General features: G+C 39.7%; 1 protein-coding gene and 1 long non-coding RNA gene across 6 annotated transcripts; one reads left to right on the top strand and one right to left on the bottom strand.

The window, feature by feature from the left end:
* Positions 1 to 44,498: 44,498 nt before the first annotated feature.
* Positions 44,499 to 50,117, bottom strand: LOC108393465 (uncharacterized). Of its 3 annotated transcripts, none has more exons than XR_001852248.3 (4): positions 49,980 to 50,117; positions 48,148 to 48,845; positions 47,226 to 47,340; positions 44,499 to 45,948 (listed from the first exon to the last, which is right to left on the bottom strand). It is a non-coding gene; the product is annotated as an uncharacterized lncRNA (long non-coding RNA). The 3 variants fall into 3 exon arrangements; XR_005053987.2 differs by having other exon boundaries at positions 48,520 to 48,845; XR_001852249.3 differs by lacking the exon at positions 48,148 to 48,845 and having other exon boundaries at positions 49,980 to 50,115.
* A 120-nt stretch (positions 50,118 to 50,237) lies between these two features.
* FLRT2 (fibronectin leucine rich transmembrane protein 2) lies at positions 50,238 to 136,655 on the top strand. 3 transcript variants are annotated; one of them, XM_036991715.2, is made up of 3 exons: positions 53,197 to 53,881; positions 77,393 to 77,491; positions 134,055 to 136,655. In XM_036991715.2, the coding sequence occupies exon 3, from the start codon at positions 134,422 to 134,424 to the stop codon at positions 136,402 to 136,404; it is 1,983 nt and encodes a 660-aa protein (XP_036847610.1). In that variant the 5' UTR covers positions 53,197 to 53,881; positions 77,393 to 77,491; positions 134,055 to 134,421; the 3' UTR covers positions 136,405 to 136,655. The 3 variants fall into 3 exon arrangements, with proteins under 3 accessions (XP_017509741.2, XP_036847610.1, XP_017509740.2); XM_017654252.3 differs by lacking the exons at positions 53,197 to 53,881; positions 77,393 to 77,491 and adding an exon at positions 50,238 to 50,374; XM_017654251.3 differs by lacking the exon at positions 77,393 to 77,491.
* The last annotated feature ends 7,524 nt before the right edge of the window (positions 136,656 to 144,179 follow it).

The following is a 144,179-nucleotide window of genomic DNA, read 5'->3' as shown; positions in this document are numbered from 1 at the left end:
AAAGTAAATTTGCTAAATAGAAATAATAATGAATAATTGAATAAATGACTATATATTCAACCAATATTATACTCAACACCCTGAAAATTTAATCTGGAGTGAACTAAAATGTAAACTATAGATTAGGGGTGATTGTGATATGTCAGTTGTAGGTTCATCAGTTATAACAATGTCCCACTCTGGAGGGGGAGGTTGATAATGGGAAGGTCTCTGCAGATGGGGGGTACATGGGAAATCTCTGTACCTTCCTCTCAATTTTCCTACAAACCTAAAAATTAAAATCTATTTAAAACAGAGTTCTAAAGATTTAATCTTTTGAAATAATCTTAATGATTATGGAAACCAGTATATTGGTTGTCATATTGTAAGTATGAGTTTGGAATAGCAGCATAAGGTAGTTCCTCTTCTAGTTCATAGTTCAATATATCTGCCAACCAGGTACTGAGTGATGGCCGTTACTGGGCACCTACACAGTGCTTCCTGCATGCATTTTCATTGATTTCACACAAGAACCACATGAAAGAGATCCAACTTTTGTTCCCAACTTACAGATGGGGAAAAAGTGAGGTTCAGAGAGGTTGACTAAATTCCCAAAGGTCACACAGATAGCTTCTGTCAGAGGGATAAAAATGGTTCTTGTACACATGTGGGTAATTAACTGCTAGGCCTGACTTTCCGATACGGGTACATAAAGAAGGCTGGGAGAAAGAATCCCTTCCTCCCAGATATGCTTTGCTCTTTTGGGAAAGTGGAATGTGAATACAGCTTGTGAAACTAGATTTGAAGGTAAGCAGAAATTTTAATGTCAGGTGGGATCATTAAGTCACGAAGTAAGCTCAAATTGGATTAGGAAAGATGCACAAAAATGCACCATCAATTTGTTTGCTGCTGTTGAAAACCTAGGTACACCCCTCTTCCGGATATGCTTTAAGGTGAATTCAGTTTCATGCCAAAATGGGTAGAAGTAAAAGAATATTATAGACACAAAGAAATACATGAGTAAAGGTATAGAGGTATGACCATGCACATTCAGGGCACAGAAAACTGCTCTTCAAGATAAATCTTCAACTATCATCTTGAAAATTTCCAAATCTGAGTTGTTACTATGGTTAAAATTAGTCTCAGATAGTTCTTATGATAATCTCCTTCAAAAGTTTCTGACTCTTGTGTGACTTGGTATTTCAGGACAAACGAAGGGTTGTGTCAGTATCCTCTAGAAGTTTGCAGTCAAGAAGAGAAGAAAGAAATGTTAAACCAGGTCAATGGGAACCAAGAAAAACAAATGCTTTGAATGTCGTGGTCAGTTTACGGTCTACAGAAAAATATGGCATTTACAGGAAAATCCTGGGGAGAAAAGAAAAACTGCAATAGTCTAAATTATCTTCCCCACTGCATAGGGCATCTGGGCCAAGTTCCATATTTGATCAAAAGAAGCCCAAATCTGGAATTTTTGCTCTTAGAATAGACTAAGAAGTAGGTGAAAAAACAAGCAAAACAATTCTTCTTCATCTTCTTTTTAATAGGCAGAAATAAAGGTTATTTATTCCTATCTGGGAGCTGTAGTCATTTTTCAAAATCAATGTTTAAAGACACCTTTGTCATATGTTTACGTTCCAGGTGTCTACTTTCTCAAGGTAACAGAAAGGTTCACAAGGATTCTTATCTCAAACAGATAAACAGATGCAAACAGAGCCAGGCCTATCTGGGCTACCACAGGCCGGTTTGACTAATTGCCCAGAGAGATCATTCTCGCGATGCCTGATGTTGTTGTGTACCCAGCATAGCTGAGATAGCACATGTTTAACCCCTGACCTTCCAGCTGCCTAGACCCCGTTGCTCTGAAACTAGCTGTTCTCGATCATCACTTCCTCCCCTTGGCAGCCAGGGAAAGAGATCTGTTTCTAAGCAAATAGCAAAGGCTGTGACCCTGTCATGAGTCACCAGTCTGTCTATCCACTTCCAAGATTCCCCTTTTATATATTTATTCAGCTTGTCAGAGTTCCTGGCGAAAAGGATCATGACATTTGAGGCAAATAGGATTCATGCTAACTGTGAGAACAATAATTTCATAAATCTGGCATATCTTAAATGGCTTCTACAGGCTTTGTGCAAAGCAATCCTTTCCATTCTGTCCACTTTTAAGGTAACTTTTTCTGCAACAAAAAGGATAAAAAAAGCAAAAGCCACAGAATGAACAAAAGAAAAAGATTCCAGGGCCATTTGTTACAGTGGAGGAAATACCTAATAATGATTCTGTGTCTTAGCACACTGATTTAAATTACTGTATAGCAGGCTAACTACTAACAACATAAATGAGAAGCAAATGTATTTCTTCTAAGGTAGGTCTTCTTTCTTTGAATCTTACTCACAGGACCTACGCTGATCAAGTTTTAACAGATACTGCCAACACATGCTAATTCAGCTGCTGATGGTCCTGGTAGGATATTGCTGTGCAAAAACTTCATATTACACAACATTATAGAAACATTAAATGGGCATAATATAATGGCAAGTGGTGTTTTTTTATGACCATTTGTGTTAATTAATGAAATTATGTTGTCTTTACAGAGAGACAGAAAAAATATGAAGGAAAAGAAAACCATAATCATTATGGAGTATATTTGCATTTCTGTTCATTTTCTTTCAATATCCTAAATTCAAATAGACATGAAATATGGTAGGCTATGACACTGGGAAAAAAGGTCCATTTTGGTACATATTGCATTTCAGATTTCACTAAGCCATTTAGCAGAATCAAAGCATTCTGGCTTAATAATAAAACAGATCCTATCTTTCTTTCCAACACTTTGTTGAGCTTGGTCTTTAGATCTTTAATAAGTTTTCAACAACAAAAAAAGACAAAACAAGGAATAAAAGAAAAGCGTATTTGTTTTGTGAAATCAATTCCTGAATACTAATGTTATGAATCATTATTATTCTTCCCACATGATAAATACCTGATATTTTCATCTGTCCACTAAAGCAAGATTGTAATGCTTGAAATATCAAGAGGGTTGATAGGATATTGAAAAGGCCCAAGGAGAAAAAAGATCAATAACCAAAATTATGTGTTTCTTTGTGTTTGCTTCAAAGAACATCATACAGAAGACACCCTAATTGACAGATGATCTAGGTTTAACCCCAATTCAGCACCTTTGAGGCTATTTTTTGAAACCCAGTTTCTCTTAAGTAATGTTAACCAAGTCTTTCTAACCAGCCTCTTCCTTCTTTGAGTTTAAGTATGGTAAAGTGCCTAGTACAATGACTGGAATCGAAGAACACACACTTGATTGATCTGAAGTCCCTCCTTGTCTTTCTTATAAAACTGACCAGAGATTCTACTTTAAACCAATTATCTTTAAACTACTCTATGAATAATTTAACTCAATTCACACTGGTTTTGGAAAGCTTGATCCATGCTAAGATGAATCTGGAAAGAAAGAAAACCAACGTTACATATTATCAAGTATTGTTCCTTTGAAAGATACAAAGAAACAGGTGAATTTCTATAAGCAACAACAAAAGTTAAATCCCTTTAGTTTATTTTAAAAATTTGGGGAAAATGTCAAACAACAAGGTCACCTGGGATTGAAATTCAGAGGTCAAGGAGTTTACAGAGTAGTTGTTAACAACTCAGGTTCCAATGAGTTACTCTGGGCTTCCCCATTCTACAGCCAGCCTGCCAGGAGCCATTTATAGAAACTTAGTTCCTGCAGCTATAAAACAGGATAATAATATTTGCTTCATAGAATTATTTACTGGGATTACATGAGATAATGCAAGTAAAGTGCTTAGCCTAGCAGAGAAGGTCAACTTAACAAGTACTATTTTAATGCATGTAGTATTAATATTAATCAATAACATTAAATCATGCTTAGGTAATTGAGAATACCTACCTTGATTCTTTTTAGAGTGTTAGGATTCTCACACTCCCACAGATTTAAGGCTCTTCATAACCATCTCCTAAATACTAATTCATGATGATGAAAATATCTTTGCTAAATTCCCCTTTCTGATTTCTTATCTAAATCTCCAACCAGTGGCACCCATTCAAGTTAATATAACATCCCATGTTAGGACAAGATCCAGAATGTTGGATTAACAAGAAAATACTCCTTTTGTGTTTTTTTATGATTTATATAAACAAAGCCCAAAATTAATCACATCTCCAAACATTTGGATCCAATAATGCAGAGCATTGAGCAAATAATTTACCAGATTTTCAATGAATCCAAATAAAGTTGGATTGAACAAATATAGGGAAACCTGGACCAAGAATTTTCCTACACCTGGTGTCTATCTATTTAATCTGATGTAGCATTTTAAAATAATAGATTCACAGATGTAAAGCTTGTTGTTTGTAGTATCCAGGTTTCTTTGCAAGAAAAGGAAGCTAACTATTTAGCTCTTTGAGGCATGTAACAATTGATACCAATTACTTAGCCAATATCTATACATTGTGGAAAAATTACTTTTTAACAACCAATAGACACCACATGGCTCAAGGACAACTATAGTGTTAGGTGTAAGGGTTTAACTCCCAGTCATGATATTTGTAAACCACAGCTCTCTTTTAAATAAATGTAAGTAATTGGATTTTCTTCCATATAAAAAAAGGTGTCAGATAAATGCTATAAATCTGAAAGAAGAAAAATAGAGAAGAAATAGTAATTTATAAACCACCATGGAGTGTTTCACAATTTTTGTTTAACAAAACATATTTTACCCTGCTTACACTGTGATCTATAGGACCCCACTGATTACAAGACTGTAAATTGTGTGAAGAGCTCTGCAGAAAATCACAAAAGGGCAGCAAGGGGACCTTATATCACAGACTCACTTAGTCCCTAAGACTCAACCAGGACTTTGATATTCAGCTTAAACATAGCTATATATTTTTATTAATAATGAATAGAGCCACTTGTTTCAATTTCGTAAGCCCAATGCACCAAAGCTGGTGAGATTTCTATTACCCACGAACTGGATATTAATCCTTTTATTTAAAAAGTCTCCATTTTTCAAATGTTGACTTAATGCTGAAACAATGAGAAACAACTTCTCCAGCAATTTTGGCAACTGAACTGGGAACTAAGCATGACCATTCTCTGTTCACTAGAAGAGCTGTTAAAAATGCTTTTGGTATCCACACAGAAGAAAGAGAAATGTAGATAAGAAGAAGAAATTTAGTTTTCTGAGCTGCCTACTGTGTCCTATAAAGGGGTATAAGGTGAAGATATGAGTTTATGATTTTAGATTGATTATAAATTTATTAAAGCCTCTAAGAATATTTTTGTGGAAAAGAATCCTAGCTAACTGTGGCACTAGGTGACCTGTATTACACCCTGAGCTGATAGACTCCATAGTCGCTGCTACATGCTGAATGCTCCTATGGTCACATGCAGTTCTTAGAAACTGTGTTGCATAGAAACGTAAAACACAATAGAGTACATGTTAATGGGAAAAGTTTTGGTCAAAGAACAGAAAAACAATCACCTGTCTAACGCTTAACCAACCATGAATAGATTAGAAAGTAAAAGAAAGAAAAAAGCTTGCCTATACTTATTAACCAACTGCCTATACTAATTAATCATCAGAATAATAAAAAATAATCATATCCTTGTGCAAAATGGTACAAATAAAGCTGTCATCGGCACTTTGTTGAGAGACCACCTCCAAAAAAAAAAAATGCTTTTGGTACAGGAAATACTTTTTTTCCTCCCCAGATATTAGAGGATATCTTCAGGAAACTCAGCAGATTAATTGCATGAGTCCTGGCTCAATGGTTATTTGGAAGTAAAGCATAAGCGTTCTAATATTCACCCTAAAATGTAAAGTCTCTCTTTCAGTTTTTCCTAATGCTGATATTCTTTGTTTGAGTATTTTTCTCTTGACTCAGAAACTGACATCCAGGAGCTTTTCCTTTTTTTTTTTTAAATTTTAATTTTTTTAGTAGTGTACCAGGAGAGTGATGAGAGGAGAATGTTAATAAAATTTGCCTGAAATTTTAACATGATGTATTAAAAACAATAAAGTGTTTTCTAAATTCACAAAGTGATAGAAGCACAGAATTTTTTTTTAATGTTTAACTAAGCACAGAATTTTCTTAAACTTTCAATTTATGTTGATTTGATGACTTTATGCAAGTTATTTTTCCACAGGCTTCTGAATAAGAAAACTCTATTCTGAGAGGTCTCTCTTCATTCTTCTTAAGTGGAAAATATTCTGCCTTCTGGTAGAAGACCACAATGTTATCTGCCTTATCTAAAACACCTTTTAAGACATGTATTTCCACCCACTTCCAATGGAGGAGTTACAGCTTATGTCCATTTTTCCAAATCTCGAGCCCCATACCCTTTATCAGAGAATTAGAATAATCACAGACAAAAAGTACATATTTCACAATTATGGCTCTAAGCCCAGGGTTAAACTGGAAAGAATATTTAGGTCTGAAGAGAAGGGGATGGAAATAAAAGATCTCAACTCGGCTTTTAAGGAATGTACTTTCTGACTGGGAAGCTAAAAGTGACATGAACTAAGAATATTTCTGAAGCCACATTTCAAGATCAGATTGAAGCTGTGGTGAAAACAAGGAAGGTGCCAAGTAGACAGAAAGTTCAACTGATGAGACAGGGAAGTCCCCTGAAAGACATTAGGCTGAGACCAGTCTCAGAGAAGGTGCTGGTGGTGAGTGGGACAGCTGTGAGCAGCTAGAGGGGAGGCAGCGCCATGAACAGGGGGTGCAGAGTGCTGACAGCACAGAGGCCAGAACTTTCTTTGCTACCCTAGCTCTGTATTTTCCCACCCAGTCCCTGTACTCTAGTAGCAGTCAGGAAAATACGTGGAAGGAAGGGCTGTAAGCAGAGATTTGTGTTTATACATGCAACTTTTTCAGACACTCAACTTGAGCACAAAAAACAGATATATGTATATTTCAAAGTTCCTTCTGGTCTTCCTGGATGGAGATTATACACATGGTATTCACTTCTCTGAGCTTCAGGTTCTTTATCTGTGAAACTGAATTATTGATAATGGAATTGTGAGCATTAATTTATTTAATGCATACAAAGCATGGTTCTAGTGCCTTATAATACTAAAGAAGCACTCAATATGTGCCCACTGGCAGTATTACAACTATGAGTTTAACCTCAAGAATAGAGATGCTTTGGGCAAGCCTACATGATAATCTGCAATATTTTGCCTTCAACTACCTGCACCGTGAATGGAGTGAATGCCAAGGAGGGATGAGGCATTTACTAACAAAAAGAGGGTGCAGTGACTTAGAGTTTTTTGTATAACTTTGAGTGTAATGTCTAGGGTCTGAAATTCCATATTTTACCCCCTCTCCACCTTCTTCCTGTGTTACAAGGATAATGCTAAGTTTTAACAAGAGCACAAGATTCCATTTAGGTCCCTGATGTGTGACTCTATTCCTTGTCAATTTGAATACCTTAGAGAGAATGTGAGAGTCTGAACTCACTCAAGACCCCCAAGGATCACTCAAAGAACAAACAGATACAAGATATGACCATGAAATATTTTACCAGCTAAGGCAGTTGCTTTGTAATGAAGAGCAAATGTGATATAACAGTGATGACAGACCATACCACTCCTTATTGTAGCCTTTGTCTTATTTTTCAAAAAATCTTGAAATTTTATGTTGTCTGATATACATTTTTAAGAGAAGCTACCATAGATTTTGAGAAACTGTGACAGTGTTTTAAATGAACCAGATATGAGAATCGTAAAAATAGCTTTTCTTTTTATATTTAAGCCTCCTGGAGTCTTGGCCTGTATATCCATTTCTCAAACCTTTACTCAGCTACTTCGTCTCCTACAAGCACTAGCCCAAGCTGAGAAACTTGAAAGGTAGCATTTCAAATAAAGTGCCCTCAATATGTTTATCTCCATGGGTAATTTGTAATGAATCTGGAATAGCTATTCTCCACCAAATGAAATACTGCAAAAGATTATTATTTTTTTTTTGAAAAAACAGGCCTTAGTCAAGAGACTATAAAGAGGTTCTACAAGTCAAAAGAAATTGCCTGCGGTCTTTTGGGCCTTATAATTCCTAAAAGGTTAGGTGCTCCATCCCTAAGAAGGTTGACTGGCACAGGGGAAGTGGCACCCTGCTGAGAAAACCAAGGAGAAGGAGATTTTCAAAGTATTCACCTAATTTTAGCTGCAAGATTTCTCATTAACCTGGCCAGGTTGTTTAGATACCAAATTTACACCCCTCTAGAGGAAAGAAAAAAAATTAGACCTCAAGGGTCCCTGCTCCCCATTAAATAAAACCACTTTTAAGTAGAAAGAGTCAGAACTGATAAGGTGGTTCTCCTACATTTCTAAGCCAAGCAAGTTCATTTTTCAGAAAACCATATATATAAGAGAGAAGAGAACTCAAGAAAGCAAGTGTAGGCTCTGAAAAAAGGTTAGACTACAAAGGAAAATTTTTAGTGACACCTATAGAGTCATATATGTTTTTTACGGGTTAATTAGTCACAAAAACCAGTGCATATCTTCACTTGAATCAGCAGAGATGAAAATGGCCATTCTCTAAATGCTGTTTTGGTTTAATTTGAGAGGAGGAAGCTATGTGAATAGAGGGAATATATAGTGTTTCCTAAACATCAGTCCACACTCCATGGTCTGCGGCTAAATTTTAAGGTGTCCATGGCAAAATGAGGAAAATAAAAGTTCAGAAATCAAAATATATTTAACTTAAAGAATAATCATTATGCATTACCTTCCTTTTTGGTATAAAAAGATCTCATCTTTAGGAAATGTTGATAATGGTAAACATTAATTGTTTTCTCTCTTAATATCTGTAACACATGTAATTTGAATTGGCCACTCTATGCTAATCTCTGAATCTTTTTTTTCTTATTTGCAAAATCCAAATGTCAGGAACCTTCCAGTGAAAAGTGGAGGCATTGGTTTTACCATCAGGTAGAATGACTCAACTTACCACGTGGTCACAGGATCATGCTGTGACATTTCAACCTTCTGAAGCTTTGAAAATTTGAGATGCTCCTTATGACCAAGGACGATTTTCTCCTGAGATCTGCTTTTCTCCATGGATGATTCAGCAGATGCTTTTACCCCAAAAAGCTCTCTCAGAACTGTTATTTATCCAGCTCATAAAAGCAAACACACACACACAGAGACACACAGTGACCCAGGAACCCAAAAGAAACGAGAGCCACACCTTAACAAAGAACTAAAAAGCATTTCCAAGGAACTCATGTTCAGTTAATGGATGCATCACCAGCCTGACACCCAGAGTATGGGTAAAAGCCAGTAAAAGAGTTGTAGATTGGAAATCAAATGCTGTGGGCTGAAAGGTTTCAAATCAGATTGTCTACTATTCCTACCACAATCCATAATAATGCAAAAATAACCAAAGCCTGGAAAAAATAAGTTTAATTATTGTGAGTGTAAGCAAATGCAGAGGATTGAATGCAGAAGCTGGCAGATTCAAAGCCATCACACCCCTTTGCAGTTCACCAAATAGTATATAACAAGAAAACATTTGTAGTACTTACCTTGGGTGTGTGGCTTTTGTCCCTTCCTGCTAGCTTTCAGACGTTTCTACCAGGGTTGTGGAAAAGACAGCACAAACTGAATGGATGAAATTTAGAACTTGATGGTTTTGAAGTCCCGAGAGGTGCTGAGAGGGGAGTCTGACAGTTGGGTTAGCACCATGCAGCATCTGGTAGGACTCAGGGCGCTGTCACTCATTTATCACTACTTCCGTCTCCAGTGATGGAGAGCACCCTGGCTTCACTGTCTCAGAGTCCTTGGAGCTGCATAAATCTTTTGGCACCCACAGATCGGTGAGGAGATTCCCCCTAACTGTCTTACAATTATGGACAGTTCCCAGAGACATACAGGCAATAGAAATAATGTGCCTTATGGCCAGCATAGTAGGAATTTTGCCTCAAAGGTCATCATATATAAGTCTCTCTGGTACTCATCTAAAACACTATATTGAAAATACATCAGCTCCTCTCCTGTGCCTGAGAAATGGTAAGATGTCTATTAATTTATATCCCATGAATCATGTTGCATTTTCCTAGTGATAAAGTAGAGGCCAGTGGTTTTGAGTCATCATGTAATTGTCCCTAGAATGATTTTATAAAGAATACAATCCGCATTCTAGGGATTAAGTTTGTGTGAATTCAGTAGTTTGGCTGATTTCCAGTGCTGTTCATTCAAGTGTTTAATCTGTACATGAGCGCACTAGAGAAGGGGATTTCGCATCTGTCCCACATAAGTTGTTTCAACATTGTACTAACTTTGTTTTTGGCAGTGGTGAAATTTTGAGAATTCGAGTAGTGAAAGTAGAGAGAATTCTGGGATTCTACTACACTCATCAGGGATATAACATCTTCATACACTGCTGCTGTTTTAACCACAAGATAAAGGTTGAAGCACAAAATCACGGGAAAGCATTAGACTAGGATAGAATGTTCTGGCTTCTCTTCCCAGTTCCATACTTTCTGACTTATGTGACTACCAGAAGTTGCTTATGATATCTATAACTAAATCGATGTCTCTATAGACATATTTATATCTTCTAATATCTAATATCTATAGACTCAAGATGCTCAAAAGAGAGCATTTCAGTGAATATTCTCACGTACCTTCCAGCAGTCAATCTCTATAATGGTGTAAAGTCTCAGTCCCCTTCAGAATTAGCTATCCTTTCTCTATTGAAACGAGGGACAGGATAATCACTTAAGACTCTTTCAGGATGGAGAGGCCTTCCTACTTGACATCTAAATCAACTAACATATACTGAGCATTTATACATGCAGTTCACTTCACATGGGTTATATAGGAGATATTATCACTCCAATATTACAGATTTTGAAAAGTACTAAAGCTGAGGTTAGTTAAGGGAGCTGGTCTAGGTCATATACTTACCCAGTGGCTGAAATGGAATTTCAATTTATGAGGGAATAAGTTCAAGCCCATGACTCAGTCTACCATGGTGAAGCTCCCTTAACTCTTGGGAAAGTTGTCAAGATTTTACCTTTAAGCCTTTTTTCCTTAGAAACTTCTGGTGCCTATGTTCTGCATTGCTCAGATTAGTGGGCCAGCTCTCCCAATCTCTGAAGTTTTTCGATCAAACCATATCTTCATCAGAATCACCTTAGATGGTAGCAATGTTAGAAGCTAGGAAACCAGGCAAACAAAGAGGGAATGGCTTGCAATGGTTGCCATTCTTGAAAACCCAGAATTAGGTTTATTCTTGAATTTCTGGAGATATTGTTAGTTTTTTCTCAAAACTTATTCAAAGTTTCGTATACCTGCCAAGGTGTAGACACTACTGAAACCCAAATGCCTCCTTTCTCAATTTTACCTTCTCCTGGTATCATGGATACCTCTTACCTTACAAACTTCATGAGCTATTGACCATGAATTACTGCGTCTTTATATCCCATGCATTATGGACCACCACTCAGTCCTGGTAGGAAGCTGCTCTATGCACAGATGCCAGTGGACAGGTAATGTGAGGCCACACCCACAGCACTTTGACATGGTTTATTTCCAGTGTTTCCAAACTCAGTGAATTACATTAAAACGGAATACAGTAAATCAAAACTATATGTGAAGTGTAATTTTTCTTATAGTCTGAGTTAGCTGTGACCCAGTCAATATTTTTGTAGCTCAATGGGGAAACAAGCAAGAGATAAACAATGAAGTCAGGCAAGTGGAGATCAAAATAGCTGCTTTATACTGATAAAAATTGAACTGGAGGGTGTGGCTTAGATAAGTGATCACAATGGACTTCCTACCAGTGAACCCCAGAATGCGCCTTATACCCCGAAGCCCAGGCAGCGCTGAGCAGCCACAGGCGGCCGCACACTGGAGTCTGTCCTTGTCAGTGTGAAGCATAAGGACCAGGCAGGAACGCAACCTCTCTGTGAGCAGGCTCATTCTCAAGAAGAGAGGAGAGGGGGTACTCTGTGCTTCTGGACTTACCAAACTCAGCATTTTAGCAATTCTTCCCATTCTCTGGGGGAAGCATAAGTGTGTTAGTCTGGCAAACAGCCAGGGACACTTAGGGAGAAGCTTACTCATTAGAAATCAGAGAAGGGAGGAAGAAAAGGAAGAAGTGAACCTCAAAAACAGATGATAGGCAGCCCAGGAATCAACTCACAGACAGTTCTGCTGTATAAATGTCCTGTATTTCCAACTTTGCTTACGTTCTTAGCTTTCTTATCAGTCTCTGAAAATGCTATATTTTTCTTGCTTTCTAGTCTCTATTGTAACATTGGTTGCCTACTATTGGGAAAGCCCTAGCCCTCTGGAAAATGGATGTCTTACACCATGATCTATGACCTTCTCTACCTGAGTATATTTTCTCATGTGAGTTTCTCAGACTATAATACTATCCTCAAAGGGACTCATTCAAGGTAGTCAGTGATAGCCTTTGGCAATCCAAGTTGTGAAGCATAATCCAGAGGAATGGGTAGATGCTTTGGGGGTAAAATCATGGCACTGTGAGCCCTTCCAAGTAGACCAGAGTAGATACTTTCCCCCAAAACCCCCTCCATCTGTGCCTATAGATACACCTTTCTGTTCTCTTTTGCTACTAGTTGCCTAGCAGTAAATATTGACTCTTTCAGCCAGCATCCAAGGCCAGATGCTTCCAGTTAAAATGTCATAGGTATAGTTTACCATTAACAGACATAATGACTAGGTGAGGTGAAGTAGTAATCTTTCAAAGTTTCTGTGGTTAGCATTGAGTCAACACTGTAGTATACTGATTTATGTGCATTTTCCACAGTACATTTTTTTTCTCTTTTGAGAATTGAATCATAGAATTCTGAACTTTTGTATGGAATATGCAATTAATACTCTCCAACAATTCAAATTCAGTTGCTCTAAAAGGTCTCTGGAAATCTACTTCGGTGTCGTCTTACCTGACAACCCTAGCTGAGGACTGACGCTGATGTCATAGAGCCCTTGCCTGTATTAACCATTTCAGCATTATATGATTTGTCCTAGCTGAAATTAAATTTATTTTCAAAAAAGCCGATGGTAAGCTCTTGAAAACACTGACCTTTTCTTATACACCTTTCAAAGCTCCAGCATTATGTCATTCACTGAATGCTAATTGATTGGCTCAAGAAGCTGTCCTCATCTGACACTGTGTTTATGAATAATGCTGTCTAATTACTCATACATCTTAATCAGAGTGTCATGTTTTGATACAACTTCATGGGGATAGTTGGAGGAGGAGGTAGACGGAGAGTACTAAGAAACTGAGGCCAAATAATTAAAATGATTCAGCCCAAAGACATCCTACTAGATAAGCTATAAAAATGGAGCCAAAAATATTTAGTTCTCTTGACACTTAGCATGATGAGGTTTCTACATCACCTTGATGAATCTTTCAGGGTTACTTTGACATTTCTTCTGGCCTAGGAAGCCATCCCTACAATTAAAATGCATATTGTGGATCATGAAGCCCAGTGATTAGATTGAATAGATTTTAGGGAGGAAAGAGCAATTAAATTTTTAGCAAGGTCCCTGGGTGATTTCACAGAGGTAGTTGTAGGAGGACCCCAATCTGAGAGACAGAGCTCTGATCTCACCATAATCTCTCTCCTGCTGCCTCCTACTTAACATGTTACTTTCCCCGGCCCCCCTCCGGGTTTAACTCTAACAAGTATGTGTTATGTTGAGTAAGAATATTTAGGGGAAAAAAGGAATACTTAGAAATGGCCAAGGAATAGCCATGCCTTCAAAAAACATTCTTTTATTGCAACAGAAGTGAGTCCAGTCTACCACAATCACAACTATAACCATACTAGCAATAATAATGCAAAATTATAGGCCTTTTCCTCCCACTCTGACCCCCAGGATCTCGTGTATAAGAACATTCCCTACTTAGCTCACAAACTGTAACTCAGCTCTGAGAGCCAATTAGGATGCAGTAATTTGAATGTGTTTCTGACATACTTAATAAAAGGAATGACAGCAACATATTCTCCAAAAGTAGTGGAGTTCAAAGAAAAAGAACTCCGTCAAAGAGTAGGAAGCAATAACTATGACCGAGCCTCACAACTTGTGGTTTGTCCATAAATTCATGCTCACATGACATGCCGTGTTCTACCCCAGTTACAATAGAAGCTACTTGAGGGCAGGGGCAATGTCTATCTTGCTTGTTGTTATGATCTAAAGCCCAGCACCACGTCTAGAAAACAGCAGATACACAACAAAAGTTAAGAAAATAACAACCCTGGAGAAAATCATAGGAGTTTTCATCCACCCATAGGAGTCATTACCATAGAAGTGTGTGTGCTTTTTTACATCAGAAGCCAGCTTCTGTTTAAAAGCAGGAAATGCAATGCCATTCTTGCCCAAATTTAAGAAAGCAGTTTCTGAATATTACAGCATATGTAAAGGAATGGATATTACACATGAAATGCTTAGCATCAAACCTGGCACATAATAGGTACTCAATAAAAAAGCTACGACTATAATTATTACTGTTATTATTATAAATATTGGGTCTTAATGAAAAGGAAACATTCAGGAACTAACTTGCAATTATATGTGGTTCCTGAGCCAGAGAAACTGACTAAAGGATTAAAATCCCCAGGAATTTGCTTCTAAAGATAATACAGGTAAGATTCCCTGGTATGTAATTACAAGGTTCTCTCTGAGTCAGCAGAACCCACAGGCCTCTGATCATTTTTAAATAAATCTGTCTTTTGTGGCATTTTTCAAGAGAATATATATTTTAGGAAAAAAGAAGATAGTGTGTGTGTGTGTGTGTGTGTGTGTATATATATATATATATATATGTACATCACATTCACACATGTGTGTGTATTTATTTGTGTTTATATTGAAAAAAGGGAAAATATTTTTCATTCATATGTTGTGGAGTTATCTCTCAATTTGTGTGTGTGTGTGTGTCCCCAAATTCTTTTAAACAGATGTGTATAGTCGGAGACATACACCACACACATAAATCCTATGGTCTAAATTTTAGACCAGTATTACCCTGCAATGAATTCCTATTTACCACAGTCCAGACCATTAGGATAGGGAAATACCACGAATATATTTCATGGGATTTTTGTAAATGCTGCCCTCCAGTTTTATGCTAAAAGTGAGGGAAGTAAGTAAATGTACCAATAAAATTTTGGTTAGATGAAAACAACCTCCAGGATGTATCAAGGAACAGCAGATTCTGCCCACGTTTTCATAAACAGTGGTTCTTAAAGCTTTTTTTTAGGGTCATTCAGAAGACCTTGTGAAAGCCATGGGTTTTCTCTGAAGAAATATGTTTTTACACATGCACATAAAATCTGACATATAATTTTAGGATGATCACAACTCTTGGAGAAACCAAGTTTAACAAAAAGGTTCATACACTAATTGTTTAAAAGATTTCCAGCTGAAGTTGAGTGCTATTTCAGGAGGCCACCCTTCCTTGCCAAACACTACAGGTTTCAACTCAGTGACATTCTTGGTCATGAGCCAACACGGGAGCCCAGATGTAAGCAGGTGTACCAGCAATGAGACACCACTCTCATAGAAACCGTAGAAATAGAGCTGAATGCATGATTCTGGCCTTTTCTTAGAGGTGATGTGCCATGACCTCTTTTTCTCTTTGAAATTCTCAAAAATGATTTCTAAATTAAATCATAGTAAGTAGAGTCTTCTGTATAAATGCTCTTTAATTACCAGGACATAACTAATATGATATATTAATTACAAGTATTTACTCCACACCTGGTATATCTCTGGTGCTGTATTAGACTCTACAGTAGTCATATACAGGCTGCATAAGGCAGGATCTCAGTTCTTGAAGAAGTGGGAAGCTATCTAAAAGTACTAAATAAACTTTGAAACAAGGATGTAGCTAATGAGAATATAAAATACACCAAACAAATTGTAAAAGATTTGGCACTATAAACTATATCACTAGAGGGATATTCAGTATGTTTGAGATTGATAAAGTGGGGTGCGTAAGTATGGACTTAATTACCATAGCAACTTGGGGCTCAGCCAAGTATTTCCCACTGGCTTAGAGCAGGAGAAAACAGATTTACAAAGTCTGAAATAAGTACTGGGGAAAGAGGAACATGCACTTTTCCTCCTCATTGTCTTCCCTGTCATAGTAGGTGACTTTGGAGTGTATGCATCAGGCAATGTCCTAAGGCCTTTGTGTGTATTAACCTGGTTATTCCTCACAGCCACGCTGTGAGGTAGAGTCTTCCCGTGACTGTGATCACTGAGGCATACATACCTCATCAAGGACCTCAGGGCTAAGACGGTGGAACAGCCAGGATACCCACCCCTGTAGATCTGGCTACATAGGCTGTGCCTTTAACCAATGTGTGATTCTGCTTAGGAGACAGTTAGCATTGCCCTGTGCCAGGAATAGTCTTGACCCTGGGAAGGCAAAGCCCAAAGCTAGTGCCTGCTGTGATAGGCACTTACATGGCGTTTCCAAAGATGGTAATAGCCATATCTCCCACCCAGCATGTTCTGTGGCAATGTGATTTGCCATACCCCATCAGTGGTTGGAGTCGATTATTTAGCCTTAGAGCCTGGGTGGGCTCTGTGACTGCTTTCACCAACAGAATATAGCAGATGTCCTGGACCTCTGATCTCAGGGGTACAAAATCTCCTATCTGGGCCTATTAGATGCTAGCTCTTAGAGTACTCTCTCCAAGAACCTGCTGCCATGCTGAGAGAAGCCCAAGCCACACAGACAGGATGCATGTACATGCTCTGGTAGACAGACAGACCCAGATCAGCTCACAACCAACAGCCAGCATCAACCACCAGAGACAGGAATGCACATCTTCTACATCTGGCCCAGCACAGCCTTCAGATGACTCCAGCCCCAGTTGTCAGCTGATAACTCCGAATGAGACCCAAGTGAGAATGTGCCAAGTGAGTACAGAAAATCCAATCCCCAGAACCACAGGAGACAATAATAAGTGCTTGATTGTTGTGAACCACTAAACTTGGAGATATTCAAGTGGTAATCAAATGTAACATAGAAATATAGTACTAGTTAGTGTTAAAATAAACATAAGAGGTTCTGTAAACATAAAGCATTAACACCTACTTCAGACTTGGGAATGGGAGAGCCTCCTCAGATGTGGCAACAGCTGTGAAAGATAAAAGGGTTGAAGGAAGAAGTGAGAAAAAGGAGGAGGTGAGAAGGTGAAGGTGGCAGGGAGAGGGAGGAGAGAAGAATGGGGCAAGAAAGAAGAAGAGAAAAGAAGCTATTACAAAGGAGTGGAAGAGAGGAAATGGTCTGTTCTGGGACAGGTGAGGAGCTTGGATTGTCTGAAGAAAAGACTGTGTGTGGGTGGGGGTGGGCAGGGCTGTGCTGATGAGTGAAAGGGAGGCACATTATCATGAACCTAAGTAAGTTCATACTGGGTCTTGGGTGGCATGCTGAGTGTGTTCTTTATGCTAAAGGTGGTAGGAAGCCACTGAATCTTTGTAAAAATAACTAGCCTATTTGTTTTGGGGTGCTAAGTCTAGATGGCAGCAGCATGGAATGGATCTAATAATAGCTTAAAAGAAGTCTATATTTATTTAATGTTTCAAGTCTATGAAAAATATATGAAAATACATATGACTCAATGGAGTCATAGATGACTTCTGGTTTGCCAGTTTGAGCAGTTATTGGCTGGTGCTTCTATTTACCAATATAAGCAAGAAAGCAAGAGACTAAGGAGCAGATATGAGGGTAAAGAGAAGGAATTGATTTTGAACGTACTGAGTCTGGTGTGTCTTTGTAGTATCAATATAGAGAGGTTAAGCAGATTGATAAACAAAACTCTTCTGAAGTTCAAGACAGAGATCATCCCAGACATATAGAGTGGGTAGTCATCAGTATGCAAGTGGTTAAATTGCAGAAGTTATTAAGTCCTCTTAGAGATGGTACATATAGTGCTAAGCTAAAAACAACCACTGGGGCATGGTTCTGAAAAAATCTGATATTTCAATGATTCTAAAGATACATATTGCAATCTTAAGATCATCTTTGAAGCCCATAGTCTTTCCACTATATTGCATTTTTCAAATGAATCTTTAACTCTCAGATAAAAATTTAGATGCTGAATACATAGGATAAGAAGCTATTTGTAACTCCAGGGGGAAAATCCTGGGGCAAAATACCATTGAAACTGAAATCAGTCAAAGGGAGAGATAAAGTGAGAGAAACCCATTTATTTCTTACAGGTAGTCATCCCGTGTCTCTCTCGACATCTCTGCAGAAGAAGAGAGCTTCACCCAACCTCTCCGGACCAGATAAACCCTCACTCACCCATGTAATTACCCATTGATATGGGGATGGGCTACTTCTCTCCACCTTTTGGAAACACCTGTTGATATGGAGATGCACTAAAGCCAGGTGAGAGATTCTGGAAATACTACAATTTTACCCACACTATTCAAATAAAAAATTCAAGTGATTAACAAAAGATCCCAAATAACCAACTGACCTTGAGAAAGGACAAAGCTGTTGGAGCCATGCTCCCTTATTTCAAACATACTACAGAGCTACAATAATCAAAAAAGTATGGTACTGGTGCAAAAACAAACAGCTCAATGGGACAGAAGAGAGGGCCCAGAAATAAACTTATGCTATGTGGTCAATTAATCTATGACAAAGAAGGCAAGAATATACAATGGAGAAAAGTCTCTTCAATAAATGGTGTTGGGAAAACTGGACAGCTACATGCAAGAGAATAAACTAGGCCATTTTCTTACAGGGTATACAAAAAATAAACTCAAAAATAAACTAAAATCCTAAATGTAAGATCTGAACCCATAAAATTCCTAAAAGAAAACATAAGCAGTAAACTCTTGGACAGTGGTCTTAGCAATACTTTTTGGAAACATCTTTTCAAGCAAGGGCAATGAAAGCAAAAGTGAACAATTGAGACTATATCAAATCAGAAAGCTTTTGCACAGCAATGGAGATCACTGTCAAAGTGAAAAGGCAACCTACTGAATAGAAAAAGATATTAGTAAATGATACACCTGATCAGAGATTAATATCCAAAATATACAAAGAAGTCAAATTATTCAACACCAACAAATCAAACATTCTGATTAAAAAATAGACAAAGGACCTGAATAGACATTTTTTTCCAAATAAGATATACAGATGGACAACAGACACATGAAAGGATATTCAACATCACTAATCATCAAGGAAATACAAATCAGAACCACAGTGAGATATCTAATCACATCTGTCAGAATGGCTGTTATCAAAAAGACAAGAAATAGCAAGTGTTGACAAAGATGGAGAGAAAAGGGAACCCTGGTGCAGTGCTGGTGGGAGGGTAAACTGGTGCCACCACTATAGAAAACATTATGGAGGTTCCTCAATAAATAAATAAATAAATAAAACCCAGCAATTCCATTTCTGAGAATTTATCTAAAGAAAATAAAAACACTAGTTCAAAAAGATATGAGCTCCCCTATATTCATTGCAGCATTATTTACAATAGCCAAGATACGCAAGCAACCTAAGTGTCCATCAATACGTGAATGAATAAAGAAACTGTACACACACACTGGAATATTACTTAGCCATAAAGAAAAAAAATGAAGACTTGCCATTTGTGACAACATGGATGGACTTTTAGGGTATTATGCTAAGTGAAGTAAGTTAGAGAAAGAGAAAGATAAGTAATAACTTTGTATGGGTGACAGATGGTAACTAGACTCATTGTGAACTCAGATTTGAGTTAGGAGATGAAAAAATCCTTGAAATACTCTAAATCAGGTGTGGACAAATTAAGCTCAAGGACCCAATCCTGTCCACTGCCTATTTGTACAATCTGTGAACTAGGAATGGTTTTTACAATTTTAAACAGGTGGAGTAAAAAAGCACATTCAAAATATTTTGTGACACGTAAATATGGAACATTCAAAAGTTAAGGTCTGTGTAAATAAAGTTTTATCAAAACAGTACTACACTCATTAATGTACATATTGCCTATGGCTGCTTTCATGCTATAACAGCAGAGCTGAGTAGTTGTGACAGAGACTACAATGTCTGAAATATTTACTATCCTGCCCTTTACAGAAAATGTTTGCCACCCTTGCTCTAAATGAAAAATTGAATATAATAATTCAAGCCAATCAGTCACACCTCCCAAAAGGTAGACCCAAGTGGTAAATGAATAAGTTTAAACTTTAAAACTGATGGGGAAAACCCCTCCCTTTTCCATCCTTACATCCCTGTTTCCCCTTTAGTAACTCACATTCTCAATCTTGATTACACTCAGTTGTTTTCAGAGCCTAGAACATGATGTCCCTCTGCTTTGAGTTTCTATACCCACCCACTTACTATCTAAATCCTTCTCACCACCTCTTTTAGGAGATTCCTTTACCCTAAGCTTCGTGCCACACCAATGCATTCCCACTCTTTTCAGGCCAAACTTCTTGTCACAAAACTCAATTGCACATATGTTCAAAAGTCTGTGTTCTGTGTCCTGTGGTGGTCTTCTACTCTTTTGTTCTTGAACCCCTTTAAATGATGTAAAGGAATATAAACCTCACACAATTTTAAGATGACATCTAAAACTTTCACCAAGATGAAAAACTTACATAGTTGCAAAGGGTGTGATTTCTGTATATTATAATGTAATCTTTTAAATGTATCTCGTGGAACCTAAATAACAGCAATTTGACCATACCTATCATTCATTTTAAATCATTTCATTATTTATCCATAAACTAATAATTCCATTTCTATTCCACTGCAGAAATTGATCCTAATGTGATATGTTTTATGAATGGAAATCTTTTATTCATTGCCTAATAATAGTCGCCTATAATGAAAATATGCAGATAAATTGAAATTTATTTTAAAATTTCTGCCATGTTCATCAAATTTCCCCCCCTCCACTATTTTTCATTATTCTCTTTGATTTTAGATGTAGCACTTAGAAAACTTGTTACCATAAATAGAGAATTGGAAATTGAAGAGATATTGGAAACTCTATTCACAAACCCATCTTTTGAGTCTCACACCAAAAATTGCGCAGTGATCTAACCATCTAAAAATATTTCTTATGATACATGTCATTAACTCAGTCCAATTTCCATTGATATTTCTTAAGCAAATAATTGAAAACCCTAGAATTACAAAGGAACTTGTTACATAGTCCTTAGTTATTCATTTTCTTATCATTGTTATTTGGTACCTGAGACTTCTTACATCTCTAGACAAAACCCTAGAGATTATTTCATAACCTGGGGTGCCATGAATGGGTGGGGTTGGGGAGTTCCATCTCTGGTAATTAATTTTAGGAAAGTGTGTAGATGAAGTAGATTGCCTAGACACTGATGTCTGTAGAAAGTTCCAGTCTCTTATCTACTGTAAAAGTCTACACACCTCAGAGATACACGGAGCCTAGTTTGAAAACAACTGCCCTAACAGATAACTGCTGTAGTCATTGTATTCACTATATTCACCGTTTCCCCAACTGGCTGGCATACAGTGTGTTCAGTTGTGTTCCATAAATAGAACTTAGATGAATTACTTATCTAGTTATCTCAAAAGATTCTAAATTTCATCAACATATGGCATTTTCATTCCTTGTCATTCACATTTAAACCAGAAACCTCTAGATTTTTAAAACATTCCAAATTTCTCACCTTTTAAAGGAACAGACTTACTTTAACAAAACGTTAAAACAAAATGAAATACAATGCTTGCAATCCTTTTGAGAAAGGGGAGCAAGAACCCTTGGCCTCTGTGACAATACCCTACCTTACCTTCTAAAAATGTATCGCTCTTGTAAGAACAGATTAATTAACATTCCAAGAGGTGGGCTATATTCACAAGATAGAGAGCCCAATAGATGTTGTTCTGGCCTAAATAAGAGTGATAAGTTGCTAATTATCTTTGCCTATTATCCTGTAGATGAGAATAAAGCACATATTTGAGCTACCTCAAAAATTAAGAAATTTGATACATTGCAACCAGCTAAAAAGAATGATGAAATAACAGAAAAAAACTAAATAATTTCATTATTTAAAAGAACTTCATCTTCTGCTTTTTTATCTATAGTTACTTCTTTCTATATTCAAAAACTAAAGGAGAAATAAATCACAATATAGTTTCTTTGTTATAGAGCATTTTCCCAGTTTTTTTTCCCTGCCAAGCACCCCTTCGTCTATAAAAGCAAAGGATAAAATTGATTTCATTCAATTTCTTCCAAATCTGCTACTGTAGTCTTATAAAATGTAAAAACCAAGGCAAAAGCATCCTGATTTGCCACCCCACAGTGGCAGAATTAGCTGAAATCTTGGGTTCACTTTGTCTTTATAGATCTACCACAAATTTCAGGGCTGGCCTTTCTATATCTATATTTCTTTATTGACACTCCCTGGCTAAACTCTCGGATCCCCATTGAATTCCTGTTCCTAAAATAAGCTCTGAGTTTTTTTCTCTTTCTTTTTCTTTTCAATGGCAACATTTGCCTTGAGGACCATGGTTTACATTCCCGAGCTCACCAAAAATTCACAGGAAATCCCAGACCATATGATTGACAAATAGACTTAGAACGCTAAGCCCATATATGTCAAGGTTGGTTTCATTTCAGGAAAATGTTTGCCTAAAAATGGGCCAGACAAGTGTAGTTTCAAGTATTCCTTAGAATAGCATGTCACATTACCTCTATTGTACACATACAAAACCTAAAGACAAGAGATAAACAGATAAAATCTGATAGCCAAAGCTGTAAGGCTAGTAACAAAATATGGTTTGTTACCTCAAAATTCTGTGGCCTTTTTAATATACTATGCTTCAAAAGCAGTTTTTTTCTAGGGAGAAGCACTCCTTGAGAACAGTCAATACTGACACCTGGGAAGCAGATGCTTCCCTTTTCTTCCAAGTATAAAAAGGAACACACAGCGTTAACATCTTGGAATTCTCCAAGGATATATAGTTAATGAAATATTGATATATTCACTGCCAATCACAAATGAATGCAATGAATGCAATTTAAGCACCTAAATGTATAGTGATGATTTTCATTTGAGCTGAGAGGACTCTAGGTAACAAACTGTACAAACGTCTCAAAAGCATTCATTCTTTAGGATCCCCAATAATCAAAAACCAGAACCATGTTTATAGACGGAAAGACCACATTAAGTTTATATAAATCCACTAACAGAATTGTATACCATAATATCTTCAAGCATCCTATCAATTACTGAAACGGAAAATAGTCAAAAAGCATTATAAAACAAATCAGTTATCTTCCACTCGCCTCCCAACCCCCATCTCAGTTTCTCTGAAGTCTTCAGCAGTTTGGTAGGTCATTACAATGACAGCAGAGAAGCAGGAAATTCCCCAACACTGGAGTCAGCTCACTTTTGAGATAACCAAACATCTCATGGTATCTTCTCCACCCAGTTAAATAAATAAATAAAACAAAATATCTCCTTTCCACTTCTCCCTCTAGGCCCGTCCCCACTTCTTGCCTTCCATTACTGGCCAAATTTCTTGTAGTTATTGTCTATATCCCTAGTCTTTCTTCTTTCCTTCTAGTCTTTCTTGAAGCCACTCAAGTCAGGTTCTCTCTCATACAACCCCATGACACCAAAACTATGGTTATCAGTTTATCAGTGACCTCTTTTATGGACTGAATTGTGTCCCCCATCCCACAAAAAATCCATTATGTTAAAGCCCTAACCCCAATGTCACTGTATTTAGATTTAGGGCCTTTAAGGAAGTAATTAAAGTTAAATAGGGTCATGAGGGTGGGTCCCCAATCCAATATGACTGTAGTGCGTGAGCTCAGAGAGAAGGACTTGCTAGGACCCAGCAAGAAGGTGTCATCTGCAAGCCAAGCAGAGAGGCCTCAGGAGAAACCAACCCTGCCAGCCCCTTTATTTAGGACTTCCAACCTCTGGTACTGTGAGGAAAGAAGGTATGTTGTTTAATCCACACAGGCTGTGGAATTTTGTTATGGCAGCCTGAGTTGACTAATATAACCTCCACATTGCTAAATCCAATAACGTTTTTATTCTGTCCACATCTTGCTTAACCTATGAGCAGCGTTTGATAACAGTTGAACAGTCTCTTCAAATGTGTCTCTTGGGACACCACAATCAACACATTTTTCTCCTATCTTCCACCCCACGCTTTCTCCATCTCCTTTTCTCACTCAGTTTTCTACTTCTAAATCTTGACTCCATATCAACTCACCCATTCTCTTTATTAACTAACATCTGTCCTTAGGTGATCTCACCTGGTCTCCTGGCTTTAGGTACCACCTGCATGCTGATGAATACCAAATTTATATCACCAACCTGGAACTCTTCCCTGACTTCCAGTCTTAAATATACAACATCCTGCAAGATAATCACACCAGAATGTTGAACAGGTGACTCAAAGTTCACATATACCAAACTGATCTTCTAATAAGCCACCACCCTCCAACTAACCTATGTCTTCTGCAGTTTCCCTATCTCAGTGAATAAGAATTCAGTTCCACTGAAGTCAAGAATATTTGTGTTTATTCATAACCTAGATCCTGTCCATCAAAAAATGTGTTGGTTCTTTGGTATTTGGTGAGGCCTACTTCCTAGTATGCAGATGGCCATCTTCTCATTGCACTCCTCACATGGCAGGAAGAGAGAAAGATCAAAGCAAGCTCTCTTGTGTTTCTTCTCATAAGGGCACTAAGCCTACTTCTGAGGCCCCCCATCCTTACCATCTAATCAACTCCCAAAGGCCCCACCTCCAAACACCATCACTTGGGGAATTAGCCTTCAACATATGAATTTGCAAAGGGAGCACAAATATTTGTTATGTAGATAATCCATGTAGGTAGGAACCTTCTTCTAAGGGGGCATCTCACCAGCATAACTCTAAAGAGTTGGTTAAAGAAGCCCTATTTGATTCTAGGTGATAGGGCTTCTCCCAAGCCTAATTAGGCTAGGAATGAGCCACAGATCCAGGGCGGTGAAATCCACAGACAGGTTCACTCAGCTTTCATCACTGTAGCCTCATTTAAGAAGTGAGATGAGCCAGTAAGAGTGTCCACCCCAGCATTTGGCTTTGGGAAACTGAGAGTGTGAGCCACCTACAAGGTCAACTCAGAGAATGACCCAGAGATGACAGTGAAGGTCTGTGCGGGCAGCAAAGACGGGAGGGAGCAGAGAACAATGTGCACCATAAATTAATTCACTGTGAATGAAATGAAATGAAACTGGAGCAAGAAAAGACTACAGAAGCTGTGATAATAAAGCAAGGTCCTTAGAGAAGTCTTGCTTCCGAAACATACCAATCTGTTTATAAATCACTGTTTTTAAGGTAATTTGGATAGATCTCTTCCTTGCAAACAAGCTAGTCTAACAAATTCATCAGCTAAGTGCACAATGAGGTTATATTTATATTACTTTTCTTTTTAAATATATCTTACTCATGCATGTGAACAAATGTTTGTTAAATCAGGTGCATTTGCCCAAAGGTGTCAACAATGTAGAGAACTATGGTTAAATGACTAAATGTTCAGGTCAATTGCAGAAAACACTGTTTTGTTGAATGCCATTTTGTTAAAACAAGTACACTTAATGAAATATTCTTTGGAAATGATCTTGTCTGTGTAAAAACCTAGTGAAGCTCAGAGCTATGTAGTCATAATGCAAACTGAGATGGCAGTAATAGATACAGCAATTTTGCGGCCTTTCGTTTTATTCTTAATTTTCAAATATACTAAGTTAAAGATCAACCATAATAAGAGAGGATGGAGGGTGATTTTTTTAAGGTAATAGAAGCTACATTTTGATCAGTGATACTGATTTTGTGACATCTTTTGTGTGAAGGGAACAAAGGAAAAATAGATACTAGAGACATTAATCACACAAAATCTGTCACTAAGGAGGGACACAACCAACAATTTTACCATCAAAATGCAATCCATAATCAGGAGAAAAGGGAATTGTTTCACTGTGTGATTTTATCCCTGATAACTAATTAATTAGATGCCAACTGCTAAATACTAGTGCCAAGGCAGACTATTTTCTCCATTTATTAATGGACTAGATTCACTTCTTCTAACTTATTATTCCTTTTTTGTCAGCTTGAGTTTGAAATGAACCATTTTAAAAACTCTGGCAATTAAAATCTCTAAAGCCTTGGGTATAAATTTGCTAGTTGAAAATTTTAAAAGCATGATCAGTAGTATTTATTCTACACTTCTTTAAAACAGCATGGGGCACTGCCTGGAAAATTCTAAACATTTGTTGTTACCTTGAGTTAGAATTTAAATATTAGACCAAGAGAAATAAGTTTCGTTTAAAGGCCAGATGGATATATACTTTTGTGTACACATACATTTCCTGTTGAGAGTAAAAACGGGTGTAGAATATGAAAAAAAAAATGGAAATAAAAGTTGTCCTTGGACTTCAGATTTCAAATCCAGGGGACATAGTTGTTTTATCTAAATTTTGTTTTTCCTTTCCATTGCTATACTAGTTATTAACCAAATTAGAGTTATTACCCAAAGAATAGAGGTCTTAGAATAAGGCCCAGAGGGAATGTAGGGGGAGTAGCTTTGGTATATGAATTTGTGCTGTTCTGTTCAAAACCAGCCATTCAGGCTTTCAACACTTTGTTATATCCATGTTTTAGAGGGAAGAAAGAAAAAAAAAGATTAAGATAGCATGTGCCTGAGGTTGTGCTGGGGCAGGGTTGTTGGAATTTGAGAAATAGAAAAGCGAAACAGAAAGAGGCATCACTGGAATTTATATACAGTGGTTTCTTGGGAAATGGTAGACCTAGTGAGATATATCATCCAATTTATACAAATAAAGCCTTATCTGGTAACATTGCAAATCAACAGCCACTAACTGCCCTCTACACTGATTCACACATTTCCTATGATTTCCAATACGAAATAATACTCCACAGGTCCCTACACTGTCTGGATCTTGAACAAAGTCCCTTCAGTCAAAAACATGAGTGGTCTCTCCCTATGTACACATCACTGGCACAGCCACTAAGCTGAGGATTTACCATGCAGCTATCCTGTGCAGTGCCTTCTAAAGGATCCAGTGTTTGCAAGACATATTTCCCATTCCACAGTGGAGGCAGACCCAACACATGAAGTAAAAGAGCCAGGGAGGGCGGAACAGGGCAGACTGTGATGCTGACTTAAAAAGCAAAAGAAATCCCCTTATTATCAATCCCTCAGTTCTCCAATGATTCCTATGGACAAGAATAAGGGATATTGTGATAATAAAATATAAGTTAGTATTACAGCCGTGTTTATGGTACTCGATAGAAAAGCCAAAAGAAACCATACTTTTTAGGTGTGAAAGAGACACAAAACCTTAGATTCGTTCCACAGCTAATCAGTGCTTGCCAGCTTTTCTTGATATGCCACCTTCTGTAAAGGTCTCTAATTTTAACTTAATTTTAATGACATGGTCATGTTGTTGAGAGTGAATAAACCTCACTCTGAATCCTTTTTCATTACCTTGTTCTCAGTTTCCAAGAGGCCATTAACAGCTCAAGGTACCACTGAAGTCTTTTCTGTGGTTTAAAGTAAATATTTGATTAAGACTTTATTTTCTTCATAATACAACTCAAAAGGCATATTCAAATAGATTTTTTGATGTATACCTGCACCATCTCCAAAGTGCAAGGAAGTTCCAAGTTATCTTTCTGGTGTTTTATGTAAATTCAGGTCTTGGGTACACAAGCATTATTTGTGTTTTAAAATGTATGCAGGCAGAATTTGGGTGTATTATGTCAGTTCATTCACTGACAGCATTGTAACACTCATACTTTTGATATAAGTGGACCCTTTAAAATATTTCACACCATAGCCACATTTTTAGGGCATTTTTTTTAATACAGTTATTTTTTTCCCACAATTTTTAAAACCAAATCTGGTGCTAGGAATCAGGAATCATTTGTCCTTGGGCAAATCATATCAGTCTCGTTAATGATTTCCCTTTCCTAAGAATCATAGTAACAATAACAATGAAAGTGAACATTTATGGAAGGCTTATTCCACACCAGGTGCTACATATCTTGGTTCATTCAATCTTCACTATATTCTAATGAGGTGGGCACTATCATAATCCCCATTTACCCGTGAGGAAATTGAAGCACAGAGAGACTGGAGGTCACCCAGAAAGTAAGTGGCCAAAAATAAGTTGGCTCCAGAACACGTGCTTTCAACAGGCACAGTGGGCTGTACTCACTCTGAAACCCAAACTCCTGAATGCACCATTTATGACCCTCACCTTACTCTCCAATCGCTCTCTCCAGAGAAACGAAACTCCTGGCTCCAGAGAAAGGAGAGTCTTTCCCTTTGCCAGTATATCTTCCAGTCTTTGGAGGCTGTGGAATTTCACTAAGGTTTTCCCCTCTGACTTAAATGCTCTTCGCCCATCTCTGCCACTGCAGGTGCTTCCCACCATTTAAGAACTACTCGTTACTGATAATAACCAACTACAAGATCAATGGTCTTCATAATAATGCCAAAATATTTAGCTACCAACCAACCAAAGAAGACTTTTACAGAATCAGAGGAGACAATCTGAATAAATGGAATGATAAACCACTTAAATGGATAATATATCATGATAACGTCAATTCTTCCGAAATTATTCTACAAATTAAAAGCAATCACAACAAGAATTGCAGCAAATGTTTTTAGAAAATTTATAAAACTTCTACAGTTAATGTACAAAAAATAATGGTTTACAAGTAGTTATGGTAGTAGGCTTAGGTTGAATTATTTCACTATGATTAAGATATATTACATAGTTATAGTAAGACAAACAGTATAGCATAAGTGCAAGAACAAAAATGTCAATGAAAAATAAATAAAAATCTATATATTTCTTTATAAAAGAAACATTGTACATAACAAGCACACAAATGCGTGACAAAAATGATGCTTTAGAGTGGAGGACAAAATGCAAAAGCCTACAGCATGAAGATAATAAAAAGCAATTAATAAGCAATACCACTAAGCTAACAAGAAAATGTTCAAGAATATCTTTGAAAGTATTTCTTAACTTTGTAGAAAATCATCTTAAACAAAAACAAGTTTTTATCTAATAAAGGAAAACATAAACAGAATTAACAGATAAGAGACTGGGGAAGAGTGTTTGAAATATATAAAGAAAACACATTATTAATATCTTTAATATATAGTGAAATCCAAATTTTAAGGAAAGACATAAATCCAAAAAGTGGTCAAAATATCAAATAGCCAATTCACCAAAAGTTCAAATACTAATTCTATGAAGACTGGTCCAAACTCATTAGTAAGTAATCAGATAAATGGATAAATATAATGATGCTACTCTATAGTCCTTCAAATTACAAAACTTAGTAAATATTGGTGAGGATGTGTAGAGATACACTAATGAGTGAGTAAATCAGAACAGATGATCTGGAAAGCAGTTTGTTAGCACTTAGTGAAATAAACTGAGCATATACCCAATAACTGTAGGAATCCTGTTCTTGGAGGTCAGTGAGGGTCCAGGTATGTAAATATTCTTCACAGCATCATTAGAAGTAATGAGTAGGAAGACATAACTAGGGATAACAAAACTAGGATTAATGCTTATATATGTATGCTTACATAAGCAATAAACAGACATATCTCCAAAATGCAGTGCTTCGTAAAAAAAAGGACAAGGTAGTATTTATAGCACAATACCATTTGTGCAAATTTAGCACATACATACAGCACAACAGCACCACACTCATTTATCTTATAGGCATACGTATTTAAAGACATATTTCCAATATATTATAGTAAATGTATACAGAGTGAAAGCAATGAGGGCAGAGGCCAGAGATGTAAGGACAAAACTGAATGCAAATAAAGTAAGAGAACTACTTTCCTTGAATTCACAGTGGTGCTGGAGAAGTGTGATTAGCTCAGATCTCTACATCTGAAGAACAAGAGAAAAAAAGTCAAACAAAAAGACTCATGCAATAGGGAAATCCTGAGAGGGCTGAGCAAGGGACAGCAAATAGGGAAGGGATTTGCCTATCCTGTCTGCTAGAACCATGTGCTGTCCAGTTTTCTCTTTCAATCTGATAATGTGGTAATTGTGGCTGAAGGCACTTTTTTACTTGCAGAATGAAGAAACTGAACTAAAAGGATCCTAACAAAACATTGAGGAGTCATGGGAAAAAAACAGATCAGAGTAAAGTTCTGCCCGGCTCCACACAGACCTCATGACACAGGGTGAATAGTAGTTTATTTCTGTTTTATAAGCCGTCCATCCCATGTCTGTCAATAGAGATAATAGTATTTGCAGCACAGAGTTAAGATGAGATGATATTTTTCATTTCATTCAACAAGTAATTTATTGAGTCTCTGCCACATTCCACTCTTCCAGGGCTAGACTTTAGCAGTGAACAAAACAAATTTTTTTTTAAAAATTCGAGCCCTTATAGTTGAGGGAGGGAATACAATAAATAAAATTAGTCAAATAGTAGATGGTGATAAATTTAGGTGAGATAAAAACCAGAGAAGGTGGATACGAAGTGTCCAGAGGTAGAGCAATTCCATTTTAAGTAGGATTGTTGGGAATAGCCTTGCTGGAAGTTTTTAAAAAAAAAAAAGATATGGAGAAAGTAGGACTGTAAGCTAGGCAGAAAACTAGGAGAAGAGCAATTAATCCAGATAACCATGAGGTGGAAGCTTCTCTGACCCGTGGAGGAAGAGCAAAGGATTAGTGGGATTGGAAATGGTAAGTGTTGAAAGGCAAGAGCTCAGAGCATTCAGAGCCAAGGGGCTTGGCCGTTGGAAGGACTTTGTCTTCTACTCTGAGAAGGATGGCAAGGCCTGAAGGAGTATGAGCATTGGAGGGATACGACTTGACTCACATTCAAAGAAAACATTCTGGCTGCTGTGGTAAGACTGACTGAAGTAAAGAAAGGATCAAAGCAGACTAGGTAGGCGGCGTTGCATCTCTTGAAGCGAGAGATGGTGGAGGCTTCGTGGACTTGTGGAGTGGAGATAGGGAAAGAGTCGGATTCTGCATCTGTTTTGAATATGCAGACAGCTTTGAACGCGTAGCATAAAGGAATGAGATGCCTTCAGAATAATGGACATAAGCCGTCTAGCACCACACTTGGAATCTGGAAGTCACTTAGATTGCTAAGGCAGTCACCTCAAACATCAGTTTACACCAGCACTCCTGGAGGGGCGCTGTTAAAATGCAGTCCTGGTACCCATACTCCGAGATTTTCATTCAGTGAATCTGGGAGAAGCTGTCTCAGGGATCTGCGTTTTGGGCAGGCATTCTGGATGACTCTGGCACAGACTGTCTACACAACCACCCTTCAAGAAACAGTTATCTGGAAGGGCTGACATCTTCACGTTTTTTTAGCCTTCTTGGAAGAAACACAGTTTAAATAGAAAAAGTCAATGAAAATCTCAGACAGCTTTTGCATTTTAATTCTAAGATAGGGGAAAAGATACAACTGTGGAGCTAAGGGGTAACTACTGTTCATGCTTTCTTCTTCCAGTGAACGTAAGAACCAAGAGGACTGAGGATGCCTCTGGAGACAGAGTCAATCGTCTTTGTAAATGGCATTAGGGGACAAAAAAAAAAATAAGGTCAAAGCAGAAAAAAGAGATGGAGTGGAGGAACTGACGCTGTGTCCAGTATTTACTATTATTTTGTCTTTAGGTTAAATTACGTCTGTATGTCTGCTGGGGCAAAATCAGATGAAATTAAAAGTATCTGAGAATGATGGTCAAATCTCAACCTGAATTTGAAGAGTCAAGTTGGAGATGTAGAAAGTATTTTTAAATCTTTTTCTTTTTAACTTCATTTTTACCTTTCTTTTAAAAGTGCAAATACTAATTGACGAGGGTTTCTGCATTTGTGGATGGAAAACTCTCAAATGGATCCTAAGTAACATTCTTGCTGGGTCCCAAATGATATGTCATGGTAAACAAAGCCAAGTGACCAAGGGTCTGTTGTAATTTTAATTAAATACCAGAGGCCTTACACAAGACACAAGTTCCTTGCATGTACAAATTCCCTCTGAATTAGCTAGTTTTCTGAGAAGTAGGAAGCTTAGTGAGAGGTTACTCTCTCACATCACACAGATAAGGTTCAGATAAAGATCCTAACATTTGGATGCATTTGAATCTCTTAAATTCATACCCTTCATCTAACATGGGAGTTGGGTATTTGTGAATAAAGCATAAAAATGGCTGGTGCAGATGGAGTGTGTAGACAAACATTAAGGTTAATGACAAATGATGTATTTTAGCAATTTTTATGAATAAAAGACAAATAACTTCATGATTATTTTGACTTGGGGACAGCTAGAAGATTATAAACAACCTTGTTATGTAGTCAGGAAAATTAAAGGCAAAGATGCTGAAAGTAGCTCCTACTCACTAACAAATCATCTCAGATTGGTAAGTAAGTTGGAAAAATGCAGTACAAATGCAGAAAGATGTGAGCCAGGCTCAAATGCTTAGAGATGACAGACAGTTCAGTGCAGACAAATGAAGTGTAATTATGACTTTGATGAGTCTTCATGCCACAAGACAACTGTTTGTAAGAAATAAAATATGAGATTTTTTTTTCCCTAAAGGTTGAAAAAACGTCTCTGGACAAATCACTATGTATCATTAATGAAAAAGAAACAGGAAGAAAAAGGCAAATCAATGCGGTTAACGAGTCTTAATGGCTCAATTGTGTATTCACTTCATCAAATCTGAATACTTGAGGAGGCACAAAACAAAAGACGACGTTTGAATAACAAAATCCTAGAAATAAAAATAGACTTCCAAGGTCTGGCTAATTTTTGAATGGGGGAGATCTGTCCTGCATCCTATCAGGTTTGACTTTGATATATTTAAAATTAGAAAATAATGATGCTCCCAATATTTCCCAAACGACATCTTTAGAATATCTTACCTGTTTTTTGTTTATTTTCCGCTCCTTATCAGCTACAAGTAAACTCCCTTGGGGCAATTAAGAATAATTCGATTACATTAAATTCAGTGGGTATTTGGTGGGCACAGGACCAAGGCCAGATAGATGCAGAAGTCTGACCTGGAACAGTGATTCTTGACTGTGGGCAATTTTAGCCCCCTGGAGACATTGGGCAACATCTGGAAACATATTTTGCTTTTTATAACAAATTTAATGTCTGCTGGGTTTTTTTGCCCCCCAGATTTATTACATTAATATTTGACCTAACTGAGTTTTTTCTATTGAAGTATAGTTGATATGCAATATTATATTGGCATCGGGTGTACAACATCATGATTCAACAATATATGCTATGAAATGTTCTCCACTATAAATGTAGTTACCAACTGTTACCATACAAAAATGCTACAATATTTTTTACTATATTCTCTATGTTGTACTTTTCATCCCTGTGACTTATTTATTTTATAATTGGAAATTTGTTCCTCTTTATGCCCTTCATTTATTTTACCCAACCCTTTCTCCCCTCCCTCACAGCAACCACCAGTTTGTTCTCCACATTGAGTCTATTTCTGATTTACTTGTTTGTTTGTTATTTTTTAGATTCCCCATATAAATAAAATCATATAGTATGTTTCTGACTTACTTCACTTAGCATAATACCGTCTAGGCCCATCCATGTTGTTGTAGATGGCAAGATTATACTCTCTTTTATGGCTGAAAAATATTCCCTTGTTTATATGTACCACTTTTTCTTTATCCATTTTTCAGCAGATGCACACTTAGGATGCTTCCATATCTTGGCTATTGTAATTTGTGCTACAATAAACATAGGGGCATGTCTATCTTCTTTAATTAGTGATTTTGTTTTCTTCAGATAAATTCCTAGAAGTGGAATTACAGGGTCATATGATATTTCTATTTTGAAAGTTTTGAGGAAGCTCCCTACTGTTTTCCATAGTGGTTGCACCAATTTACATTCCGGACGTGTATCCTCTTTCCCTTGCAATTACCCTTGCTGAACCTTAGAGCTTTTGAGATTTATTTAATTACTGGGGAATGATTTCTTTGCAGCTTCAGTTGTTAACTTAATGGTTTGTCTTGTAAACTCAAAGTAAAGTACAAGGCACAGAACAGTGTATTTTAAAACCATATTTTGTCTTGGAATTAACAGAGAAATACTACAAGAATAATTTGTTACTTTGACAAGTTTCAGATAGCTAATGGGATTAGCAGATACCTGTTAAAAAGAAGATTAGATCTAGAACAAAAGCAAACCAATAATTTAGAGTTAGACATTAATTGATGGGTTTTATCTGATACACATACCATTCTTGTCAACTTAAAGCAGCTTAATGTTTTCTCTTCCAGTTTCAACCAAATTCTGAAGAATCACAGCTAGGAGAGCTTCCTATTCAGCTTTGTATCCCCAACACCTAACCCAGATGTCTGACACTAGTGTAATAAGTTCCCAGTTATTATTTGCAAAGATGAAGTTATTGCTTTCTGAGTATCTAGCTCATGTGCAATAGCAACAGGCATGTTACTTCTGAGAGACTTGGGCAAAAGAATGAAAAATTCCAATCTTCTTTTTGGAGACCCTGCAGATACCTCTAAGGGCAAAAGACCTATGTCAAGTAGATACAAAGTTTGGGATGCATGCAGACTAAAATTTCTGATGGTTTTTGAGCAATAGAGCTGGAGGTTTCTAGGAATGCATTTCCATCACAGATTCATATAATTAGCAAAACTGATATGGGTGGGGTAATTTTTGCTACATTAAAACTAACCTATTGTAATACAGATTAATAAACATATTTTAAGCAGTGAATCTCTGAACATTCTCCAATGACTTGAGTAGTTACTTCCTTATACATAACTCTTTAAATTTTTCTTTTAAGCACTGATTTTGTGTTTTGAATTACCTAAAACCTATTCCATGCACTGTGGCTATGAAATTTCAAAGAGTTACAGTCTTGATCAACTATTCTGGATTTGTTTCATCCAAAGTAATAAGTTTCTACAACTAATTGTAAATATTACCTTTCAGTACCTTTAATGAACTTAATAAAGAGATATTGTAATTTTCCTGCTCTCTACAGACACTTAGCCATGAGAAAATTAAATTAGGATTAAGCCATATTAACCCTCATTACTTAATGGATATATTAGTATGACTTAAGACAATAAAACATTGTTATACGTGAATCTTCATAATTTTTCAAATAAGCATACATGATATTCTTTATAGCTATATTTTAGATTTGAAGGAATGGAAATATTCCTTACACTTTGAATACAGTGAACCACCTTAAGGGTGACAGGAAGTTTAAATCTGTATAAACCCAGCCTCATTCTAAGAATATCCTTGGTAGAAAGTTAGCAGTTTTTCTTTACTTATTTATTTATTTATTTTTAACTATGCCCTACATCATTAAAATGAACCATGTCATTAAAGAAAAAGGCTCAGGGATGTGTTGTTAAACTGTGTACAGACAGTATAATGTGTATGATATTCTGAAATTCATAAACAAAAAAGTAGTAAGTCTTAGTATCTGCTCTTTTTGGAATAGGAGTATCCATGCCTTCTACTTCACTTTTTGGATAATGGACTTGGACTGTTTTCCTCTAAAGATATAAACACTATATATATATACATGCATATGTATCAGTATATGATACATATATCTGTGTATATCTATAGGCTCTAAATAAATAGCCTCCAATTGTATGCCTCCATGTTCTTTTTCTGGGCAAGTTAAATGAAACCTTATCCACATACATCTGGACATACTCAAAGCTTGTCATGTTAGAATTAGGAACTTGGGATGGCATCAGCCCAGCTGTCGCTGGTTTCTGACATTTGTGTCAATGCCCTCCTTAAAAATGGAGGCAGTGAGACAGTTCTGGGAGGGGTTCTCAAGATCTAAAGCACATTGACATGACTCAGTGTACATGAATAGGAAATACTTCATTGCTTGGTGGTGGTTTCTGTGCCAAAAGTTTCCAGACGTTGAAGACACTGACACCAAGTTTCAGAGAATGGGATTGGTGAAGTGGCAGGAGGGAGGGACATGGGCAGCATATCTGGATTTGGGATGCTAAAACCAATGAAGGGTTGAAGTTCCAGGCTACATTTGCCAATAATTTAAAAGCTATGTCTTCTCGCATTGATGGTCTAACTGTGTTAGCCCAAGAGAAGCATGCCAAAAAGGAGGGGTGAAGGGATTTCCTTTTCTCACAGTATATAATATCTCCCAAATGTCTTACAGAAACAAGTAATTAGGAGGTGCCAAAATATTTTAACATCATATTATGGTGCAGCCTCACTGACACCATATTCATCTGCAGGATATGACGGATGGAAGCATAACCAGAGATGGAGAGGGTAGGAAAAGAATAGTAGAAGAACCCTAAGTCTATATGGGGACAGAGTGGCATTATTTGGGAAATAGGTAAAATTCCAATCTTGAGTAAAGATGAAGTACAGATGAAACAACTCCCAAAAGGAAGGAAATGGAATACAAAATATAAGTAATGTAACTTTTTTAAAAGAAAAGACAGAGTCTTCACTCACCTTATCTCTTAAGAATGAGATATTACACCATCTGTTCCCCAAACAGCTATTTCATTTCACTCTGGATTGCTCCTTGGTCTCGTCCCTATATTTCTCTGAATTTTCAGGTTGGCTCTCTTCCTGTGAGTCACATCTTTTCTTTAAATATTTCCATATTTACCTCCTCTCTCCAGCTTATGTATGACTCTTTGTTAAGCATTTCAAAATATTACATGTTACTGCAGTGTAATACTTTGCCTGTATTTAGCACCTTTTACTCTTAGAACTCAGTGGTGTTCTAACAAATACTGTTCCTTTATTTTAAAAACAATTATTCATTTTACAGGTATAGAGATATGTCAGAATATTTTTAAAAGACACAGTGACTAGTTCACACATTGATTGATTCTACAGTGCTTGATTTAACTTGGGTTTATAAAGCCATTTAAAGGTGTCCCCCAAAGTATAATCACTTCTCTTACAGTGCAATTGTCTTCTACATTATTCTCCCCGATATACGAATAATATGCCTTTAACTAGACGTCAGGTCCCCACTAGCCCTTACGGCTCACACTCTGACTAGGCCAGAACTTTGGCATCACCTCCTCCCTCTTTCCTAACCAAACACTTGCAGTTTTACATATCGGCAGTGCAGCTTTCTACTTTTGCAAACTTTTGGCAGTAGGTCAATTCCTGCAACTGCCTTGCTTTGTAAATAGTTCCAATTCTCCCACACCCATTTGTTTACATGTTGTCTACAGCAGAGTTGAGTAGCAAAAGCACAAATTGAATTTCATCACGCCTCTGCTTAAAAACCTTCAGTGACTCCCCATTTCCCTTGGCATGAAGCTCAATTTTCTAAATATGGCTTGCAATTCCTTTTCTTTGCCCGCTCCTCAACAATAGATATTCCAGGCAAAATGAACAGTTTAAAGTTTTTAAAATATTCCATACCCTAATAGAAAGGACTCTTGACTCTAAAAAGCTGATTTTGGTGCCTCTTTTAGGCTCTTTTATAAAACTTTGTTTCCTCTAATCTGCCACTTATTAAAATTGCATTGCAATTTCACTTACTTGTATGAATCCTCACAATAATCTACTTTCTACCATGCTTATTGGTATGAGAGTCATTGCCTGCCTAGAGTAGGGTTCCAGAAATATGTAACAATATAGGCAATAAAACATGGATATCACACACAGACTGAAAAAAAAAACTATCATATAAAGTTTGTAAAAGTTTGTAAAAGGACAAACAAATTTAGAGAGAGGTAGACAAGGCCCAAGAATGGTAAAAGAATGTGGATTTTTGTTGGGAAATCAGCTAAATTTGTGTAGGTAATATTCTATAGCTAAGAGAAATCATGATGTAATAATGAAACATATTTTCTGACAGGCAAGGGCCAGAAAACAATTCCCTAACTGTAGTTCACACTACTCAGTCCATTATTATAAATTGTCTCAGAACCAGCCACATGCTCTCTTTCCTGGGTATAAATGGCATCCTGCTGTGAGACTCACTAAAGTATTCATATTATCTATACAGAGGGAAGAAAGCTTGCTCATTATATGAACTCCAACATTTGTCTTCTTAGACCAAAGTTTTACCAATAAAGCCATGGCTTCTCCTGGGGTGTAAATGAGTAGAAAGGTTCAAAGGTAAGAAAAGCAAGCAAGAAAGTAATGTTTCTCATTTACTGTATCCGGACCTCCCCAAACAACTTGGAAACTGGGACTTCATATACTCTTCTCCAATTAAGTTATAAAAATAATAATATTAAAAGATACATTGATATGTTTCCATACACATGACAGCCACCCAGTTATTTAAATGGCCTTGTTTGAGTTAATTTTGTTGGGATCTTTGCTGTTGTAGCTAAAATGAACTACATTCCACCCTATACGTGTGCTTTACAACATTTCTGTGAAGGAAATTTTTAATAAATAATTTAATTAATTATAAAGTATTTACAAATGAGAGGATTTCAGAGACTTTGGAAGCTAAGTGTAGTCAAAATAGGAGGAGGAACTTTGAGCAGATGAGTCCCAGTGAGTATCAAATATGTCCCCATTCATAGTCCCACAGGTGACCTGGCTTCTTAGTTGTTTCATTAGCCCAGTCATACTTAGAAAGACTTTGCCAATAAGATGTATACATCTATAAGCAAAAACAGTTGCCTTTTAATCTTACCCAAAAGATCCATAGAAGGAAATGGTCAGCCTTCTTTTTCTAAGTATAACTTCACTGCATTAGTTTCCAAAGGGTAAGAAATTGTTTTAAAAAGTGGAGTATTACAGGATTCACATAAATGATATGACTTTTCCTGAGAAAGAAAAGCACCCCTACTGTTTAATGGTTATGTGACTGAGACAAGCCCTGTTGGGGCTGTTTGAATACATATCTCCTTACTCCTGTCTGGTGGGATTCAGAGTCACCCACTAGGCAGGGTTAACTAATGACTGAAATGAAATCCAGTCATTTAAGGAAATCTCAAAGGCTTCCTGGGGTTAGGTTGGAAAGATGTCACTAACAGAAGGGCTGTACTTTATGCTTTTGCAATGTTTACAGAACCTATAACACAATGGAGCATGATTAATGAGGCTTTCCAAACTCTTCACCAAGCATAGGACTTTGTCACATCTAAAGATCAGCCCTTTATCACCCTCATAACATAAGAAATGTAAACCAGAACCCGATCATGTCCTAGAGGAGCTACCCTGGCTTTCATCTTCAAGCAAACTAAGGGGTTAAAGGGGGACATTCTCATTTTTAAATGACACCTTTGCTTAGGGAAATGCTTTTCTCTTAGATACTTTTACATTTATCATTTTATTCTATGCTTACAAAACGATGTAAAGCAAGTTTGCTAGAAATTATTATCACCTCTGAGATAAGACATCTGGGACCTAAGAAAATTGAGTGGCTTTCCTAAATACTCAGCTATTTGGGAACATATTTGATACCACAACTCATGCTGCTTCTATTACAAATAGACTGCAACATGCTCAACATGCTCTTATACTTAAGCACATTCTATAAGGCATTGGCAAAGAACTTGGCCAGTTAGCAAATTTTCTCAATATCTTCTAATCTGGTCTCTACTCTCTTCCTAAAGCCTGAGAGTAATGTGAAAAAATGAAAAAAAATGTGATTTATATTCATGATAAAATATTTTTCATTGTGTCAATTTAAGAAGAAATATCTTAAAGTTTCTGGAATTGTATTTTTCTGTCCATTCCAAGCTCATACTTCATTAAATGAGCTCACCCTCTTCCCTCTTCTACCTGTGATACTGTTTGAATAGGTGATGGACAGCTCCCAGGGCCAGTGGACCCAGCCACGGTTCTAGCCTCCTCATTTTAGCAACATTTTCTGAGGCCAGAAAAGCCTGGTCTTCCTCCATGTGAAAAACAAGGTCATTAAAGAGCACACAAACTCGTGGTACATCTAGTGGACAAACTCGTGGTACATCTAGTGGGCAAACTCCTACCTGAGAAAAATGAATGCAGACCACCAACCAGGACCTGCCTTCAACTGAAAACAGCTATGTCAGCTGTCCTGAAGCTTCCCGTATGAGGGTTATAAATCTATACTTTGGATCTTTGTATGTTGTTGAAGGGAGATGAAGATCATTCGTCCTGGGCTTGTGCGCAGCAGCCCCCAGGAAGGCCTGGTGACAGTTGATCCCAGTGTTTCAGACATGCCATGCCCTTATGAAAGATTCTTCTTTTTGCTTTGTCTGCTTCAGCTAATGCTGTTCAAATAATCTTCCTAGTAAAATGTCATGTTTATCCATTCCAGACACTACAGTAGAAACCATGGAGAAGCACCTTTGGTGGTTTCGTGTGTTTATTTTCTGGTTGCCCTCAGCTCCGGAGCTGTCATCATTTGAGAAAAGAAAGCCTCTTGATCTGAGCTCCTTGATGGACAAGATGTTGTCTTTATTTTTTTCCGTCCCTTTGGCAACTGATACTGTGTCTGACTTTCTTCTTAACCCATCTGCCTTAGGCTTTCTTGTTTTTCCAGGGAAAAGAAAAATTTGGCATCCTCACAAAATGATATTTATATTGCCCTAACTGGACAGAAAGAAAGAAGATTCCTGGTTGATGAATATCTGAAAAAAAATTGAACTGTTCAAGGGATATGTTAAAAATTTGGTAATTCTGTTATTAAAGATAGATTTATATTTATAAAATGTCATGTTTCCTTAAGCTATAGTAAACAAATGTACTGTGGGTTATTAAAAAAGAAGAATCTTTTGTCAGAGGAGTCTGGTGAGCAGAGAACTTAATACTAAACTAGAAAATTTGTTTTCCCTCATTGATTCATAGACATTTAAAAAAAAATTCCCAGAGGAAGGAGTGGAGAGGATATGTTTCTGCATATTGCTTATTTTACTTCTGAATTTTATGGATCAGATGGGTGGATTTTATCAGATTTCAAATGACCTGCTGTTTTGAAGAAGGAATAAGAATTGTTTAGGCTCCCATATTAGTTTTCTCTTTCAAATGCTCTCCATATTCTTTGTTTATCACTGTAAGATAATTCAAGTCCTATTTACTATTAATGCAAGAGGATCTAACAAAAATATTACCATGATTAAGTATTCATCAACCCACTTTAGCTTTTAAAAAATAAGGAGGGCAGAGGCTCCTTTTGGCTACTGTGCAAATGTGGCGTGGCACAGCCTGGCACAGCCCGGCACAGCCTGGCACAGCCCGGCACAGCCCGGCACAGCCGAGCAAGGCGGGAACAGCAAAGGTTTGCCTGGGGCGTGCATGCGGTGTGGGTGGGACCATTTACACTGGCCTCACCTGGAAAATGCAGTCAAAGGCAGGCACACAGGAAGTTGATGAATCTAAAGTTTGTGCAGAGTAAAGGATTAGATTAAGTTTTCCTGTCAACATTTCAGATATTTTGGGGATGCTTCTTTGTGTAAGGAGCCACGTGGCTTCATTTAAATGCCTCAAAAATTACTGAATTGAAGCACACAGGACCTTATGAAATATATAACATCTGGCTTTAGGGTGATCTTCAGTCCTGCTTTGCCTAAACAGGCCCTATTACACCAGTTGTATTTGTTACATCATGACATACCTGTATCAAAATAGCCATATGCCCTGTGTTCATTGGGGGCATTCATTAACCTTAGTCCAAGAGAAATCAAGGAACCCAGAGACCCCACACATTCTGGAAGAAAAGCAACAGCTAGAAGATGGGAAAAACAGATCATGTTTGTGAGACCAGCCTCCAGCCCATGTCACACTTAAGAGCTTGGGTTTAAATTCGGCAAAGAAACTAGCCATTCTTTCTTCAGTATTCATCAGAAAACTTACTCAGACTCTGTTGGTCTGACTTGTCAGCTTTAGGATCATTGTCTTGGAGCCTTCTAAGCCAGTATCAAAATATGAAAGGAGAAGCTGGCAGCAAGTGAATTTTTGGAAACGAGGTGTCGACAGGAGAAATTTATGATGTTTCCACCAGGAATCCTGACAAGGATCTTCTTCCTTTTTGATGAGAGAATTCTTTTTGAGAGACAAAACTGTGAGGGGAGCAAACTGACTTACTAAATAGATACTTTTTCTGGAAAATTGGAGATAAAAGAGTTGAACTGGTAAATTTCGAACCAATGGTTTTTAAGAAATTGATTCACAAGTCTTCCTTTCTTAGATTTATTATTATTTGGGGTGGGGAAAAAATTTGAAGGACATATTTTGCTTCAGGAAAATAAAAAGCAATGTTTTCCCATGAGCTTTTGAAAGAGCTAGGTGGCATCACAGCTACCGTTTGTGAACTTACCATCTCAATGCTCCAAAGGCTCTTTCCTGTATTCCACTCTGGGGCGCTGGCGCTGCACAGCCCCTTCAGCTTGGCCAGCAGGCTCTGCGTCACACTCTGCTGACTGTGGCGCCGCAGGAGGAATGCAAGACTGGAGGAGGAAGAGAGGACTACCTCCTTTTGAAAGGGCCCCTGTGAGCAGCACCCAGCAACACTTCTGCATCCCAGAGGAAACAGTTCTTTCCTGGAACAGCAGCTGAAGCCGGTTGACAGTTTTTCAGCACTTGAAAACCAGACTTCCTCCTCTCCCCGACCAGACAACTTCACCAGCCATCTCTCCTACCCTGATCTGATGTTCAGCTCCAGAAGACATTCCTTCTACATTTCTAAATTTTAGTAACTCAAACCACTTCCCTTTGATACTCCAGCCTTAGGAATAGTAGCTGGCACCTCCTTTACAGTGTTGTGTTCTCTTTGTACCCTGATAGACATTTAGGTAACAGTAGCAACTCTAGTTAACGACTCTTTATATTGCATTCTCCCTGTTCAGGTAATGTTACAGTGTCTGTCTCCTGACTGATGTAACCAACCTCAGAATATAACTAATAAAAATCTGTGATATTCATAAAAAGAAATTTATTTAGACATATTTTGCTTATCATATGACTGTTTTGAGTACAAGTCAAAGATTATTTTTAGTAGATTTACTGACTTGCACATCTATCACCATGAATACACTTTAGAACATTTCATCTGTGCATTGTGATCCCTTGTGCGTTCATTATGCATCCCTGTTCCTTCTTCCGCCCTGCTCAAGTTCCTGGCCCTCCAACCACTAATCTGCTTTCGGTTTTCATTAACTTTGTTTTCTCTGTAGATTTCTACAATTTAAATCATACAACATATGGTCTCTGGAATATGGCTTCTTCTACTGAACTAAATGTTTTTGAGGTTCATCCATGCCTTAGCATGTCCCCTAGTTTGCTCCTTCAGCACATTGCACAGATATACCACGGGTGCCAATCCATTCACCAGCAAATGGGCATTTAGGTTGTTTCCAATTTGGAGTTATTATGTATAATGTTTCTAAGAACATCCATCGAAAGTGTTTTTGTGGATATATGTTTCCATTTCTCTTGAGTAGATATACCTAAGAGTGGAATCTCTGGACTGTATGGTAAATTTATGTTTAACTTTTTAAAACCCTGCACAACAAACTGTTTGCAATGTGGTTGTACTATATTACAGTCCCATAAACAATGTATGAGGGTATCAATTTCTCTACTTTCTCACCTACACTAGTTATCTTTTTTATTATAGTTGTTCTAGTGGGAGTCAAGTGGTTCCTTACTGTGGTTTTGATTTGTGTTTTCCTGGTGATGTTGAGACTCCCTTAGATTTTACTGGTCTATTTCTGCAATTATTAAGGCCATCTGCTTAGAACAGACATGTGACGGGTACAATGCATTTATGAGAGATACATTTATGAGAGAATAAAATATATAGCAGGATAGTGTGCTAAACAATGGGCAGGATTCTGGAGAAATGACATCTACAACTAAGAGCTTCAGTGTTTTGGTGACATGTGGGTGGGGGTGGGGAGCTCTGAAATAAAATAATTCATTTAAGAATGCTGTAAGGGATAAAGACTATAAGTGCAGTTATTTTTAATGTCAACTGCTTGACTTTCTACTAACTTTGACCTAGAATCCACCTATTTTTCTATCTGCTGTATTTAATAATCTAACACTATACTATTTATAGAGCAGTAAAATGAAAGGAAGAGGAAACCTCACTGTATAAACATGAAAATTCAGTAGAAATCCTAGAAACAAAAATAAATACATAATCCAAGTACAGAACAATTCAGATCTTTCTGTGGTTTGATACTGTGTTTGCAAATAGCTAGATATCTCTTCAAAACATGGAAAATAGGAAGAACTTTCAAAATCAAGCTGTTAATGACTTATTCAGAAAAAAAGAGACCCATGGTTTTTTTCAACCCACAAAACAGGCTGGTGATCCACAAGAGCCCTTTAGTTTTTAGGAAGGAGAATTTAACTTCTGCCTCTGTACCTTTGATAAAGAGTAAAAATCAAATGCTAATCGACTCACATTCATAGCATATGACTTTCTAGCATGTTTACTAGTGGAAACATTCAAAGGTGAGACAGAAACAGAATGAGACACTGTCTATAAAGATGTATCTCTTTAAACTTTTTATTATCAAGTGTTAGTGTTAATTTTTTATCTTACAAAAATGTTTCAAGTGGAGAAGGGGAAACATGAAATCCAAATTGTTTCAACTGAGTAAGCAAATGAGATGACTGAATTCAGAAAACTCAAGCACTAAAAGAATCTAACAATAGCATAAAAACAAAATAATCACCTGAAAAACTTTAGTTACTCCTATTAGCTAAGTAAAGGAACTGTGGAAGAAAATGGCCAACAGCAAAATACATGAAATTTTAAGTAATGCATACTGAGAAGATATGCTAAGAATTCCCTATGTTGAGGAAGTTTATATTTTGGGTAGTTCAAAATTTGATAGCTGAGAGTGCTACCTGAAAGTACTGTTCAGAGCAACTTTGCAGAAATTAAGTGGCTCTATATCTTTGAAGCTGAGACACTATGGAAAGCAAGGTTGTCAGACAACCAATAAATAGCAACCCAAGTACATAACCAATAAGCTTAAGGTTATGCAGAGTCAAATATATCTCATATTAAATTATGTTCCATAAAAACACAATCGTTATATAAGTAATGATAGTTTACTCTAAGTCTGAGCTTTGAAATAACTCACTTCTCTTACTCTCTATGTATTTGCTCTGAAAGATAGCTTTGGTTTCACTTTTTTTGATAGAAGAGAAACTGAGGCTTCGTGCGGTTAAATGATTGCCCTGATAAAGTGGTAGAGACTTGAAATACCATCTTCCAAGTACAAGTTCAGGGCTCTTGCAACTACACAAAGTTTAATTGGTATGGTATTTGTATTCATAATAAGAATCAGTCTCAAGAACTGACCTTCTAAAGGATGCAATTTTACTTTTCTAATATTTCGGAGGATAGTGGGAAGTGTATATATGTGTGCGCGTGTCTGTGTCTGTGTATATAATGTAGTTGGAAGTTTTGTATATATAAACTTATTTATGTTAAGTATAAATAAAATACATAATATATATTGTATATAGTATATAGTTTATATAATATATATTATTTAAATATATATATATTTATGTAAAATATATTCAAAACCTTATATACACATTCAATTAAGTGTGTTTTCTCAGATTCAGATGGTATTCCCTCTTCATCAGACCTATTGTCAGACATAGATGGCTCAATAACATTTTCTGCAATGGTAGTGTCCAGATTTGAGTAAGTCCCTTGGTATTGTCTTTCATTTCTTCCTAAAGTCTTTATGTTACCCCTATACACTTCTTAAAAAGGCATTTCCCTAACTTAACCATTCCATAGTGCTGTTGGAGAATGTTTCTTTCCAGTTTTTGCCAGCTTTTCTGTGGATCAGAGCAACTGCTTTACAAATGGCAGGCATGTGTAAAAGGAAATCTCCAGGGTTTAATGTGCTTTTGTTTCCTGTCAGTATGTACCTTCTGTTTCTGTTCATGCATAATCATCTTGTAACCTGCATGGAAATGCAAAGAAACCAAGGTTCAGGGAAATGGATATTCAAGCATTGCCTCACATTAATTTACCAATTTTTGGCCCCAAATGCTTTCCATGAGACAGTTAGCACCTGGGGTTGCTGTTTGCAGAAGATGTAAACGTAATGCTCTAAAGTCCCCTGTAAATCAATACATTGTCAAAAGGGGCTCATCACCACTTGGGTGAAGTTTTCCCTCTATAGAGAACCTGTTTCAGGACACTGAAGTACTTTGTATATACTGAAATTGTTCTGTTTACCTAATAAGTGAACTCAACTAGACTGGTAGTTTTGACGGGATAGGAATCGAGTCCATTTATCAAAGGTCAGCTACATGTTTTGTGTTTTCTACAAATGTTTGTTCTATGAATGGATGAACCGTATGCTGTAGGATGGTGTTTCCAAATCAGAAGGGCATGCATTTAAGTGTCACAAATCCACATGGATCAAGCCACACTCACAAAAAGGGTGTCATAAATTAGGAGTGTTTTATACTCAAGAAAGAAATGAAAAGTCTCCTCTCCACACTGTGTTAATCATTGTTTTCCTTACAATGCTTCTCATCTTAAGCAAGGTTGCATTTCTTTCCACCTGCTGGAGGAGCTTAGTCATGAAGTCAAAAACCATGTTTTAAGTATTTGTCAGGAAAATAGATAAATAAGACCAACTAATTCTTTGAGGCAGTTAAATCTACCCCAGATACAAACATGTAGATGACTATTGTCAGTTTAAGGAAAAATGAATATTTTGCTGTCAGAAAACCATGAAAGGAACGAAGGGATAAGAGGTAATGGATGTCATTTATTCACAGGGAAGTTGGGATTCTGAACCACCCAGAGGTGAGAATTGAGGACTGGAAAGGAAGGGATAATTCAGAAAAGAATTTCCAGGATTTGGAGATTGACTGGGTTTGGAGATTATAAAACATACAGTAGTTGAAGATAATTCCTAGGTGATACTGGAACATTTATTTACAAGTCACCCTAAATGCTTATTTTTATCATTTTAAGACAAATTCATGAAGATGTGGAGGACTTAGTGACTCACTTCTAAAGAATAAAGTATGAAAAAAGCCAAAACTGTGGGGAAAACCTTGCATGCAATACCTTAGGAAGTGATGATATCATCAGTGATGTCATGATGACATCAGGTACCACCTGACATGATGTGATGAAAATGGTATTTTTTCCTGGAACCCAGAACTAGAGTTGAATCATGAGAAAATATCAGACAAACCCAAAGGGAGAGAGATAAAGTACCTGACCATCACTCTTCAAAACTCTCAGGGTCATGGAAGACAAGGAAAGACTGAGGAACTGTCCCAGAGCACAGGAGATACAACGACTAAAGGCAACGTGGAATCCTAGACGGGACCTGAAACAGAAAAAGGACATTAGTGGAAAAAATGATGAAATACGAATAAAGGTTGGAGTTTAGTTAATAGAAACATGGCAGCATTGGCTTCTTCGTTTTGATAAACATTCCAAGGCCATGGAACATGATACCAATAGGGGAAACTGACTATGTTTACAATAATGTAATTTTCCTATGTTTTGAAGGCTGGTACTGTGTGATGTAATGATAATATTGTCAGCAATAACCACACTCAAATTTCTAAAGCCCTTGCACATACACTGACTTGTGATGTGACAATGTAATGAGGCTGGTAGAACAGGTTATATTTATGTCCATTTTATAAATGAGCAAACAATGGCTAGGCAATGAACTTACCAAGATCAAAATAATCAGTGCCTTGGGTTTAAATCATCATCTTGTGAATCCAAATCATGTGTTACTTATACTTTTGCCAAGTATCAGCAAGACAAGCCAATGTATATGCACATGTATCGCTGGGGAAGGGTAAAAGAAACATGGAGGAGGGTGCTAGAGGATTGGGAAAGCTGTCAAATTTCAATTGAAGTGAAAACTCCATTGAGAGTTGAAGCCCTTAAAATAACTAATGAGCCGACTTTCTCTTTTTTGAAGCTCACAGATTTGCTTTTTGTTTCTTTACTTCTTCACCCTTCTGTATTAATGACAGTTCCTTAGTAAAAATAAAATAACCTAATTATCACAGTTTTGTAAGTCTGCAAAATTTTAACACTCCAGAGCCCCTGACCCACTGTCGCTATTCTTTTGCTTCCCCTGGATCCACCCTCCACAGTTCTAAAGAGGACTTACATGTCATATGGATAAGAAACTTGTTACAGCGATTCTTTTCATATATTTGGTGTGTTACTTTTCCCTATTTAATTCTTCTTGTCCTGATTACAATAGTCTTCAATAGGGAGTGCATCCGCACGGCATTGTTTTTGTTATAATTTAGAAAACAGCAAAAATCTAAAATACAAATTCTGTTCATCTGCGACTACCCGTCTTTCCCTTTTCCAGTCTTACTCATTTTCTGGGCAACACAAATCAGAAAGCAAAACCTGTATAAGGTTCCGTTTTGCCTTTAAAAAAGAATGTATTCTTAAAATGAAATGTGTATACTGCTATCTCAGACGAAGGTTTCAGAGAAAGACGCCCGTGTGGATACTCATGTACACGCACACACACGAGATGGACGTTTCAAAGCGGGTAGATGAGCGTTTGTCCTGAAACGTGGTCTTCCGTTTGACGCTGCAGCCTGAAGAGCTATCCCGATGCTTTGCTGCCACCTTGGCCAGCTAGACGGATTTACAACGGAATTCTGGAAACCGCGTTCCACCGCCGCTGGGAGCAGGCCGGGCACCGTCAGATTCCCGTGGGTTTGGGAACTCAGAACATCCATCCGGTGGAGAAACACATTTTCTCATTTTAAAATAACTCGGTTTGCATACGATCTACGTGTGACCCTCCGAATGAATTTTAAGGATTCTGTGTTTCTTTCTTTAGTCCTGGAACGGAGACAGAGAAAAAAAAAAAAACTCTGTTGAAGATGTGTGACCTTGTGCACTGGGCGACGTTCAGCTCCTTCGGGTGTGACGGTGGCAGAGGCGCTCTGCAGTCAGTTTTCTCTTGTCTGAGCTTCCATCCCGAACCCACGAGATGACTCACCCCAGTTCCAGCGAACTTCTGGCGCTTCAGTGGACTGTCCAGTGAAGTCCAGGCGCTTAGTGGAAGCTGTTTGCAAATGCAAAGCATCTGAGTGGCCAAGGAGGGGCTCTGTGTTCTCTGTTTTTTTTTTAACCTTTTCTAAAGGAGCTGGGGAAATATTGCGGATCAAAATATGGAAGCTTAAAACTGACTTGCTGCTTACAGTGTTGGGGTTCTGATATGTTGTCTGCACCTTATTCTTGTTTGTGTTTCCCCAGTTTATTCCAGGCTAAGGCTGTCGCTCTCTCTTACCTTTCTCTCTCTGCCCACCCTCCCGTCTTCCCACCCACATCTCAGACTCCCTCAGCTCCTGCCCTTCTCTCCGGGTCTTAGTCCCATCTGACTATGTGGTTTTATGCGAACACCGGTGGGCGGGTGGGTGGGAGGCAGCGTTCCTTGCGATTTCCTTTAAATTGGGCGTGAAAGGGTGCCGTCCGCAATTCCTCTCACACAGGCAAAAGTCACACGTGACAGTTTGAATCAGCGAAAAGAGAGTTCCACATCTTCAGTGCACCGCTAGGGAAGGAAATAATAGGGGGCATAGGACGGGGGAGGAAGAAATACAGGAATAAAACCAAAGTTCACTGGCAACTTCAATAAACTTGGTAACTGCATGCAAAAAAGAAAGAAAGGAAAAAAAGGTTCTAAGGGTTGGATCTGGTCCGAATGAGGCGCTAGGGCTCCTTCCCGTGCCGGAGTCCGGCTCTGGAAGACTTTTACCGGCGTCTGGCAACGCGAGTGCCCCCAGAAGCAACACACCGCTGCAAACGCACGTGAACAAAGCTCCCAGCTCGGGAGCCGCCGCCTGCGGTTTCCTGGTGGATTCCAGCCTCACCAGAGAGTGTAGGGCGCACAGAGGGTTAAGTTAGTTCCCTCCCTGGTTGGAGGGAGAAGAGGGGGAGGGGGAAAGCAGCCTACGGTCTCAGGCTGGGTACCTTGTAGTCAGTTGTACGTTCGAAACCTGTCCCCGTTGCTTGCGAGTTGGGCACCTTTCATTACCGCCGCAGAGGGCACAGCGCTCGGAGATGCTATCGGCGGCCGCAGCCTCCCGGCCACGGCGCTGAGCTGCTCCCGCCGGAGGGCGTCTCTGGCCTTTCGTCCCGGTTGTGGAGCAGAGGAGACACAGCAGCTCCGCGCCCGCCGCCGAGCCCGCACAGCCCCGGGATCAGGTTGGCAGTTGTCAACGATGGGCAGGAGGGACCTTGGCGGCGACCCCTAAAGCAATACCATGCCCCGGGAGCCCCGCTGCTGTCGCGCCAGTATCTTCCCTTCCCACCTCCCCGACCCAGTCGGATTCGGATGAGCCCCCGCGAGGAGACGCTGCCGCCAGGTAAAGGGACTGAAGTGCCAGGTGGAGTTTCCAGCAAGCACCCGAGCTGCCGCCGCGCGGGCACCACGAGGTCTCTTTGGGGATGGGAGGGATTGTGCGATTGTGTGTGTGTGTGTGTGTGTGAAAGAGAGAGAGAGAGAGAGAGAGAGAGAGAGAGAGAGAGAGAGAGAGAGAGAGAGAGAGAGAGAGAGAGAGAGAGACGGCGTGGTCATGGGAGTGGAGTGGGATGTTTTATCTTTCACGGAGAGAAATGGTTGCTTAACTCTCCCCCGACCTTAGGGAGGTCTATTGGCAGGATGATTCCACCTCCCTTAAGGAGTTTTGTAACTGAGCTCTGGGTCAAAACACAAATTTGCTAGCCAACTGGGAGCATCCATCCTAAAATGGGATTTCTAGAGCCACGAAGCTTGCCAGAACCCAGCCTCTCACTTCACCAGACTGAATCTGTTAACTTCTAGGAGTAACACCCCCCTACTCTCCACCCCCGCGCCCGTTCCATCTGCTGTTAATGTCGCCCGCGTTATTATCAGGCGGTTGCTTCTAAAGCCGCCAGCCCGCCCCATGCTAGCAATCCGGGATCTTTTAGTGGCAAAGAAGATGCGGAGGGTGCATGTTCATTTTCCTTCACGTTGGGGAGGGGGTTACTTTTTCCAAGACCAAGTCTTTCTCCCACTCTGCTGATCTTCAGTGGCCGGACACTGAGCTCTCGCCAGTGCGTCTTTCTGGTGTCCCAGCCGGGGAGAAGGCGCGGGAGCACACGGGTCTGAACGCGAATTCCCTTCCTGTGCTGAGTGCGTAGGGGCTCCGGGAGAGGGCGGATAATGACCGCAGGTCCCGGCGCTGAGTGCCGAGGTTAGGCGACTGCGAGGAGGGCGAGGCAGAGCCTCTCCAGCTGCCCCAGCGTCTTCGCAGGGGCGCCGAGCTGCCTGGGAAGATCCCTCCGCCGCGCTGACCTGTCGGGAGCTCGTCCCACGGCTTCAGCGCCGGTGCGGTCCTTTCTCACTCCTAATGAGGCCCAAGATCAAGGTTGCCAGCAGGTCGGGGCGCTAACCAAGGAAAGGAAGCGTCGGGGAGGCGGGTGACTGGGGCGGGCGAAACCCACACTTGAAGCTGGGAAAAACTCTTGTAGAACGTTGGCCTCCGGCCGGCGGCAACTACCAGAGGCGAAGGCCACCGCGTCTGTCGCCTCTGGCGCTTTGCTCCTGGAACCTCCCAAGATGGCACTTACTGTCCGTCCTTGTCACAGTTAACTCCTCCAGACGCGCCCCTCCCCCCTCCGGAGAGTAATTACACACTGGGTTTGGCGAGAAGAGCGGCTACATGTATGTAAGTCAGAGCATTTTCCTAGCCACCTTTGCATAATGCAACAGGAGCAGCGACCCGCGGCAGGAACCCGGGTCGTGTGTGTGCGCGCGCGTGTGAGCGCGTGTGCCAGCGTGCGTCTCAGGCGTGCGTCTGGGTGGATCCGTGCGTGGCTTGTGCTTGGGGAGGCAAATCGGGCGTTTCTCCAAGTGGTCTTAACGCGACTTAGGCGCTCAAATATGTGAAGGCGGTAGACACAACAGGGATAAGAAGGAAATAAAAACAATTGGGAAAGTGGTGCCAAGTGACTCAAGCTTTGAACTAAGGATGGGGAAATCATCCCAAGCCAGTTATGGCCACCGCTCCGGTCCAACTAACTCTTCGGTCGCGGTAGCCGAGCAGATCCCTGGGGAATTGGTACCGAGCTAGTTTCAAGCTCGCGGGTTGCTTTTCGCATGGCCCCACCGACGGCGCATCTCAGCGCAGCCAAGCCCCTGGCGCGAGCTCGCTCTCCCTCTTCTGTTCAGATTCAGTCTCTCTACAGACTTGTTAAAACATGACTGTAACTTACTGGTGGCAGGAGGAGCGGCAATGAAATGAGAGAAGAAAACCAGAACCTTTTTTTTCCCCTAAGAAAGTGACATGCACTTGGTTTTCTTAACGTTACTCTTTAACCTTTGCTAAGAGGTTGCCAAGTGGAAACGTTGCCTGTGTACAAATCAGGCTTATTTTGCTGTCAAGCTTGTTCCCTAAGTCTTTGAGTCTGAATTTGGTGGTTCGCTGTTATCTGTGGGTAAAGTGAACAACGCTCTTCCAGACCAGTGTGCAGGGAGAAAAATGGAATGTTAAAAATAATCATGTTATAAATTTTGGATTATTTTCACAATTAAAGTTATTTAAGACGGTTCGGGATCAGGGAACTAGTGATGGGGTGGGGGTAAATCACCAAGGCTGACTGCTTTTGAAATAACGCCATCTTGGTTGAGAGACTTGTTTTGCCTTTACCCCCTCATCTCATGTTTGGGTCATTTCTCAGTGTCTAATAAATCCTTTGGCTTGGAGGTACAACACCAGGAGGTCAGGGGGAAATGACTTCCAGCGCGGCGACGTTGGCATTGTCCCTAAGAGTTGCGGGGTATGTGTGTGTTGGGGGAGGGGAGGGGCGAGCACAGTGCAGGGCAGCACGGGGGGAAGGCGTGCGTGGCCCAGTGGGCATTCGTGGTGTAAGCCCTGCCACTCTCCAACTCTCTTCAGGGAGGATAGGGTTAAAAACCCAGTCTGACTTTGCCTCTTGGAAAGCTTTGGGTTGCAGCCGCGCCTCCCAAGCATTCTTTAAACCAGAGACGTGGGAGGGACTCCGAGAGGGAGGGAGGCAGGCAGGAGGGAGGGAAAGAGGGCTCGAGGAGGGGAGCGCGCCGGAGCGCGAGGGACAGAGGGAGAGGAGGGGCGCGGGCGCTGCAGAGCCGATCCCGCGAATTCATTACTGTAAACATCTCCCGGGGGTGTCAGGCGGGGTGAGGGTGGGGGCCGCGGCGCCTACATTAACGGGGCCTCGTCGGATTGAGGCAGCAGTGAGACCGGAGCAGCCTCGGGACCCACGCCCGGCCGGCGCAGCACTTGGAGAGCCCCTCTCCCGCCCCGCGCAGCGCCCCGCGCCGGGCCCCGCGCCGGGCACCCGGGCGTCGGAGGCGCGCCCGCCCGGCTCTCCGGCCGCCCTCCGCGGGCCTCCGTCTCCGTGGAGCCCCGGCGCGGCGGGGCCTTCCTCCCCTGCCTTCCCCGCGCGCCCTCCTGCTTTCAGGACTCGTGGGCTGGGTGGAGGCGGAGAGGCGTAGACAGGAGGAGAGGAGGCGGGGGCCCCGGCGGCCGGAGCCGAGAGAAAGTGGCATGCCAGAGCCCTGCAGGCGGAGGTGGCGGAGGACGGGGAGAGACGATGCCGCGGCTCGGTAGGGCGGAAAGGCGAGAGCGAGCGAGGCGTGGGGGGCGCCCGGGGACCGGCTGGCTGCGGGGAGGTGCGCGCAGCTCTGAGGCTCCGGCCTCCGCACCCCTGGCCCCGACGCTGCGGGCGACAGGGCCGGGCTCCGGCAGCCGCCACCGTCGCCGCCGCCGACACTCGGGGGATCGAGCAAAAGTTTGGATCTGGGGGAGGACGCGGCGCTGAGCGGGATTACCACCAGAGCTGGAAGGGGACCTCGAGAACCTTCTCAGGTAATGTGCCCCCGCTACCCCCACCCGCGCCCTCTCCGCGCTCGCCCCTTTGCGGGGCTTCTGCTTTTTCCCAGCGCCTCTCCTGACGCTCGCCAGGTCTGGCCAAAAGTAACAGGGAGGCGAAGTTCGAGATTGCGGGGATGGGTACCTAGCTCCGGGAGGTTACAGTCACGTTAGAAGGGCCCTTGGCGCTTCTCCGCGCGCAGTGGGCAGCTGTGCAGCGCGGCAGATCTCCCCTGGGAATGGACGAGAGACCTCGGCCCCAGCTGGTGCCTCGTTTGGTAGCTGCTTGGAAATTTAGAACGTGGATTCAAGGGCTTTTAGTATTCTGAAATCCACGGAAACGAGATGTGGATTTAACCTACTGTCACCCTCACCCCCTCACTCGCGCACCCTTATTTTGCATCTTTTAAAAATGATGTGCGCCCATCCCATTTAGCTAGTGCAGGGAAGCAAATCTGGGGGAGGCGGGAGGTGTGCGAACATTTCAAGTAATAGGGGAAAATTACCCTTTCCCCTTTTGACATCCCGGAGCCCTTCCTCCCTCCGTTCCATTCACCTTCTGGCGTCATAAAATACGAACTTTGGAAGTCATATTTTGATTGCAAGGTGAGATGAAGCGCGTTAGTTATTGGTGACGTGAATTCGCAGTGATGGTCCGTGTGTGTGTGTGTGTGTGTGTGTGTGTGTGTGTAAGTGTGTGTTAGTGGTGTTGAGGAGAGGCGGGTTTTTCCTCCGTGACCTGATGCACTGTGGTGTGGGGGAATGAGCAGTCGCGTGTGTGCACTGAGGCAGGGGCAGGGGAGGGAAGACGGTCACGTTTCCCGAACAGCAGCCTCACTTAGGCTAACTAGGAAAATAGTTCCGCTTTTCACTCTGAAAGCAAAAAACATTCCAGCCCCGACTCCCCAGCGTCTCCTTGCTGCCAGTCGAGTTTTGAGTTTCGCAGCAGCTCAGCGTTTGCTGCGGCTATCATCTTTATTATGATCATTATTTATCCACCTGGAAACTCATCGTGCCTTCTCTAGTAAATGGAAATCTGTCTCCAAGAGCTTTTGATTAATTTTGGTGGAGGGAATCTTACAGTAAGCTAATCAAGTGCAAGGCACAAATCCGTGTAAATGCTCGGGCAGGAGTGCAAGGTTCTGATTAGATTTCTTTACATGCTGCATTTGCTATGCAAAGCCTTTTCTAAATGGGAGCTATTGCTCTCCCCTCAGCTGGGAGGCTCTTTAATCACACAGGGTTTCAGGGAGCTTTGGGGCATGTCCACTCGCTCACAGGCTTATTGCTAAATTTATTATGTCTAACTTCTCCCAGTCAAAAGCTAATATGAAGGCTAGCTTCCATATAAGAACTGATATTGTCTGTGGACTTAAACCCTATGACCTTATTAAATCCCCAATGAGAGGATCGCCCAAACATTTTGAGGTAAACAGATTGCAGGTTGGCATTTATCCAGGGATATACTTGGTTGTTGCAGCATAAATGTAAAATTTTAGGTCAGTATCTGAAGTGTTAGAACTGGACTTTTTTTTTTTCTTTCTTTAAATCAGTGAGCAACTGCACCACATCCATAATACAGGCCACCATATTAGAAGAGAAAAATCTTTGGGTAATACACATATTATAAAAATTGCTTATTTGCTCACAATGTTCTTGCTCCCCCAAATACAACTTTTCTTCCTCCCCTCCTCAAAAGCTTCAAATAGTATAGGGTTAAACCACTTAAGGATTTTTAATAACCACAGATGACAGTGCAACATCATGCTCTCATGTTGAGTTGCAAGTATCTGTGACTGGAGGAGGTTGGAATATGAAATTTCAAATATTATTACATGTCTTTACTGGTAGGTACAAGAAATTGTAAAAAAAAAAAAAAAAAAAGAATTTGACTAACTGTACTGCAGCAGAACCTATTGCAGACCTAGTATGGAAGGAATGCTGGTTTTACAAAAAAAAAAAAAATGCCCACGTCTTAACACTTCAGTTGTTTCATTGCAGTTTTAGGACACTCCAGGGGATGCTTTTTACAGAAGAAAGTGGATTCCCCAATAATGCCATGCTGGGCTGCCTGGGGTCCCAAGGCAGTCAGCGTTTTTCCTGTATGCTAGGTTTCAGATGAGGTGATCTTATCCGAGTTTGACTTTGACCGGCTGGATCTAATTTGAGCCTCCTCTGATGCCTGTTACATTTATATTCTGGCCTGCTGGAGAGTTTGATTTAGGATTTAGGCATATCTCCGTAAAGCAACCGTATATCTTCCTGGTTTGAAGCTGTGGTTTCAAGAAAGGCTCAAGTATGTCTAAGTCCAGAGCCTTATTCTGTAGAGACCCAGTGTGAACATCTGATCTAGCCTGACTCTTCAGCCTTGTACTTCACAAGAAAGAATCACTGCTTCTGCCATCAGCAGCGTCTGAAGTTACAGAACAGGAGGGTGACAGGCGGCTCTCGATTTTGCTCTGTTTAGAATATTTGAAAGAGGTCATAGTGATGTAATTTTATTTTTATTCAGGTCAGACATTTCTGGATAATCACCTTTTGGTATGTTTACTTCAGTTTCCATTCAAGTTCATTTTTCACTAGATCACTTTAATAACTTTGTGGTTTCTGCCACAGTGATTCAAATTCAGTGCATTAGTGACCTCTATCTGCCAGAAGTGAATACTCATTGTTTTTCTTATCCGCCTCTAGATTATGTGAGGGGGAAAAAAACAGCAGTTCTGTAGTTCTTTCTGAATATTTAGATTTCTGAACTGGATTTTTCTAATGCAGAGTTCAGTGCGGGTAATGATATTTAACAATAGTAATAAAAATGTTACAAGCTAATAAATAGACTACTAAACGGTTATTCCATGTAGCATGGACAATATGATCAACATAAATAAAACACCAGTGCTATCCGCTGCCAATAAAAGGATTGCACAGTCAAGTAGATCAGTATTTTAAGACTCACGGTGCCTGGATGTAAGTGAAAATTTATTGCCTCTAAGTGCTTACATAACAAGGGAAACTTGAGACAAACCCAGAACATGTATGTGGTAACTAGACTTCAGCGTAGCCGTGTGCTGTGAATTCTGTGAATATGTCTGTGAATTCAGCTGTGCTTCTGTGAACTTATGGCACAGATCAAGGAGGAGGTGGGGTGTTAGAAGGGTGTCTGTAAACAGATGGTCTCTTAAGGAGACTTTTAGAATCTGATTCCTAATCTGGTTTTGTCTTCTGAGGGTTTTCAAATTGAAATTTCAATTGAGTTGATTATTGTAAAAGGTAATTGAAGACAAAGTTTACTGAATTTCCTATGTGGGCAGATACCATTATCTGACATTTTCCAGATGGTTTTTGATGTAGTGGTATTTGGGGATATGGAATTTTTAGGAGGTTTTCTTTCTTTTCCCTTGGGCGGGTTTCATGCAAAGACATTTTTAAAGCCCAATTATTATTATTATTGAAGTTCAGCAACCATTTTAGTATACCGACCAACTTTCTTACTTTCCCCCACCCTCCAACTTTCTTTGCCTTTAAAAAAATTATATTTTTTTCTTCTAAAGCTGCATGTTGGGGGTAGGGGTAAAATCATCAGTACCTTTTTACTCCCTTCAGCATTGTGACCTCCAACTAAGTATCTGTTTATAGTAAAACACACACTCACCTACACATCACACAGCATTTTTAAGACAGAGATTCTTTTCTTCAAGGTTTTAAATATGTTTCTTTTCAAAGAGCCATGACACAAATATTGTAATAAAAATATCCTGTATTCTGATGAATACAGAGACCTATTTCAGCCGCATGGAACAGTGAAACACTGTATTAGCAAAATACTCAGTGGCATTTTCAGTACCTGGTCAAAATCTGTTAGGACCTTCATGTTTTTTCCTTGGCAAATTTTGCATCTTTTGGTCCTTTCGGGTTTCTTTGATTCCTTCTACTGAGGCTCTTTGAAGTGATTCAAAATTAAACAGTAGCTACTTTTTTAGGGAAATTCATCATGCTATATTCAGGATTCAAGAGGAGTTAATGATGCAGAAAAAGTTCTGTAAAACATCTTTCTACAAGAAGTCCTTCTTTCGCAGGCTTCCCTCTTACTGGCCCCCCTGTACCATTTGCAGTGAATTTGAACTCCATGATTTATTTATTTTTCAAATACCACCCCTAACTTAATTTAATGTGGGATATGTTTCTGCAGAAGCTTGAAGTACCATGTGTCCTGAGTCGCTTGAGCAAAGCAGTGTCATTTTTATGAATCTATAGTAAGGGAAGGTCAGAAAAAATATTCTCATATATTTGGGAAGTCAAAAGGCCACATTCATGATTCTCAAACACTGATCACTTACTCATCTGATAGTAAAGGCACATATTTTCCAGAAGATTAGTGGTTAAAGACCTCAACCATTTTTTGAAGCATTCACAAAATAAATCCCTGGTGTTCCTACCCATTAGGCGCTCACTAGAACTAGCAGTTATTCTCACTTTCTTCCCAGGTTGGTTCTAAGGGAATGTGCAAGAAACTTGGCAAATGGCCCTCTGTTCTCCTCAGTTGACAGGTCATGTGTTATGTTTCAGTTCTCTTTATTAGAGCGTTCACAGATAAAATAATCTTACATCTGAAACTTTTAAGAACCTGAGGGCTTTTAGATTTTAAACCATGGAAAAATATTGGTCTTAAGTTCATAGATGCCATTAGGCCTCCTTCAACAGGGCGTAAAAGAACAGTGGCTCCTAAAATCGGTTCACAAATATCTTGTCCATTGAAGTCAACAGAGGTCATGTGTCTGAATGGAAAACATTAGCCTCATATCAGTCCCAAAATAGATCCACATGCTGGTGTCACTCTTAGCCCCAGCTGCCTATGGGCTTCATTTTCATGAACATCCAGTGTCAAAATAGTCTCTATGATAGTTTCCTCTCTCACTTTGCTCCAGAGCATGGACTTAGACAGTTTGAAGAAGGATATAATGCAAGGAATTGTAATATTCCTCACAGGTATTAGATAAAGAGGAAGTGAGGGTTAGAGAAATAGACTGAATAAGCATTTGCCATAAAGGTTCCAGGAAATTCTGTTTTAGACACTGAGGGATGGAACTGACTTTAAAAGACACATTCATACCTAGCATTTATTCCCTTCCTCTCTTACGTTTTTTCATTCTCAGGTACAGGATTTCATTTGTTCTTCACAACTGCCTCTGTGGGTTGATCTGAGAAAGTCTTACTAGCCCAGAATGAAGTGGAAAGGCCACCTGAGTCTGCAAAGAGTTCTCCTTGAAACCTTCTGGCTTTTTATACAATGATGAACATTACATTTTATTACATACATGTTGAAGCCTCCAGAAACAGTTTAGAATTTTCCTTTACCCACCCACCCAACATGATCAGAGTTGGACTCTTTTTATTAAAAGAGCAAAAAATATTGCAATATATAAATATTTAAATTTAAAAAGTAGCATTTCACTGTCTCTCCAATGCTAATTTAGATACAAGTTTGCCTATCCTGGGTGAGTATATATTTACAATGCAGACCTGGTGATTTGGGACCTTAGCTGTCGTGGGAAGTGAGCAAATAAGGAGTTGTTTCGGTGGGAAGAAAAGATGTATTTATACTCAGAAAATCTGCATTCTCATGTCAGCACACTCCTTTCTACATTTATGACCTTGGATGAATTACTTAATCTCCTGGAGACTTAATTTCCTCTCAGGGTTCAACAGGGTTGTTTTGGGGTCAGATAAGATTAATGTGTGTGAAAATACCTTAATAATAATACAGTGTTATGTTCCCATAAGGAGGCATTACTCAAATTGATAACATTTGTCACTGCATGACTGTCATGTGCTAAAGTAGTTCTAGGTTTTATATAGATACAATCCTGACCAAGACAGGATAGTCTGCCCTCCCACAGCCTTTGTTTTTGAGGATGCTGTGGGCCATCACCCAGCCAGGAAAATGTTTGGTGGCCCTAAGTCACTTCTTCCGTTCACTTAGTGGTACATTATCTCCTTTTGTGAGTTTGCTCTATTTTGATGCAAGTATTCTTTGCAGAGATCAAGGGTAATTCGGGTGAGTTGGGTGCAAGGGCCAAACTTCCTTCCTTGACAGCTTGGCTTGATATCGGAAATTGAATTTATCACACATGATCCACTGAGGCTCTTTTGGGAAGAAACCATCAACATTTCCTGAAGTAAGGTTGTTTCTCTTTCTGGCTAGGTTTGTTCTTTAGCCATCCAAGTTATCTTTTGCAAAAACAGAGTCTTTAATAGAATGTGTGATGATTTCTAAAACTTTTTCTTTTTGCAAACTAAGGCAGGCTACTTACTGCATGCAAAAGACTGTCTTTTCAGGTGTTTAGCAAGCTCTCTGAGTCCATTACCAATAAATGAGGAAATCTGACTTATTGTGGCACCTACATAATCTCCAAAGCTTGGCCTTATTTTGACTTTGTGTCTCAAAACCCTTTAGGAGAGATTTTTACAACGTACTTCTCCATATTTTGCTCAGTCATATTTTATTTTTATAATTGTTGAATCTGAGACACTTTTACTTTAAAAAGTTCCTTAAGCACGTGGGCTTTACTTTCCTAATCTGTATACATGAAGGCCTTTGCAAAGGTTAATTTTTAATTGTTTTAGACTTGTTGAATTGAAGCCTGCGGAAAACACATGCACATGTGAAATGTGTATTTACAAAATGTATGATCAGGTCATAATTTTTGTTCAGAAGGGAAATTTCTATCACTAATCTGTATATGTGATAGCCTGTATTTAACAATCTTCTCTTTAGTTTCAGATTTGCCATTTGCCAGGGTTCTGTTACTTGCTCTTGGTTGTTATGTTTTTGTTTTTGTTTTTAAGTTGAAAAGTATTTTAGTAATACATTATAGAACTGTATTTTTACATGGCAAATTACTTTGATAGTTTGGCAAAAATTAACATGAATACCTTTGTTCTGGCAGTGTTGAATGATACACTATTTGAAGAAGGAAATGTTTACAACTATTCTTAAGAATGTTAATAAAAAGAGAAGAATCTGTAGGTATACGCTTGGGGAGTTAATGCTTGTGTACATCTTTGAAATGCAAAGCAAACCTAAGTCTTAGATCCTGTGGGCTAGGAGGGCTGCTGCATACTTGTTAGGTGGTGCTAATTTAGCCCACATGTCCCTAACGCAACACATAATGTGATAACCCAAGTCATTTTTAATTGGAAACTTTCTTTTCCAAATAGGTCCTGGGGAAACTCTAAATAAGGAAAATCACAAAATGCAATGAAGGAACATATTTTTGTGTGAAGGTCTTGGTGTTCATAAGGGAAATATTATTCCTGTAGTGGCAGAAGGTATACCAGATGATAAAGAAGGCTTTTTCATTTATTCAGGAAATGATTTTTAGCACTTGCCATGTCCCACGCACAGAGTTAAGACTGGAGAGGGAAACACAGGTAGTGCCAGGCCCCTCCATTGGTGGCTGCCCAGGCTGGTGAGAAGAGAGGAAGACACAAAGCCAATTGCACTGCAGGTTTCTGCAGGATTGAAGACAGTGCAGCCAACCTTTATAAGGATGCTGGGAAAACAGTATGAATGAAAAATCTCTGCGTTTGAAGAGGTATAGTCTCAGGTTCTAACTCTGGCTCTGTCACTTGTTAATTTTGTAAACTTGGCAAATGTTTAAATGTCTTTTAGTCTTTGTCCCTTCAGGTCTAAAATGGGGGGAAATACTTTCTAATCACAGAGCTGTTCTTCTGAGGATTGGGATACATGTGTAAAATGCCTACCTGCCTGGCACACAGTAGAGGTTTAATAAATGCCGACTGCAGATCTTCCTCTCTCCGAAATAATGATTCCATTATGTTACTCTCCTCTTCTACAGACATCTTTGCTATTTCTCTGGAATCCCAGAGAAGGCTTCTGATCCCTTGAACCTATTCACTAACAGGATATAGCCTCTTTTGCAAAATAAAATTGCATTATTTATGTGTCTAACAGCATGAAGAGGACAAGAAGAAATAGCACTTCACGCAGTGGTAAAGGAGCGTCTAGCTAGTGGTGTTCAGTGTAGGTTGATGGTGTAGGAGGGGACTGAGAGAAGGGAAGGAGGACAGAACTGAGGATTCGTCTCCCTTTGGGCAATCAAAAAGTGGTATCAGGTGGGTCCTGCTTAACTTTAAGTTTTAATATTTTGTTCATGAAAGCATGAGCTCTGGAAGTTGAGGAGAGGTCTCTCCATGCGCGCCACATGCACCTCCACATACACTTCCCTGCAGCTTACAACAAGTCCTGTGTCTAGATCATGACACCAGGCACAATGAGCTGTGGTTATTATGTCTCTGCCAATGCACAGAGATTTTTTTTTATCAGAGTGAATTTTAAACACTTGCTTCACATGATTTATCTCACACATGACTCTTTGTAGAGTCATGAAAATATTTTATTGTAGAAGATTCACATGTAAATTACTGTTATGTTCATATAATGCTTATTTTGTATTTATAGAGTGATTCTACCTTGCTTGTCTAATGACATTAGAATTAGAATGACGCTATTGGTTGTCAGTTCAGTGTGGGAATATATCTTTCAGAATGTAATTTTCAATTAATTTAAGTAAAAGAGCTTCTTACTGCTTCTTTGGCAGATACTTCTGAACAAATACAGTGCTCAGAGGCACTGGTCAAAATATGCAATGCTGGCATTATTTTTAATTTACCTTTATAATTGCATATATACATAGTGTAATTTTGGGGTTCTACTCAACAGTTGAGATATTTTTGACACTGAATCTAAATTTACCAATGTAAGAAAGTTATATTGAACAAGGTATTAAGCATGTCCCAGAACTCCAAGTCCAGAGGCACAGATGCTTTTCCTGTAAAGACCACATAATATATAAGGTTATATATATGTATGTATACACACACACACACACACACACACACACACACATATCAAACTGGAGCAGAGAGGAGCAAGCACTGGAATGTATTTTATAAGCTCTCAGTAAGTAGCTTCTGAACCAACATTCCACTCAACATGAAACAATAAGACCTTGTTTTGCTACTTTTGAACATGTAAGAGAGATTAAAATTCTTTGGGAAATGGTTAAAAAAATATTTTTTTTACCCAAATAGGTAAGGACCAAGTCCAATAGTACTGACAGCAATGGAATTTAAATCTCAAGTCTAATAATCTCTGAATCCCCAAAGAATGTAGGCAGACATCCGTTCAAGTCACAAGCTTGTAATGGAGGATTTGACAAAGGTTGGATCTTTACCATATGCCAAGCACCACGCTAAGTTTTGTACTGGGCATTCGGACTATTCTTTCAAAGAGCACCGCATCCCTGCTCACTAAGAAATCTGATGGATTGGCCTAGAGTGGCCCTTTTCCAAATTTCACTCATCCATCTGAATTAACTGGAGGAGTTGGTTAAAAACACAGGTTCCTGGGTCCTGTGTTTAGTTTACTCTCTGATTTATTAAGTCTGTGATGAGGCGTTGGAACGTGGGATGCTCAAAAACTCCCAGGATTAGAGATCACTGACTTAGGTACTTCTTTAGATTTTTTTCTGACCCGGATTTTCAGTGTTTTGTTTTGTTTTTTAATTGTCTGGTTTAGAGTCACTTGTGAATTTCTGAGCATAACTTTTCTCTGTATTTTGTCACATAGGAAATATGGCCCAATTTAACTCAACTCTGCTAGGAAAGAACCTTTCGAGGGGACCAGACATCAGGGCTGGCTTCACCCTTGATAGCCACAGTCTCCCATGTGGTCTCTTTGCCCTTCCTCAGTATCCCGTAAGCCATTGTACTGTATTGTTCTGGGTGTCCCCATAGTTAATTTCCTAAAAAAAGAAGAAACACAAAAACACAACAAATCACAAGTTTGGATTACTTGTCCCTCTGGATAAAGCCCGTCCAAATTTGCTGTCATCACACGTAAGATCCATGACAGTCCGGGCCTCACACCGTCTCTGCAAACTTATTCCCAAGAATCCATCCTGGCACCCATGATCCAAAGATGGGAAGGCATGGCATGGCCTCCTTATATTTGGCCTTTCCCATGCTGTTTACCTTTACCTGCTTACTCTCCATTTGGCAAACTCTTTTCCTTTCAGACTCACTCAAATGTCATCTTTCCTCCCAGTCAAAATGTATCATCCCTTTCTCTGGGCTCTGCCATCATCTTACTTGTACCTTTATTAGTTCCCTGTTCATGTTATATTGTAATGTGTTCATGTGTCTGTCTTTCCCATTATACTTCGAAGACCTTGGCCCATTCATTCCACCTCTCTAGTGCTAACAACAGTGCTCAAGGCACCAGGTTCTGCATAAATGTAATTGAATGAATAGATACATAATTGAACTGGCCAATCATGGAACACAAGAACATTCATAGTCTGCTGATAGGGATTGCTTCCTCAGAAGTGTTTTCCCATTCCAATAGATTGGTTTGCCTAATGAAGAAAAAAAATACCACCACCACCTTTCTGCCTTACATTAAGCAGGTTTACTGGGCAAATAAGATGCCCACTGGTTAACCCAACCCTGATCAGCATCAAGCTCTCCAAGCTACACATGAGGCAATTCAGATGCCACATAGGAAGATCTGTTTAAAGAAGAAATAGTCTTGTTTGCCAGTGTATCTTTCTTGGCCTGGAGTAAAACCATCAGTTAAGTAGGTGTCCACACAGATGTGATTTTCCGTAGAATAAGAAAGTTAACTCAGCATTAACTTTGTATGTCTTTCTTGGCATAATTAAAGGGAGCAAAGCAAAGAACTTGTGAAGAATTTGGTGATTTGCTCTCTCTTCTATGTTTTTGCTCTTTGTTTTTATTTTGCTTATTTTATCCTAGGCACACTATTTTCTGATGGATATTATATGTGGAACAGGGCCTTCCAGAAAGAAGAAAAGAAGACTAGAAATCATAACTCTTTAATCACACTGTTTCCATAAAGCAGGATTCACCTTATACTTCATGATTTGCACATCGAATACAGCAAAGAACATGTGGATTTTCCAATAATTTCTAAACTTACATGGTTCAATCACAGTGGTGACAGAAGTTGGACCTTCAGTCCTTTTTGTTGGCCAAAAAACGATTCTAACAACACTTTGCCACTTCCATGATGGATTACTGATTGATTGACAGAGATGCTTTACATGCATGGGATGGGTGTGTGTTCACATATAAACACACTATAGTCCCTCCTCTCCCTTTCTTAGCAAGATTTTCAGTGACTAAAGAAAGTAGAAGATGGTGGAGCGTATTTTGATTATGTTCCTACCTTTAACCATTGCTTCCTTCTGGGCTGCCTATACATTGGCAACAGTTCCCATGCCAATAGGAAATGCGCAGACTAACACTTGATACCAGTTTTGATGCTTTAGTACTAGAGGCTTACCACACAATTCCAGAAGATCTTATAGTGTTAATTTACGGAGCTGTTTAGAAACAAAATACTCTCCTGATTCTTGAATCGCACTTCATATCAGCAAGGTGGCATTCTCATCTGAGGGATTAATAATAATCATAATAAAAGTAATAAAGGTATGGATCATAGATGAGGATTATTTAGAATGTAGCTTATGCAATTCATGTGTATTATCACATTTAAATGTTTGCAAAAACCCTAAAAAGTAGGTCTTATTTAGTAAATTTACTAATAAGCCCATTTTACACAGAGGTAAATTGAAGTAGAATTGTATCAGGTTATGTATCTTATCTTGTAACTGTTATTAATTATCTTTATAGGCTAGATAAACACTGGGTAATTTCCAAAATCAGCTCTATTCTATTTTTCTATTGATTTTTTTTCTTTGAAAATCAAATTCAGGGGTGATTGCTCACTTTCCAGGGGGTAACTTGTGATCCAACTTTCCATATTTGGCTTTTTACTAAGCAACTGTATAAGTTTTTGCTCTTTGCCCTTTTTGAGTGAAAAAGATTCTTGGGTGTCTAAATGTATGACTGTAAAATGGGAAGAGAGAAGAATCAGTAATTTGAAAATGTGTGTGACAACTTTTAGCCCATTTTCAGTACTGACAAAAGTCTAGGTTAATGCCCAATGATTAAGAGGTGAATTTATTGTGCAGAACTCTCTCCATTCTTTGGCTTTGCCCTTTTACCAGCATTACTAATAAATAGTTAAATGGATTAATTTGAGATTCCCCTTTTTTCCCTGTGGAGGTGATAATGGGCATTGGAATGACCAGAGGGCAGATAATAGCATAAAGTGAATAGCTTCTGAGAGCGCCTGAAAATAATGGAGAAGTGACTGTGTTATAAATAGGTCAGATTCTCTCCTTTTTAAAATCTATATAATTGCCTGAGTGGTAGACTTTATTGGGTGAAAAAATGTCCCTGAGATGGGCTGGGAAAAGCCGTTCTGCATTGACAATTTGAAGAAAAGTGCAGCATGTGCTTATATTCATTCACCCTGTTAAATTTGGTTTTTGACCATCCTGTCCTTTTCCCATTGTCTGCTGATGCTCTCATCTCTGCATGTATCAAAGTTGTGCTCAGTGAATTCAGGGATTATAACTAAGTCCCTTCAGTTATTATCCTTTCTAATGCCATGCAAATATTATTATTACTGTCTAAATTAAGTGATCTATTTCTTAACTCCTTCAATTCCCTTTAGGCAGCTAGACCATTAGGCTACTCTTGTTTCTTTGTTCTTTACCACCCAATGCCCATCATCTGTTGTGAGGCAGCTGTGCATGGGGTGGCATAATTTATTCCTGACTTGGGGCATTCTAGAGGGTCTCATTGATAGGATTGTTTATGAAAGCAGGCTCTGCCCAGGTGTGGGAGCAGTGTGGCCAGCCAGCTCCATGACCACATGAAAACACAAGCTCTCATTGGCTCTTTGGTGGTTCTGTGATGGTTTTGTGACAGGGGGAGTCTAGCTGAACTGGTCGGAACCCTGTCATGTGCTGTGTGCATTTTGCAACTGAGAAATGATGAGGCGATGTGAAAGAAGCCTAAATGTACTGGTGTCACTCCTACCAAGAATGGCTGCCTGGTTTGTCGGGACCACATGCATCTGTAAAGGATCAGCCTGTGACCCAGTGGTGCTCTTCTCTCTCTGCTCTGAGGGCTGAACGTGTTTGGAATCTCTGCTGGGCTTCAGTGTGTGTTTCAGAATGAGCTAATAATTCTCAACAAAGTCCCACGAAGAGCTCAATTTGTTTTTCTTTATTAAATAAGATCAGTCACCTAGAACCACTACTTTGAGTCATTTATGATTACTCCCTTTTATTCATTTTCAGCTGTTCTATCACTAGTTTTATGCATTAAAAAAAAAATTCTGCCCTCTTGCGCTTGGTTTGGTTATGACCATGGTCATTAAGCCTGTATACCTGTTACCTGCCCTGACCTGCCCATCATAGCTGCTTTACTCTTTCTCACCCTTTACTGGTACTAGTTTCCATTATTTACAAATGAAGTCTAAACTTCTTAGCTTGATACCTAAGGCTGATGTTTCTATAGCTTTCCCTTATCTTCCCAAAGAAAGTTAGACTTCTTTTTGGAACTAAACTTAGGGGGTGCCTTTACTTTTATGTTTGTCTCCACTCTCTGTGAGCTCACTTAAGGCAAAGGTCATGCCTAATAAAGGTTCAAGGAGTGAAATTTAACTCTGGTGCCTGACCCCAACCTACCTCTGTGAAATATACATACAGCACAAGTCTTTGTCTCCCCCTGTGTTTACTGTTTCCCATTAGATTTTAAATATTAGTAAATTAATTTTAGCAAAGTTTTCACAAATTACTCTCATGTATTTGAATTTTAAAATTATCTACTAGAAAAAGCTTCCTTTGTTCCCTCCTTGGACTCAGTGAACTCTTGCTTTGAAAACAGGAAGGTGGAACATTCCGATAGCATCATGAGCTCTCTGTTTATATTTGTAAAACCTGTAGTCTTTCCAGGCCTCTAGGCAAGAGCAAATAGAAATAATCAGAGGCATTAGAACTTGATTATGTTGAATTGGATTTCTTATAACTGAGGCTCAATAGCCAAAATTAGTGGAGTAGTAGTTTATACTGGAAGTAATGCTTGCGATATTCCAAAACCATAGACGCTGGCTTGATGGAATCTTTTGAAGACATGTGAATGTTTTGAAAAGTACAGCAATCACATGCTTTTTATTATCTCCATAATTGTATTATTTTTAAAAGGAAGCTGGATAAAGACGTGGGTGGGGGGGTAGTGGGAAGACCAGGGAGTTTGGACTCGGATTTGAATCCTGGTTCTCCCTTATCCAGCAAAGGTAGCTTGAGCATGTTCCATCGTCTTTGTGTTGACTTCCTCAAGTTTTAAATAGAGGAAAATTAACACACATCTTATAGGATTGCTGTGACGAATAGATTAGGGGTTGCCTGACACACATCGTACTAGTAAATATTCTTTCCCTTCCCCTTTGCCCTCTAAGTTTAAAGTATATGAATGCTGTGGCTTGTAAATGGCAATATTTTCTAGCGTGGGTAAGGCAGTTATGTAATTCTGTGTCACTATTTCCCCAAAGGAGCTTTTGGGGCAGCAGTGCCTCCTGCCGAGTATCTCCCAAATGTTATTTCTTTCTGGGGGCCAGAGGAGGATATGATAGTCTAGAAATAGCCATCACTCTGTCTCAGGATACTCACTATTGAAGAACTCTTAGAATCACTTCTCTTTCTTGAGAGGAAAAAAATCTTTGCAGCAGTCTCCTTCCCAGTGGGCATCATGGATTGTTCAAAAGGCATTACCCAAGGAAAGTGCTCTTAAAACAGCTGCCTGCAGAGGAGTCTAGGTTATCAATAGGCAAAAAAGAAGAGTTTTTCTACCAAAGTTCAGCTTGTCACTATAAACACAAAAATAGCAACATTCATAATATATGTTATGGGGACAACGCTATGAGTGTTTCCACTAGTTGAAATTTTTAACAGCTTCTAAGAATGAACATTAACCCTTCCATAACCCTAGGGAATGTCTATTAGGAAACAGGTTAACAACAAAACAAAAGGCATTACAAAGCGGGAAACAAAAAAGACAAATCTAGTAAATAATTTCATTGTGGATCACATGGTGGAAAATAAGATGTGATAGAGACACAGTTGATTTAACATGAATGACCAATGCAATTATGATTGGCTAATGACTGTTTTTCCTTTCTCTGCATAATATCAGTGTCATTCAAAGTTAAGAAGGTCTTTTTCCTATCAAAATCCCACAGCCATGCAAAATTGTATTTATAGATTTCTTTTCTGGGAAAAGGCCTTGTTGTTTTACTATTCACCTAGATTTCAGTTTAAAAACTTATCCATAATCCAGAAATACAATGTTAGAAGATAAAGAAGGATCTGTACAACATGATTCTTATTTCCTTTTAACGAATGGATATTAGAACTTCCCCTTGATTACATTTTTCTTTATGTGGACATGTTGATCTCCTGGTATAAAATACTCTAGAAATCTGGAAGGTGTTTCATGGGATAATGTAGCATTTCTTTCATTAGCGATTTTTAACGTAACACGAATAATTATCCTGATGGCTTAGCTTAAACTGGGTCTTCTTATGACAAGTATACAAAAAAGCTGGGTTGTCATTGTCCCCTTTTGTTTCACAAGTCTGTATTTCAAAATCAGTAGTGGAATTTCCATGAAAATATATAGCAAGTGGAATCCTGAAAGAAAGGTAATTCTTCACTCTTAAGTGATGGAGAGATTTTTAAGTACTGAAATACAGAGAGAAATCCCTACTTTCATTGAACTGGTAGTTTGGGTTTGATTCTGACTCCACCTATTTATGAGAAGTCCTAAGAAGATGAAGGGACTGAAACTTGAAGCCCCATTTCCTTGTCTCTTCAAAATTAAGCATGTTGCTGATGGGGAGGACTGGTAGTTGGTATTTGTGAAATGTTGATGAGCAGGACCATTAGAAGGAGTGGAATTGTTTGGAAAAATTAGGAGATGGAGCGGGGGTGGGACAGAAGCTTAAGAAGGGCACAGGCATGCCACGGGTAGAGAGAACATTCCAGAATCTCTTTTTCTGTGTACAGTAACTCTTACCCTTCTCCAATGGATATTTATTGTGAATTTATGAAACAATGACGTTTCTTTTTCACATCACTCCGTGATTGAACTCTGCAAAGCCCATGTGCTAGCAGTAGAGGTTTCAGTGTTAGCTCCACGTGTCCTGTTTAATAGGAAAGGATGGAAAGGACAGTTCCAATGGCCATGGGTCCATTTAAACATGACTCCAGGTAGAGGGAATCTCAAGTACTCACAGTGGTACATTGTTGGAATTAAGTGGACCTGAGTTTGAACACCAGCTCTACTATTACGACTATGAAACTTAGGGTAAATTATAAATTTTATCTAAACCTATTCTGTAAAATGAATATATTAGTATTTGGGGGATCCAAAAAGATTAAGTGAAATTAGTTGCCCAGAATATTATTCACAGTAGGATTGTAGTAGGTTGTTGGTTTTTAGTGTGTTTGGCTAATTACCACTGAATCTTAAGTTCTGCGATTAATGCGTGGATCGCTGCATGGAATAAATGAACGCATACAGTGCTTCTTCCCTGAAATGCCTAAAAGATTCATTTCACTTGAGATTGCAGTGGACCCTTATGACGTAACTGATGGTTTAATTTAATTATTGCCAGAGAGAAAGTGTCATATGAAGTGAGAAACTTGAAGATGGGAACATGTTTCATGATCCTTTCTACTTTTGTAACTCATGTTATTTTTATTTCTTAAACCTTTCATTTTGGTTATGTCATTTTACTTTCCTGTATCCTGTAGTATGTAGGGTGTGTGTCATTATCTCTAGCTCATAGATTCCCAGAGAGCAAAATGAAATGCTGAAGTTTATGTCCTTTTCTGCTTTCTGTAGCTTTGTACCAAATAGTCATCTTATCAACACCTGATGTCATGAATTGGATGAGCAGTGTGGGATGTTGAAAAGATTAGTAGGTTGGTGGGCAGCAGGTTTGAGTTCTAGTTTTTGTGCTTTTTCTAAAAAATCTTTAATGCCTGTCAACCTACTCAACCATCTTGTACCTCAGGTTCCTCATCTGCTCAAGACTGCATAGTTCCAGTGACTCTAACTACCAGAGTCTAGGGAGCCAGCATTAGTGGTTAAGAGCTTGGCTCTGCTTTTGTCTGCTTGGTCTTGCAGCTGCCTTCTCTTACTCGCAGCTCTGACACCTTGGCAAGCTGCTTAATCTGCATAAGCCTTACTTTTCTCATCTGGGGGAACAGCAAAATTAAAACCTGCCATGAATATTAAATAAGGTAATACGTGTGGAGCATTTAGTATAGTACCTGGTGGAGTTATACACTCAATAAATCTTAACTCATCTTCCAAACAGTTTATTCAAAAGGTAAGCTAAGTATCACTGATGTTTTCAGAAAGCAGTAGACATTAAGTGCCCCTGTGGTACTGAGGCATGCTCTTCAAAGCTATCGAGGCAGATGATCACAGAGGAGCATCCCACAGGCCTCTTCAAAGAGAGAGGCAGTTCCTCCGGCTTCCTCTAGGAACTCACCAAATGTTTGACAATGATAATGATGATTGACATAGCTTGGGATTTGCTGGTGCAGACAGATAAGACACAGAGACCTTTTAGTTTATGGCAGGATTTGGAAGGAGGATTGTGAAACCTTTGGTAGGACAGAACTATTCCAGAAATCCTTCCAAGAGGCCTAAACTGCTATAACTAATGTGTCTTGTTCTTCCTGGATCTGATGCTTCTGCCACTGTATTAAGTCTCTGAAAAATTTACCAGCCTAACCTCCCAGATCTAGTTTTAGATGGCTGAAGGGATAATGGCATATTTTTTTTGGATACAGTGTCCAATATATGACTCTCACATTAAATTTTAACTGCGGCGTTTTGAAAATCGAACACTTTCAGGCACAACAGATGTGGTGAATAAGGTAGGGAATACTTAGAAAGCAGCCACCTCCCACCTGTTGGCTCTATTCTGTTGATCTGGGTAAGACTGTCTGGTAGCTGCATTAGTCATTGCTATGAAATGCACATCTGCTCTCCCTTGTAGCATTCAGACAGAGTGAAAGGATGCAGTGGACAGTGCAGCAATAAAGGTTTATTGGCCAAGAAACATGAAATCAGGACAAGATGTGATGAGAAAGTATTTTTAGAATACAGACAGAGTATTTCGCAGTAGACAACTTTTAAATAATATCCAGCGATTCATGTGCTGTCCTTCCATCTCCCACCCTCCCTCTCTCTCTCTGTCTCTGTCTCTCTTTCTCTCTCTCTCTCTCTCTCTCTCTCTCCAAGAACTTTGCCACCGAGATCATCTAAGGCTCTCCTTGTTGAACCCCTTGGGTCTATGGCTCTTTAGTTCACATTTTATCCTCAGATTCCATCACTGATCAGGTATAAAATAGCGGTTCAGCAAATATTTGTGGAAGGAAAGAGTGAGAGAAGGAGGAAAAGAGAAGAAAACATTGAGGGAGAAGGAAAAAAAGGAAGATTTCAGCTTACCAACAATAAGTGATTATAAACAGTGGGGTGGTTCTGCACTGTGATTTTGGGAAGGGATAGAACCTTTTTGTCCTGCTGAAGAAATGGCATAATGGATGACTTTCAAGTGCATTAGAACTGAGGTCTCCCTTATTCTTGACAACAGTTATCCAAATCACCATAAGAACAGAGTAGATTCAGTTTTATGTATTAACATATAGGGTAAGGCAGATACTTTTCAAATGTGATTCTGAGGGGATTTAAATTGGACAGAAAATGTCATCAGGAATAGAAAGCCAAGCGTCCCTTCTCTTTTAATTGTCCCGTAGAAGAAAGGGGAACGCATTTTATTTTATTCCTTTTCAAAGCACTTATGAGAGACCCTCATTACACTCCACAGGACACTGCATATATTTAAGTAAAAAGAGATTCATGATTGAGCCAGCAATCAACAAATATTTATTGATGTCCCAAATACTGTACCAGAAAGTTTTGGTTGTCTTAGAGGGATTTAATAAGTGGTCATCTTGCAAAATGAGACATTGCAGAAGACTTTGTCCATAAGCAATCATGGCTGCAAAATGCCCCTCCTACAGACTGGACAGGTTATGTGCCTCATTTCCTGACATATTAGTGTACCTAAGAAAGACAATCAGGATACACATTTTAATTTTTCATTTGTTTTTGAAGTTTTCCAGTGGTGTGTAAATGTCTAAGAGGTCCCATCAGACCACTCGGGGTGGTTTGGATACCTGCTTTGAATCCTCCACCCCTGTCCTTAACTGAAACCTGGATTTCCAGCTAAAGCACACAATGAACTCAGCTCATTTGGTACAGCTGAGAATCGTTCCCTCTTACAATTGTGGCATTTCCACTTGATCCATTATTTGTAAAATTTCATTTGTCAATTCTGACCAAAATAGTTAGCAGTATGAATATGAGTGTTGTGTTTCGCCTGATCCAAGGAATGATTATGTCTCTTTAGCCATTCTGTTCTGAATGTAAAAACAGAGAGCTGCTGCTCTGAATTTCAGTAAACTTGGCTTGGTTAAGAGAAGAGTTCTGTCGCTACAGGATGCCCATTAAGGTCTGATTCTGTGGTCCTTTTCCTCTGAAGGTGGTCAGCTCTCCAGCAGCGTCAGAGGAAGCCCTCTCACATGCCAGCGTCATATGCCCTCACCCCTTGGGTATACATCGCACCCCTCAGAAAGCGCTGATGTGGAGAAAAGACCTATAACATCGTCTAATAATGTCTGTCTAATGGAGATAGGCGTCATTCTGGTGATGTCATTTTGGTCCTTAGAGACTTGCAGGCTAGAATTTTGATTTTACTCTTTGTGTAGAAGCTATCTTTATTGAAAGGGACAGACGGAAAGTCTACAGGTGGCAAGATATTGAAGGCTTTTCACATCAGTAGGTTTGGACCCTGATGTAAGTAGATCAGGCCAGAGAGGTTGGCTGTCCTCATAATCTTGCTACACTTTCAGAGATGAACTAGTCAGTATGTCAGAATATGCACACATTCCTACCAGATGCTGCAGGTCAGTCACATAACTATTTCTCCCCTATCCAAAATCTTTGGATCTGGTAAGGAGAGAAGAAAATGGGAAGAAAACCAGCTATTAAAAACTAGAAAAGTAACTGTTAAAACTTTAAACAGTCATAGGAAGAATCAAACATTAAGATGTGTATGTTTTTATTTTCTGGCAGTAAAATGTTGATCCAATATGGATAGAAGACATATAATTAAGAAATTTACTATTAAGTTGATAAATTCAGTCTTGTGAATATAGACATTTTGTACATACACAAAAAACTGTCTGAAATATACACTTGGTTCTCCTAAAATTCAGAGTAATAATAATAATAAGCATGCTGTCTGAACATTTAATTTTTTTCTTAAGGTTTGCTTCTGCAGTCATCACCATTCTGAGACATCGCCCCCTCGGTTGTTGAAAATTAAGCGTACCAGGGATACGTGCAGCCATTTCATCGATAGGAGCTATACTTTAGATATTTAGCTTACCTTTTCATAAGCACCATCCTATATTGCAAATATCCTGCTTTCTTTCTCTAAATATTTCATACAAGTGGTGGTGTATTAATTCCAAAAAATTAGTGATAACATTTTACTGCTAAAAATCTTTTATCTTTAAAAGTGGAAGCATAGCCTAAGCTTGGTCTGTGAACCCCCCAGTTCCTTGGAGAGAATCTATTTGCAACCCAGTAATGTTGCATGTGCTCTGCTCTGCAGGGTGCGCTTGTACCAAGGGCAGTGGTAGAAAATGGTTCAGCTTGTTCTGGAGACAGGATCTTGTGGTTCAAATCCATCTCTTCCTTGTACTCATTTGCCTTAGCCAAGTTTCTTGTCTCTTTGTCCCTCAGTTTTCTCAACTACCGCATAGAGACAACATCTACCTTACAAAGTTGTTGAGGGGATTAAATGACTTAATACATGGGCTGTGCTTAGAACAGAGCATGGCACACAGTGTGTGCACATTAAGTATTAACTGTTGCTGTTAGTTATAAATAGTGCTTTGCTAGCACACTTTCTGTACCATTTGTAATTGATCTAGCAAGCAGCTTTGTGAACTCTCCCTGTTTTATCAATGACAAATCCATAACACACAGTTCCCCTTACTTGGAAGCTTAGAGCCCTGACTAATTTGCGGTGTTCTTTTCTAAAGGGTGTTTTTATCAGGTAGTTATGTTACCAATGTGCAGATGCTCTGAGAGTGGAACTCATATCATACTCATTTTATGATACCTCCAAAGCTCCAAAAGCATGAAGTGATGGATAAAATCTGCTTGAACTACCTCTTCCCAAAGTTTACATTATGGATATTAGGCTTTAAGAGTAGGGTAACCCTACAACTTTACCTTTGCTTCAAAAATTAATTTAAAAATAAGTAAATGAGAACCAACAGAGAAAGCAAACTGAGTGAGTAGGGGGAATGGGACTGGACTGGTTGCTTAGCTGATTTAGAATGAGAAGTAAAGCAAGGGCTGATGTTCCTGGATAAATGTCGATATGCATTATTAAATGAACCAGTGGTAAAATACAGACTGTCAGAAGCATTTTTCTTCTGGAGACATAGGGAGAATTGAAATGCACTTTCAAAGGAGATGTCATCTCAGTGTTTCTTCAGTCGTTTTCTGTTTGAAGCTTTAATTACGGCGCTCCTTGCTACTTAATGCTTTCAGTTTAAAATCACATCGCAAAAGAGAAGGGAAGAGGCGATTGCTCAGATAACTGCAGCCATAGCGTCGGCATCAGTGAGGTGTTTATTCACTGGGGACTTCCCACTACGTGATTCCTTTCCGATCAACATTTTGTTTTTCCAGTGCTTTGGTATCATGCAAATTGGACATAATGTTTCTTTAGAGAGATTGCTGCGATAGTGCTATTGCCAGAACAGAACAGATAATAACCTTTGTGACATAATATATTCAGAAATAAAGGAAGTGGTTATTCTCATTTCCTTCTCTGGATGTGGTAATTTGGGTCACTAGTGGCTTCCTAAGATTATAGTATCCTATTAAAGAGACCTGTATTTAATATATATATGTATGTATATACACACATACCTAATATATATGCATATTGTGTATTGTATGTGTGTATATATATATATATATATACACACACACACATATATCCAGATAAATACACATATAAGCACATGCATACACATAGATATGTACATATGGACATATATACACACACATATATACAATTGTCATAGTTACTCATGCTGGGGAATATGTTATTCAGCCTGGTCAACACATATTTTCTGAAAAGATACTCAGCCCAGGGGTGCAGAGGTTTGGAGGACTCAGCCTTGACTCAGGTTGCTCATAGTGGGGTGGTGGACAGACAAGCTGTGATGGTCAGGTGCATGCAGCAGCTTGGAGCAGAGTGGAAATGAGGTTCATTTCCCCTCTGGGACCCTGGGAAGGCTTCACAAGGAAGTGACTTTTGAGCTGATGATATTTGCTGAAAGGAGAGGGATTAACTAAGCAGATAAGCAGGAAAAATTCTTACCAGGAGCAGTAAGGACAATTGACCCTTGAAGCACACACAGTTTAGGGGGGCTAACACCTGCATGAAAATCCACATGTAACTTCTGACTTCCCCAAAACTTAGATAATAGCATACTATTGATTTTATGGTAATAAATGATAAAATAAACTAAGATCTACATCTGTTTTATGTATTAATGACATACCTTTTATTTTTATATTAAGGTACCATTGATATACACTCTTAGGAAGGTTTCACATGAAAAACATTGCGGTCACTATATTCACGCCCATTATCAAGTCCATCCCCATACCCCATTGAAGTCACTGTCCATCAGTGTAATAAGATGCCACAGAGTCACTAGTTGTCTTTTCTGTGCTACACTGTCTTCCCTGTGACCCCTCACACCATGTGTACTAATCATAATACCCCTCAATCCCCTTCTCCCTCCCTCCCTACCCTCCCTCCCCACCCCTCCCCTTTGGTAACCACTAGTCCCTTCTTGGAGTCTCTGAGTCTGCTGCTGTTTTGTTCCTTCTGTTTTGCTTCATTGTTATACTCCGCAAATGAGGGAAATCATTTGGTACTTGCATGACATACCTTTTCATATTTTTTTTCAGTATTTCTAGTTTCCAAGGTTTGTCTGCTAGTTTTTAAAATTGTTGTAAATGTTTGAAATATTTTCCAATATGTTTATTAAAAAAATCTATGTGTAAGTGGACATGCACAGTTCAGACCATGTTGTTTAAGGGTCAACTGTGATCACTTTGGGGTTAAATTTACACCAAAATGAATGTGAGTTTCTTATTTACAAATAATTTTGATGTTCTGAGTACACTATTCCCACTACCCAGAGGAAGGGAGTCAGGGGCTGAACCCAGTTGGTCCTAGTAAGGATTATATGTAATATGTAATATCTATAGATATACATATATAAGTTGTTTATAAAGCCCTTTACATTTTTTTCTTCTTTATCTCAGAGCAGCTCAGCAAGTTAGATAAATAGAATCATTATTTTTCAGGTGAGGAAAGAGAGGCTCACAGAAGTGGTATCACTTTCATGGAGTGATGGAGCTCGGTTCCCTTCCAGTGATGTGCTTGGACTCACCCTCCTTACCCAGGTCTGTGCTGCCCATCGCCCTCCTGAGGTCCCAGGTCCCAGGTTAGAGCTCTGACCTCAGGATCCACTGGCATCAGCAGCATTTAGCTGGTGGCTTTCCTTGGTCTTTCTCCATCACTCTTCATTCATGTCCGATGGGTGAGGCTTTTTTTTATCTGTCTCAGAAAGCCCAAAGGCTTTGAATGAAAATGTTGACTTTCTCAACAATCTGCCAGATCGGTCCCTTCTCCTCCCAGGAATTGAGATAAATCTCTTAATGCTCTGTTCTCATTTCCCTACCTCAAAGTGTTTCTGCCAAAAAGACCTTGTCTGTCCCAGCTCTGACTCTTCACAGAGGGGCAGGTTTATTTATTTATTTTCAAATTTTTTGCTTGTTTTAAAGTTTTACTGGGATTCATACATACCCAGGTGGAACAATACTGTGTTTGCTCATTTTTTTTATTTTGTTATCATTCATCTACAATTACATGAAGAACATTATGATTACTAGGCTCCCCCCTTCACCAAGTCCCCCCCACATGCCCCTTCACAGTCACTGTCCATCAGCGTAGTGAGATGCTGTAAAATCACTACTTGTCTTCTCTGTGTTGCACAGCCCTCCCCATGCCCCCCCCCCCTATACATGTTAATCCTAAGGCCCCTTTTCTTTTTCCCCACCCTTGTCCCTCCCTTCCCACCCATCCTCCCCAGTCCCTTTCCCTTTGGTAACTATTAGTCCATTCTTGGGTTCTGTGATTCTGCTGCTGTTTTGTTCCTTCAGTTTTCCTTTGTTCTTATACTCCACAGATGAGTGAAATCATTTGGTACTTGTCTTTGTCCACCTGGCTTATTTCACTGAGCATAATACCCTCCAGCTCCATCCATGTTGTTGCAAATGGTAGGATCTGTTTTTTCTTATGGCTGAGTAATATTCCATTGTGTATATGTACCACATCTTCTTTATCCATTCATCTACTGATGGACACTTAGGTTGCTTCCATATCTTGGCTATTGTAAATAGTGCTGTGATAAACATAGGGGTGCATCTGTCTTTTTCAAACTGGAGTGCCGATTTTTATAGGTGAGACACTGTGAACATACAATGAACTGAAACTAAGTCTGGAGTCTGGACGTATTGAAAAGAAAAATCTCTTAAGCTCTCAGAATTAGTAATGATAACGCACACACACACACACACACACAAAAACTGACTTCTAACAAAGACAGTCTTCACATGTAGAATCCATGCTATGTGACAAGGAATTTGTAACAGCTGAAAAAAAGTTGTTGCTAAGAAGAAAATTGAAAGATGCTATGTATCAATGTGTCTAGTTTTCCTCTTTTCATGTTTGGGACTCTCATGAGAAATTTTTCAAAAATCAATGAAGAATGTCCTTTTCTCTCCTATTTCCCTACAATGAAGATCTTTTTGACTAAGAAAAAATGGAGAAGAGCAATTACTCCGTTAGTTTAATTACTCTCCTAATTATAACGATAACCTTGTCACATTATCATAATTCCCCAAATAGAAAATGCAAGCTCCAAATTGCTCCAATATTTGATAATTTTACCTTGTTAATGGCTCACTGTCAGTGCACAGAGCACTACATTTTTCTGCTGCATCTTTCTATTATGGTGTATATTTTTTTGCCTCAAGTATGATATTACATTCTGTACTTGTTTGTGTTCCACCACCCCATGATTTGAATGCAGCTTTTTAACAGCTCCTCAGAGTTTCAGAAGCTATCTCCTGAGCAGTATGTAATTCTCTGCTGACTTAATGGTAATGGTTGCTGTACATGTGTCTGGAGAAAAGAGAGCACAGTCTGGGGTGAGAAAGTAGCTATTTATCAAGGTATCTTACAATCTCAGTTTATGCTGTTGTAAAATGTTCCCAGACATGTTCTGTGAGATTATACCCACTGGAAATTTGTCAGTCATTGTCAACATACTGTAAGGAATAAGGACATGTATTATTCTCGTCAAATTAATTTTTATTTTGTATTTTTTTGCCTTCATTTTCAAAGAGCCTGACTAGCAGGGACACTTGCTTGATGGTGCCATCTGTTAGATTATGAATTGTGCAGAAGGAGTGCAGGAAATACACTAGAACACTTGCAGAACCCTGGAAGGTAGCCTACAAGGCATCCTGATGCATGGCTCATGCCTGTCTGGACATTCTCCCTCCGTTATTATAGCAGGTGATACTGTTGACAACCAGCAGAGTTAAGAATGGCTGCCTTGTATAAAATGATAAAGGCCGAGTGAGATAAAATAGAATCGTACCAGAAGCCTTTCCAAATACAATGATAAATTTCTGTTATTTTAAAATGTATAATAATGTGGCTCTGAAAATCATGAGTTCTTTAGACAGATCCAGCCTTTGGTAAAATTATTAAATTGTGACTGTTGTCTTTGTATTGTGGTGTTGTTTGTTTTTAATGCCCCTAAAATTCCAGAGTTCCCCATCCTCACTTCTACAGGACACTTCAGTTACCATATCCCTCCTTTGTTCTCAAGCTCTTACCAGTAAAACTAGTCTCAAGATAAGGTGGAAACTCACTCCCACTACAGTGAATATGACTGACACCAGCGTTAAATTTTTCTTTTTTTCTGAAAGCATGTGCATTTTAAAATTATAGGTAGAGCATTGGATTAAATGCAAGTAGTTTCTGAAATGGAATGTTTGGGAGGTACTGAACATGCTGGGAAGAATGCTCATGGGAGGAAAGGCATTATTTATTTTTGAAAGTTCACAACATACCTTGCCAACATCGTAAGTCCCTCTGACTTACTCATTTTTCCAAAAGGATATTTCAAAAGACACAGACATTTCTAGAGTTCAAACCCAAAGTCATTGGAATGTCATGTAAAAAATTTTAATTCTTCTAATGATTCCTGGATTTTCCATGGAGGGTGTGTGGCAGTTAGCATCAAGAAGACGAAGTCTGAGTGCCATCTCACCCACTTTTCAGACTGTAAGGATGTAACGCAGGTTATTTGGCTTTCTGGAAGCACAGTCTCCTCCTCTGTAAACTGAGGTTAGTAATACCAGCATGGACTTGGTTTGAGGAGCAGATAAGATGACAACAAGTCTTGGAGAGGGGGAGAGAGTAGATGGGTGTATAATGTTAGCATCTTAAGTCTAGTTCCTAACTCGTCCTTTTACTCCATCTTTCTTTGAGTTCAGATACAAGGTCTCTAATATATTTTGTAATTGTCCTAAAGATGATGATGCTCATGGGCATCAATTCTTTTCCTGTTTTTTAGGACATTCTTCAGGGAACAACAGTTCAATAACAGGAAAGAATGTCATCACGTGATAGCATCAGCATATTGATGGTTGACCAATATAATCAACCCAGAACATAACTGGTCAGAATGGCCCAGGAGAAATAGCCCAATGAAATTTCCGTGAGGGAAAATCAACGGACTGTAAGAGAACTCTGAAAGAAAGGCAAAGCTCTTGAGTCCCAGAGACCTAGGAGGCATTGAGAAGCCATGTGGACTAGAACCTGGGCATTCTATTCTGATCTTCCAAGACTGCTTCACAGTGTTAAATATAAAGATAAATAATAAATAAAGGTATTTTTTTCAGATCTATTTTTTTCTTACATAAAGATAGACATCCAGAAGCATCTATAGGACATTCACTCCTTAAAAGAAAGACATCATTTTTTGAAAATTACAGTTTTCTAAACACTGTTGCCAGACACCATTTAATCATTGCAGAAGCCTTAAGAAGTAGTAATGATCACAGCTGGGCCAAGTAATGTCACAGTTACCCCTGTCACCAGGGCCACACATCCAGGAAGTGATGAAATTGGAATGGGACCAGCAGTATCTGACTGCAAAATATAGGCTATTTAACAAATACCAGATAAATTGAACATCTCCCTATACCACCACCCTACACTTTGTGACTAACATGGTTCAGATATATTATTTCCAAACCCCAATAATTTGGTGATCTTGGGAAAGAAAAATGATGACAACTTCTTTCTCAAAAAATGTGAGGTGTTGCCTCCCAGGTAGAGAGCATGGATGTGTCTGGTATTTATCCGTAACATAATAGATGATAGTTGACTGTAAATCTCAATGAAGATACTGGAGTTAAAAGGGAGATGGCACTGATACATGTAATATTCCTAGCATGTAAAGATCCTTCAAATAAGGGACTGCTAGGTGTGACACTTGAATGGCCAACCTGAAGTCAGGGCATTGATCCTTTTCTGTAAGATGATTTTTATCAAAGAAGTATAGAGCAGGCAGTGGGGGTAGGGGGTTCTTCAGTACCTTATTTTCAGCATTTACATGGCAGAAAACCAAAATGGCACTTGGCTACCTACAGTTGTCCACCTATACATAGAGATTATAGGCAAATGGCATTTGTTTTTCATGTTTCATGAAATTGATTTGGCCAGTGACTATATATTACTTGAGTTGGATGGGTAGGTTTAGAAGCAAACCTTGGTGATCTTTTTAACCCTTAAGGTGAGTAGCAATTTGAGAGTGCTAAAAGCAGCACTGATTTCCTTCATTTTAGTACAAATAAATTGTCTGAGAGAAACAGGATAATCAAAAATTGAACAAAGACGAACTATCACTAACAACCTGAGTTTGCCATGATTAGCTAAGTAACAGCTAGATCATCTTACCTCCATTAAGTCAACCAAGACTATTCTAAATTTATCTTCGGAGGATCTATGTGAGGACGTTCTGACTATGGCAAAAAAGGGGCTAGTTTTCTAAATATGCCACCAGATTCGCAGATAACAAAGTATTTGAAAGTAAGGCTCTATTTCCTATGCCTTTTGTAGACCATAGAAAACCATTTTCTATGTCTTTTGTAGACTTGGGTAACACTATTAGAGAAAAATACTACTCTACCTATCCTGATTGAAACAAATGATATGTAATTTAATGTAATAGTTCTTAAATGGTGCGGCTCTCATCATCTGCAAACCAGCTTCATCATCTGTATCATGAGGATTATAATAGTGCCGATCTCAAAGGATTTTTTTGTAGTGATCAGATGTGAGACTGTACCTAACAGTAATTTGCAAGATGAAGAATGTTATTCATGTGTAAGTCCTTGCAGTGATTATTACTCTGATTCTATAGGATAGTTCATGCATTAAGGCACACTTCATGTGGTATTTCTCGTCATATCTTAAGTTTGTATAATAATGAGCAATTTAAATGTATTTCCTTCGGTCTCACTAAATTACTATTGCCTATTGCCTGTAGAGCCATGCATTAGTTCTCAGTTTCTTGTATGGCCATGAATTATTGCAATCCTGGTCTTCATCAAAAAGCAAACCTCCTAATCTTATAATTAATGAAGTCATTGGGATTTTAAAATATTGCTTCCTCAATAGTAAAGAGAATTCAAACTCTTGAATTAATGGATTCCACCTAATTTATAGACTATTAAAAGAGAAGCTGCTGAATGTACACTGGTCATTTCAGAGTAAGAAGATAAGGTGTTTATCATATTATCACTGGATTTGTCTTGTCTCTGTCATACCATATCTATGACAGCAAGGAAAGAGTAGTGGAATTATGAACTATGCCAGTCTTAGGAACAAAATTTATAAGATACTGTATAGAACCGTCAGGTACAAAGCCACAGAAATCAGGAAGTTATTTCGATCTCAGGAAAAGGTGAATGAAATATCCTAACTGAAAAACTTTTTTTTTTTTCAAGATGGGGGTAATGAAAATCTTCCTGACCCAAATGGCATGCAGTCTGGGGTGTCATATATTATTTTTGCATAGGCAGAGTGATATTAATACCTTAGTCTATGGAGTTATAAAAATAGCTTTTGTCATAATATCTCTTGTGTGCTGTTACTTTTCTCATAAGAAATCTGTCACATTCATTTTAAGTTACTTTAGGCATATGAGACAAGTAGATTCTGCAGTTGTTTTAATGGGCTGAGTATAAAAATAATGACCTTGGTGGAACTATTCAGAATGTTATGTAGCATCTGGAACCCTGATAATTTCTTAATCTTATTAATAGAAATATCACCAGCTCTCTAATCATGACTGGCTATGACCAAATGTATGTTTTTTTTTTAATTTTCAAACGATTTCAGGAACCAAATGCATGGAGATGTATTAAGATGCATATGCTTGAGAGTCCTTGTGCTCAGGTTATTGGTTTTAAAATACAGGTTGTTAGCTTTTAAAAAAAGAGTAGCTATTTGGGTTGTCATGTTTAAAAGACACTTGGAAATAGCATAAAAACGCTCCTAGATTGAAAGGGTTGTTGCAAGTCATGAGGGAAAATGCGCTTGATGTGACACTGATGTATTCGTACCTATTGAATCCTTGGGGCCTTGGGAAGGTTTAGAACCTGTAATGGAATTTATTACAAAGTGCCTACCAACAGGCCATATCTTAAGGGAGAAAAGCCATTTCTTTGTTAGTCCCCCAGAGAGATACTTCCCTGCAGGGGAGTGCTTTCAGTAGAGGATGAATAAGAGCAAACTGCATCAATTTTTGTAAGATTCTCCCCTGCCCCTAATCATCAGAATAAGAAAGATGGGTCTTTGTCCTCTGACAAATCTAGGCCATGCTGACAGATAAATTAGAATATAAAAGAACAATTGACGGAAATACGCAAATGCTATGATGGCAGCCACAGCAGTTTTCTCATAAATTACCCTGAAGATTCTTACAGTGGAGACTGAAGGACAAACTAGGATCTATCTTGATGGAGATCCACCCGCTCCATACTAGCTCTTGCCTATCTACTCTGGTTGAGGGTCTTAAAAAGTGCACATGAGCCAGCAAGCAATAGTTTCTATATGTGGTAGAGGGGGAAAAAAAAATCACAGTGTTGTGGCCTGAGGGACGCAGATGGACCACGTGTGCACAGGCCAGGAAGATGGTATTCACTGGGTGATTGGTGAGTATGATTGTGCAGATTTACAAGGAAGTGTTTCACTGAGAAACAAATGTAACGCATTACTCCATTCAAGGCTGAAATCAGGGGCTCTTCTCCAAGAATAAAAGGCTTCATAAAGGAATCCAGAGGGTCTTGATTTTTTAGCCCATTGTTATCCCAAGATAATGTTTGGGAAATTCCCAAGTCTATTCCTAAAGGAGCCATCCTTGCCCTTCCTGTGAATGTTCGTGTGTGTGCATGTGTGCGTGTGTGCGCGCACGCGTGTAAGAAAGATGGAAAATTCTGCTGCTATTTTGGTGAAACATTTTGGAAAATGCAATGTTTGGTATTGTTCAGCAGTTGATCCACATGTTATGGCAGAATACACAGGGCTTATCTTATATTCCTACTTCTATTGCACAGAAAGAAAATACAATCTGGTGGATGAAAAATAGTCTCAGTATTGGGTACTAGCGAACATTTGGAATGAATGGAAAGGAACATATTCCGTCTATGTAACAGCCTCCCAGGAATGAAGTGATGAGCATAAATACTTTACAGTTTGGTCATTTGTGAATTAGTCATGATGAAAAAACAAGTCCTTTTTTTCTCTCTTCAAATATTTAAGCATTTTTTCTTAAAGTTTTATCTGTAATAATTACCAGAAAAGAGTATAAAACAGAATGTACTAAAGTTTCTTGGTGGGGAGCTGTTAAAGCATATTAGATGTCTGACTGTTGGTTTGTAATAACTCAAAATATGCTGATAGTGCTTTACTTCAAAGCTAACATTCATAGCCTTAAAAATATTAATCTCTTTTATGCATGCTTACTTAACTAAAGCTGTGTCTTATTTCTAAATCTTAGTTCCTTGTTTATAAATTTGGAAATTCTGTCATTATGCTGTTGCCTAAGTACTTAAGGATTGTAATTCTAGTATTTAAACCCAGAACTCTTCATTACCATGGTGTTTTAGCATTTTTAGGGCACTTAATTTTTTTTTTTGGCACATGTGGTAAATTGGATATTATATCATCTTGTTTAGCTAAGGTGTTTTATTTTCTATATGCTACCTGTATTGTATATCAGTAAAAATTGTTTTTATGCCTTTGAGCTATCTTCCATATTTCTCCTGGGCACTTCCCTTCCAGTCATCTTTGCAAATCTGCATATTTCAGGTCGGCTTCCGGTATCCCTGCAGACCCTTCTCGGAGGTCTGCAGAAGTCCTTTATTTCTGCAAGAGGGAGAAGAATACAATGCAGAACTTTCAAATAGTATTAATGTTTGTGTTGTGACGAAAAGGTAATGAAAATAGTTCCCACATGTCAGACAAAATTTCTTATGATTCAACTAGTGTTGTTGAAAATTGGAGGAAGGACATATCTATTGGAACCTATTTAAATGAAAAACATGATGTTACCTGTGCTCAGTGGTTACTGATTTCAAAGGAGCTGGAGCGGGGGAGGAAGCAGGGTATGCGTGTAAACTCATCTATACGTTGGGACCAAGGTAGTATAGTTGAGGTTTGAAGAAGTGATTAGGATCATCCAGTTCAGCTTACATTTGACATGTCTCTTCAGAACCCTGTGGGCACCTGGACAGCATCCTGAACATCGCAGTGTACCCATCACTGGCATGGTGCCGGCACATAACAGAAATGCCAGAAGTATTTGGAACCTCTAAGCTTCCTTGCACACACTTCCTCTGTGAGACCAAATGATGCTTTCTAGGAAAATGTACACTGTCTGTACTTGTCTTCTGTGTTTGACCTGTTGCCATATTATGTGAATTAAGAGCATGGATTCTGGAGCAAGACTGCCTGGGCTCAGACCACTGCCACTTACTTATTTCAGAGCCTGGGCAAGTTCCTCAACATTATGCCTCAGGATCTTTCTGTGCACTCTGCAGAGAGGCACAGTACCTACTCATAGGGTAGTTGTGAGGATTGAATGAGTTCATATATTTAAAGGGCTTACCTGGAGACTAGCACAGAATAAATAGTTTACAAGTGAATTTTGATTTCCTATAGAGATCAGAGGAATGTTTAGGTCGGTTGATTTCTACCAACAGCGTGGCTTACCCTCCACCCAGCAGGTGATCTCCAGTCTCCTACAGAACCATCAGCAAGGAAACTTACTACTTTGGGAAATTAGCCATCCCTCTTCTCCTTGATAGGACCCTGGAGAATCTTACTGCCTTGAATATGCCCATAAAGGGCCAAATAAAGATAAGGGAGCAGAAGGGTGGTAGGCGCAGCCTCTGTTCATAGAGCCTTGCTGACTACAGGGAAGAAGGGTGCTGGGGGAAGAATATGGGCTTTTGAGGCAGAGCACATGGGTTGTTCTAGCTTGGGTCTTGGCGGGTCACTCAGTTTCTCGCTGAAAAAGAAGAGTGAATACACCTTGCGTGAGAGGGTTATTGTAATGAGAATGACACTGAAATTAAGGGGGGTTGGAAAACCTTAATGATCATGTGTGAGGCATTAGCCCCAAGCCAACGGTCATTGCTAGGTATATTTCCAAATGAGTTTAATTTCCCATCTGTTATCCAATGTAGATGGGGATTTTGTTTAAAAATGTGCTCACATTCAGGAGTAGCCCTGGGACAAACAGCACAAATGAGAGTAATTGACTTTCACATTCAGTTTACCTGCTGCTTCTTTTGTCTCGTCTTCTTTGACTCTGTGAAATTCCTCAGGGGTCCAGTGCTCCAGTCCTGCCTCTCCCTCTGTCCAGTCAGTGAGGCCACCTTCCCACGGAGCCCCACCCTTGGCCACTCTTCCTTTCCTATTCTTGGTATCTTTACCTTTGCCTTCTCAGTTACCTAACCTTTTGAAACTTAGTTTCTCTGTAGTTGCAGCAGCTGTTCCTAACCTCAAAGGTCAATGGACACGGTATGCAAGCATCTAGCACAGTGCCTGGCATCTATCACCACCTTTCCATACTTTCCATCTCTCCTCTCCCTTGATCTCCTTCCTAGTCTCTTAAGGATTTGCAAGTTAGTCTATCTTTAATCTTAGAAATTCCAGCTAGGATAATAATTGACCAGTAAACTCTTTCATGATAAAAAGCAACATTTTAACAATAATTGTGTAGGAACTACAATCCTTCACTGAAAAGGACTGTACAGTGATGGCCCTTTTGGGCATTGCAGCAAACTATTGAAGTCTTTCTGGGACAAAAGGAGGCCACTTCAGCCACTACTGGTGATTACCAGTTTGCCTTTGAGTGCTGTTAAGATTTTCTCTATAAAGAGAGGAGGAATTGGCCCAAAGCTCCTTTGTTAAGGCCCTACCTCTTTGGCAGCTGACCATCTATTGTCAAGGCTGCTATGGTCAATGCAGTTTTCCCTTTTCTAGCCTTGGATGCAGTGAAGGTGTAATGTGGGCCCCTCTGGCGCCTGGGCTGAGCAGGGAATGGCAGCAGGGGCAACAGGAAGTGCAGAACTCAAAGTGGAGCCCTCTGTGCTGGGACTGTGGCACCAGGTCAGGGCAAGGACAGCACGAGAAAGAGATCATTTCCTGCAGCAGACACCACGCTGGATGTAGTCATCTTGGCTCTTAGGGACAAGCATTAGAGACAAGGGAACCATTAGGAAGCAGGACATTTTGAGTGTACTTTAGAGCTTTAATAAATGTCTGCAGAGAGTAACAGTAAAGAGCATGTTTTAAGAATTTCAGATGGGGTTTATTTTGTTCCCAAGCCTTTGGTTACCATGGTTTGTTTTGGTTTTAGCAGAGCTACTAAAAAATACATTTATCTTGCTAAACACCAATGAGACAAGGGCAGAATAGCAATCCTGGAATAATGTTATTAAAGCAGTTTTTTTTCTGTGCTTTTGGAGGGATTTTGCATTAGTAATACAAGTGATCACAAATGTTGTCATTATCAAATTTATTTTTTAGGTTTTGGCCAGTTCAGTTTTGGGATTATGCTAATTAAGTGTGACAGCGAAATTTAGTGGCATTTATAAGATGTTGGTTATGTCCATTTCTTCTACCACAGTGTTCTTTAAATGGACTCTCTCCAGATGGGCGTATCATCTTTCAACCTTAGAAAAGAATCAAGGACAGAAAGTGACAAGCTTTTATACCAAATATGACTATGTATCTCCACCATTTCCATTCTCTAGCTTCCGTTATTGACGGCCATCACCCGAAAGGGTAGAGCTGTCATTTTGACACATAAATTATACCTTGACTCCTTTAAAGATGTTCTCTTGTTTCCCTGCCAAGTTTGCATTGAGTGTTAAAGGTTGAAGCTCTTGGTTTCCATGGGTTTCAAATTTCAACTGTAGATTAGAGTGTATGTGAAGACATTGTAGTAACTCAGCAGACACATCTGAAAATGGAATGTGTAATAATTGAACTCCTTTTTCATTTTTGGCATTAGCACTCACAATTTTACATTTTTACCTCAACCTGACCACCATATTGGAAGCAGCTAAATGAATTCACATTTAAAGGTTAATTATTAATTTTATTTATTTCATTTTGGTATCATTAATGTACAATTACATGAGGAACATTATGTTTACTAGATTCCCTCCATCACCAAGTAAAGGTCAATTATTTTTTAAAACATTGCATCAATGTGCTTTAATTTGTACACTTAATGAAAAAGCAAAGAGTGGAGCCTGGTTTTAAAGAATTCTTTAAAAAATGTTTGTGTTTTCCCTTACATTCTCATTATTTCATTGAATATAGCTCTGGTAGCTTAATATATTGCTTTTTACTTTTTTTTTCATTGTACTCTACACAGAGTGAAGAGTTTATATCATAAAACATTGTTGCTTCAAGTGTTTATAAGACCTATCTCTTAAGAAAATGTCTGTTTATGGTTTTCAGTAGTATTCTGTTTGGATAGCAGGAGGTCATGATGGTACATCTCAGGCCCTGGTGACATCCTAAGAATTTGGAATCCAGGGCTTTTCTTCATCTGTTTTGTTCAAGCCTGAAGTGGTTTAAAATTGGTATACTTGGTTTCAGCAGTGGATGCTATGTGCTATTGTGTTTCTCTAGAAGAGTACATCATTTAAATGTCACTGTGATGGTAGCTCAGGGTTGGCTATAATGTTTTTATATTTGGATCTGCTATAACATTTTCATATTACAGAATTTCTTTTAAAATGGAGGTGATCCCACTCTTATATATTAGTTTCAGAAACTTTAACAAACTACAGACATAAAGAACAACATGGGGTAGGGATGATATTGAAATATTAGGTGTCCAAGTAGTATATGTTATGACATTTTCATTAACAGTTCATAATTGGCAATTTAAAAGACTATAACCCAATGAATGGGATGGTCCATGTGGGCAAAAGAAAGGGGAAATGGTGTACCTAATCTGTATGCTTTTCCTTCCATTGATGTGCCAAAAGGCTATATCAAAATTTGATCACTAAAGAAGAGTACCAGTGGTCATCGTCATTCATCTAGTATTGAATATTTCTTTGACTTTCTTACCAAGGTTGAGTGGCAGGTCATTAACAAGGTGGTGGAGTAACAATGTGAGCTAGAGTGAGTAGAGTTCTCTCCTGACCCTGCACATCTGATGTCTGAAGAACACAGTTAGCACCTTCTTTTCTTATCAAGTGTCTCTTGATTAGTCCCATCAAAGCTCTTAGTGGCTCCTGCTTCCCATGGCAGTGATATAAGCCATGTGTCAAGAAACACCATTGTTTTGCAGTAAGTTAAATGAAAGTGTATGTGTGTGTGTCCGTGTTTTGGGGGACAAGTGTGTTAGTGACTAGTAAATCCTAGCTTACTAGGATTTTATATAATCTAAACCAACCTTATCTATACAACCCCAAATATTTTTTGATGGAGATTTGAGAATGATAACTATTATTATCTGACAAGTGTGCAGTGGTGATACAAGCAATAGACTGTTGAGAACCATGGGCTTAAATAGCTGTGGTCCAGCCCTTGTGTCTGGCATTCAGTGATAAAAGTGACCTGGACAAGGTACTGTTTATCACTAAGTCATCACTTAGCCCTGTTTTCTCATTTCTGTGGCTTTACTTGTATCATAAACCTAGAATTTCCTCTTCTCTGCTTATCTAAATCCCACTTCTCTTTCAAAGCTGATCCCAAGTGGTTTATCTTCCATAAAGAATTCCCAGACTGCTTTGACTTCTGTTGGGTCCTGTTCTCTGAGCTCACAGACCTTATCAGCTGCACCAATTCTCTCACTGTTCATCAGTTATTCGTCAGCTGTCATTTATACCTTTATGTTTTCCTTTTGTTGTTGTTTTTTAACTATCATTGTCCTTAGTTTCTCAGGCAAGTATATGTTATCTCTTTAACCGATATATGGGGAACAGGCCTGTATGTCTTATAATATTGTTCTATTACTTACATCAGTTAATCAGATCCTGTGTTCATGGCAGCAGTTGTTATTAAGCATATATTTATTCACTGATTATAAGACAGTTATGTACAAACAGTAAGGAGGTCTTGATATTCCTTTAAGCTCACTTATCCTGCCTGTAGCCAGGCACAGAGAAGGTTCATACTTAAGCATTAGCAAATATATGGTGACTGGCTGCCTGCCCCTTAGGCCCACAGAAATGCACACTTTCGCTTCTCATTCTTCGCATTTAACGAGATACGTGTCATGTCATCCGGTAGGTACTTTATTCATGCTAACTTATTTAATCCTCACAGTAGCTTTTGAGTTCAAGCTGTTGTTATTTACATTGTACAGATGATTAAGGGGCTCAGAGGGCTTGAGTAACCTGCTCAAGGCCCCATGGGCAGTCAAGGTGGAACTAGGTCTGCGTAACTGTCAAGAGAAAGCTTTTATCACCACTTTCCACTGTCCTGAATCCTTATTGCATACAGGCCCAGGCCTCCGTTTTTGCTTTCCAGCTCTTGACCATTCTTATAATTGATGAGCCACAGTTTCTGTGTTAACATCTTTCCATGGCTGAGTTCTTCTTTTGGACATTTGGACTTCATAGTTAAAAACCCCAAATTGTCAAACATAAATTCCCTGGGAGGGAAGTTCTTATAGATTGTAAATGACGGAGTGATTCGAAGTTATTTTAACTTGAGAAGAATTCTGCTGATGGTTAGAGAGTGAAATAGTCCTCCATCACTCCTACCACAGACGACACAGTACACACACACACACACACACACACACACACACACACACACATTCTTGGAAGCAAAAAGTAACTGAGTTTTATCTTCAGGGAAGGGCAATTAGATTTTTCTTTGCTCACTTTTACTGCTATGTTAGCATTTGCTGATACAATGAAGAAGCAGCTTGCATCTGTTAAGATAAGTCCTGATTCAGACGTGGATTTCTTTATGTTATATTGTGATTGGACAGTTACTTGGTAGCTAAGGAGTTTACACATTAGCTAAGGGTAGAAAAATGTCTCAGCTCCTTCTGTTGGGTGTGCCAACTCTTTCAGCTGTTCAAGAAACAGGATGTAAGGAGGAATTGTTTAGAAATGACAGCATGGGATGAATTCTGGCATCAGGTGTTAGAGATTCTATTCTTGGTGGTGCCTCTGGTTTGCTCCATTAGAGTAAGTGATGTTCCCTCAGTGTCTGGGTAATGAAAAAATGGTCCCCATGACAATATTTTCTTAACCAATATAGTGTTTACATTACTCCTTTTGACAGTCTTAGGTTAAATGCTGTCTTAAGATTTAAGAAATCTAAATCACCTCTAACGTCCTAAGGGAATGATTCGAGCCATTAGAGAAATCTGACTCATTATCCCTTCAATTTTTGGTTGTTGTTGTTAGTCAGGGTTAAAACAGTCATTTGCAAATGTGTGTGACTTACCTGGCAGCTTGTAAACATAGTGCTGCTTGGCCCATAGGAGAACTAATCTATAGGGGTAGGTATAGAAGTCTGTATTTTCCAAAAGCCCAGGAAACCAGGCAGCACAGCAGTGATTAAGACCTCACGTTGCATCATTAAACAACTCAAAAATAGGTCATTCAGAATTTTTTCATGACTGCTTGATTGTGGGATTGAAAGTTTAATAAATAAAAGGTGTTCAGTTTAATTTGAATGTCACATAAAGAGTGAATAACTTTTGCCTACATGTGTTGCATGCACTATTGGTATCTTGTGTTATTTAATCTGGCAACTTTTCATGCTATCAAAAGCCAGGACAGTCTTGGTTTTTTCACAAGTGCTAATACAGAGAGGTCGAAAGGATTCCCCAGACAAAGAGAGGTTTGTGGAGGCTTTGGTACATCCTGTTAACTTGTATCTTTATTCTTTTGAGGACCATTATATTAGAAAGAATTTCAAAGATGCCTTTTCTATCTCGCTGGTTCTCTTCCCTTTATGCTTCATTTTGCCAGCACTGCATTTATGTTTATTTCTTAAATAAATATAAGTTTTTTTGTTTTTTTTTTTAGAGTGCAAAGGAATTTAGACACAGGGCTCCTCTTAAGCCATCGCTTGATGTGGAAATTTGTTCCAGCATTTCTCATGTGGATATAACCACCTTCTCCTAAATTGCAGAATTTTATTTTGATGTGAGGCTTATGAGGAATCTAAGACATTCCCTTTGACCAGGCTTTCATCCGCCCAAATAGCTATTCTTCCAAATGGAGTATTTTCCTTTGTCACTGAATTGCATCTCTTTAATTTCCTTTAAAAAATTTACCCAGGACATACTGGGCACGGTAGGAAACAAAGTCACTGTCCATTGTTCAAAAGCTGACCAGGTCCTGCTAACACCATCAGGATTCATTTCCTCTAAAATTGATCTCTGGGTACTGCCCATCCCACTTACTGTAGAGTGACTGCAGAAAGGGCCTATATAGTCATTAGGTGAGCAAATATTTTTCTCTTTGGCTTTTATTTAGGAAGTTATCAAATGTGATATTCTACACCCTTAATGGGCACACTTGTCTTGTGAATGTGGTAGACACTAGCACAGAGCTTGGTATAGCTGCTGTGATTGCCAAGGAAATAGTTCAGTTTGCTGGACCCAACCTTATTATCATTCTGAAGGTTGTTTATTCCCTGTCTTGGCTCCCTGGCTTTTACCATCTCACTGGGATCTTGAAACCTAGATCCAGATTATTCTATACAGTCCTTAGACGTAAAACAAGAATGATGTTACATTGCAGGTAAATATTGAATGTGCCTATGCAATACTTCTGGGAACCTTGCATAGAAGTGTGGGTGAGTAGAGGAAGGGACTTTGTGACTTTGAACCCCTTTACCCACTTTCTGGGGCCGATAACAATTAGATCAGTTCATACTGAAATATTTCTTCACACTCAAAAAATATCTACTGGTACCTCTGTTTCCCCCTGAAAATACTGTTCTAGGATAGATTGAAGGCTTCTGCAGCTCAAGAAAGAAAAGTGTCCCCAAACTGGCTCACGTTTGTTAAGTACAAGTTCAGTTGAAACTGGAGAAATGAAATAGTTCTGTGCTTTGGGACTCACACATCAGCCTCCCCAGTGATCATCCCATGCAGTGGGTCGTTAAATGGAGTATCAGAGATGAGCAGTTTGGATTCCTGATGGCCCAGACCAAAGTTATTTACAACAGGTACTGAAAACACTGCCCCAGACTGTACTTCTTCCCGTAGGGCAAATGGGCTAATGAATGAACCATCTGCAGGGACAATCTCAAGCCTAAGAGCTGCCGAGTGAGAGTGCCGGGGGAAAGATAGGACCGGGGAAAGAAGGTTCCACTCAGCCACCTTCAGCCATCGAGCCATAGTTCCCTGAAAGGGCTTCACTTCTGAGTGTCACACTGTTCCTCTATAAAGAAGTGATAATACTACCTATTGGCTGGGCTATCCAGAAGATTAAAGCAAGTAGTACATATTAAATGCTCAGTGCAATGTCTGAAAGGACATGGGTTTTAAAGAGCTCAGTAAACCTTAATTCCCTTTTGCCTGTGTAACTCCATTGTGAGGGCATCTTCTAGACCCAGATAGGAGGCTTACTGCACTAACTCTGTAAGAGATTATTCATGACCTCGCTTGTTTATACTTTGTGCTTCCTCTGATGAGTAATCTAGCACCAGTTCACCAGTGACCATACCTGAGATAAAATGATCTTCCTTTTCTCATAATCTGGGCTGTGTTTGAGGTTGTGGTTGTCAGAGGCAGTCTCAGAAATGCATGACCCAACCCTCAGTTATTCGGGTTTCTTTCAGCTTCACTGCTATTTTAATTATACGTGTTTTCTTATTTTCCTTTCAGCACAAAAGCTATGTAGTTTCATTGCCATGGTTATCATAGGATGATGCCTCAGAGCATTTGGCTGTTACCCTCTTTTGGCGCATAGAGGCCAAGGACATTATAATTTGTCTAAAAGTATTTGCTGTCTTCCAATATTTAACAGGGTGGCTTACATTTATTAAGTGCTAAAACATCATCATTGTGTCGTGGTTGGTGCTTGCAAACTCAGAACTTTACTTGTTATTAAGATCTTTCAACACCTTCTTTTCCTCTTTTGAAAATTGCCTCTAACAGTCTTAAAGGAAAAGCCAAAGATCTTATTTTCCAATTTCTGGAAACCTGATTCCTAAGGAATGACAGTACAAACTGCCTGTATCTTTTGGGGATAGGCTAACAGTCCATTTGTTCTTTTTGTTTCAAACTCATTTCAGGTTTGCACTTGTCCGTATTAAAACTAATTACTTGGTTGATGGTGAAAATGTTCTACTGCACTGGAGAAAGGGCATTATAGACACACCTTGAAAATGTTCCAGATGTAGCCCACTAGAGCATTGACATACTGAGCTCAGAGGAGAGCAGAAATTCTGACAGCCAACCCAGATCCTTGACATGAAATTCATACAATGTGCTCAGGTTTCATATTTCTGTTTGGAAAAAGTGAAAAGCCAGCCTAGCCCATGTGTGCTCCTGAACTGAAATACTGTTATTTCTCTATATATAGCTCAGGACATTTGTCAGCGAACTGTGAAGCGCTTGTTAAAAACACAATGGAGGTCCAAATCTCAAAATAAATAAGGAGCAATTTGTCACACATTGCCGCTTGCATTTTTCATTTTGAGTTGGCCAGTCTGAGCCCCATGGAACTCCTTTGTGGGTGACCCCATTCAAATAATTATTCAGAGGCTACTGAATCTTATAACTTTGATGTCTGCTTTGGCTGTTGGCGTAGAGAACTACAAATCTGAATTGATTTTTCAAATGTATTTTTGTATTTGTCGGTATGAATAAAAATGGAGGAGAGGAAGTGAAGTGATTCATTTTACATGACGTATGACTCCATTTTCTCCAGCAATGCTGTTACAGAACTCCTGGAGACATGACGGAGAGTCTAGTGCATGCATGGACAGGAGAATTCTAGTTACAAGCCCACTGCTGCCATCTTTAAAATGCACAGGTTTTACTTAACTCCCTTCAGTTAGGCTCCCCTTCGATACTCTGCTTTCTAGGCAGTATGGTATTTTTTAGTCAGTATATTTGTCTCTGAGGACCCTGCCCTACCTTCAGTATGTGTGATCTACTCCCCCTCCTGTCAGTAGGAGTTGAGTGAGAAGGTCAAGGACAGACTTGGTCCTTTATGCAAGCAGCAATCACTGCAGTCAAGCTGGGAGCTGAGGAGGCAAAGGCCAGACACTTTAACGTTGCCCACGGTCCTGCCTTTTTGTTGCCATCTCTGCACAAAAGGACACCTTGTTTGTTTAACAAAATACACCGGTGCCTGTGTTTTCACCCTTTATTCTTCTAGCTCTCTGTGGAACCATTCAAAGAGCTGCTAAACATTTCCACGGCAGCAGCTTTTGTGACTTGTGCCAGAACAAAAATCACACGCACTTTGTTAACTAGGCAGTGTAAAACATATTGCAAACATTATTATCAGATGAGAACATCTTTATAAGCCTATAATCATAGTGAATAATAATGGCAGCAGTAACAATGATAACCAGTGGATGATAAACCAAGAATAGATGGCGAAGTGGCTGTCTGTAAGAAGTCACCTTGTAAATCAGAGGCACAGCCAGGGAACAGCACTGGCCTGACTTCCAGACAGCCGCCAACCCCTGACACAGGAAAAGAAAATAGAGGCTCCAGAGAAGTGGGGAAAATGGGGGTGAGGGGTCTAGCAAACTACTTTAAGGGGCCTTTTGGCTAGTTCACATATTTGCTTTTCATAGCTCAATTCAGGAACATGCCTTTACAGAAAGACTATTGCTATTTATGAAAATGCACAAGGTCACGGGGAACTCTGTTGAAGGGTGAAACACTGCTGCCTTATTATGGTAAAGGGCGAGAGTGAGTGTAATCCACATCTAGATGGCTGCGCCTGCTCCTCAAACCCACACTGGCACTCAGAAACCTGGAGCCACCTTGCAAACCTGGGACGTATCTGGGCAGCAGAAACACATCCTTCCCAGTTGGAACCTTATACCTTCTGATCCTCCCCAGCAGCTCTAATAGAAATCTGTTTCAGAAAGCACTTTGAAATTTTTTTTTTTTTGAGATGCCTGGCATCTGCCGTGAATCTCCACTCTGCTTCCACCCTCCCTGAGCATAAGGTCCCCCTTCCAGCTGGCCCTGCTGAATCTCATGCCCCTCTTTCTCCTGGAGCTGGCTTTGAAGCCAGTGGTGGGAGGGAGAGGCTGGAGGGGAGGGGTGGGGGCCAGCCGAAATCCAGGCTGCTCGAGGGAATTACAGGTTTCTCCTTTTTTTTTCTTTTCTTTTTTAAAATATGTGAACATACACTTTTGTTTTGAAATGTATGCCTTCTTTTGGCTAAAGTAAGACAGACAGAATTGTTCTGGTCTTAAAGAACACTCCGAGCCATCCTGTTCTTGCAGAATTGACTGGAAAAAGCAGCTACCACCAAAGCCATTAGTACCAGGACTTGGAAACTGGACACACACCCATTTCATTCAGGCCTCTGTTATTTGGAAGGCTGGAGGAGGGCTGGGAGGCATCAGAAAATTTGTAAGTGACTCCTCATGTTCTCTCTTCCCTAGTGTCTCATTTTCCAGGTACCTGGAGAAAATTACCTCCCAGAACCTCGGTTTTCCTTATCTGTAAAATGGCAGTGAAACTCATAGTTGATCTGTTTTTTTTTTTATTTGAAGATTAAGGGATGTAGCATCTTAAGCACTTTACACAGGTTCTGGTTCATCTTAGCTGCTTAAGACCCCAAACTGTCACCCTCAGGACTGTGTTTACTGAATGTGTACAGGGATGTCCACATGGAGGGCAGCAATGGACAGGGGCCCAGGCAGCACCACTGGGATAATAATGGAGCCCCTTGTGAATATACACACCGATCGCCCAGACTAGGAAGGGGTGGTCATTCAAAGCACAGGCTATTGGAATTTCCTAAAATAAGTGGTTATCAAAAGGGGATGCCTGATCCTTTGTAGTTTTGCCTCTGAACAGTCACCAGGCTGGATCGGGTTGTCTCAGTTTTGTCACTCAGACTTACCTCTTGTCTTTCTGTTTTTCATTGTTTGGATTTCTCCCAAAGTATTTGTGGCTAAAATTCCTTTTGGACTCTGAGCTGCCTTTTTAATATAAGCTTTGGAATTAGAATCAGTAGAATCTCAAAATGCCAGGCACATTCAGCCTAATGGCAGGTGGGTGTCTGCTGGTCAGTAGCAAATTTAGGCCAGAATTAATGAGCCAGGGAAGGTGCTGTTAGCATCGCAGGATTTTTAGAAGTAATTTTGTTTTTTCCTTTTACTGGGATCGTGTTTGCTCAAGAAATGTGTGTGTATGTGGGCACATGTATATGGTTTGCATATGTATACATTTATTATAACATTGAGCTGATTCATTTCTTGGAAAATAATATTCACATTCACCTAAAAATCTGGCTCATAAACCTAAATGGTATTTCATTTATGTTAAGAGTTTATCTCAGTCTGTTTAATGTTCAAGAAAAAGGAAAGACTCAAGTGCTGAGTGAATCACTGAAACTCTCGTTTATACTTGTTAAGACACATTCCTGTTTTATGAAGGGCTAATGTCCGAAAACAACAAACCAGCAGAAAGAGAGGCTACCTGGAGTGGTGGGTGAGGGAATGGAGTTGCAGCCAGACACTTCTGTGTTTGCATCTTGCATCTGCGGTTTAGAAGATGTTTAACATTGAGAAAACCACCTGCCTTTTGACTTTTCTTTTTCTTCGGAGTCTTCCCCTATGCACCAGGAGTCAAAAAAGAATAATAATATGGAAATGTAAGAAAAGTAGCGGGTGTGCACCATAGCCGTTCCCTAAATGGTGGCTTTCTAGCTCGCCAGTAGAGACAGAAGAGCCTAACAATGGTTGTGGTTTCTTCTACATTTATACTTCAGCTGTTCTTTTTGATTTTCTTACTCTGTATCTTGCAACAGGCTTTCTCTTGTTTTAGCTCTTAATTTCAAACATAAACTCAGCGCTGGGACCATGCTTTCTAATGCTTCTCAAATTCCTGCACCCTCCCATAGTGGGGTGATATTAAACATCCCCATCTAGATTCGGGTAGAGGATGAATAAAATGGGAATGAGGCTTATGCAAATTAGCTTCTCATTTGTTTGGAGATGGTCTAGAGGCAGCAACAGCCATGGACTATTCCAGGATTCTAGAACAGAGCAAGCAGTGCTCAGAATTACAAGCCTGTGGCTTCACGTGGCTCATTACAGGATGCCATGAACCTCCAGAGAAAATCAGCCTCTATATTTAGTGGTCAAAGAAAGAAAAAAAAAAAACCAACAGTTTAACAGTGCCTTTGAGTCCAAGTTCCAACAGTTTAAGAAATTCTATGTCTTCACTTCTTGGAACAAAATGGTGGCTGTTCCCTTCCTTTGGTTCAGAGGCCCGTTCTCCGCAGTCACGAGGACAATGATGTTAGCGTTGGCCATTGATCCCAGGACAGGGACTTTCATTTTTCCTTCTGGAATCAAAGATTAAATTCTCCCTGTGCAAGGGAGACATTACATACATTTTATAGTCTTTTACAGTATCACTTCCTCAGCCACCTTTCACTTGAGCGAAGAAAGGCCTAATAGTTGGAATCGTTTTGCAGCCTTATTTCTTCATATTGCCCCATCCACGATTAGGATGTGCGACAAATGTGATTCTGTCATCATTTCAACTTGAGTCACCGCCTTTGCAGGGATGAGGCTGGCTGTGGACGACGGCTCCCTCTGTGGTCATGGATGCATTTGCGGTGAAGGGCATGGGTTTCTCCTTCCAGAGCTCAGGATTTACTCTGGTTGTTTTTATCTCAATGGGTGGGTGGCGAAGGGAACACGTCATCAGCACGGTGTGTTAGTGGAAAGAGCACCACTTCCGAGGTTGAAGCTAAGCCTTCTCCCTCTCCTGCTCCTTCCTCAATAAGACACCATTTGAAAGAAAAGAACCTAGAGAAAATTCCCATACAAGGAATGAAATTGTCCTTGTGCCTGGTTGGGGCTCTAGGAACTGTGTGCAGAAAATCACTGAAAGATCATCTAAGATGCTGAGATTTACGGGGAGGGATCAACTCCCAAGGTCAGACTCCCTATTGCAAGAGTTGCAAAAGTTAGTACTTAAGAGACGTTTCTTTATATATGATGTATTAACTTTAATTCATTTCATTGTTTATGCTATGCTGTAATACTTAAAGAAGCAGAGGTCTTGAGAAAGAGTAATAAAGTTCATCCATTTTGTTCAACCAGAAATTAAGAAAATTCTTTCAGCCATTCAAAATCCTGGCTATGGGTGAGCCAGAGTGAGTGGATTTCTGCAACAGCAGCAATCAAGGAGTTAATCCATTGAGCAACTGATGGGCACTCTTTCCCATGAACTGAGTTCAAATGTTGGTTAAAGCAGTGAATTTTGGGAGCTGAATACTCCCATTTTGTCAATGGTTACTTGAAACTCCAGCTATACCCAGAATAAGGCAGTAGATGCCATGGGGGGAAGCTCCAAGCACATCCCCAGAATCCTGCAGGATAGAATCAAGACCAGGCTCCTGGCCCGCTGAAAGAATATTTCTTCAAGGCATTATGCAAGGAAGAAAATATAACTTACTTTATATAACATAAGTGTCGCTTGTTGATTGTAATGCTCTGGAGAGCAAAGCGGGAACCTCCTGCAAATCAGGGCGCAGGAAGAGAAAATGGGCCTTTCTTAAACTAATCAGGACCTGACAATGGATGCGTGGATGTTTTAAGAATAGATGGTGATTGGCCCTATATTTTTGCTGCTGATTGGCTCCTGTGGTGCCCTGGACTGTCTTTATTCTTGCAATAGGATTTATTTATTTATCCTTCACGGAATATGGGTTTCTCCAAGCCAAGAGCCAGTGAGCTTTCAGTCTTGCGAAATTATTTTTTTTTTAATAATGATAAAGGTCACACAATTATTCTAGTGTCTTAACTTCTCTAGTTAAGCACTGCCTCACCAAATGCAGGTTGGTTAGTATTTGCATAGGACGAGTTAATTAATGCCTTTTATGAATAGCATGTGTTCTGTTGGGCCATACAGAATTGACTCAGGGCATTATACTTACTTCTTTGTTTAAATCATTAGCAGAAGAAATTACATGGGGACAAAAAACATGTTTAAAGATACAAAATGGCAGGGGGTGGGTCACAATTAAAGCTGTGAAAGGCCTTTTTTACAACATTTTGATTCTGCATTTCTGTAAAACGTAGCTTGGAGTGCCTAGGTTGGGTGACTGGGTGCAGTCTGACTCAGAGGTTCTTCCTTAGACATTTCTGCAGCTCTTTCTCCCCTTCCTGTCATTCAGGGCATGACAATATGCCCTCCAGAGCCCCAGAGAATGGATATTCTTCTCTGGGCACCCGTGCCCGCCTCTCTGCTCACAGGACAGTCCTGCCCGGGTTCAGCAGAGAATTACTTACTGTGCAGTAGCTGGCGGCCGCGGCAGATGCCCATGAACACAGGCTTCTAAGTAGCACTGAAAGCTGCTTTATGAGCCTTGCAGAATCGGTGTGCACGCCTGTGGCTGCACATCGGCGAGAATACTGGCCTACCTTAGTCAAGCCCTCTGTGTGCGAGCTGTATGAGGCTTTTGTACCCCTGCTTACTTTTCATTGCAAATGGGGCATCTCCAAAAAGCATGGAGGGGGTGGGCTGGAAAAGCAAACACGGTAGAGACAATGAATAAGATACAAGAGGCTGAGGAAGGCAAGAGGCAGGCAAGGATTTCTGTGTCATGGTGGGACAATATTTAACTTTGAGCCAGGAAATGCAGTTGGCATTCTGTAGAGGTTGCTGACCGGCTGTGTGACCTTGCACCCTGGTTTCCTGATTTGTAAGATGGTGGTGTCTACAAGGTGGAGATGAGAGTGAGGGAGGTAATGCCTGTCGAGTCATCTGTCATTAACACCCAGGGAATGTCTCAGTCCCTCAGCCATCCTTCCTCAGGTTTGAGTAAGCTGAGTATCTGCCCTCTGGGTTGAAAGAGCAACAGCACCTGCTCAAATGTTTTATTTCTCTTGCTAATCTTTTATAGGCTTGGTTCATCCCAGACCATCATGTTTTCAGGACAGTATTTATATTATCCGTTTGCTTCCTGCCTTCCTCATTCAAAGGGGGCGCCATCGTGTTCGGTTATAATAAAAAGACTAAAATTATCGCTGTTTAAAAAATGCGAAAAGTTTTACTTCTGATCACAAGTATAAGGCAAGTTTATTGTAGGTGATTTGGAAAATACAAGATTAAGAAACAAAATAATCAGAAATGATAATCCCAGTACAAAGAATTACCGAGTGTGCATGTGTGCATGTATGTGGATGGGTATGTGTGTTATATGTGCTGAGGTTATATATGGTGGGTGTTTTATCAGGTATTATATTACTTCATATGCTACTTAGAGTTCCTTTGGATTCTGCAAAATAAAAGTTTGCAGACATTGAGGATGATGAATTTTATTTTCTTCAGATTTATAAATACCTTCAGTCACAAGTGATTTGACAATTCCGTCTGGTCCTCAAACCTACAGTAAGGTTCAGGTGAAGGAAGAACTTGGAAACCAAAGATGGGCGGTTGCATTTACCTCTTCTTTTTTCTTTCAACTTTGTTGAGGAGCAGTTGGCAAATATAATTGTTTGTGCATTTTTCTTTCTTAATATTCTCCAGGAGTACCAGTGCTTCAGTTTGGCTGCTAGTCAGTGATAATGATAGAAATATGAAAATATTTTCACATCATTTACCTCATTGGCATTGGGTTTACATACAACATACACACATATAGATATGAGTAATACACAGATATACATATAATGTGTATGTATATATTAACATATCCGTAACAGAACACATAAACATCTGATTGATTTAATTCTTTATTTATAAAAGAAGAAAATGAGGCACAGAGAGTTCAAGTGACTTGTCTACAAGTCACACAGCCTGTGAACAGTAGATCCAGGCTTCAGTCTGAGGGGTCTGTGGAGCCTGAGCTTTTATCTGCTCCACTTCCTGCCTTGAAATGCTGGTCTCAGAAATAATGCTGCATCAATGGGCATAAAGGTTCCTGTTGCAGGATGAGTAAGTTCTAGAGATCTGCTGTACAACACTGCACCCATAATTAAAATACAGTATTGTACCCTTAAAAACTTGGAGAGAGATTTCATTAAGGGTTCTTACCACAATAAAATAAAATTTATTCAAAAAAAGTAAAAGAAATAATGCTCCAGGTTGGCATTTCACAATATTGATAAAACTCACCTCCATGTATGTGCCGATTCTCTACAGTTTAGGAGTTGGAAATACGGTGTTTTGTTACATACGTCTAAGTAAGAAGTGTAAGATAAAAAGGGGTCTAGGTTTAGTTTTCTGTTCTTTTTTTTTCCTAAGCAGAGGAAGGTAGAACACGAGCAGGCACATTCTCCCAGGCATGGCAGACACAGAATCAATTAAGTAGCGATGCCATCATTTGTGCAGGGGGGTCATGGTATTTCTCCAACTCAGAAGAAAGAAGTTCATATCCAAAATTTTGGTCAAAGCAGGACGGTGAGCTGATTCTCATGGTGTTTAGGCGAGTCAAGGAATTTCCCAGGCAGCATGTGAGTGTTAAAAATAATGGAGATTTTGGGAGTTTGGGAGTTGGTTTTTCTCTGTAGATCGGTATTCTGCGATTTGGCTTTAGGGAACTCTACACTACTTTATATAACCAGTATCTTATGTGACACTTAGCCCTTGGTTATGCCTTAGACCAAGGCGTTGTCATTTCCAGTTTTGCCATCAAATGAATAAGCTCCGTGTTCCTCTGTTTTCAAAACTAACAAGACGAAACAAAAACACATTTACATTCTTTCAGCGTTTCAGGAAATAGGCAGAAGTAGATTTGAGCCTTCAAACTGCTTTGTCATCCAGTCTGTAGTGGGCTGAGGAATGGAACAAAAAAAGAAAAGGCAGAACTCTTCTTGGTCACTGTAACTGGCCGCAGACAGCCGACTCCACTGTGCTGACAGTCCCAGAGTTCCCGCGGGAGCTCTTGCTGCTCTCCGAGATTTTCCCGATTTGTTTGGTTTGTTCATTTGTTGTATCATCTTGTGGTGTCTGTCCTCCTTCATCACCCAAAGCAGGAAAACATACTGGATTCTTATGTCGTTTTAACTGGAACTTGCTCTTCAAGTTCTCACTGTTTCAACAAATTAGAGGATTGGACTATGGAATTTTTTTTGTTGTGTTTAAGGGAACACTTTTCTGTTATTCAAACCCTACCAAGGTTCAGCAGGCAAATGCAAACTGACTCTTTTGATGGGGTCACAGTTGACGGTTCAAAGGAATACAATCAAAACCCTCAATACTTGAAATAAAAATTCAACCTTGGAATAAGAGCTCATATTTCAAAGATGATATTATTATGATAATAAGTTTTCACATCCCCTTTTAGCATAACTTTCTCTTGATGAAACACTACCCACAAGGCTAAATTGTCTTAATCATGCTTTTAGTGAGATCTCAGAAACCCTGACGTTGTGAGTGATGAGGGAATGCTCAGGAAGTATTGCTTTTATTTCAGCTTCCTTTTTATTGGTGGTGATGGGATTGGGTTAAAATACCTTAGAATGAACCAAATGTGACTCTTTGACTTCTGAATTTTATTTTTTTTTAGTACTCTTATAAACTTAAAATGAGTGATTATTCTTGTGGCCTCTCATATTTTCCTTTTCTCTCTTGATGTGCTTTTAAGTGAAAGACACAGGCACTGTTATTAAGGAAAATAATAAAACACTTCCAATCCAGCCAGCATTCCAGTAACTGGACGATATGCTTTGCTTTAATTATCTCTTGTGGTATCCTTATGTACTACTGTTCTACGAGTAATAGTATACAGAGAAGGAGTCTTGGGCTTACAGAAGTTCAGTAACTGGTTGAATGTCATTCATTCAGGTTTCTCAAATGCAGCCCCATGGACAGTTTGAACAAAATAGCTCTTTGATGTTGGGACATGGTGCTGAACAGCATCCATGGTCCCATCCTCCAGGCATGACTATTAAAAACGTCTCCAACATTGCCAAATGTCCCCGAGGGGAGGAGGCCAAAATCACTCCCTGTGGGAGCCATTGCACTAGTTGTGTTGCAGAGCTTGGGAGTGTCTTAGACTCATTCCCTTCTCCTGGCTCTTGTGTTGTGTTGCCTCTCCCTGTTTCTATAGTACACAACTAACTACAGCAATCAGCTCTTGTCTTTTGCTCCCCACCTCCCTCCCTCCCTCTCTTTCTCTTTCGTTTGAACAGAGTTTTTACCCTTAGAATGTGATCACTGATACCTGCTTGTTTATCTCGATGATGGGCTAAATGCATTGGAGAAACACCTTCCTCTTCTCTTTGTGGGCACAGAAGTGTAGGGGTCCACCTATGCATTGTGAAGGCAATAGCAGAGTGGCGCCATGCATAAAGAACTGCACAGGAAGCCATTTTTAAATTGCTCATCTCTCTCCTCTTGCTGAATGTTATGCAGTTGGCATGTGTTTATCTAGTCAACCCTTTAATCACTGTTTCCTCTGAATGGTGGAGTGGTGCCTTGAACAAGTCACTGCATCATTTGTTTTTCCTCTTTCGACTTTTTGACAAAATGAAAGCCATCCTTCTATCATAATGCCTCTTGCCTTTGACTTTGGAGAATGGTGTGATGCTAACAGCAAAACACTTTGAAAAGAATTCTAAGACATCCAGTTTGTTGCATAGTAAATACAATTTTTGAAAAAAAAAGGCATCATGCAATGGAATTAATTTTCAAGATAAAATAGTCTGTGTGTCAGCCATCAATATGTCAAATACTGTAAGAAGAAAGCCAGGAGGCAGTAACACAGCCTTTCCCAAGCCATCCTCAGGCTGGGTTCAATTTCCTCAGGGGGAGATACATTCTCAGGCTCTCTAGTCCCTGAGGATTTAGGTAAATACAAAACCATTTTGGAAAAATGGAATGAAAACACACACCAGTGCTGTCCTGATATTGGTGGCATCCATTCATTTCACACAAGTTGAGGTGATGTCCTGCCCACTTCCAGTGTAAGTGTATATAAAGCACATTGTTCTGTGGGAGCCATTCCCCAGGTTAGAAAGTCCTCTGAGCTTGGGCTATGAGGATGCACAGCCAGGGGACCGAACACAGCTCTGCCCCATAACTTGGGCAAGTGATAAAGCTGGTTCTTACTAGGCACTTGAAATGGAACTTAGGTGCATGCCTAGATGATCGGAAATCCCATCACCTAGGGCCTGCAAAATGGCCATCAAATTGTTTTTTACCAATTAACTCATAAAATAGCTGAGAATGAAACAAATCTTTATGTATCTAGGTTAGTAGGCAACTAAATGGTTCTTCTTAACTGCTTTTGATTTATTAAGTGTCAGGTGTACATGGGTACCTAATTTACAAATGAGGTGGAGTTTTGTCTGTGGAATATATAGCACTTTTATTGCTTAATAAATATTTTGTGAGCTAAGCCCTGACTCTTATGGATGTGGGAAATAAAGGAGCATTATACTTACATAGAATGCTATTTAAATTTTATACCCATTTGTCTTATGGTTTTAAACATGTGTAATGGTCAAGAAATTGATGACTCACTCCACTGAATTGAAATAAGAAAGTAAATTGCAAATCGATTTGTAAAGTGTCAAATTAAATATTTCTCTACATAATAGTTGATTTTTGCCATGCCTGAAATGGGTCCTTAAAAGAGATATGACAGGATAAAAGCAAAATTCTTTTATAAGATTCTTTTTTTAAAAATTGCTGATTGGGTAAAGATGGTTCTCTTTTTTCTTAATGTTAATCAATACATTCTGCAATGATAGAAGAGAAAAATAGGAAAGGAAGGAAATGACTCTAGAGAAGGGAAGGACATAGCTCCTCCTTTTTTCTGGTCTTTCTATCCCAATAGCCACATGCTTGGTTTCTCTCTCAGTCTGGTAACAACCTGGCTACAAATTGTAGGACACCACATAGTAAATGGAGGCTTCCACCTTCCATTCCTTCTTTATTTGGTAAGAAGAACTGGTCCACCCTTTTCCCTTTGGTGATAAAAGTGTATCAACTCTGAGCAGAAGCAGGGCCTGGTGCATGCAAAGAAGTACTGGCATTACTTGCTGAATCTAAAACTAACCACATGAATTCCACACCTGTTCATGCAGGATGCCATGCAGAGTGCCGTGGGGATCCACAGGTGGAGAATATGCTACTTTTCCAGTTTTGCTAGCACAGGCTTTCTTTGCAATCAATGCACAATATTTTCAAGTTACATAAATATATTGCATACAATTTAATATCAGTGGATGGAAAACACGCAAAATACATCTATACTATACACCAAACCTCAATTCACATCTGCATATGGGTAAGATTTTCTTTTCCTCTTATGCTATATAATTGCCACTGTTTAATAACACTTAGGTTAACTTCAGTAAAAAGGAGAAAGTTATTTGCATAGATGTCTCTACAGTATCTCTAGATTAATGACATTCCTTTGAGCATGGTTTTCAAATGGCTAATCAAGAAGTTTTTAGACCTTTCCTAAAATTTCTAAATTATTCTGTTAGATGTCTGTGTGGTTCCATTGCATGTTGCTTTTGAAATTCCATGAAGTTAACAGCTGCCTCTTCCTCAGGATGCTAAGGCTCTTTTCACTTACCTCATTTCCTGGTGGAATGGCCAGTGTGCTAATTGAAAGTCTATCATACCCTTCATGTGATTTCTCTTTAAATACAATTGAAATTCTGTTGATTTGACAAGGTTGAAAATGTGTTGAGTAAAAATCAGTAGGGGCCATTAGGATTTTCAGTATGGCACATACTTTCTGGCGATTGGAACCAAGGAATATTATTGGGTATTTACCTATAGTCTACCTAGGAACTAATCTTTCCCTGTTTTATGTGGTTGTTCAGCATTATTTACATGGCTTTTAGGTTTATATATTTTTCCTCCCTTGTACTGAAATACTTTTACACCTGGCTCAGCATTTAAAAGTATTCACCATCTGAATTTTAAAAACTGTATTTTAAAAATTCCTATTCATCTTACATACTGTGGATACAGTCTTCTGTCTATTTATTAGAATAATCAGGTCACAAATATCTGTAAATAATTTGTTTCCAAATTCATCCAAAAAACTGTATTATTGAATATTAAGCATTTAATACATACATATTATTATTTAAATAATATTAAGTAAACAAGCAATGAAATGTTTAACTAGCAATTGGTAGATGACCACAGTTATTTTTTACTTAAAATAATTTACCTAACCTAAAATTTATATTTTCAGTAGTAAAGAGATTTCAGTCTACTCAAATTGTGGTCTCCTGAATATTTAATGAGCCGACTCTAAACTACTTAATCCGGTCTCTCTAGAAAATTCAAGGTAGTAGTGCCAGGTAATTCAGCAGTCAGACGAGGCTCCATCTTGATGTAACCAAGAATAGCCACTTGCTGTGTAATGCTTGGGCTAGTGGGAAACCTATAGAGCTGCCAGCCCCACCCTAACAAACAGCCCCACTGTCTGTTACCCTTCTGCGTGGCTTCCTTCCTTTGGATTCCCAGCACTTTTCTGCAGCTAAGAATGCATGTTAAAATTAAAAAATGATCTTGATTAGAGAGGTCTCCTTGTACCAGTCAGCCCTCAAAAGGGGTGATACTGACTTCTAACTTGGAATAAGAATTGACCCAGGAAAGGTGTCTGCAGGAAGGAGAGGCCATCTGGAACAAACTTCTGACATGTGGGGCCATGCAGCAAAGGAATAATAGAAAAAATTCCACAGACACAACCCCATCTATGTCAAGAGACAGGGACTTGACCCTAAGGGAAGTTACAAGTCTGCAAAAGGAAGTGACATTTGAGCAGGAGACTGGAAATTTGGTTGTGATGGAGTGACTGTAGGTAGGTGCAGGGGTCTTGCTCAAGTTCTGTCTGTTATTTTGAGTTTGCTGCAGTGAAGAGAGAGGAGAAGAAATATAGGCTACAATCCATAAAGCTTGAGAGGTCTGGGGTTCTGCAGAGTGTTTTGAACACGTGTACGTGTGTGTCTTTTAGTGTGGTGACGTGTTCGCGAGCAGAGTTAGTTGAACTGCGTCTCTCAGAAATCCACATGCCCAACCAGCTCCCTCACTCCCGCAGTCTCAGCTCAAACGTCCTATTTAAAACTGCATCCACCACACACCCTAATTCCCTCTTAGCTAAGTAAGTGCTCAGTAGACACTTGGGAGTTTTCACCCTGAAAGAACTTGGGCCTTCAGAATTGTCCCAATCTCAGTCATTTTCAGTTGATGAACATACATGAGGCTTTCGGTGTGTGTCAGTATTTTTGATTCAATATCCTCCTCCCATTCAATTTTCATATAATCCTGAAAGAACTGAAGTTTTCTTAATAGTTCCACACACACCCACACTAATTTAACTAAAAAGAGATGTGTGTGATAGGTCAAAATGACCCTGTGTGTTGAGAGTCACCTAATCTTAGGTCCAAGAGATGATGTTTATAATCAGTTTGTGATAATGTGTTAGTAACAAAGTGTTTTGTGAGGATTGGTGTTAAGATGTAAAAGATGTCTAACAAGGTGTTTGGCGTTGAGGATGTGCTCAGTAGGTGGAGGCACACATTTTGAATATGTACATATGCTTGTTTACTTATGTGTGTGCATATGCACATTGCTATGTGAAATCATGGATTCCTTTCAAAGAGAGGGAAGAAAGAATCTTTTGAAGTCTGTATGAGAAGAGCTTAGGAATTAAGGTCCTGCTTTTATCCAAAGTATAAGCACCTACCATGTTCAAAGGGCATCAATAGGATTAATAACCTGAATTTTCTTTGAAGTCCTAATACAGAAAGAAAGGTCTGGAAGTGAGACTCATAGCTATTTCCATAGGGGGATCAGTTTTTAATAACAAGTAACAGGCCTAGTGGGAAAACTAGGCCATTTTCTGTTTTGCTGTAGTTTCCTGTCTTCACATATATATTCACTCGGGCTATGAAGAAGGCGTAGGACAGTTCAGCTGACTGACAGGAGGTGAGCATGTTTCTTGCTTGGTCTCTGCCTTGTAAACTCTACAAGTCCCCGGGGGCAGGAGAAGGCCTTTTTAGATTTGTGCCGTTGAGGTTGGGCTCATTTTCGGTTGTCTTCAGACAGGCTTGGGGCTGCGTCTCTCAGGAAATGACAGTTCATTTTTCGACTATTCAGGAAGAGCCTTTAAAAATACTGATGTCCAGCAAACAAACAGCCTGTCCCTGCCCAGGGCAGGGAGGCCGCATCTCACCCAGGGGCCAGGAAACAGGCTCCTCTGGACGTTCGCAGTTGTTTGTTTTCACGCGTTATCTTCTCCTCCAGATCTGGGGGATGACACAGGACCTGTCCCTGTGGATTTGGGTGGGGTCAATTAAATAACCACTGACCCTCATTTTCACAAGAAGCTTAAAATGAATCAAGCATTTCTGTAAATATTAAAACAGTTGGATACATGTTTTCCATGTAGGTTTTTTTTCCCCCCTTTTGAGAAGCTCCGGCGCATTTCTTTGCCATTTGTCGTGCTTACGCTTGGGAGAATCATGGACCGAGCTAGATACAAGACACAAACACAAGACAGACTTCTGTTTGCACTAACTTCAACTGCTTTTTGTTTTTTCCACGTGAAATCAAGTCTTCAACGTGAGAATTTATTTTCCGGATTTGTCCAGCGTGCACGTAGAGAAAAAGAATTTCACACTTGGAAATTTGAAAGTAACTGAACCTGTCATCTTTTAAAAAACTTTTTGTTTTTAACATTTTCACTGTTTAAAGCCCTCTGCCTATCACTGTGGCATCTGGAGAATTTGGCTGTTTTGTAGGTGGGCAGTCACCATGCAACTGCACAGATCAGAACAAGCTAGCTGGGCCTTGCTTGTTATGTGAAATGTAGACTTTCAATTGATTGTAAGCACACTTTAAACGGTAATGAGGATGCCGAGCTGGGAGACAGCATATGGCTTTAACGATCTGATTCTAAGAAAGCAAGCAAACATTAAAAAATGATGGAGTTTCCTGATATCAAAAGTCAAGGTGATATCAGTGTTGGGTGACAGATACTGTTTCTACTCTGTTATTTTTAGAGGAGTAGTTTTAGTTTCTTCTCGATCATATTTTATTGTGTTGGTATGAAAAAATACAGAGGAAAACAAGAATTTGCGATCGAAGTTTGGATCAATTAAATACAAGTTAAGGCTTTGCTCAAAAGGTGTAACTACTTTGGTGCTTTTGAACTCAAATCATCCTCTCAAGCAAAATTTAATATGGAAAGTCAATTAAAATATAATAAGGAAAAAATGTAGTTCAAGGAACTGGAAAATGAGAGAAAATGTATCAGGGCATGAAAGAAAGATTAAGAGAAATATTAGCTATTTGGTCATGAACTACATTTATATGTATATACTCAGTACAAATTCTCTTATTAACTGAGAGAAGTATGTGAGTAAATGAGATGAATCGTTCAGAGATATTTGATTTCTTTATGAGGGAAGACGTCATGGAAGTGCCATTGTAAGTTTCTTTTTTTTAATTTGTTCTACTATATCTTGCTGGCTGCCATTTCCAGCTACATGACAAAAGTCTATGAGATGATTTTTTTCCTAAACTGTGCTATTTTTGTAGTTAAAAGCTTAACACTGGAAATAATAAAATATAGTCAAGTTTCAAGACATTAAAGAGTCTAAACTGGAGAGAAGTCCAGTCTGTTCACAAAGATACTATGATTCTCTACAGTTCACTAATTTCTGCTTCTGCATTGGTGGATTATACAGCAAGAAGTGTAACTTAAAATTGTATACTGATAGGATGTTACAGCTGAGTGGGCAAAGAGGATATGCTCTGGTGGCATTTTTTCTTATATGAGCAAAATTGAACTTATTTACAGTCATAAGCAGTTGTGTGCAGTTGGGAAAGAAACCCTCAATTTCTTCAGGTTTGGACTCTGTAATGGCTTATCTACCCTCATCACTATTTTGCTTCACCGTTTCATTCAAAAGTGTTAATCTAGTTATTTCATACAGACACAGCTTAAGAATAATGATGAAAATAATGATTGCCATTTATTGAGCACTTACTCTGTTCAGGGCATTTAAGTAAAGGCTTTGTCTAAGTGCCCTCATTTAACCCTGTTGTAAGGAATCTTTGGATTAGAGAAGTTGAAGGATTTGCTGAGTATCTGCCCACAGCTCATGAATGCCAGAGAAAGACTTCAGACATACAAGTCTGTCTGACTGCATTTATTCATCCTGTAATTAAACAGGTTTGTTAATTGAGTAAAGGCATTCTCCTGGAATTCTAAACTTCCTTCTATTTTCAAGTGATTTTAGGTTTCATTGCACAAGTATGAAACCAGACACTGGCAGCAGATTCAGGAAATTAAGTCTTCCCTGTCATCCTTGTCAATACTTTATGTCCACTCTATTTATCATGGGGCCTGGTTTCTGATGGTGACATGCACGTTCTGAGAAGTTTTTCAATTCCTAAAAATTTGAAGTTGGATCCAATGAGTGAAACTCCATCCCTATTTCTCCATGGGATTTTCAAGCTGAAAGAAACCGTAGCACTATTTTAAAAACCCTCTTCCTTTTATGGTTTTACTATACAAGCCCAGAGAAATGAAATGACTCTTCCCAAGCCACACACCTAGTTAGTGAGAAAACTAAGACAAAGACCCAGATCTCTGGAATCTGTGACTTTACCTCTTTCTACTGTTCGGACAGTATCTCTTTAAAAAGTACTGTTGAGTAATAGATAGAATCATATGCAGCATATTGTACATAGCTATGCATTAGGGTAAAATAAGGAAAATGGGTTTTTTCCTTTGTTTACTTTATATTCAGATGACACATGCAAATAGCTTTTGGACTCATGAAATATCTTGACTCAATGAACTAAATATATTTTCCAGTGTCAGAGATGGCCATGTTTTTGCTGTTAACCTCCCTAGATTATTCTCAAGATTAGTCTTAGAAACTACCACCAAGTTGGTGGTTATCAGAGATCAACGTGTTGCCAGACTAACCCTATAAAGTATGTATTGTTATCCCTATTTACTTGGGAGAAAACTGTGATTCAATGATGTTACATGACTTTCACATGGTTATTCAGCTACTTATTAAAATATCCAGGAGAATATTTGAATTAACACTGGTTTCTCTAATTGCAAAGCTTACATATGTTCCTCTGGATCCCATTGGACTAACACAATTAGAATTGGTGAATTTTTGAATTAAAGAATTATCAAGTAGGTTTAACAATGCCAAGTACAACAAAATTAATTGCTGCTTAAATTGCACCCTGGACATTAAGTTCAAACGTTCATTCGCTCCTTCTTTCTTTTCTTTCATCAGTGAGTTAACAAATGCATGTGTATTTTACAAATGAGGAAGTCAGGTCACAGGAAGATTAGGTAACTTCCCCAAGGTCACATAGCCAAGGAAGTTATAAATCTGGGATTAAAATCCAACACCCAGATATAAAGATAGGCCACATCCTTTTTGGAATAGTGAAGACCTGCTCACCTTTGTTATCAGAGAAGACAGAGTTTGAGATCAAGCTTTGGACTTATACGTCATGCTGCATAATACCTTATCCACGCTAGGTGCTTAACAGATGTTTGTTGAATGACTAATTTAACCTTTTATTAAGCCATAAAAATGAATATCACTCTACTTTTAAATATTCGAAAAAGCATGGAATCAAATAAACAAATGGAAGCCATGTCTTATAGCAGGCGGGAAGGTGCTTGGATAAAGCACCTTGCAAGGAGGTTGGGTGAGAAGCATTAGAGGAGGTTCAGAAAGGAGAAGGTTCAGCTAATGATTAGGAAGGGGCTAAGGCTTGGGAAGGTAGTGAGGATGCAGGGACCGAGGCTTCTGAAGTGCTTAAAGGGAGCACTGCATGAGATTAAAGGGAAGCAAAATGTGCAAGAGGCTAACTGACAGAATATGGCCCAGGGCTGGCAGTAAATTGGCAGTTCCAACCCAGGGCTGGGTTGGACTCATAGACTATTGTTGAGCCATTTTCTCAACACTGCTTACAAGTCCCTTTGAACTTTAAATGACACAGCATGATCCTAATAAAAAGGTCCAGAAACACAGCCAGGCTGTAGGGACTAAAATTATGCCCAACATCATCAATTCCCCAGAGAGACTGCTGCAGGCCTCTGGATGACAGAAGACAGCAGGCTGGCCCAGCAGCTGGTGAAGGCAGACCGCAATGGGATTAATGGCCTGGAGAGAAAAGCCCTAAATATCATTCTACCCCAAAGGAATAAGAACAACCCTGGAATCAGAACATGTGGACTAAAACCGCAACTTTGCTAGTTACTACCTAGAGAAGCTTGTACAAATCCTGGGAGCTGTCTTAGCCTCAGTTTTGTCATTTATAAAACAGGGCCAATAACAAGACTTGCCTTATACAGATGTTGTGCAAATCAAATGAAATGTATAGGAGAGCACTTTGTGAATTGTAAGCATATATCAGCTCTTTATTCACTACCATTATTATTGGTAAAGCCACAAAGACGTGGATGGCTAAGAGCACAGAAGCATTGCCGGTAACTGGCACTGAGTACTCTGAAATGGGAGATCTGTCCTTGAGTTCACCCTGGGATGTTTTGAATACCAGGTTCTCCAAGTGGCTGGTCCTTGGAGGTCAGGTAGATGGTTCATTATCTATGACAAACAGTGCTTCTTGGTCTTCATGGAAGAAAAGCCCTTTTCACAATAGACACTTTTTTTTTTACCATATTTAAAATTTGTCATTATACACTTACAATATACAAATGTATCTGTATACACACTCATACTCACCTGTAAATGCATATAAAATTTTACACGTATGTTATAAGAAAATGCATATTATAGCTATTTTCTATTATATATTACTGTTGCCTACAAAGCATCTTTTCAAAAGATGTTTCAGTTTCTTAAGGCAACTATCTTGCTAAATCAGCCTAGGAAGTGTCCCTGGGCTCAGATTAGGGGTTACCATTGCAGAGTCGTTCCTAGTGTGCTCCTGGCCCTTCTCCCTGCCCAGCTTCTCCACTGGAAGGTGAGATCGCACTTCCGATTTCATTAAAGCACCTGTAGCTCAGAGAACAAACTGGAGAAATCAGGATTGATTACATTCTGTGTTCTCTTTGTCTTCAGTAGGGTTTGTTCAAAGCCAAGTTTGAGTTTTCAAAGCGAGCGTAGCTTAAGGGTGTTCTACATTCAGTACAGAAAACTACAATTTGGAGAAAGCTCAATTATCATGCAGAGTGAAATGAAAAAAGTAGGCAAAATTTTGCTTTAGGAACCATACCTTCACATCGGGGACTTTATTTGCCCTGTAGCTGAATGGATCTAGTAACTTATTTATCAGAAAACAAGTTGCTAGAATGTCATAACTAGATGGCACATCCTTTGATGCATGTGAGTTCCGCATGGGGAACCTTTGTTCCTGTTTAAAATGAAGCATAACCATTTGGAAGATGTTATGCAGAAAAAATCTGCCTAAACCCTAATTCATGATCATCTCTGTTCTCTAGTTTATTTTGGGAGATGAGGAGGAGGTCTTGAGGTGATTTTGTTCTTTCCAACTCAATGGGGAGTTGGAAATGAAGCCTATCTCAAATGTCACTTTCTTTCCAAGTCTGGCAGATATTTTCAATCAAATAGTCCCTTTTTCTCTTCTGCCTGGATATAATTGTATTGATACCTCTATTTAGAGCATTTATGACCTGCCTTCAGTTATTCATGTATCCATCTTCCTTGTCTTCCTCTTTCCTAAGTAGCTTGCAGGCAAGGGCTTGAGCTGAATTACTTCTGAATTCCTGAAGGCACTGGGGATGGAGCCCTCCACTTAGGACTGGCTCACTTGGTAACTGCTGCACTTGTTCCAAAGAGATAAACTCCAGACAACAGTAGAAAGAGGACCCTGTGCTTGCGTCTCTAGGGAAGAGGGAAGTTGAGGTTCTGGATATCAATTATCAAAGTGTGGGGTGGGGAGATGTATTATAATGCTTTCTAGAGTAACAGCATTGACTGAATAACTGATAAGCTCACAACCAGCCTATAAAGAATGATCCCATGTTCTAGTTCGCTGATGAGTGAAGCTCTCTGCTGGGAACAGCAGGACAGATACATTACTTCTGATAGAAGATGAAGAGGTTCCCTCTTTATTTCTTTCTTCTTTTTTGTCAGATCTTGGCAGGTAGTGGAGACTGGGATTAGGAATGGAGAGAAGGTCAGAGATCAAAATGGTACATATTTCTGAGTACCAAGAAGAATGACTTTTCATTGCTTCTTGACAGGATGATTTTGACCGCCTTCATGGAAACCTTATGAACTCAAGAACCTCAAAAGCTATCCTACCTGAATTAGTCCCACCCTGTCATATTCGTCTTTAAAAACATTTTTATGGAGGTTTTTTCAATGCTGATTTGGAGTGAGATGTGGAATGGGCTGGAAAATGTCATTTCTTTTAAAAATTGAGAAGGAGCTGAGTTATGATTAAATCCATTTCCTTCCTTAAAGACGCGTGACATGATGCCGTGAAAGTTAAGTGATGTGTCTATATTAGCAGTATGTTCAGAAGTAAGATCATGATTTTTAAACTCTTACCAGGCCCTCCTCTAGTTAAACCTAATGCCATGTGTTTGTCTCATGTTTATCTGTTGCCTAGTGATCTTTAATGCCCTTATTTTATTTACCCAACTAAAGTGTAACTTTTTCGAGGACTCAGTTCGTATCTTTGACTTCTTTTGACCTCTCACAATCAAGCCCAAATCTTTGAAAGTTATTATTGACAGTTGGTCACACTTTAAAGATTAATGATTGCTGGGGGGAATCATTTTGCACAAATTGCTGTAGGTGGAGAAATCGACAGATAACTGGAAAACCCTACCAAAAAGAGAAAAAAAAATAAGAGGCAAGATAAATAAGCTTAAGGATTGCTTTTACAACTGAGAAGGATTTTTTTGTTGTTCTTACTGTTTTTGAAATTGGACTAATGGTAGAAGGCATAAAAGGATGCAGATAAACTAAATTGCTCTAAATAGCTGCAGTTCAGAGCAGTGCTAGAGAAATACTTTCAAAGAGGGCTTAGAAAATGGGAAGAAATTAGTCTTTCCAGCTGTATGTGTGTGCAGAAGAGTGGAAATGGGGGTGATTAGGAAAGAAAATGGGAACACCACAGTGGTCTTTCCAGCCTTGTTTGGCCGTCAGTGCTGGTTAGCGAAGACGTGACTGACACAGAGGGCTCAGAACCAACACAGGTCACAAAGACACCACTAAGAATTCATAGGTCTTTTGGGGCCTGACTGCAGTGCACCTGATAAATAATTCAGGTTATCAGAAGTGCCTGCGTCTGGAAGACTGTAACTACGTTTTTTCATCTTTGACTTTAATATCACCGCATGCCTTTGCATCTGATTCAGTTAAAACCTACACCTCCCTTTCTCTCTCCTTCTCTCTTCTTTCTCCCATCATCTCTGTCTCTATCTGTCTCTTGTCAAGAAAGTCCATACTGTTGGAAGCACACATATTGTTGGAAGCAAAAGGCAGGGAACCTAATTTGTTTCAGTAATGGTAGCTGTGTCCATTGGATGGCGCTGATCGCTTCTGCTTAAGGTTTTGCCTCAGTAATACATTACAAGTTTTCCAAGTTTTGGGGATGATGGAACCAAGATACACATTTGAAAATGTACATAGAGCACACGTTATCTAATATCAGACATAATTGGGCCAGTTATTTCAGTTAATTAAGAAGTCATAAAGATATTTAATAATAACTTACACACACACACACACATAGAACATTTAAATGGACATTGACTTATCAGTCTTTGGTTGTAGGGTCTGGGGTTTGGCTATGGAACCACTGATCAAATTAATATTATTTTCTTTCCAGAGGCACCAACTCTGAGTTCCAGATTTTGCTTTCTTATACTGGAATGAAAATATTTAGGCACTTGGAGAGTGATCCGAGAGTGGAGCCATAATAGATTCTTTAAGATTCTGCCTTCTTTATCCCCCACCCCTTAATTTGCCAGCAACTTTAACTGACTTGCATTAATAAATTTTTCTAAATCATTCAACTAGGTGTTCATACAAATAACTCTTTTTCTACTCCTGTTTTACTGCTTTACAAAATAAGCATTCTTATGTAATTACAATTCAGAAGTATAACAGGTATAATGTGGTTTGAAACTCTTGGTAAGCATAGAGCTTGGAGGTCAAGTGCATGTGTGGAAGTACGTGAGGAATACCTGACAGCTGCTAATGCTCAGTTAGTCTAGGTGCAGTCAGTGTCTTTCATGACTGCAGGAGAGCATCGTGCTTTCTGGTATATTGACTAAGTGGAATATTGGCAAAGAACTTCTGCTACATATAACTCAGCTACTGTAATCTTGGGAAAATTACCTAAACATCTGTGCCTCAGTATCTACATCACTAAAATGATAATACCACAGTAATACTTACAGGGTTGCCACGAGAGTTAAATAAGTTCACAAATCTCGTGGCGTTGTGCCTTTGATGGTTTCACATGGCACTCGGCACGTTAGCTGTTACCATTCGTGTTTTTATGCCTGGTAGTCTATAGCAGGATCTCTCAAATTTTATTTCATTATTGGTCCCTGAAGAAGGTCATGTGGATGTGTTTTCCCTAAAGATCCCTTCCCCTTATGACATTTTAACACCAAAGGTACACTATATGTCTGTTTATGTACTGTGGCCACTTGGAAAGCCATGAGCTATCATAATAGCTAAGGTTTCCTTCTCTTCCCCTCCAGAACCAGAACCAGAACTAGAACCAGTTTTTACCCCTTGGGGATGATATTCCCCTTGTTAAAAATGCATGATCAGTATTTCAAATGACTGTGTTCCCCCTACCCCAGGACATCGGGGCGCTGTGTTAGAGCAGGGAGAACTCGTCACGTGGGATTGAGCAAGTTCTGACCTTCTCCTGAGGATGTTTCCCTCCTGAGATCAACGCTTAGATTGGGGAGCTCCGGATGCAGATCACCCAGTGAAGGACCGAGCACATCTCTGACTTCTGGAGTCTGAAGAGCAGTTAGAGTTAGGTGTATACTTTTCTTAATAACCTCTTAAAGTTTTCCTTTCTAATGGATTAACAGATTGTCATTGAAGATATTTCTCACAGGTCTGAAAAAGGAAAGGGTGGCCGGATTCTGGGGTCATGAGCGCAGCACCTGAGCAAAGGTCTTGCGCTCCAAGAGTGAAAGTGCGTAAGGCCTGGAAGCTGAAATTAGGTTCCAGTGAACATCCGGGAGACTGGCTTCCCCTTGGTTTTCAAGCACATCTGCTTTGCCAGCCTGCGGTTAGAGCAGGATACAAGTGAGCTGTTTTCTTATTCACCTTGTTCTATGATTACTTGTGGCCCTTCTCTTCTACTGTACTGTGAACAGTCGAAGTGAGTGTGCCCTGCATTCCACTCTGGCTGCCACAACAAAGTACCGCAACCTGGGTAGCTGAAATGACAGAAAATTTTTTCTCACAATTCCGGAGGCCAGAAGTTTGAAATCAAGATGTCAGCAGAGTTCTGAGGCCTCGGTCCTTGGCTTCTAGGTGACCATCTTCTCTCTGTCTTCCATAGCCTTCCTTCTGTGTGTACGTGTGTCCTAATGTCCTCTTCTTATAAGGACATCCATCTGATTGGATTAGGGCCCCTCCTAAGGGCCTTATCATAACTTAATTACCTCTTTAAAGACCTGTCTCTGCTGCATCCCATTGTGAGGTACTGGGGTTTAGTACTTCAACATAAGAGTTTTGGAGGACATGTTTTAATCTGTAGCCATCCACTACGTGCTTTGTAATGACCATTCAGCAAGGAAGGAAGGAATGGATTATTAACTTATTTTTGCTAAGTTTGTTGAAATAACAATTCTGGCAATATTTGTTAGATATTAACATGTTTATGTTTCTTTCATCCTGAAGATATGCTTAGGATATAAAATTCCATGGTGATGCTTCCCTTTATTCTGTAACTATGCATTGCTGTTCTCACCAAGGAGGCAAAGCCCCCTGAACCCAGTGGAAAACCACTGCCAGCAGTAGGCCTGCCCCAAACATTTGTATGGACCTGGGCAAGGGTTGGAAGCCCACTGTAGATTTAATATTTTAAAAGTTATAAATCTTATTAGCAAGTTGTTTAGAAAGTGTGGCCCATTCTACTGTGATCTATCTGCCTCTCAGAACATTCTAGCAGGCTAGGCAGATTTAACGTTAGAATTCTAACCAAATTCTGCAGGGAAAGTGGCAATATAGAAACAACTGGTCCCACACCTCTTCTCTTCCCACAGGAGGTTCCATAGCAAATCCCAAGGGACCTTGCACGCACACTCCCCCACTCCTTCCCCCATGTAAATGGACCTGAAAGTGTCATAACCAGAAAGACAGACCTAACAGAGAAGCCCGCCTGGGCTTTGGGAGAAGGTTTGGGACAGGAAATTCTGGAACCTCGCTACTCAGAGCATAGACTTGAAGGGGCTGTATAGGATTTGGGTGACCACACCCCCTGGTCCTATGCATACCTTGCCCTGATGGCAGGTGTGGGTCACAGGGCTGAGGGGGGTTCTGTGGTCAGAGCTCCTTCAGGAACTCTCACTAGTTTTGAGATTATTCCCATACTCTGTTGTTCCTGAAGCATGAGCAAGAGTCAAGGGTCAGAACATTCTGAGAAAACACCAGGGTTGGGGCTTAGCTCCATCTGCAGATGCCTTATGGTGGCAGTTGTGTCATCTAGGAATTCACTTCATTCAGACCTGACCCTTGACACCCACACTTTCTGTACCTGTGAGGCCCAGAAAAGACCAACTCACAACACTTGGGTCTAGAAACATGGGAGCAGCTTACAGGTGGAAGCAGAGAATGCACAGTCCCCTGCACACCTTGGGGGTCACCCCATCTGCAGGGATCCAGGGTACTTGTGCTCTGTGCACAGGTGAGAGCGCAGCCTCCCATGAGCCATTCACCAACAACAAACCCCAGGCTGTGTTTGCAGCTTTTTGTCACTAGGGTCACGAAAGGCTGCTTCTACAAATTATTTATGGTTGTTTGTTAGGCTGTGCTTATAGCTTCAGAAAAAAAGAAAAAGAAGCAAAAAAAAAAAAAAGCTAGTCCTTTCTTCACCACATAGAATAATTTATAGGTAGGGACCAATTTACTTGTGAGGGAACAGTGGGTGGTCTGTGCCTTTCCCAGTGAAAGGGACATTATGCTAAGCAGGGTGGCAGGTTTCAGCACTCCAGATAGAAGGGGAGAGACCCTCTAATTAATTACATGGCCCTCTTTACCCAGCATGGGTACCTCACTTTGTCATCAAAGTTCTTATTTAGTGAAAGCTGTATTTCTGTTATTTAGTTATTATGTATCCTTTATTTCCAAAGAGAACTTGAGACAGATGAAAGAAATGGGGTTTATTTGTCCAGAAACAGGTCATTTAAAGAAGAAATTCTGACAGGAGATGTTGGGAGGTTGCCTCCCCCTGCCCCCCAAATTCCTTTCCTCAATAATACCTCCTCTTTTGCTTCATTATTACCTCCTCTCCTCCAAACCATGTTTCAGCTCTTTACCGTACAGATGCAGTGCATCTCTTGTGGTCTTTACCTTTTCCCACCATACCCTCCTTCTCTGGTCCATTTAAGACAGCCTCTCCAGGGCTCTTAAAATCCAAATGGCTTGTGAAAGCCACAAAGCTTTGCCGATCAGGCCCACCCAAGCCTTGGCCTTCCACTCACCTCATTCCTTAACCGAAGGCCAGCCATGTTGGTCTTTCAGATCCTGGAAGAGGTCAGGCCCCTCCCTGCTTGCCCCTGTGTTCCTGCTCTTATGCCCGCACTGTTGTGTTAGCCTTTCTTCTCCCATGCTCTGCCTTCCCTGTCCCCCATCTCTATCAACTCCTCCTTCCTTGGGAATCCCATTCTCCAAGACGCGGTCCTGAACCCACACCCACATATCTAAACCCACACCCACAGTCTCCCAGTATTCTCTATTACTCTCTATTTCCTTCATGACATTGCTCATGACTTTATCATTTCTAACGTTAAGTTTGTAGTTTTTATTTATGTTTACGTCTTGCTTCTAAGCATATCACCCTCCTGAATGTAGGGACTTTATTTGTTGTCTTCTCCCTTGCTTCTCAAGGGCTTCACACTGTGTCAGGCACCCAGTAGCCTCTCAACAATTGTTTGATGAATCAATGAATGAATGAGAAATCCTAGCTTTAAGAAAAGGTCTGATACACTTTGCTTGATTCAGAATGCCTGCCAAGAATATTTGGATTTCTGGAGAGGGTAGCATTCTAATCCAAAAGAATTGGTTCGTAATTATAAAATGTTATGCATCAAGAAACTAGTGAGGAAAGGTTTTTGAAGAAATCATACCACATTAAGTGGTTGCCCACTCACATCTTCTTTCTTGACCTGTTTCTTGAATGTTTTGTCTTAGAGAGCAGACCTGCCATTTAGATGTAATACTTGAAAAGATAAACCCTGTGAGACCAACTGTGACACTCCCAAGGACCAGGACCTGCATTCATTCAGTCAAGCCTGGGAGTGTAGCCGGGAGAAGGATGAGTAATTCAATCTGGGCTCATACATATGATGGCCCCATCAATCTCAATATTTTAAATCACTTTATTATCATCCTGAACTTCACGTTACTCTCTGACTTGAGCTTGTAATTTTATTTACAAGCCAAGATTAGAACTATTTTCTGGGCAACCATTATATACCTGAGACAAAGATGAAAAGCCAATCAGAACTGTGTGTGTGTGTGTGTGTGTGTGTGTGTGTGTGTGTGTGTGTGTGTGTGTTACTGGGACCACCTTCCAGCTGTGTTATCTCCCTCTGGTGGCAGCTATGCGCACGAGGGCCTGTGTGACCTGGACTGTCAGATGGTAGATTTCATTTCACATTAAAAAGAAGAACAAAATCATATTCTGCTGATTTTTTGTGCATGTGTCTGAGACTTCCCTTTTTAAACAAAGAATTGTGGTTAAAAATTTATTGGCAGCGCATAGTTTAGAGAATACAAGCTTTTTGCATTTGTGATAAAGTCTGAAAGCTGTAGTGTCCATAAATGAAAGTGCTTTGACTGTGGGTAAGCCTGTAAAAGGATTTGCTTTAATGTTTAAATTTCTCTGTGTTTGGGAAACATCTCAAAATTAATTCAAATGGGAAAGGCTTCCAGTATAGATTTTTTTAAAGGTAGCTTTTAAAAACTGTTGTGTATTTCTAATATTTTCCTTTGAATTATTCCTTTTTGCAGTGTGAAGCCTACACTGGACATGATACTGAGGCCACTCATCTGGGGCTTTATTTTAAAATTTGAAAATCACTTGATTTTTATCTCAACCCATATCCGATCATGTTCCAGGGATGGGAAAATGTCCTTGAGAGAAGAGGGTCCAAGACAAGAAATAATCATACTTCTGTCTCTTGTCCGCTCTCATTCTCCAAATCCAGAAATAGTCCACTGAACATAGCCTGACATTTCAACATGACAGGTGTTCTGAAGATGAGAAGGTGCATTGTGAAACCTATTTATTCAGCAAGGAAATCTTGCACCATTTACATTCAGAGCCATTCCAATGATCCTGAAATAGACTTAAATAATGAATTTTTCATTTTTTAGACTCAGAATCAGATAACTCACCTAGAAATACACACTATATAATTTTATTTCATGTGCCTAATCAATATCGCTCCCTGAGAGCTGTATTCTCCTTGTGGAGACACAAGATTTTCTGTTTCATTATGTATATTACATATGTGGTACAATATTTTGGTGGAAAAATAGGTTATGTTTATATTTTTGGATTGATTTCATTTTTTTCATAAGCCTTTTTATAGCTCTCAAAAGATAGTGGCCTAACTATGTGGAATAGTAAAGTGGTGTACAGTTAAAGCAGAGTTGAACTGTCATGCTAAATGTATGTAAATATTTGTAAGCTGTTGGTATTATATGAGCAGATATGTATATATATTTGTGTGTGTGTGTGTGCGTGTGTGCGTGTGTGTGTGTGTGTGTGGTAGACCATAAAAACGTACCAGAATTCAGGTCACAACTATCATAGAACTGAAGTGTTAGGTATCTAGTGTGATCAGGCATGCCTTTCATCAAATTTAAGTTTGTAAGAGTGGGTCAAACTGACCCCATTTTAGTCAATAAGAGGACAGAATTTCATGCTATTTTGTAAAACAAGTATAGTGCTATAGTAATTGCAATTATTTTCTAATTGTTTATTCTATGCCTTTTACTAAGGTCATCTAGTTTCTTTGTGTTTGAGGACTATTCATCCATCTCTCTGTCTTTCACTCAGTCTCTCTGGATAGGTTAGTGTGGCTTCAAACCCTTGAAACCTGTTCTGAAATACTATCTCGGTGATTCCTTATGGGACCTCAGATTGAAGATGTTGAAGAGTTTCTACAGACCGCCTCTTCAAAGTAATCATCTGAAGGTCATTCTTTGATTCATCCATTTATTTTACAAACACTTCTTGAATGCCTGCCACCTGCTGCTATAGACTCCAGGGAAAAATAAGGAGAAAAGCAGACGGCCTCTACCTGCATGGGGCTTGCAGGGAAGCAGATCATGGGTTAAGAGCAAGGCTGTGCAGCTCATGGCTGAGTTAAAATTCTACTTCTGTCACTGTTGGCCTTGGAGAAGCTACTTCACTCGAAGCATCCATTCCCTCTGTAGGGGTACTCAGCGTATAAGATGTATTGCTTTATTGTAAGTCAGTGCATGTAAGGTTCTTAAAAAGTATCTGTAATTGTAAATGCTAAGTTGGAAATGCCCTTGAAACACCGAAGTAGTAAGTCAAGTGGGTGTTCACAGGAGCTGAGAAGGCAGTCTAGGCTGGAGATTTAAGTTTATAATTCATGCATGTAGATGATAATTTAAATGGAAGATGTGGATGCCATTTCCTGCAGAGGTTCATAAAGGAGAGCACCTGGACCCAAGTCCATTCGCTGGACTCACACTGAGTGACTAAACTGAGAAGGGAAAGCCTGGAAAATAGGAAGGATCAGAAGGAATGAGAAGAAAAGCAGCCGACTTCTGGTGTTACAGCAACCAGGGCAGAGAATGTTTCAAGAAGGGCCTGCACAACAAGTCTAAATGATGCTGTGAGGTCAGGTACAAAGAAGACAGGCAAAACCCTTTGGATTTCCTAGCCTGAGGTTGGTGGGTGACTTCAGGGGGAGATGCTTACACGGAAGTAGGGGCAGCAATCAGTGTGGAGTGTGGTGGTGAGAGATGGGTGGGAGGGGAGAAAACAGATACCGATGACAAACTATTCTTTATAAGAATTTGGCTAAAAGTCAGGAGAGAGAAATGGCAATAGCTGGAAGGGGCCTTCGGGGTCATAGGGATTTTTTAAAGTGGTAAGTACTGGAGGGTGTTTAAAGGTAAATGCAGTTTGAGAGGGTGAGGTTGCATACGTAGGCAGGGAGGAAATAGGGCTTTGCTGTTGAGAGGCGAGTCGGGCAAGGGCTCCGAGGAAGAGACGGTATGGTCAATCTTTAAGGGACAGAAAGTGGGTGCAGATGCAGGTGCACTCGGATCTTTGGCAACAGAAGAACGTGGGAGATCATGTCTCATGTCTTCTGTTTATCTTCACATCAAGGTCAGGCTGTCTACTGAGAGTTGGGAGAGAAAGTTTGGAGGACTAAGTAGAGGGAGGGTGGATGCCATCTCTTTGAAGAGGATGGGAGAGTTTTCCAGAGTCGTACAATAGGATTGCTAGATGGGGTGAGGTCTCACTTTAGGTTGGTATTTCTTTCTGTGATAGACCAGTCCATGCTGTTGGTGACTTCCTCCAGCAGGAATTTGAAGCTCAGGCAGGCTCAAGGAGACTGGGCTTGCGATTGGGTGGGAGGGGTGGGTGCAGTGAAAGAGAACCTAATGTGTTAGCAAAGGACTTTTGAAATAATAAATTGCAAACCCTAAACTGATAATGGCAGAAAGAGTACTCTAGTGTAGTAGGAAGAGCCCTAACTTCTTTTTCCTTTTTAACCAGAGTAACAGTTGCAATTCTACCTCTAGGATTTGCTACTCTATGAACTTAAGTCACAGATTTCTCCAAGCATGCTTTCTCATTTATAAATGAAGGATAATAATAACTTATTCTTCACAGTTCTGTGAGTAGTTCACAGTATACTAGCAGTGGCTAGCACTCAACAGTTATTTCAAATTTTAGCTGAATTCGAACTCCAGTGGAAGAGGTACACGAGCCTGGGGTAAATAGGGAACAGAGTGATTCGCTTATTCCCTCTGTGGAATTATCAAGAACTGTATAAACACTAGGTTCGAATCCCTCGCTCTATCCCAGCACAGCTTGACCTTCCAAGGAAGAGAGACAGAAGGCAGGAAAAGAGGATGACTTCTCATTCTCTCTCTTCCCCCACTTCAGGTAAATGCTCACAGGTGGTACTTGAGTGAATGACAGGATGGGGTACACACATATTCAGAAAGAGCACACATGTTTGGATTGCAGAGTAGAAGGTGAAAGAAAAAACCTTTCAGACCTTCTGTACTCAATTGTTCGATGGCATTGCCTGGACACACTCTCTTGCAGAGAAAAGTCAGATCTAGCAAGATTTTTCTTAAAATTAGTGTTTGGACGATTACTGATCTCACTTTCTACAGATTTCTTTTTTTTTTTTTTTTTTTGCTTGGAATTCTGAAAACTCTTGACATCTCATCCCAAGCAACTAGGATACATAAGGTGTCCATGTGCTGGGCAGTTGGTGATTAGTTTCGCCCTTTCAACAGCTTTTCCCATGATGAGCCCAAATAAAGACCTTGCCAAGCTGTAGAACGTAGTGGCAGCTAACTTGAAACTCTTTGGCTTGAAGTAGGCAAGGGGACTTTGTGTTTGTCTTGCAACCATCCTATCAGTACCCATCAAGTCCTTTAGACACCTCCAGCCCTTGGTGCCTTGATGTTGCCCACCAACTGGGCAGCTGCTTGTTTTCCCACTCCTGCTAAACCCTGGAGTCTCAAGGGGAGAGTGGATAATGGGTTCCCTGGTGTAATTAAGTACCCTTTACCTATGCATCCATCCAACTTGGACATTTTACCCATGTCAAATGCCAGGCAACTGCTAATTCTGTGAATTTTAAGCAGCGGGGAGGGTCTTTAGTTTTTGTAGTAAAAGTGGGTGTTGGTTTAAATACCATTATAATTAACTGCATCCATAAAACCCTACCTGAAGCCAGTATTTTCTTATGGAAAATTGACAATACCGTCCTTTGTACCATCTATATGGCTTCAGGAAAATTAATTTATCTCTGTGGACTGCATTTGAGGTTGATAGACATGTCTCCTATGGGTTGTTGTGGGATGAAATGAAATGAAACATATTAGAATGCTTTTGGAATTATAAAGAGCTTTAAGCCAAGAGTCGTTTGATCTGACACGAACTGCTACTCAAAAAGGGTTGTGCCTTAGTTCTCAGTGGGTGCTGCCCACATGTTTTCGGGACTGCACTTGTTGCTGGTCAGATCACACTGTGAGTCTTGCTTTCCACTGTGGGCAGCACATATCGAGAAAGGGGTCACTGATCGAGGGCATCGACATTGCTAAGATGCTGGAGCATATGCAAGAAATGAGACATTCATGTAGAAAAGAAGATCTCAGACACCCAGTAAATGTCTCCACATCTTTGCAGGGTTCATGGAAGAGACGATGTAGGTGTGTATCTCTAAAGGGAAGAACTCTGATCAGTGAATGAAAGTGAATAGGAAAATAAAATTTGATGGATTCAAAAGAACAAACTCTCTACAAAATTAGGGACAAAATCTTCCTGATACAGGAGGCTTTTTGTAACTGGCATTATTTAAAGCTGATAGAAGTGACCACACTTAACGAGTTAGATAACATCCTAGTGATTTACAGGCTGACAGCAACTGCGAGAGGTTGATCCTGTCATTTCCTCCATCTTACAAACGAGTTAACTGGAACCCAGGGAGGTGAAGTAATATGCCCAAGTTAACACAGCTGGTGAGTGGGAAAGCTGTTCAAGTCATCTGTCCCCAGGACCCTGCTCTTGTCCTTACACCAGCTCTACCTATCTTAAACCAGTTTATCAAGTACCTACTTGGCAAATCTTAGTTACTTTACATGCACTGTACCCAGTCTTCCCAACAGCTTCATAAGCACACTGTATTATCCCCTCTTGAGACAAAAAAAACATGAGGTTCAGAGAGGTTAAGTCACCTGCCCATCTTCATGCTATTAATGAGTAGCTGAGCTGAGGTCAAACTATATTCTGACTTACCCCAAACCCTTTGCTCTTTCCTCACCACCACACCACCTCTCTACCTCTCACATGTCATTTTGATGCCAAACAGAGAGGACCAGTTGTCTGAATGTCCTGTTAGCAAATCCTGATAGTGAGTGTCTGGGTAGTCCAACCCTAAAGTGGCTGATTGACAAATCCCCCTGGAGAAAGCTGAGAAAATGCACAAGCACAGCTTTCTTGCAAGACCTGCTAAACCAGCATCTTCAGGGTTGCAAGACCTGGAAACCTTCATTTTTCATCAGCTTGCCCTCGTGTTTCTGGTGACCCTTGGGTTGGAGCATCACTGGATCAAATGATGGGAGAAACTCCTTCCAAAGATAAGAGTTTAAGAAATCATCTATTTTCTGTACCTGAAACATGAGAGAAGTTCTCAGTATCTGTTTGAGCAAATGAATGAACATATGAAGGAATGAACTACTTCACTGTGAAATGGATTGAAAAATACAGAGATATGCACTGTGTGGGGTTCATCATTTGTGGACTTTTCCTTTTTTTCCCTTTAATCCTATTGGCCTAGCTCAATGTCCATTACCACTGGGTTGAAACACCTTGAAGGCCCACTCTTTTAGTCCCAGTTATGCAGATTTTAATGGTACCAAGGGATAGTCAGTGAGAGCTCCCTAGTGGACAGAGAGAGCAGCCTGTGGCAGTAATGACCGAGTCTCCAAAGTTAACGCGTTTGAATTTGAAACATTGGTTGCTAGTTCTAAACTTTTTATTTGAACCAACTGCATTGGAAACCATGCAAGAGCAACTCTTCAAATACGTTAGAGAATTTTATGTTTGCCAGGAAAAGAGTTTTTTTTTTTGGAGGTGGGTAATTCAACTTTAATGTTTTCAATTCTAGACTGACTGGAGCCAGGAAATTGTCTACTATTTATATAAAGTATTCCCTCTCTTTCCTTCCCTCCTCTGTCCCTCTTTCCTTCTTTCTCTCTGCTGTAGCAAAGAAAACTGTTTATCTAATAAGAAACTTCAAGGGGCCTAGTTGAGGGTCAGTGACTGAGATGGAAGAATGATTTCAATTTAGGGGGTGGCTATTTTTATATTTTTTTCCCCAAATTCCTTTGCTAATCCCCACATCTTGGCCAGCTAAGTATAGTACTCTCCTGATTGTTGTAAGAACAGTATTTATAACCTATCTTCAGGAATGTGGAAATGTTTCACCAGATCTATAAATTGTTTTAGTGTTTCCAGATTGTAACAAAGGCATTGGGTATCCATAGTGTCCTTAAGCCTATGGATTCTGCCCCTGGTGTCTGATTTGTCTGGTTTTAAGCACAAATTGCCTAACTCCCGAAACTCTGCATCCAAGTTACCTGGGGAACTTTGGGAGGAGATACCCTCCTCAGGTACCATGTCATGCATCATGCTGTCTCGTCACAATCCAGCCAATGCCAAAACCATAAGGTTTTATTAGGTTTGTCCTCATATCATTACATTATATAATCAGCAGTGCTTATTAACAATTTCTATTTTCTGTACTATGGTTTTTATAGTCTGGATTTATTAAGTGCTCCTGGAATACAGGCTCCTGGAATTAATTTTAAAAAAAAGTCTTAGGCCGCCCTGGGAGAGGAACACTTTGCAGAAAGCTTGTACATGATTTATCTACTCTGAGTCTCCATTCCTATGAAAAGAGTGAAATTGAAGTAAAGCAACCTAGAATAACTGCTGTGTCACTGTCATCTTTAACGGACTGGCAGGACCAGGTTCTTGCTGCCACCAAAGAACATTTGTTGCTTGTTGGTTCACATTCAGGGTTTTGAAACTGTGTTTCTCCTTTAAATGGAAATTCTGTTTTACATAGCACCTTCTATTAAGCCATTCTTCAGAATCTCTAGTTCCCTGGAGGGGAAACATTCAATGCATATTCAAACAAATGAAGAAAGAAAAACAAAAAGGAAGAAAAACTTTGGCTTTCAGTATTTGAAATTCACCTTGTAAAGCAAAATCTTTTTATTCCCAACATTGAGAGACTTGTACGTGAAATGGCTAATGGTTTTGAAATATGGATGTATTTATTATGTTCTAGAAATAGGACTCGTTCAAGTGAGAAGTAGACAAGTTGGGGGAAAGTGCCACACAAATCACAGTGTTGGCCCTCCCTTGGCTGGGCTGGGTTTCGCCTATTTAGCCACGTCCCAACCAGCTTGCATGTGGGAAGCTTTCTCGAATCTCTTCTCTGGCTTGCACCTTATTGTCCTTCACCTGGTTGTGTAGTCCATCCTTTCCCTGTAGTGGCATTTCCTGATACCCCCGTGGACTAGGCTAGAGCATTTTACATTGTACCTAATTCCCTGCTTATTCATTTCTCTTCCTCCCTAAGCTTTAAACCTTATGAAGGCAAAACCACACCAGCTCTGCATAAGACTGCCCCCCAACATTGGTGGAATAAATGAATGAAAAGCATATTACATTTTCATGCTTTTCTGGTGTCCATGACAAGAAGGACTTTTAGGTTCCATTATGAGAAAATTAACTTCAACTCCTATAAAATCAAAGTAACAGCACTAGCTTTCTAAAGTACTTATAAAATGGTGTAGGTCAGTGGTTCTCTACTGTCAATGATTTTGCCACCCCAGGGGACATTTTTAGAGCAATTCCTGGAGACATACTTGAATGCTCACAGCAGCCCTATTTATGAGTGTTGAGGTTGAGAAATCTTGAAGTAGGTGAAAATGCATAGAACTTGGCAGGTCAAAGGTGTTTCTATGTTGCTCTACATATTGGAGTTCACTTCTCTGGATATCATTAATAATAACAATTACCCGGATAATAACAACTTATATTACTATATTCTCACCCTGTGTCAGGTACCATATAAGCTTTTCGCAAATATTACCCTATTTAACCCTCTCAAGAGTGCTGTGAGTTAGCAAATATCATTATCCTAATTTTTCAGATGAGAAGACAAAGACTTAAAAGGTTAAGATTCTGCAGCTATTAACTGTCAGAGGTGCAATGATGATTCAGGGTCTATGCTTTTGACCATTATGCTATATGACTTTCTCTCTAAATGTAGCTCCCAGCTCATAAGTTTAGTACAATTTCTGCCTTTTTTATTCAGTAGGAATTAGAGCTGAAAACATAGAAGAAATTTTAGCATACTTAAATGAAAAAATAATCATTATTGCCTACATATTTGTAATTTTACACTTGCACTAGTTTGAACAAAGATACAGCATACCGGCTGACATATGTAGGCTGTCCTTGATCCGAGGATTAGAACAAGTCTACTATACACTGTTATTGTGTGGGATTCTCAAGAAGCTCAAAGAAAATTCTGAGAGTTTGTTTTCATTCAGAATTGGACTTGTCACAGCTAATCAACACGTTGTGATCTAGACGGTACTTTTCTCCTATTAAGGTAGATGAACAGTGACAGTTTGTCCCATGTAATCCTATTAGAAGCTTTCTTTGGAACCACATCCTCTCCTTACATAATTAGAAAAAAACTACTCATAAGTAAAGTGCACCTGCAAGAGGGCAAGGTCTGGGGCAAAGGACTGGTTGGTGGGGCTTTTTCTCTCCTCACTGTCGGGCGAGAGGAACAGTCATGATTTGGATGAATAATGAGTCTCCAGGTCCATTGTTGAGCACTTTATTAATGCCCAATGATTATTGCCTTGAGGCTGTTAGCTGAACTTTGGTGTAAATTCTGCTATCCTCAAGCACTGGTTTGTTGTTTTTAGGGCATTAAAACCTGGCTTATAAACACAGTTAAGAAGCATCTGGTCTTCCTGTATAGATTCTTAGAGAACCTCGAGCTACTTTTCTCACTTCAGGAATTCTGTTTGTTGTGTACTACTATCACACCTTGAAGGTACCCATGAAACCCTCAAAAAGGTTGTAGATTCTACTCTTTTAGTCTCATTTTCCTACCTCTTTTGAAGAGTAAATGCTAATAGCACCACCAACCAGATATTTTGTTCCTTAATAAATTATGCATTATATAAATGGGCTCTTCAGATTACAAATGATTCTTTAAGCTCCTACTAGATGTCCGTGCTTGTTGCTCATACATACATTTTCAAGGTTCTGCTGAGGCCAAGTGACATATATAATGTTCTTGTACTCCTCCACCTAGAAGATGGCATTTACATATAAGATGTAATTTGAGATTTTTCTCCTCGAGAGGAAAGAATCAGTATGCCCTATGCTTCTACTCTTCTCAAATGAGTCATTTTGACATGAATTCTGCATTTATTTTACATTTAACAAATGAAAACGTTCGAATGATTAAATGAGATGGCATTATGTGTAGGACAGGGCCTCTCATATTTTAATGTGCACCCCGTAGGCTCTCACTAATGTGCAGAGGCTGTGTTTCCAGCTCCCAGGTCAAGCTCACGCTGCTGCATCAAGATCACAGTTGAGTAGCAAGCTGCTAGGGAACACTGAGATGATTTGAGAATTGAAAACCTGAGCTTACATGGCAGTGAAGCTGATGGCATTTAACTCATTTTTCTTAGCTTACCCTTAGTTGTATTATAAGCGATTCTTTGAGCACAAAGGGAAATTTTTGCTAGAGGGGATGACCCTGTTGAGTGGCAAAACATATTTGTAAGTTTTAACACATTAAATACTGCTTGATTTTTAATGAAGTTTCACATCCATCTCTCTTTGCCTAGAAAGAGACTGCATCCCCTCTGTTCCCTTTTTTAAAGTTTCTGAACAGAACAACATGAATTTTACTGCTTCTGGTCTCAGCATTGTTTTTTAGATGGCTCATAGTCTTTTAAATTGGAGAACAAATTTACAATATCCTTGGCACATAAATAGCATTTACAGTGTTTTTTTTCTTTTTAAATTATGTTTCTAAGAATAGCTAAGGAAACAATTCAAATAGTCCCTTTGTCCTTTTAGATAGAAGTTGTTTCAATCTCTGTATTGGTGAGAATTAAGAGACTTATAGCTCGTCATGTCCCATCATGTTAGCTTATTTTGTAGAGAAATAAAATCTAGCATCTTTCAATTAACTTCTTTACCTCTCGAATCTAAAATCAGATGAAACACATTCTAGAGCAAGAGGGCATGATTACTGCTCTCTGTGGATAGCTGTTACTTCCCCAACTGTCTCTTCTATGATTTCAAAGTTTGCTGAAAGTTCTTTTAAAGCAGGAAACCACTCTCAGGTGGGCGGAAGGTGGTGGTGGTGAAAAACAATTTATTCCCAAGCATGAGCTTGACAGCTCTCAAAGAGATCACAGTGGTGTACCTCATCTGTACCTGGAGGTCCAGAAAGGGGGGATAAGGGGAAATGTCTAATGCACTGGAGCTTGGTCATTCGGCCTGGTAATTCAAGAATAAGCTATTTCAGAGGACAACAAGGTGAGGGAGCACAAGAAGTGGGGAAGACAAAGAGAAGTCTTCTATCTTCACACGTTTCTGTGCATTATGTTAGTATTACTTTATCACAGTGTCAGATCCAAAGGATGCGTTCTTTCTAAATGATGTCATCAGCCTCCATTTTTCACTTGTTTATTTATAACTAGAAAAGGTTTCACATCTTTTCCCCTTAAATTTTATTATTATATATTGCTCAGTCACTTGTTTCATCCTGAAGTTAGACTATGACCATTTGGATTTGTAGGTGACCACGAGGTTTGATTCAGTGGATTCAGCAGTGTGCCTGTGGGGCCTGTCTGTGGATGTGCAAGTAGATATTTAAGAGAATGTACTGGCTGAGATGAAAATTCACAGTACAATCATGAGTAGTGAGAGATAACAGTACAGTTTTCTGTTCAAAATAATTGCATCATTTTTGTTTCTTAAATACCTTTTCAACTAATGATTATTACTTAAAATAGCACTTAGCACTGACTGCCTGCCTCTGGACATTTATCCCAGTCGCACAACTCTTGAAAGTCAGATCAGCACTTCTTTCATCACTACCTTTAACGGACTCTTTTCTCTCTACTTCCCTATGACAGATTGCAGATGAGCTTAGCCACGGAGTTCACAGGCTGATCACTGCTGACCTGAGCTACAACAGAAGGGAGTTCTGCCCGCCTCGTGGGCCCCTGTGGACCGCTGATATCTTGGCTTCACTCATTGCCTGTGTGGAAAATTCTCCCTTCAAAAAATCTTTTGCACATGGCGGACAATAGCAGAGAGAACAACGCAGGCCGATAAGATCAGAGACCCCAGGGAGAGCCTTTTACTGTGGGCCTTCTGGACTTCAGCTCCTGTAGGAGCTCTAGACTTGAACGGGACCCCACCAGTCATTTGGGTTTACTATCTATTTTTGCTTCTTTGTCTTTTCCCCACCACATTGTATTACGTTTCTGTATTTCAGAAATGGGCCTACAGACCGCACCGTGGCCCAGCCCTGGGGCTTTTTTCCTGAAATCTTGGCTTCTCATTTCCCTGGGGCTCTATTCACAAGTGTCAAAACTCCTGGCGTGCCCCAGCGTGTGCCGCTGCGACAGGAACTTTGTCTACTGTAACGAGCGAAGCTTGACCTCAGTGCCTCTTGGGATCCCGGAGGGCGTCACCGTACTCTACCTCCACAACAACCAAATTAATAATGCTGGATTTCCTGCGGAACTGCACAACGTACAGTCGGTGCACACCGTCTACCTTTATGGGAACCAACTGGATGAGTTCCCCATGAACCTTCCCAAGAATGTCAGAGTTCTCCATTTGCAGGAAAACAACATTCAGACCATTTCACGGGCGGCTCTTGCCCAGCTCCTGAAGCTGGAAGAACTCCACCTGGATGACAACTCGATATCCACAGTGGGGGTGGAGGACGGGGCCTTCCGGGAGGCTGTTAGCCTCAAATTGCTGTTTCTATCCAAGAATCACCTGAGCAGCGTGCCAGTCGGGCTTCCTGTGGATTTGCAGGAGCTGAGAGTGGATGAAAATCGAATCGCTGTCATATCAGACATGGCCTTTCAGAACCTCACAAGCTTGGAGCGCCTGATTGTGGATGGGAACCTCCTGACCAACAAGGGCATCGCCGAGGGCACCTTCAGCCATCTCACCAAGCTCAAGGAGTTTTCAATCATCCGGAATTCGCTCTCTCACCCGCCTCCTGATCTCCCAGGTACGCATCTTATCAGGCTCTATCTGCAGGACAACCAGATAAACCACATCCCTTTGACAGCCTTCTCAAATCTCCGAAAGCTGGAGCGGCTAGATATATCCAACAACCAGCTGCGCATGCTGACTCAAGGAGTCTTTGATAATCTCTCCAACCTGAAGCAGCTCACTGCTCGGAACAACCCTTGGTTCTGTGACTGCAGTATTAAGTGGGTCACGGAATGGCTCAAATATATCCCTTCATCTCTCAATGTGCGCGGTTTCATGTGCCAAGGTCCCGAGCAGGTCCGGGGGATGGCTGTCAGGGAGCTGAATATGAACCTTTTGTCGTGTCCCACCACGACCCCCGGGCTGCCCCTCTTCACCCCTGTGCCGAGCACGGCTTCGCCAACCTCTCAGCCGCCCACACTGTCCGTCCCCACCCCCAGCAGAAGCCCTCCGCCCCTGACGCCTATCACGTCGAAGCTTCCCACCATCCCCAGCTGGGACGGCAGGGAAAGAGTGAGCCCACCCATTTCAGAACGGATCCAACTCTCCATCCATTTTGTGAATGACACTTCCATACAAGTCGGCTGGCTCTCACTCTTCACGGTGATGGCGTACAAACTCACGTGGGTGAAGATGGGCCACAGTTTAGTCGGGGGCATCGTTCAGGAGCGCATAGTCAGCGGTGAGAAGCAGCACTTAAGCCTGGTTAATTTAGAGCCCAGATCCACCTATCGGATTTGTTTGGTGCCCCTGGATGCCTTTAACTACCGAACGGTAGAAGATACCATTTGTTCTGAGGCCACCACCCACGCCTCCTATTTAAACAATGGCAGTAACACTGCTTCCAGCCACGAGCAGACGACCTCCCACAGCGTGGGCTCCCCTTTTCTGCTGGCGGGCCTGATCGGGGGTGCGGTGATATTCGTGCTCGTGGTCTTGCTCAGCGTCTTTTGCTGGCACATGCACAAAAAGGGCCGCTACACCTCCCAGAAGTGGAAATACAACCGAGGCCGGCGGAAAGATGACTATTGTGAGGCAGGAACCAAGAAGGACAATTCCATCCTGGAGATGACAGAAACCAGCTTTCAGATTGTCTCCTTAAATAACGATCAGCTCCTTAAAGGAGATTTCAGACTGCAGCCCATTTACACCCCGAATGGGGGCATTAATTACACAGACTGCCATATCCCCAACAACATACGGTTCTGCAACAGCAGTGTGCCGGACCTGGAGCACTGCCACACGTGACAGACAGGCGTCCAGCGTGGAACCCTTGAGGACACACCCGGGTGTGCACACAGAGACACACGAATTACATTTGATAAATGTTACACAGATGCATTTGCGCATTTGAATAGTCTGTAATTTATACGGTGTACTATATAATGGGATTTAAGAAAAAAAAGTGCTATCTTTTCTATTTCAAGTTAATTACAAAGTTTTGTAACTCTTTGCTTTTTAAATCTTAAAAAAAAAAAAACAGTTGCAGAAGTACTGTACAGGGTTGTACCATGCGAACCGAACCCCAAGAAACAGAACGAGTGATTATTCCTCGTGATGCACATTAACCACTCTGCTGTTGAAGCTGTCAGAATAAATTCCTTTCCTCGAGCTGATGGTCAGATCAAAGAACAGATTAAAATGGACTCATCAGGGTAGGATAAACAATATGGGTAAAACAAGAATAGCCCAGATATCTTCTTGCTGTTGCTATGCTTCCTGGTTTGGAAGAAAAGTTAAAAATTCCAAAATATAAGAAAGCAGGTAGCTGCCCTGATTTAAGCCCAAACAGGAGATACAGAAAGCGTTACGAGGAAGTCAGTTCCAGTGCGATAAGTTAACCCACCCTGGCAGAATTAACAAGTGAGACGAGATTTGAAGGGACCTTCAAACTCCTCAGGGTTGGCTTTCTGACTGGGAACTTAAGAATCACCTCTCACACTTTCCTGGCCCTATGATACAGAGTTAGAGACAGGAGTCTGATTTCAGTCATCTTCAGGGACAGGTATGATGTTCCAGCAAGAAAACTCCCTTGAAAAGTGTTACTATTCCAATTGTATGTCAGGTTGAATCACATTCAACAGAGATATATTCTAGAATACTTTTTTTAGAAGAGGCTAATAAAATAATGGGAAGAATTATATTGAATGGAATTATTTTTGATAATGAGAATTATTTGGGTAGATTCACTGCAGCTATGTCAACATGATATTTAGACCAATATACTAAATGAGTTATTTAAAAAGTATTGATACAATTTAGACAAAAGCAAGTGATCCGTGGTTCTGCTATACTCTATCAACTATCTTTGTTAGTATCATGTTGAAATAGCTTGAATTAATACCTTTATCCCCTTAAAAATTCTTGTCTTCCAATCACCTCATGTACTAGTTGTTTAAGCTATCGTTGTTTTCCCCCTCTGCTCAAAATTTGAAATTGGATGCCAGTCTTGGTTGCACAAGATAACCATGTACACGTTTACACACTTTAAAACGTATGCTAATTTTTACTGCAAAGCTGGCCAAAATAATGTATTTTTTTAAGCAATATGGAGTTTCCAGCTTGAATTGATTTTGATCCTGTTCCATTTTTAAAATTTCATTTGTTCCTTTTCGACCTTGGATGTTCCTCTTCTTTGGGAATTGTGGATGGGTTATCAATCTTATATTAACAGGATAACAGATGAAAAATGTTAGGTCAGAGAGTGAAGGCTTTTTCCTCTGATCTTGGCAGAATGGGGCATAGAGCAGAAGGCATAGAGAAGAGAGGGGTTGTCCGTGCTTAATTCTAGATATTTCTGAAGCACTGTCCATCTTTAGAAAGCATGTATAATTTACTCCTTTCCATCCCTTAGATGTAGAAGGGCTATTGATAACACACGTCATCTAAAAAAAAATACACCTTTGGAGAATGATTATTTAAAAGGAAATGTAAACATTTCAGTCTGGTTGCACATTTCCTTTGCCACCGGCCATTATTTTAGGGACCTGTGAAGTTACTGTCACAATCAGTTTGCGTGTTCTCTCTCTCCCACTTTTAACAAAATAGAACTGTGATGTGTCTTCTTTGCAGAAGTTTAGGTATAAAATGCTATGCAAGTTTTTCTTTATAGTAAGAGCTTTATTTTCTTTAATAATATACCCCAACTTATATATGTTTAATCTCCCTTGTCCCTCAGGATAAGCAGAAAATATAAATGAAGTTATAATGTTGTAGAAACAAAAATCGAACCTGCAGTCAGTCAAGCTGAATTTAGCTATGAATTAATTTGAATTAATTCAAAAGTGACTTTGGTGTCCATTTTAGTCTATTAGCTAGCTAATTTTGACAGTTGCTTTCCTAAAGCTAGGTAGGGCCACACAGTGAACAGGTCAGATGATCTGCAAAGGTGATTGGTGTAGCGGTATTAAGCCATCTAAAATGCAGGACAATGACATGGAGTTTTGTGTATTTAACTATTTCCCATCCACTGACATCTTCTCCTTGTCTGTGTAGATAAAAGCTGTGTGTTAAAATGATGGTACTTTTGAGGGTTTTATTTTTTCCTTTTATCTACAAAATAACCATTCTCATTTAGTTGTATTGTGTGTGTTACCCCCCGTGACATATTTGGCTACTGAAACATCTTTGCTTTGAGCCGGAAGACCAAGGTTGTAGAGGTTTCTACAGTGTACTGTGGGACTCCCAAAATTATTTAGGGATCACGTGGTACAGTGGAGCCCAGTCATATGAAATGGTTAGGATGATCTGAAATGGATCCTCTGTCCCTGAAGAGATGGAATATAGTTACAGGTTTTATTGTGATCTCGTGCATAAAGATGGATCAAATTAAGATCAGTCTCCAACTGGAAACAGCATACCCGGGGCTCTCACCTGCACTATCACCGCATTTGCCATGTCTTGTGTGTCTTAGAAAAGCCGCTGAACAACTGTCAGTGATGGATTATGCTCTGGCATTTTTAGTCATGGGATGTGTTTTGCTGATGCATCTATTCTGTATTTAGGCCTCTCTTATTGTCATTATTGTGTATTTAAAGATTAGTCAAGAGTCAGAGTTTCAGGTTCAGGCCAAGACCAGGAGCAAAGCCATTCTCACTGGCTTAGGGAGAGCATGATGCTGTCTGTCACATTAAGTGATTGCAGATAATATGTCATGACTTTTAGAGGTAGGTGACTGTCACCATGCAGAGAAAGTTCTGAAAGGAAAAGGCATAGCCACGATCATACAGATATCACTGACCATTATTCGTATCCAGTGTAGTCATTTAATACCTACTTGTTTGGGGGAAATGTGTTTGAACAGGGACAGGCCCTGCGCTTCCCTCTAAGCTGTCACATGCATTACCAACACATTGCACAGGACAATCACAGGCAGAGACAAAAAGTGTCCTCCTGCCTATGTGAGAAATAATGCAATTTCTAATTGTCTGGATGTGTGTGAAAAATTAGACATTTTCTCTGAGGTTAAAAAAAAGTACAATGTGGCCAATCTGGTAAAAAGTGTTAATGAAGTAAGTAATATCATGGCTCCATTTCTGCAAGCGCAGATCATCGTATCTTAGTCATTCCACAGGAGAGAGAACTTCCTTCCCCACTGAGGAGGACAAGCTTTTCATGTCGCTAATAGAGCATCTATTGCAAACGTACGGAGATGTCACAGTCCGCAGGGAGCAGATGCTATGCTCCATCAGTAACCCTCAGGTGCAGAGCCCATTGCAACTTCTGACAATGACGTGGTTCATTTCCACTGACTTCTCTGCTTATGACATTTTTCTCTGACTTACAAGGAGATGTTAAGTTTTACCTTAGGACAGGACAATAATGGTTTTGTGCATCACTTCTCTTAACAGCTTCATGGAAAGCAAAGCAGAAAAAAGTGCCCAAAAGGGAAAGAGATATACACACAAACAAACAAAAAAGACAGTGTCTCTGTCACTTTTGTCCTCCTTCTTAGTCTTGTCAGACCTTGCCTGATGATCTTTTTTTTTAAGCCAAAACACTGTTGTATGAAGCTGTAGTTTCCATCCTCCTCTGATTTCTTCACCAGGGTTGAAAGACCATTGCTGGCAGTGCAGAATGCTTGTTGCTGATTGCGGGGAGAAAGTTCTGTACAGCGTAACGTTGTAACAAACAAATTCAAATCTTTGATATAGTTCTCATTTTTGCTTTTCCAGCTGCATACTCACCAGAAGAGCACAAAGCAACAGGCATATTTAAAGTAGTATAAAACACACAGACACACAAACACAGACACACACACACAGACACACACACACACACACACACACACACGCACACACTGGGGCATTTGTGAAGATGTCCATAGGATGTAAGATTTACGATCTTTTTGAAGGAAGGGGAAAGGCGTCGCCACTGTGTGTCCCTCCTAGGACTGGTATATATTCACTGAAAGTTAATCCTGATGATTTGTTATTGTTTGAACCATATGTTGAATTGCTCCTGGTTTTTGTTTAGTGTGCTCTCGCTGACAAGGGACTGCAAGGGGCTGGAAGATGCTGCATCACACATCCTCTGAGACCTACTTTGTTAACTGCAAACTTCACTCTACACTATACAGTACCTTGTTGATATATTCAGTAAAGGCTTATTTTAAAAGAAACCCACGTTGTGTTTATCTGAGTAAGTTCATTGGGTTCCAGCCAGTGCTTATGGCGTTCACGTTAAAGATGAGGGGTGCTTCCTGCGGATAGAGGAGGATGGCATCAGTGATGAAGGTAATAGGATTTTTCATTTTCTCCTATCTTGAAGACAACTGCTACTGTTTAAGGTCATTTGACCCTTTTTGTGTGAGGGGGGTTCATATAAAGTCTTAATGTTCTTTTCTACCTCCCAATTAAACTGTGTGTTCCTACAAATATCTTAAATATACACACATATGCTAAGCATATTATTTTAGATTTGTGAAATCTATGTTGTTTAGGATGGAGATAAATACAAATGTCGTTATCCAATCAGAATACTATTTTTGTCTATTTCTCCAGATACATTATTGGTTTTAAATGTGCATTTTCCGTAACAATTCTTATAGTGCTTTTCTACTTTAGAATTGTTTATAGTTCATCCACCCATATTTTCAATGAGCACACATGAAAATGAATCTATTCATATGCTCAAGTTCAACTCTGTATTAATTTCATGACTTGCTAGAACTCCTTTTCTCTAACCCCTCTTGTCCATTTCACTGACAATGTATTTGACAGAGATTAAATCAGGAAAAAATTGTGACACTGGAGTTAACTAGTATTAATTATTTGTAGAATCTCTGTTGGAAAATTAACTGTGAAGGACAATGGTAACAGTTGATTCATACTAAGGTGGGAGGGTTTTGTGTAGCTAATGTTCATGCTACTCTTGATTACTTTTGCCAAGAGTTGCAGACCTCACTCTATGAAGATACTTAGTCAAGGAATACCCATCATTGCAAAAAGTTTATTCAATTCCTTTTACTCTGTTCCAAGCATTGAGCTGAGTCCAGAGGTCTCACAGAAGAATAAAATACAGTCCTAGCCAAGTCCAGGATATCTTCTACTCCATTATGTTCCTAAGGAAATCTGTTCGTTCAGCCCATGTATTTACTTCTCATCTACTTTCTACAGGGGATTCAGAGAATATGACTCCACTGCTAAGGAGCTCACAGATGGTGTAATAAACTCATTTTCGAACACATTCCAGTGTCTTGGAGCCCATGTAATAACTTCACATTCTTTTATTAAACTCAACAGAGTATCCTAACAAAAGAGACATATATACATTTTGGTAAATTAAATGATGCATTTGTTGTATGTATTAGATGATCTTAGTATCTGATAGATGAAACAGAGTGATATTGCACTGAAATAATTAGAACTCAGTTTGTATTAAATTTTCAAACTTATACAAAGTAATTGAAAATTCAAGAATTGTATTTGCTAGTTACACATGCAACCTCCTAAATTTCCATTGAGCAACAGAATGTAAATCAACCTAAAATAATAATAATGGCATCCAACAAGTACTGACTGCCAATGTATATGTAAGATCATGCTCAAAATGCTTTGATTCACATGGCTGCATTTTGTCTTTAACCCTATAAGGTATACTATCTTGATTTTTCAGATTTTCAAATTCAGCTTCTTGAGAAGTGAAGTGATTGGTCCACAATCAGAAAGCCCGTACATGACAGTCAGGAATTAAGCACAACCATGACTCTTAGACTCCTAACCATTTTCTTAGCTCTTAATAAATTGATTAGCCTTAAGACTGACCAGCCTTCAGGACAAATTCTTACTCAATGTTGAAGATTTTTTGATGATGGAGATAGTGCAGCTTACTCAGTGCATGTATTAATTACTCTTTGTGACAAATCAAGGGAACATTATAAAAACTTCAATGTATCTTTGGTTTTTAAATCCCTTCATCCTCCTTTCCTATGTTTTTCTTGTGGAAATTTTGTTTTTGTTATTTGATGGCTGCACATTTATCTGATTTGCAAGTGTCTTATGCCTACGCCCACAGGGTGAGCTGAGAGGACTATTAAAAGGACTTGAGTCAGGTTATTTTTAGTAATGAATTTGTTTCATACTTGAGAGGTTGCTCTAAGTATTTTGTAGATCCTGCTGAAGATGCTCATATGTCAGAATCTATTAGGATGTTAACAAAGTGGCTTCTGGGTTTATGCTTTCTTTCTCCCATAGTAGAAATACAGAATGTGTGCTTTAGAGGATATTATAGGAGCTTTATGTTCAGTAGTTTTACTGAAAGTTAAGGACAAAGAATTTTAATGGTATGCCCCCAAATAGATATCATTTTAGCACACACACCAGCTGATGATCCCATTTGCCCATTTTCTTGTGTGAGCTCTAACCTAGATGAACATTTCAATATATCCTTTGGGGAATTTCTGTTATTTCAATGACATAATAAACTCCCATGTTGGGTCAATCTTTTCCTAATCAAATATAAAACTGTGCTGCCTCAGAAAGTCTACTAAACTCCCTTGTTTGGGTAGTGTGGGCCTTTGTTAGTTTAGTTTTATTTTCATTCAGCAAATATTTGCTGACGCTTGGGGAGTTTTGGTGCTGAGTAAGACCGTTTTCCAGGAGAGTTAACTTTGCATCATCAAAAATCTTTCCTGGAAGCTGCTGGCATTCAACACATGGCCTAAGCTCTTCCCTCCTCTTTCCATTCTTTGAGCGCTCACATTCCTTTAAATAATCAGCCAGCAATTCTAGTTCCAGAATCTGTGTGCTTTTCCTAATGTGTTTTTCTACTCTTGGTTTCCTAACTCTGACATTGTTAAGACCCTTCCTCTTACCTCTTCCCACTCCAGCCCTTCCTACACACCACAGGGCACAGGAAAATTACCTATAAAGAATGATTGGGATACTGTTGTTTTTAAAATAATCCATCACCGTTACTTTAAGTGAACTCAGCTCCCTGGGTAACATTTTTGTCCTGTCACGTTGCTCCCTGGCATTCCTTGCCGTATTTCCTCTTCATTCATTATTTGCTCTCGGTGAGATATATATTTAAAATGAAGAAACGAAGGGCTTTTAGTCTATCTCTAGAAGAACTCAAGCCCCTCATGCTGCTGTAGTTTTGCTCTAGGTTTTGCATCCTTTAACATTCACTGTCTCCTTTGCTTGGTGATAGGTTTTTCCTTCAAGAATTAATTCAAATGACCCCCACCCTTGGAGAGCTCGCATCACACCTGTCAATTATCTGATCCCCCTGTGCCGTTAATACAACTTAATTCTGTTATTTGTGGCACCTACCTATTGTAATTTTCCACAGGTCTGTTTCATGTCTATATTCTGAGCCCCTGGGAGACAGAGAACATATTCTGTCAATTGTTGTATCTCGTCCTGGGCTGAAAACAGTGTCCAGCCCCTGGCAGGTGCCCAGTGTACGCTTTGGGGTTAAGTGTTAATGGAGTACATGGGACCCTGCAGTGATATCAGGCTCCCTGTGGAATCAGGTCTCCATGCACAGCAGCAGCTCACATAACAGCTACCCTGTCAACC

The sequence above is a fragment of the Manis javanica genome, chromosome 8 (assembly GCF_040802235.1).
Source record: "Manis javanica isolate MJ-LG chromosome 8, MJ_LKY, whole genome shotgun sequence".
In the NCBI taxonomy this organism is placed as follows: Eukaryota; Metazoa; Chordata; class Mammalia; order Pholidota; family Manidae; genus Manis; species Manis javanica.
This window is presented reverse-complemented; position numbering and strand designations above follow the sequence as displayed.

Coding starts and splice junctions, on each gene's coding strand:
- FLRT2 (XM_017654252.3), top strand. CDS start 134,422: ATGGGCCTACAGACCGCACCGTGGCCCAGCCCTGGGGCTTTTTTCCTG.